This window comes from Lotus japonicus, chromosome 6, assembly GCF_012489685.1.
Source record: "Lotus japonicus ecotype B-129 chromosome 6, LjGifu_v1.2".
Taxonomy (NCBI): Eukaryota; Viridiplantae; Streptophyta; class Magnoliopsida; order Fabales; family Fabaceae; genus Lotus; species Lotus japonicus.
The window spans coordinates 31,332,382-31,476,560 of NC_080046.1; the positions used below are offsets into that span (position 1 = coordinate 31,332,382).

Below are 144,179 nucleotides of genomic sequence, written 5' to 3' on the forward strand. Positions count from 1 at the left end.
AAAAACCTAATACTTGATGGTTACAGATCCTATACTCACCTAATAGTTGCCACACTAATCATTTCATCATTTCTCTCAAGAAGTACAATATAGAAACCCTGGAAATTTAATCGGTGGAGTTCTGACCTGCAAAGGTTCCAATGTACAGGAATCAAATATTGGTCAAGAGATAACAATAATGTCACACAATTTAGTGGCAGATATCATGACCATGGACAAAGTAAAGATGGCATGTGTAAACAAATCTATCAGTAGATGGTATAAGTCCATATGGGCCCAAAAAATCCACATGGGTCAGTTTAATGAAATTTCCCTATCAAAACTATGATAAATGAAATTTCCCAATCAGAGCTATGAATCAGTTATCGAGACTATCCAGTAATAGTTACCCCAATAAAAAATGTTCTTTGCTTTGACTTTAAAAACCTAGGTAACAAATCAAATGGAATACATTTTTGAGTAGTACAAATCAACCAAGGAAGGCAAGAACCATCTTCTTGTTAAAGTCGACTTTGTAAACACTGATATCATTTCTAACATTGAAATATTGTCATGTGCTGTGAACAACTTGATAAACAAAAATGTAACTATTCTGATTAAACCTCTCAACAAAGGAGGGGTTAGAATACGTAAAATCATCAGATTACAATTTCTAGATCTATTAATATGATCAGTAGGTCCCTGCCAGTGATTTACTGACAGTGGATATGATGAGTGTAACACAAACACACTACGTATTCTAATAAAACATTATGACCATATATATAAGAAGTTCTAACCTTCTGCTGAATATAACATTTTCCATGATATCTCTACTAGAGAAAGGTTCCTTCATAGGTTCGAAACACTCATGCATCAATGAAAGAGCAACATTTAGTTTGCTGAAGCTTTCTGCCAGAAACTCTCCTTTAGTGCTACCAAGATCAAAACTCTCGGAGTCAGTGAACTTCATTAGTGTCCAAGTTAGATTGTCTGCACCCACGGAAACTGGCACTCCCAATAGTTCATTAAGGCCAGCATATATCTGCAAAAAATCAACACTGGAATGTAAAGAAGAACCAGTTTCCTAAAAGACCTCAAATGAAGATGCCCAGCTTAAATGTTTCTCTAGTGTTATATCAGTTATCTGTTTTGCTTCTAAAGCCATAACATGTTAGTATAGCCAAAACCAAGCATCATTAATTCCTTAAAATCTCATGTATCACCGTGGGCCAGAATCCCATATGCAGAAGTATTACCAATAAATATACTTCTGCTTAAATTAAATAGCAGTAAAATAATGCTTCCAGTGGATTATGGAAGTATTTTATTTTTTAAAAATGTCCAATGGAAGTAAAAGCAGAATAAATTTTTTTTAAAAAAAAGAGAAAGCCTAAAGGTAATAAAGAGGAACTGCCATTTTTTTTCATGCAAGATATGGCTAATTTTTTCTTAAAACTATAATAAATAAGGGGGATGGATTTTATGTACCTTCTCACAGTCTTCTCCGCAGAACCAGTTTTCCCTATACCTTCTTGATTTATCCACATCTCTATTTTTCAGGCACCTAATGTGATCTGCATAAGGTTGACAAAGATGACAACATAAGCATTACAATGTTGGTTCACTTATGCACACAAATACACACTCGAAAGATATCCAGGCATGGATGAAATATAAAGTAAGATTACATATTAGCTACTAACAGTCATGTTATCACTGAATGCATGAAAGGAACTTCCCATCCTCATATCTATTGAGCATGGATGAAATATTAAAGGAAAATTAAATATTAGCTTACTTACATTTATGTTCACACTGAATGCAAGTAAGGAAAGTTTCATCCTCATCTCCGTCAATTTTTCTGTTACCACAAATTCCACAGCGACATGATGGACAAAACCAGTCACCGTCCGGGATAACCTACTCAGGAAAAATGAAAACAATTCAGATCCAAGACCAATATTGGTTTGAAACTACTGAATTGAAGTAATATCTAAAAAAAAAACTGAATTGAATCAAAGTAATATAATAAACAAAAACAAGATAGCTCTAAATATAGTGACTGAGAAGGGAAATGGTCAATGTACCTTCAAACCAAGACACGTCTTATGAAAAGCAGACGGGCATTGATCACATAAAATAAGTTCACCACCATAGTGGCATACAGAACAAATGTAGTCATTCTTGCCTTGACACAAATCACTGAATGGTTTTTCCTTAGTTTCCCTTTCCTTGTGATCTTGCAATAACTGTATCTGACAATCTAAGAGAGACCTCCCATCTTCGAAAAAGATAGTAGCAGCAGGTCTGCAGGAACTCCAGCCACTAGCATGGTTTTCAAAGCCAGCAGGACTATATATTTTCTGACAACAACTACACTTGATTCCATCACGAGTTATTCGCCCCTCAGCCATAAAATGGCACCTTTCTTTCCCCTGATAATAAACCTTAGACCTCGGTAACACAATGTTACTGTCTATCAACCAAGACAGAACATTTCGAGGCTTCTGGTGTGACAGACAAGCGGAAGTCACCTTTTGCACCCTTTTATTTGATCGCATCCGTAGAGGTAATTCATTGCCTTGGCTCTTAAGCAGGCTGGTCTTTGAGTTTCTTATGCATCTCTGTTTCTGATTTGCAGTTGATCTTTTCACAGCAACATCATCTATAGTATGTAACTCAGGTTCCTCTGGAACATCTAAAGGCTGCATACCAGAAATATTCCATTTAAGATTACTTACTTCAATACAAAATTTGCATGCTTCATGGAGTGTTCTGAATTTCCGATTTTGAGGAGATGTGTATATAATCCCCCTTTTTCTATTGTCTGGAGGTGGATCGTCAAGAATCCATCCTTCAGCTAACAAATGGTTCTTTGCTTTGTTTATCCATTTCTTCTTATCAGCCCTGCGACTCTTCATGAATACATGTTCATAATATACCACCACAGCTTCAGGACAATACTCTGGCTTATCAACAACTGCAACTGAAGGTGGCTCAGCTGGAGGAGGACAACTACCAAGGTCATGACTCTTTTCTGAAGGATTAGGAAGTGCATTTACACGATAACAGTGAACTGAAGGATGCACTATAATATGATCATTTTGGGGCTGCAAAGCTTGTAGACAATACCCTGGATCATCAACAACTGCAACAGAAGGAGGCGGCTCAATTTGAAGACAACTATCTGGGTCCTCAACCTTTTCTGAAGGATTAAGAAGAGCATTTGAAAGATGACAGTCAGCTGTAGGATGCATTATACTCAGATCATTTTGGGGCAACAAAGAGTTCATGCTGGAGTCATTTAGCATACCTTTACAAAGTTCAAGAAGTGATAAGTAAAAATAATTTCCCAGTTTATCAGGCAAATTGTACTTATAACATTTAGAACCATCTTTTTTTTCTGCCCATTCAATTTCCCATCCAAGATATGCCAGATGTTTTCTTACTTTTTCCTTCCAAATTCCTCTTTCCTTCTTGCTCTTAGCAAGTGCATAATGCTTAACAGCATCAGGACAGAATTTAATTTCAGACAATTTCAGAGGTTTCCAAGATAATCTAGTGTTTCTTCTTTTTGTAGAATGGATAGCACCTGAAACAACTTTACCAGCACCACAGCAGGAAACTTCTTTCTGAAAAAGTGCTAAGTCCTTTTCGACAGGAAGAACAGATTCTTTCAACTCAGAATAGACTTCATTTAATGGATACTCTGGCTTATCAATATCTGCAACTGAAGGTGGCTCAGCAGGAGGAGGACAACAATCTAGGTCATGACTCTTTTCTGAAGGATTATGAAGCACATTTATAAGATGGCAGTCATCTGTAGGATGCACTATACTCTGATCATTTTGGGGTTGCAAACCTTGAGGTTCATCAACAACTACAACAGAAGGAGGCGGCTCGATTTGAGGACAACTATCTGGGTCCTCAATCGTTTCTGAAGGATTAGGAAGCACATTTGAAAGATGACAGTCATCTGTAGGATGCATTATACTTGGATCATTTTGGTGAAGCATAGAGTTCATGCTGGAGTCATTTAGCATAACTTCACAAAGTTCAATAAGTGAATAGTAAACCTTTTGTCCCTGTTTATCAGGCAACTTGTACTTATACATTTTAGCACCTGAATTTTTTTCTGCCCATTCAATTTCACATCCAAGATATGCCAGATGTTTTCTTACCTTTTCCTTCCACATTTCCTTATCCTCCTTACTCGTAGCAAGTACATATTGCTGAACAGCATCAGGACACAATTCAATTTCAGACAATTTCAGAGGTTTCCAAGATGATCCGTCTTTTCTTCTTTTAGCAGAACGGATAGGGTTCATGCTGGAGTCATTTAGCATAACTTCACAAAGTTGAATAAGTGAATAGTAAGCCTTTTGTCCCAGTTTATCAGGCAACTTGTACTTATACCTTTTAACACCTGAATTTTTTTCTGCCCATTCAATTTCACATCCAAGATATGCCAGATGTTTTCTTACCTTTTCCTTCCACATTTCCTTATCCTCCTTGCTCGTAGCAAGTATGTATTGCTGAACAGCATCAGGACACAATTCAATTTCAGACAATTTCAGAGGTTTCCAAGATGATCCGTCTTTTCTTCTTTTAGCAGAACGGATAGCACCTGAAACTACTTCACCAGCACCACAGCAGGAAACTTCTTTCTGAAACAGTGGTAAGTCCTTTTCAACAGGAAGAACAAATTCTTGCAGCTCAGAATTTTCTTTTTCAACTGACTCCATCTGTTGTGTTTTATTTAATAAACACCCTGGAAGATCTAAGACTGAATAGATTTCATTAACTGTAAGAGTCCAGTAGTCACTCACTACCTCCATCACCATGTCCCTCAACAAATCTTTCACATTAAAGGTCCACTCCCCGACCACGCCAAAATCCTTTCTTTCCTGCACATCATACCAAATTTGCCTAGCTGAAACTGCAACATATGATTCCCTCTCACATTCCTCAATCAATTCAAGAAACACCCATTTCCCTCGCTTCTCCCATTTCTCTGTAACTTCATCCCAGTCCTGAGTAATCCTCATTTCATCAACTGCAATCCTCATTTCATCACCCATATCAGGGAAAAATACACTCCTCTCCTCCATACTATCACAGTGATCAAATATCACACCTTCCCACCAAGCTTCCTCATGGTACACATCAACACATAGACCAAATTTAAGGTCTTGTATCTCAAAGTCAATCCAAGGAGGCAGGGGCCTAATCACTCCACGTCTACAGAAATCTGAGGAACTCGTATAACCATCTAAAACTTTCGAAACACTCACTTCCTCCACAAGATGTTCCAACCCACTATCATCTAAAACATTTTGATACCTGACATGGCGCTTCCCCTTCTCTGCATGGATTACTGTACACGGATGCCATGAGCCCAGAAATCCCTCTTCCACACTCCTCACCTGAAAATAAATTTCAATTTTTTTTAATTCAGATACCAATAAACCCATGCATGCAACCAAATTACCTTAAAAGACAAGTGACCATGAAGGAAATTAAAGTAACTTTACAAACAAAAAGAGAAAAAAGAGACTCCCTTTCAGTTCCCATCAACAGTATCAGAAATCAAAATGCTTTGCATGAACAACAAAAAGAACAATGCAGGACACCGCAAGCAGTCAAAAGGGGAATTCAATCAAGAAAACAAAACTACAATTGGTGACACCCCTTAAAACATTCAAACACAGTGACTACCAATTATGCAAAAAATAGAATGCATGATCATCACAATGACAAAAAATTCAAAATCTTTCCACCTTTTCCAAAAACCCCAGAAACCCCATTATGAAAAAATCACATCTTTAGTAAAAAAAAAAAATCAATCTTTTCATACCTCCACCGTTTCATTGACTTGAAACTTGGCAGAAACCCTCAACCGCTTCCTCCTCCTAAAATCCTCAGAACCCTCTTCCAACATCGGGGACGCCGACCGAAGACGGCGGCGGCTGCAACAAACAAGCGTTTTTTCAGTCTGCATTGTCGATCATGCAGTTTTTTACTCTCTGGATTGGCTATAAACACATTAAAAAGGTGAAAGAAAATATGAAACAGCGAGAAAATCAAGCGATTAAACAACCTTTGACGAAACGCAACAAATCTTATGGCGACTCTCTCTCTCTTTTTCTCTCTCTCTCTCTGAAACTTTGGTCCCAAGGAAGTAAACACTATACACTCTCACTCTTCACACTCACACTCTTCAGAAATTTTTTCTTGTTTTTTATTTATTTATTAAGAGGTGGAATGCTATTGGTCCACGTAAGGGGACGGTGCATGTTGGGATTATGTGGCGAGTTGCATGGGGGGTTTTGCTTTTTTCCACACGCAATGTTTATTATGTTTCAGTTTCAATCTTCTTCTTTTTTTGTGTTTGACTGTTTATATGTACGATCATAGGGTTTGAGTGTTTGACTGGTTTGGATTACATGATGGGCTGAGAGAGAGTGGTTGCTGTTGGATCAGGTGATGGGCTTCGATGTTAACCGTTGGATTTGATTCGATTATATATTTTTAATCTCACATTTTTTAGACTTGATTATTTCAATTTTTTAATTTGAAATTCTATCTAATTAGGGAAATATCTTTATTTTTCTTTATATAGTCAGTTTTACAAAGGAAGTAGTGAAAATATTATATTATTTTACTATTTTTAGTATAAATTTATATATATATATATAGGAGTATAAATTAGAGTACACAAAAATAGAAAAGGGTAAAAGTACTAAAAAATGACAAAAATATAATTAGACTATTCTATCTATCTTGAATCTAATAGTTATATTATCAAATTTTTTTCTCATGAAGTATTTTTTCTGCATCGGAATAATACAAGAAAACAAGAACTAACTAAAGCCAAGAACATCCCTTAACAAGAAATGTTGGACTTCTGGGAGAGGATCATCAAAGACCTTCACTACTTCATGATGGGCTTCGTGAAGGTGGTTGTCGTTGGATCAGATAATGGGCTTCGATTTTAACCGTTGGATTTGATTTGAGATTATATATTTTTAATCTCACATTTTTAAGACTTGATTATTTCAATTTTTTAATTTGAAATTCTATCTAATTGGGGAAATATCTTTATTTTTCTTTATATAGTCAGTTTTACAAAGGAAGTAGTGAAAATATTATATTATTTTACTATTTTTAGTATAAATTTATATATATATATATAGGAGTATAAATTAGAGTACACAAAAATAGAAAAGGGTAAAAGTACTAAAAAATGACAAAAATATAATTAGACTACTCTATCTATCTTGAATCTAATAGTTATATTATTAATTTTTTTTCTCATGAAGTATTTTTTCTGCATCGGAATAATACAAGAAAACAAGAACTAACTAAAGCCAAGAACATCCCTTAACAAGAAATGTTGGACTTCTGGGAGAGGATCATCAAAGACCTTCACTACTTCATGATGGGCTTCGTGATGGTGGTTGTCGTTGGATCAGGTAATGGGCTTCGATTTTAACCGTTGGATTTGATTTGAGATTATATATTTTTAATCTCACATTTTTAAGACTTGATTATTTCAATTTTTTAATTTGAAATTCTATCTGATGGGGGAAATATCTTTTTTTTCTTCTTTATATAGTCAGTATTATGAAGGAAGTAGTGAAAATATTATATCAATTTACTATTTTTAGTATAAATTTTTATCTATATAGGAGTATAAATTAGAGTACACAAAAATAGAAAAGGGTAAGAATACTAAAAAAATGCCAAAAATAGAATTAGACATCTAAACTACTCTATATATATTGAATCTAATAAAGTTATATCATAGTTCAAAGAAAAAAAATAAAGTTATATCATTAAATTTTTTTTTCTCATGAAGTATTTTTTTTCTGCATCAAAATAATACAAGAAAATAAGAACTAACTAAAGCCTAGAACGTCCCTTAACAAGAAATGTTGGACTTCTGGGAGAGGATCATCAAAGACCTTCACTACTTCTGGCGGACAACAGGAGCCCAGGAAAGCTAAGCGATCAGCCACCGTGTTAACTTCTCTATTAACCCCATGTTGCTCTATATGCCAGCTTCACTACAACAAGACTTTTATTTCAGCCAAAATCAGAATAAACCCAATGTTGCCACTCTCGTTCAAGAGCCTCATAATCTTCCTACTGTAACACCCCGATTTCCAGGTGTCACTTTAGTAACCAAAAGTAAACTTTACGCGGAAAACAGGACCACAATGTAACACCCCGATTTCCAGGTGTCACTTTAGTAACCAAAAGTAAACTTTACGCGGAAAACAGGTAATTTTTTTTTTCGTTTGATTCCTTTTAAATCAAGCAATAGAGAAATAAAGACATAACCCCAACACTAACTAACCAATATACAAATATATACACATGTACAACCTCAGCTGCACTCTCCCGTCACGCGCACTCGCAGTGACTCCAAAGTAGTGTGCCCGTAGGCAAATAGTTACAGATCCAGATGTGTGAGTGAGAAAATTATAATTACAAACCACTAGGAGGAAGTCGGCCTCAAAATGGCCTAAGGAAAGACCCCTATGGTCCGACTGTCTCACTGTGATCCCTCAGTAAGAGAACCACACAAAAGCCATGCGTCGGGAACCTACCCTGTCCCAAAATATGAATGACGAATCAGAGCTATTACAGTAACAACCAACTCAAAAGACTCTAACCACCCATAACCCACACTACTATCATCGACCCTCCCTCGATCAGTCATGAAGTCCGGGTCCTCGTCGAAAGCTTCAGTAATAGTCGTTCCGCTCCGGCTCTTTCCCGCACAACGAATCATCACGAACCGGCTGACGGACGCCTGGCGGCAGGCCGACCGCCCAAGCACAAACATACAAACAAAGCCAAGGCGCTAGGGTCAACTTACAGAATACAATAGATATACAATCCACATGCGATAAAAGGGGTATATATATATGTTGTATATATACATATAAGTTATGCACTGCTTACCCTAAGGTTTATACATAGCATGTTATCAAATCTCTTACACAATTCAATCATAATAAGATGCATTGTGTGCCAGTGCAGAATATGCTGACACAAATCCGAATAACGTCACTCTGCTTGGCGACGGGACAAAACAACAACGTCACTCTGCTTGGCGACGGAACAAATCAACAACGTCACTCTGCTTGGCGACGGAACAAATCAACAACGTCACTCTGCTTGGCGACGGAACAAATCAACAACGTCACTCTGCTTGGCGACGGAACAAATCAACGACGTCACTCTGCTTGGCGACGGGACAAACCAACGGTATTGCCACTTATAGGCTGGGCACCTCGAGACGGTCGTAACACTGGCCTCGTGTTTAACCATTTCTGCTCGGGCGTCGCTTATCACCTTTGGCTATAGTCAAGACGGTACAAACTCTACATGGTTTGACCATTTCTGCTTGCTATGCCGAACATCAACAGGCACGATGCAACTCTACATGGATGATCGTTACCTCCTGTTGTGCCAGATATAGTCAGGACCGATTCAACTCTGCATGGCTGATCGTTACTTCCTGTTATACCGAAGTACTCTGCTTGGCACTTCATCGCGTATATGCACGTGTGCAATATGATTATCAAAACCAGAGTCAGTGTCGGTCAATACAACACGACTCGGAGTTAGTGTCGGTCAATACAACACAACTCCCACCACAAACCCCACAAACAAAACCCAGAGTCTGTGCCGGTTAATACAACACGACTCGAACAACACTACCAGGAGTACTAGAGTACTCGGTGACTTTCAATCATCACCATAGCTCACCTCAGTGGCTTTCCCCAATTCCAAACTCTCCAAACCCACAACATAAGTCGACTTTTCCCCGCCTTTCGTAAATATTTTTCCCCTTCAGTTCTCCTATGCTTAAACGTTAATAAAAATTGTTTCAATTCGAATTAGCCAAGTTATGAGTTTATTTCTCAAAGTCTAAGTTTCCCAAGTCTTTATTTTCCGAAAGCTCTATCATTCTAAGTTTCCAAAAGTCAACCACCCAAAATACATTTCCCGGGGAAAGTCTAGGAATTCCAACGAATCCCAACAAATGGCTAAGTCTCAAACCCCACATTTGAACTTGCCTAGGGTTGTTCATCCAACCCGAAATGTCAAAGATCCCCAGATCAATGAACCCCCACTCCGAAGTTGCGTCAAAACGCTCAATTCAACACATCATCAATATCATAAGTTATGAAACAATCATAACAAGAAATCATCATCATATACAACATCAGATAAAGCATAGGTCTAGTTTATCGACGCCTATCATGCAATCATAGCTAAATATAGCAAGTTGCCCTAACCTCGAGCTGTTCCAGCTTCGCAAACAAAGTTCTCCTCAAACAATTGCTCTGAGTCTTCCAAAGTTCCCTCAACTGAACCTCGGAGAAAAACAAAGCAGAATCCAAACAAAATCGATTAGTTCGATCGCAATACAATACATAAACGATAGACAAAGCATTAAAGCTTCAGAATAGGACAATCAGGTACGAAAAGACAAGTTTTCGAAACCGAAAAACTCCCCCCTAAAGGAAATAGTCCACGGCCTCAAAGGAAAAAGGGCTTCGACTCTTTTTCTTTGATCAAATCAATTCACAAGGTAGTTTTAGGGTAAAACTAAGGCAAAGAAACTGTCAGAACAATTTTCGGACAATCGGGCCGGAATACGACTACGCAGGGGCATTTTGGTCCAAAATAAAGGCTCAAAACTTCAAAGTTATCAGTTCTGAAAACAAATTTGACAGCAACGATCCTCATGACATCCGTGACAACAAATCCTAAAGGCACGAAGTCAGATTAAGTCTTTTCGACAATAAAGTTTCGAAATGTGAGACAAAAAGAGTTTTGAGTCAATTTTTCAGATCCTGGACAACTGAATCGCAATCAGAGTTTACTGACAGAGGTTTTAGACTCAGGGGAACATAAGGAACATAACCCAAGCAAGAAATCAGAGAAATCGGACAATTTTAGAAAAAGCTCAAAACTTAGAGCACAGAAACGACTTCAGAAACGCAACAGAAACAACAATCAGAGGTAGGAATCGTGTTAGTTACCTTGATACCTAGAAGTAGGGACGAACTGCACGAAGATTGGTCAAGTTTTCGCGGAAATCCCCTCCCCCCTTGCTCCCCACGAAATCAGCCACAAATGGAAAGAAAATGAGAGGATTTTGCTTTTTCGCGCTATTTATAGGCGGGTGAAATCGCGGGAAAATGAAAATTTCGCGATTCCGATTTTTGCAGCACGATCACCGAGAAATTCTAAGAGAGATTCTGGCGTCAGAAATCCAGAACTCAAAACAAATATCTATGATATGGGAAAAACGATATCGAAAATCTCAAAAGCGGTGTCGGTTAATCTGCCCCGAAAAACTACTTTTTGCTGTGATGCTCAAACGACAAAACTTCCAACTGAAGAAAGATTGGAAACGTCGAAACAAGTCTGGCAACGCGGACGGAATCTTCGTTAGAAGTCCCGAATAGAAAAAGTCTTCATCCATTGCTCGAAAATAGGGTTTCGAAGCAAAGAAATTAGCGTCGGCGGACATCCGAAAAGTGAAACCTATCGTGCGTACAGTCCAGAGTTCCGAAATGAAACGCTGGTCGATGGAAAAATAAAGAGAATCTTTAAATTTTCCGAGAGTTCGAAATCTCACTCAAAACGTTGCTTTAAGAGCGAAATAGCCTATTCTGGACACGCTCGCCATAAGGCAGGTGTGCAGACAACTCGCACTAATTCCTACAGCGACGACGCAACATACCTCAAGCAATTCCTGAACTTTCTTCTTCATTGATCTTTCTCAAACAACAAACTCCTGTCACGTTTACACTGATTCTACGCGTGAGTCGGAAATTAACTTGTTCCGAAAATCCGGGTCTTACAATACTCCCCTCCAAAAAGAAAGTTTCGTCCTCGAAACTCAGAGTTCTGAGAAAAGTTCGGAATACAGTTCCTTGATCTTATCTTCCAATTCCCATGTAGTAGTGCTTGTGTCATTGTTCCTCAAAATCTTTACTTAAGAAATCTGCCTTCCCCTTAACTGTTTCACTCTTCTATCCCCACTGTTAACTATCGGCGTCTCAAAAGACAAAACATCATTCAACCTCATGTCGTCTGACTCGATTACTTGCGTCGGACCTCTGCTTGAAATGATACCGGTTGGCATTCCGTGCAGTCGCACAACCTTAGCCACTTACTTCTTTACTTTCGGTCGTCCGAAATTCTTCTTAAACTCGGTGCCTCTCTGTCATCTTAAGGTAAATACTATAAACTCGTCCTCGTGATCTTCATCTACAGTCCAAAACTCCACTTGTCCGTTCGATAACTCCTAGACGAAATATTGCGTTGGAATCTAATAGTCCATTAACGTCACATCCAACTTCGTAACTATCATCACTCGCACAATGAAATCAATCTCCTACTTAGTCACCATTCGAATTAAAAATCGACTTATGTCCTTATTTCTTGTCCTTCACTAATCTTATCCCCTTCAACATCAAGTTATCAACAACTTATAAGATAATCCTCTTCTTAATATCTAACAATCCATTATTATCGTCTTCTTCCTTAGAACTTCCCTCACTCAAACCTATTTACACTTACTGAAATCCCTAACACTTCGCACAAATCGAGACTTATCCTCTAGAAGATTAAATCATAACTATACATCGAGGGACTTAACTAGCCATTTTATCATCCGATCCTTCAACATTCTGAGATTTAACTGTTATCGTAGCCGCTAACACCACTAAATCTCTTATGTGTACATGAATCTCAGCTCACTAGGTCAACCTTAGCCCTAGGATTCTCATTCAACTTTAGTAAAATTCACTTGTTACCCGTAATATGCATCATCAAAATCCATAACAAAGTCCCATTGACTCTTATACTCTACGAAACTCGTCAAAATATAACAACCTCAGGTATTCATCTTAATACTAACACCTTCCTTTTTGTGACTCAATCACCATCTCGTCAATCAACTTCTTAATCTCTCAATCAAATTCTGACAACCTTCGAGTCTTACACACCTTAGACAGACATTCATAGATTTAAAACCTAAACCTTCACCAAGTTTGGTCCTCTAGTGACCTTTAATCCTTCAATACTTCTTAAATGAATATCCGTTTCTTAAAAACTATAACTCCTTCACTTACCCAAACGACCTGACCAGTGGCGTCATGCTTTCACATTCACAACTTATTATGCTAACATCATTCAAATCTTGTCACATGGTCATTATGTCCGTAACCTCATAATCAACATCAATCGATCACCAACCTTAACACTCCACACAACCCAGAATTCCTTTACTTCAAGATCTCTCTTATAATATACCTCAATGGTCTTAACCCGAAACTCACCTTCAGGTCTTCAATCTTCTAAGATTCAACTCCTATTGTCACACCTACAACCATAAGATCTCCTACTCGTACGCGATTCTCGACTCTCAAGATTCAATCTTAACCCTAAGATTTCAATCCAACTTAGTATATCTCACTTAGTAATCTCAGCATATTTCTTTGGAATCCATATCAACAACCTCAAGTATTCAACTTATGCTAAAACTTTCTTTCTCCAACTTAATCATTAATTCAACACTTTTCAAGCGAAAATTCATCTCTTAAGACTATAATGTCTCCACATATTAATCCAACGCTTAGCAAAACTTATTCCTCGAACTCGACTATAACAATCTAGTTCAGAGTTAATTCTTCTCACTCTCGCTACCATCAAGCTATCATCTAAAACCTGATTACATTCAACTTATTTAGTCTCTAACAATTCCACTCAGTAATCACATAACCTATGACTTCATAACTTCCGAGAAACTACTTAATACTTTTCCGGCATTAAACCTCTTGACTTAGTCTACCTCTACTTGGAGTAATCACACGAACTAACCAATCAATGTCTATACGACACTCATCGACTTCCAAAGATTTAAATCTTAATCTTTTACAATCAAATGCTTAACACGAACTTTCCTCCCAAATCCGACTAATCCTCAATCAATTCAAATTCATCTTACACATCCTTCTATCAAAGTCCATAACCAGCTGTGATTCCGAATATCACCCCCTCAATATTAGGTTGATCAGGCCTAATACATCGAAGGTGGAAATTTAGAAAAACCCACTGGAACAGTCAATGAGTTCCTATCCTCCAGTAGTCACAAATATCCTGATACTAAATCCTTTAATGATCCCGCTACGGAACTACACACCCTCAACATAACACGTATACTACCTATAAGGAATCTCCCTAAGATTCGTTCTTCAACTACTAGCTTCCTCATAAACGCAACGGTGGAAGACTACTTTCTAGACTTAGTGTGCTATTCCCAACCTCGTGTAACTTCTATAGTTAAATCACGAGCAACCTCGAATAAGGTCCTACATCGTTCCCACGTTCTTCCTCGTTCAACTCCTCAGCTCTTGCCCTCCTTGGCATGAATCCTTTCCTCTGTAGCAAATTGTTTTCCTTTCCCAACATTCCCTGATGATTCGCCCTTGAGTGCCTTGCAATCTTGGGAGAAATGTCCCGGTTGGTTGCAATTAAAGCATAGTTTTCCCTTGATCTTGCACTTACTAGCATAGTGCCCTACTTCCCTGCACCTGTAACACGTCACTGCTCTTCCCGAAGTCTTGTTTCCTGTCCCTTCGGTAGCATCATTCCCTTTCATCTTACTATCAGACGTTTCCTCCTGGGGTGTCTTGCAGTTCACAGCTAGATGCCCCTCTCGGTTACACTTGAAGCATCTCCATCCAGTCACTGAGCACTTGTTAGCAAAATGCCCAAACTTTCCACAATGAGTACATGTCACACCTTTGTCACCAACTGGCTCCCCTCCAGTATCAGCAGTCGTTGGTTTGTAGACTCTTGAGATAAGATCTCTTCCCTTGAAACGCTGATACGGTCCCCACTGATGGTAGCTCTCCCTTCTGTTGTAGCCTTGAGATCCTGACCTTATTGGTCCCCCAGCTCCAGTTCGGTTCATTCCTCTTTGTTGATACATTGCTGTCGCCATCAGTCGTTGATGATGCTCACGTGTAGCCTCCGCCATCCGGTTAAGATCCACCATCCTATATCCCATCGAACGTCCGATTAGTACTAACCATACGGTAGCACTAGACAAACCACTCAATCCGATTGAGTAGTAACGCAAGCAATTAGAGCGAAAATCGCTCTGCAGACAATCAATTTTCACTCTTTGCAGAGTCACACAACCTAGCACAGAAGACCTATTCCCCAAAGACTCCCAAAAGACTCGACTAAGCTCTGATACCACAATGTAACACCCCGATTTCCAGGTGTCACTTTAGTAACCAAAAGTAAACTTTACGCGGAAAACAGGACCACAATGTAACACCCCGATTTCCAGGTGTCACTTTAGTAACCAAAAGTAAACTTTACGCGGAAAACAGGTAATTTTTTTTTTCGTTTGATTCCTTTTAAATCAAGCAATAGAGAAATAAAGACATAACCCCAACACTAACTAACCAATATACAAATATATACACATGTACAACCTCAGCTGCACTCTCCCGTCACGCGCACTCGCAGTGACTCCAAAGTAGTGTGCCCGTAGGCAAATAGTTACAGATCCAGATGTGTGAGTGAGAAAATTATAATTACAAACCACTAGGAGGAAGTCGGCCTCAAAATGGCCTAAGGAAAGACCCCTATGGTCCGACTGTCTCACTGTGATCCCTCAGTAAGAGAACCACACAAAAGCCATGCGTCGGGAACCTACCCTGTCCCAAAATATGAATGACGAATCAGAGCTATTACAGTAACAACCAACTCAAAAGACTCTAACCACCCATAACCCACACTACTATCATCGACCCTCCCTCGATCAGTCATGAAGTCCGGGTCCTCGTCGAAAGCTTCAGTAATAGTCGTTCCGCTCCGGCTCTTTCCCGCACAACGAATCATCACGAACCGGCTGACGGACGCCTGGCGGCAGGCCGACCGCCCAAGCACAAACATACAAACAAAGCCAAGGCGCTAGGGTCAACTTACAGAATACAATAGATATACAATCCACATGCGATAAAAGGGGTATATATATATGTTGTATATATACATATAAGTTATGCACTGCTTACCCTAAGGTTTATACATAGCATGTTATCAAATCTCTTACACAATTCAATCATAATAAGATGCATTGTGTGCCAGTGCAGAATATGCTGACACAAATCCGAATAACGTCACTCTGCTTGGCGACGGGACAAAACAACAACGTCACTCTGCTTGGCGACGGAACAAATCAACAACGTCACTCTGCTTGGCGACGGAACAAATCAACAACGTCACTCTGCTTGGCGACGGAACAAATCAACAACGTCACTCTGCTTGGCGACGGAACAAATCAACGACGTCACTCTGCTTGGCGACGGGACAAACCAACGGTATTGCCACTTATAGGCTGGGCACCTCGAGACGGTCGTAACACTGGCCTCGTGTTTAACCATTTCTGCTCGGGCGTCGCTTATCACCTTTGGCTATAGTCAAGACGGTACAAACTCTACATGGTTTGACCATTTCTGCTTGCTATGCCGAACATCAACAGGCACGATGCAACTCTACATGGATGATCGTTACCTCCTGTTGTGCCAGATATAGTCAGGACCGATTCAACTCTGCATGGCTGATCGTTACTTCCTGTTATACCGAAGTACTCTGCTTGGCACTTCATCGCGTATATGCACGTGTGCAATATGATTATCAAAACCAGAGTCAGTGTCGGTCAATACAACACGACTCGGAGTTAGTGTCGGTCAATACAACACAACTCCCACCACAAACCCCACAAACAAAACCCAGAGTCTGTGCCGGTTAATACAACACGACTCGAACAACACTACCAGGAGTACTAGAGTACTCGGTGACTTTCAATCATCACCATAGCTCACCTCAGTGGCTTTCCCCAATTCCAAACTCTCCAAACCCACAACATAAGTCGACTTTTCCCCGCCTTTCGTAAATATTTTTCCCCTTCAGTTCTCCTATGCTTAAACGTTAATAAAAATTGTTTCAATTCGAATTAGCCAAGTTATGAGTTTATTTCTCAAAGTCTAAGTTTCCCAAGTCTTTATTTTCCGAAAGCTCTATCATTCTAAGTTTCCAAAAGTCAACCACCCAAAATACATTTCCCGGGGAAAGTCTAGGAATTCCAACGAATCCCAACAAATGGCTAAGTCTCAAACCCCACATTTGAACTTGCCTAGGGTTGTTCATCCAACCCGAAATGTCAAAGATCCCCAGATCAATGAACCCCCACTCCGAAGTTGCGTCAAAACGCTCAATTCAACACATCATCAATATCATAAGTTATGAAACAATCATAACAAGAAATCATCATCATATACAACATCAGATAAAGCATAGGTCTAGTTTATCGACGCCTATCATGCAATCATAGCTAAATATAGCAAGTTGCCCTAACCTCGAGCTGTTCCAGCTTCGCAAACAAAGTTCTCCTCAAACAATTGCTCTGAGTCTTCCAAAGTTCCCTCAACTGAACCTCGGAGAAAAACAAAGCAGAATCCAAACAAAATCGATTAGTTCGATCGCAATACAATACATAAACGATAGACAAAGCATTAAAGCTTCAGAATAGGACAATCAGGTACGAAAAGACAAGTTTTCGAAACCGAAAAACTCCCCCCTAAAGGAAATAGTCCACGGCCTCAAAGGAAAAAGGGCTTCGACTCTTTTTCTTTGATCAAATCAATTCACAAGGTAGTTTTAGGGTAAAACTAAGGCAAAGAAACTGTCAGAACAATTTTCGGACAATCGGGCCGGAATACGACTACGCAGGGGCATTTTGGTCCAAAATAAAGGCTCAAAACTTCAAAGTTATCAGTTCTGAAAACAAATTTGACAGCAACGATCCTCATGACATCCGTGACAACAAATCCTAAAGGCACGAAGTCAGATTAAGTCTTTTCGACAATAAAGTTTCGAAATGTGAGACAAAAAGAGTTTTGAGTCAATTTTTCAGATCCTGGACAACTGAATCGCAATCAGAGTTTACTGACAGAGGTTTTAGACTCAGGGGAACATAAGGAACATAACCCAAGCAAGAAATCAGAGAAATCGGACAATTTTAGAAAAAGCTCAAAACTTAGAGCACAGAAACGACTTCAGAAACGCAACAGAAACAACAATCAGAGGTAGGAATCGTGTTAGTTACCTTGATACCTAGAAGTAGGGACGAACTGCACGAAGATTGGTCAAGTTTTCGCGGAAATCCCCTCCCCCCTTGCTCCCCACGAAATCAGCCACAAATGGAAAGAAAATGAGAGGATTTTGCTTTTTCGCGCTATTTATAGGCGGGTGAAATCGCGGGAAAATGAAAATTTCGCGATTCCGATTTTTGCAGCACGATCACCGAGAAATTCTAAGAGAGATTCTGGCGTCAGAAATCCAGAACTCAAAACAAATATCTATGATATGGGAAAAACGATATCGAAAATCTCAAAAGCGGTGTCGGTTAATCTGCCCCGAAAAACTACTTTTTGCTGTGATGCTCAAACGACAAAACTTCCAACTGAAGAAAGATTGGAAACGTCGAAACAAGTCTGGCAACGCGGACGGAATCTTCGTTAGAAGTCCCGAATAGAAAAAGTCTTCATCCATTGCTCGAAAATAGGGTTTCGAAGCAAAGAAATTAGCGTCGGCGGACATCCGAAAAGTGAAACCTATCGTGCGTACAGTCCAGAGTTCCGAAATGAAACGCTGGTCGATGGAAAAATAAAGAGAATCTTTAAATTTTCCGAGAGTTCGAAATCTCACTCAAAACGTTGCTTTAAGAGCGAAATAGCCTATTCTGGACACGCTCGCCATAAGGCAGGTGTGCAGACAACTCGCACTAATTCCTACAGCGACGACGCAACATACCTCAAGCAATTCCTGAACTTTCTTCTTCATTGATCTTTCTCAAACAACAAACTCCTGTCACGTTTACACTGATTCTACGCGTGAGTCGGAAATTAACTTGTTCCGAAAATCCGGGTCTTACACCTACAGTCAACTTCGAGCATGACATTCCTCAGCCCCTTGTTCCACGCAGTCACCAAGCCATCCCGAACAGCCATTGCTTCGGATAGTAAAGCATTTCCCCCATCTTCATATGAGTAAAAACCAAAAAGCCAAACCCCTTCTCCATCGCGGGCCACTCCTCCGCCACCCATACAATTCGCAACAACCTGAAAAGTCTCGTCGACATTTAACTTCACTCCCCCCTCTATGGACATTTTCAATGACTCAAAAACGTATTACATTTTTCTCATGAAGTTATGCGGTCATGCAAATTTAAATATAAAATAATTCAATTTGAATTAGTTTTTTCTTTGAACAACTGAAATAAGAAAAATTACTACACTAAGTTATGAAGCCATAAGTAAAGATAACTAAACAGTAGGTAGAGACCAGCTATAAAGATAAAATTGACAATGCAAAACCAATAAAGCCAACTTGTCAGCACACACATTGGCTTCACGTCGAACATGACGGAAAGAAACGTGCCATGGGAATATAGCGATAGCAACAGTGTCCAACAACATGGCACTTAAATGTGATGACAAAGGAGGAGACTTCAACATCCTAATTATAGCATTCAGAGAGTCACTCTCGCATACAACATACCTATACACCAAATCCCAAGCAAGGAGAAGGTCGTGCTTGATGGTTATGAGCTCAGCAGAAAGGGCGCATGAACAATCGGCGAACCAGAAAAGCCACCCAACCAACTAGCGGAGGCATTGCGCAGGAGGCCACCATAACTAATATGATGGTGGTTCCCTTTTAAGCACCCATTTGTATTTAGCTTTACGTGGTATGACCTTGGGCAAGGCCAATGAAGTTATAGACTAATCTCAATCTGATATAGTTGTAGACGTAAGGAACTCATCGCAATCCGCAACAGAAGATGCAACATGATGCAAGACCATCTCGACAAATCATAGAGAATCTTAAAATATAGCATTGTTCCTCCAACGCCATAGCACCAAAAAAATAATACCAAAGTAGCCCTAAACTTTGTTATGAACTTCCCAAGTAATATATATATAATCAGTAAATCAATCCATGTAACACACACACACATATATATGTATCTTGTGGTATATATCTCATAACCCAGAATCTAATTATTTCTTAATTGTGAGATAAATATTTTACAAGTAAAATCGAATTAATTATATTTTTTTAACTAAGATTAACAACAATTCACTAACTCTTCGGTCTTGCGGGGATATTTTAATTTTTAATAAAGATGTAGACTATTAGAAAGAGATAAAAAACAAAAGGAAAAAATGATAAATATGATGTGTGATGTGACTGAATAAGAAATAGAGAAAAAAAAAATCTCAATTTATATGTACTGTTTCATAGTACACATAACATAATAAAATTAGAAAAAAGACTGGGATCAATTTTTTTAATCGGAGCCATTAAAGCTTAACAATCCTGTTTCTGACTAAACCTTGCAAGTCCAACTTTATTGTCGAGGGCCTTCTTGTCTTGCTGGACTTGTGCTCTGAACTCATTGTAAGTGAAGCCTTGTACTTTGAACTCTGAATCACAACGTCTTCACCAGGGAACACAAAGTAGCATAGTGAGATTCGATCATTATTTTTGCTTACCTTCACTCTGTGTGACACACTCTTGTATCTGTCATTACTATTTGTGTAAGACCCAAGTTTTTAAGCTTAGAATAAGTGGAAGAGATTTCCATTTACGATTAGGCTTGACGTATCGTGAAGGAAAACCTGAACGAGAGTTTATCGGAAGTGATGAGGACAAGGACAAGGACAAGGGTCATGGAGCCCTAAAAGGACTTGGAGGACCAATGACAAGGGCTAGAGCTAAAAAGGCCAAAGAGACTCTTCAGCAAGTAGTGGCAACCATTCTTGAAGACAAAGTGGTAGAAGAGATGGAACCAAAAATCATGATGATCATTCAGGCCCAAGAAGAAGAGCCAGCCCACGCATAGGGGCTGCCATGTGATGTTCTGTTTTATTTTATTTCAATAAAAATGCAAAGGACCAATTGAATAAGTTGGATCCAAATGCATTATGTTGCTGAATTTTATTTTAGTGTGTTTAATCCACTTCAAGTGGTGTGTGTTTGCATGTGGCGCATGAAGGGCTTAAAGGGAGGGATCCATTCCTTTCTTAAAACTCTTTGAATGTGTTTGAATTTCAATAAGTTCTGAATGGAGGAGTTACATCAGCAAAGTCAAAGGATTGAAGAGCTTTCAAAGCCAAGAATGGAGTTACAAAGAAAGGGAAATTAAGTTCATAAAGAGCATTGAATGCTATATTCCCTGGTCAGAATAACAATCAAGAAAGGGAGTTACATGAAGCAATCAGCCACTAAAAACACGTTCAGGGCTGAAGCATATCACTATCTTCCTCTTTTAATTTGTAACTCCTAGCCTAGGATTCTTCTAGAGAAATTACACCTCATCATTTTTTTGTAACTAGGCTGAATTTCCTTCTTCTTTATAAGGACCACTCCTTCAATGTAATAGACAGATTATGAATGAATTAGTATTTTTTTTTCTGAGTGATTCAGATTTGTGAGAGTGATTCGCATAGTTCTTGAGTGATTCAAGAATTAGGCTTATCAAGGGTTTGCCACCACCTTTGTGTGAAGTCTTCATCTTCCATTTCACTAAAACTTCCCCTATTTTCTGTCCATTTCCCTTCTATCACGAAATTCTTCTTCTTCTTTCTCACATTTCAGAGTTCTCATCATCCAAGATCAATCCTAGACGATCCATTTCAGCCCTTGCATCAACTTGGGGCGTATCATTTGGTAATCAGAGCTCCGGTTCTAGGATTTTGGTTTCTTTTCTTATCTGGAATTCTGGTTAGCAACTCTTTGTCATTTCTTGTTACCTTGATTTTAGTTTTTGTTTCTTTTGGCTGAACCATTGCAAAAGTTAAGCCTTGTTAATTGTTCAGAATCAAAAACAAATTACAAAACGAAAATTCAAAAAAAAAAAAAACGAAAATTCAAAAAAAAAAATGGCTGAATGGTTCTTGTTTAATTAGCCAAATTCAATTGTTCAAGGTAATTTTGTTGCTAGCATTCCAATTTATTTTCTTCTTTCTGTTTGTTCTTGAATTCTTCTTTAGTCTCTAAATATTTGGAGTCCTTTCCATTTCTGTGGTGATTTTGTCTTGTCTTCTTTTGTTTCATATTCTAAAGTCTATTCTAATCTGTGTGACTCTACACAAATTTGGTGGCATAATTCTTTGTGTGTCTTAACTTTGATTTACTCAAGAGATTGTGAGAATTTTTGAGTGGAAAAAGGCAAGAGTGCACATCATAGAAAAGCCAATTTGAGGGAAACACGAGAGAAGTGAGGTAAACACTAACATTTGTTTGTTCTACTTGAATCTTTTCATTTGTCAAAGATGTCAGGAGAAGAGGAGGAGCAACCAGCAGTGCGACTCTCGACCATCGAAATGCGGGCTCTTACACAACATCTGGAAAACTTAATGAGGAGGCAAACTGAAGAGATCCACGAAAGGCTGGATCAAATGGAGAACCGGAACAATAGTGACAGTGAAGGCGGGAGGCCACGACGAATTCATGAAAATCCTAGACCTGCTCGGATTGAAGGAGTCAAATTCCAAATTCCTCCTTTTAAGGGAAAGAGTGATCCAGAGGCATACTTGGAGTGGGAACTCAAAATAGAGCATGTCTTTGCTTGCAACAACTATGAGGAGGACCAAAAGGTGAAACTTGCAGCTGCTCACTTTTCAGACTATGCTCTTGTTTGGTGGAATAAGTTTGCAAAAGAGAGATTGAGAAATGAGGAGCCAGCGGTGGAAACATGGGCTGAAATGAAACGAATCATGAGGAAAAGATATGTCCCTTCAAGCCATGCTAGGGATGTAAAATTTAAACTTCAAAAACTTACCCAAGGCAGCAAGAGTGTTGAGGAGTATTACAAAGAACTTGAGGTGCTTATGTTGCAAGCCAATCTTGAGGAGGATGAAGAGGTAACCATGATTCGATTTATTAATGGTCTATCTAATGATGTTAGAGATATTGTAGAACTTCAGGAATATGTAGACATGGAAGAATTGCTGCACAAGGCCACTAAAGTTGAGCAACAACTCAAAAGGAAAGGGCTTGCAAGGAAGAGTTCTACCAATTCCAATTCATCTTGGAGAGACAGAATGAAGAATGAAGGGCCGAGCACCCTTAGCAAACCAGCCACCAAACCACAAGCTTCAGCTTCTTCAAAACCTCTTGAACAACCATCCAAAAAGAGCAAAGAGGTCAAGTGCTTCAAATGCCAAGGTATGGGACATTATGCTTATGAATGTGCCTCCAAAAAGACCATGATTCTTAAGGATGATGGAGACTACACCAGTGAGTCCGAAGGAGAACAAAGTGAAGAAGAAGAGGAGGCAGCCATGAATGGTGAACTGTTGATGATCCGGAGAATGCTTGGTAGCCAACAAAAGCCAAAGAAAGAAAGCCAAAGAGAGAATATCTTTCACACAAGATGTTCTGTCAATGGGCAGATTTGCTTGATGATTGTTGATGGCGGGAGCTGTACTAATGTGGCTAGTGAAAGAATGGTGGAGAAGCTGAACCTGGTCACAAAACCACATCCTTGGCCATACAAACTTCAATGGCTCAGCCACTATGGAGAAATACAAGTAAGTAAGCAAGTTGAAGTTGACTTTTCCATTGGCAAATACAGGGATAAGGTTCTTTGTGATGTTGTTCCCATGGAGGCTAGTCACATACTGCTGGGAAGACCATGGCAATATGACACCAACTCTGATCATAATGGAAGCACCAACAAGATCTCATTCCAACATCATGGCCAGAAAATTACGCTCAAACCTTTGAGCCCTAGGGAGGTGCGTGAGGATCAAAAGAAAATGAGAGAAAAGATTGAACAAGAGAGAAAAGAAAAGAGTGAGACACTTGAGAGAAAGCAAAAAGAAAAGAGTGAAACACTTGAGAGAGAGCAAAAAGAAAAGAGTGAAATACTTGAGAGAAAAGAAATTTGTTTGATCAAAAAGAGAGAGGTGAAAAGGATGATAGCTTCAAAACAGATCCTATACTTGATGTTTTGCAAAAATCAGATTTTGAACACTAACACTTTTGAAAATTTTGAGCTGCCTTCTAGTGTTAAATCTCTTTTGCAGGATTATGAGGATGTGTTTCCAACAAGTGTTCCAAGTGGTCTACCACCACTGAGAGGAATTGAGCATCAAATTGATCTCATTCCGGGAGCTTCTTTGCCTAATAGGCCAGCATATAGAAGCAACCCACAAGAAACCACTGAAATTCAAAGACAAGTGGAAGAACTCTTGAACAAAGGGTGGGTAAGAAATAGCATGAGTCCTTGTGCTGTACCGGTGATTTTGGTACCAAAGAAAGATGGGACTTGGAGAATGTGCTCTGATTGTAGAGCCTTGAATAACATCACCATTAAGTATAGGCACCCTATTCCTAGACTTGATGATTTGCTTGATGAATTGCATGGAGCATGTTATTTTTCTAAAATTGATTTGAAAAGTGGTTACAATCAGATAAGGATTAAAGAAGGGGATGAATGGAAAACTGCTTTCAAAACTAAATATGGTTTGTATGAATGGTTGGTTATGCCTTTTGGTTTAACTAATGCACCTAGTACTTTTATGAGACTAATGAACCATGTTTTGAGGGAATTCATTGGGAAATTTGTGGTTGTGTACTTTGATGATATTTTGGTCTATAGCACTACTCTTGAGCTGCATGTTGAGCACTTAAGATCCGTCTTGAGTATGCTTAGAAAGGAACAATTGTTTGCCAATCTTGAGAAATGCACTTTTTGCACTGACCATGTTGTGTTTCTTGGTTTTGTTGTGAGTTCGAAAGGAGTGCAGGTTGATGAGGAAAAGATCAAAGCCATTCAAGAGTGGCCCTCTCCTAAATCCGTGGGTGATGTAAGAAGTTTTCATGGCTTGGCCAGTTTCTACAGGAGGTTTGTAAAGGACTTTAGTACCTTGGCAGCACCCCTAAATGAAGTGGTGAAAAAGAATGTGGGTTTTCATTGGGAAAAGAATCAAGAAGAGGCCTTTGCTGCCCTAAAGCATAAGCTTACCCATGCACCTATACTTGCTTTACCTAACTTTGCTAAATCTTTTGAACTTGAATGTGATGCTTCAAATGTAGGTATTGGAGCTGTGTTGCTTCAAGAAGGCCACCCAATTGCTTATTTTAGTGAAAAGTTAAGCGGAGCTGCCCTTAACTATTCTACTTATGATAAGGAATTGTATGCTTTGGTGAGAGCTTTGAAGACCTGGCAGCATTATCTTTTGCCCAAGGAATTCGTGATTCATAGTGATCATGAGTCGCTGAAATACTTGAAGGGGCAAGGTAAGTTGAACAAAAGGCATGCCAAATGGGTTGAATTTTTGGAACAATTTCCCTATGTCATAAAACACAAAAAGGGGAAAAGTAACATTGTGGCTGATGCTTTATCCAGGAGACACGTGTTGCTTTCCATGTTAGAGACTAAATTGCTAGGACTTGAACATGTGAAAGAAATGTATGAAAAAGATGATAACTTTGCTGAAATTTTTGTGGCTTGTGAGAAAGTTTCTCAAAATGGATTTTATAGGCACAATGGATTTTTATTTAAGGAAAACAGGTTGTGTGTGCCTAAAAGTTCCATTAGAGAACTGCTTGTTAAAGAATCCCATGCTGGGGGACTAATGGGTCATTTTGGAGTCCAAAAGACTCTAGAAACTTTACAGGAACATTTCTATTGGCCCAAAATGAAACATGATGTGATCAAGTTTTGTGAACATTGCATTGTTTGCAAGAAGGCTAAGTCTAAGGTGATGCCACATGGTTTGTATACTTCTTTGCCAATCCCTGAATACCCTTGGGTTGACTTGTCTATGGACTTTGTTTTAGGCCTCCCTAGAACAAAGAATGGTAAGGATTCCATTTTTGTGGTTGTTGATAGGTTTTCAAAAATGGCTCACTTTATTCCTTGCAGGAAAGCTGATGATGCTTGTCACGTTGCTGATTTGTTCTTTAAAGAAGTTGTAAGACTTCATGGGATGCCTAGAAGCATAGTTAGTGATAGGGACACCAAGTTCCTAAGTCACTTCTGGAGGACTTTATGGGGGAAGTTAGGCACCAAACTTTTGTTCTCTACCACTTGCCACCCACAAACTGATGGGCAAACTGAGGTGGTTAATAGGACCCTAGGCACCTTGCTTAGGACTGTCCTTAAGGCCAATTTAAAGGCTTGGGAGGCGTGTTTGCCTCATGTTGAATTTGCTTACAATAGGGCTGTCCATAGCACTACCAATTGCTCTCCATTTGAAGTAGTGTATGGATTTAACCCTTTGACTCCTCTTGATTTGTTGCCTATGCCTAACATTTCTGTTTTCAAGCACAAGGAAGGACAGGGCAAAGCTGAATATGTCAAGAAGATGCATGAGCGTGTGAAGGCTCAAATTGAGAGAAAGAATGAGAGTTATGCTAGGCAAGCTAACAAGGGAAGAAAGGAGGTGGTGTTCCAACCCGGAGATTGGGTTTGGGTGCACATGAGGAAGGAAAGGTTTCCAGAACAAAGGAAATCCAAACTCCAACCTAGAGGGGATGGACCTTTTCAAGTGCTTGAGAGAATCAATAACAATGCCTACAAAATAGCGCTTCCAGGTGAGTATAACATCAGCTCAACCTTTAATGTCTCTGATTTATCTCTCTTTGATGCAGATGGCGGAGAATTTGATTTGAGGTCAAATCCTTTTCAAGAGGGAGGGAATGATGAGGACAAGGACAAGGACAAGGGTCATGGAGCCCTAAAAGGACTTGGAGGACCAATGACAAGGGCTAGAGCTAAAAAGGCCAAAGAGACTCTTCAGCAAGTAGTGGCAACCATTCTTGAAGACAAAGTGGTAGAAGAGATGGAACCAAAAATCATGATGATCATTCAGGCCCAAGAAGAAGAGCCAGCCCACGCATAGGGGCTGCCATGTGATGTTCTATTTTATTTTATTTCAATAAAAATGCAAAGGACCAATTGAATAAGTTGGATCCAAATGCATTATGTTGCTGAATTTTATTTTAGTGTGTTTAATCCACTTCAAGTGGTGTGTGTTTGCATGTGGCGCATGAAGGGCTTAAAGGGAGGGATCCATTCCTTTCTTAAAACTCTTTGAATGTGTTTGAATTTCAATAAGTTCTGAATGGAGGAGTTACATCAGCAAAGTCAAAGGATTGAAGAGCTTTCAAAGCCAAGAATGGAGTTACAAAGAAAGGGAAATTAAGTTCATAAAGAGCATTGAATGCTATATTCCCTGGTCAGAATAACAATCAAGAAAGGGAGTTACATGAAGCAATCAGCCACTAAAAACACGTTCAGGGCTGAAGCATATCACTATCTTCCTCTTTTAATTTGTAACTCCTAGCCTAGGATTCTTCTAGAGAAATTACACCTCATCATTTTTTTGTAACTAGGCTGAATTTCCTTCTTCTTTATAAGGACCACTCCTTCAATGTAATAGACAGATTATGAATGAATTAGTATTTTTTTTTCTGAGTGATTCAGATTTGTGAGAGTGATTCGCATAGTTCTTGAGTGATTCAAGAATTAGGCTTATCAAGGGTTTGCCACCACCTTTGTGTGAAGTCTTCATCTTCCATTTCACTAAAACTTCCCCTATTTTCTGTCCATTTCCCTTCTATCACGAAATTCTTCTTCTTCTTTCTCACATTTCAGAGTTCTCATCATCCAAGATCAATCCTAGACGATCCATTTCAGCCCTTGCATCAACTTGGGGCGTATCAGGAAGGAATATATTTATGAAGGAGAAAGTTCAGGAAAAGTTCAAGGATTGCATTATGATCGATAAAAGATATAGCACGATCGTTTTACGCTTAAACCTAGGTCAGAAACCCTAGTATATAGCTAGTTTTCACTTTTAGGCACGACGGAAGTTAATTCCAAAAATCTTCAGAGAAATGTTAGAACTTCTCTTTTTCCATATATCACAATCGTTTCGAGGCGAAACTCTAGGATCTACGAACGTCCGATTCCAATCATCGGAAGTTTGCCGAAACCGAAACCCTGGCATTTCAAAACCCTAGAATTTCTCGACAATGAAGACTTTTTCTATTCAGAGCTTCAAATGAATATTCTACACGCGTACACCCATTTCTCTTGATGATTTCAATCTTTCTTCAGAAGGAAGTTTTCTATTCCGACATCCGATGCAAAAAGCAACTTATCGGGTAAAATAGTTTTATACCGATTATGCATTAGTCGCTAAAAATACAAGGAGACCTCATTTTAGTTTTGGAATTCTTTTGCCAAAACATATCTTAGAATTCACGGAGAATGACGTCGGAAAAATCATATTCGCGAAACTTTCATTTTCCCGCGTTTTGCCAACCTCTATATATAGCCAAGAAAGGAAGAAAAACACAAATTTTCCACCATTTTCCCCACCCAAACCCGCGGCCTGTAAGGCCCAAGTTTTTAAGTTTATGCTAAGTGAATAAATTTCTTATTCACGATTAGGGTTGATGTAATGTGAAGGGAAACCTGAACAAGAGTTTACCAAATGAAATAAATTTATGAAGGAGAAAGTTCAGGAAAAGTCAAAGGATTGTATCGAAGTCTATAAAAGTTATAGCACGATTGTTATACGCTTAAACCTAGGTCAGAAACCCTAGTATATAGCTAGTTTTCACTTTTAGGCACGATGGAAGTTAATTCCAAAAATTTTCAGAGAAATGTTAGAACTTCTCTTTTTCCATATATCACAATCGTTTCGAGGCGAAACTCTAGGATCTACGAACGTCCGATTCCAATCATCGGAAGTTTGCCGAAACCGAATCCCTGGTATTTCAAAACCCTAGAATTTCTCGACAATGAAGACTTTATCTATTCAGAGCTTCAAATGAATATTCTACACGCGTACACCCATTTCTCTTGATGATTTCAATCTTTCTTCAGAAGGAAGTTTTCCATTCCGACATCCGAAGCAAAAAGCAACTTATCGGGTAAAATAGTTTTATACCGACTATGCATTAGTTGCCAAAAATACAAGGAGACATCTTTTTAGTTTTGGAATTCTTTCGCCAAAACATATCTTAGAATTCACGGAGAATGACGCCGGAAAAATCAGATTCGCGAAACTTTCATTTTACTGTGTTTTGCCAACTTCTATATATAGCCAAGAAAGGAAGAAAAAATCAAAAAAACTACCCATTTCCCCACCCAAACCCGCGGCCACAAAGAAGAAGAAGGAGGAGAATATTTTCTTCATCGCTTGCTTGATCGTCGATCAATCAGTTGCTGCTTCAAGGCTTCGAGGTATAGTCGCTAATCCTTACCTCCGATCGCTTTTTCCATAGCTTTTCTGTAGCCTTTTCTGAGCTGATAGTTTACGGGTTTTTGCAAAACTATCACGAATCTTTCATTTCTGATTCTAAACCTCTTCTTTATGTGCCCAAGATCACTTCTGCCGGATTAGATTTTCCGTTATGTCGCCGGAATTCCGCCGGAATCAATTTTAGCCTAAAATACCCATTTTTGGAGTTTTTGGAGTAAAGCTTCAACCTTTAGGCTGAAAACTATCGCCTTAGCTTAGTGCTAGTAGGATTAGTTGTCATAAACGTCGTTGGTGACGTCCCTGCAAAATTTGGTTTTTGGGATTTCAGTTTTGAAATTTCTAAGTTAAAAATCATGACCAAAATACCCCTGCGACAGTTTTTGATCCGATAATTTTTCCGAGTTCAGAATACCCTTAGTTACGGCTAATGATAGCATAGGAACCAAGTTTGATCGAAGAAAAATCGAGCCCCACAATTGTGAAAAGTGGCCGAACCTATTAGGGGGGGAGGAGGAAAATTTCCTTTTCCGAAAACTTGTCCTTTCGCGCTAGATTATCGTACCTTAGAGTATAGATTACTTCGTGTAACCTTAGTAAGTATTGATAGCTTAGTTTTCGATAGATTCTGATAGTATTTCTGTGGTTTTGCTTTAAAGGAACTTTTGAGGAATTTCCTGAGGAGCAACACTTTGCTTGTGAGGAAGAGTTTGAAGTTCACCCTGGAGAATCTACAGGTGAGGACTTCTCACTGAATCTCTAGTTAATACTTAGGGTCGATGCTTTCGACATTGTTTACTGTTTATGCACTGGATTGTGTGTGATTGGAAAATGTTTTTTGAGGCTTCGGCTGACAATGTAGATGATGAATCTACTGAATGCTTTTGAGATTGAATCTTCATGCTAAGTGCTAATTGGGTAATTTAGGATGTGTGGTGCATGCCTTATATGCTAAGTGCTATGTGGTTATTGCTTAATATATTGATATATGACATGTTGATTGGTTGTGCTGAGTTATTTATACTTATGCAATGAAATCTGAGTTTCTGAACGGTGAGAATAGCGGGCAGGTCATGCCGATTTTATTTTGAGAGTTTTGAGAAAGCTTGATAGGACGAATGAGATTCGGGCCTTGTTAGGATGTTTATGGATCGAGACATTCTCTGGAGTCATTTGGGGATTAGGAGATCCCGAGAACTTATAGGATTTGCGATAAGACTAAAAAGGTTATTATTTTGAAAAGAAAACTCATAAGACATTAAACAACCTCTAAATCTTTAAATAAAGATAATAAACTCGAAAGGAAGCTTTGGATGCAAATCTTAGTTTTTGGAAAACGAGAAGTGTCGTCGGATCCAATCGTTGAGGAGGTTGAGAAGTGTTGAGTAGGTCGATGTTCTTGTGCTGTTGGAGCAGCTGTGTTGAGTATGTTGATGCTCTTGTGCTGTTGGAGCAGCTATATGTTGTTGGGCTATCCTGGGGATAAGTCCGGGAAACCGTTAGTTTCCGAGAGTGTGATACTCTGTGCTCGTTGAGCAGTTGTGACCATCGGATTGAGATGAGTCGGATGATTTGGAGATCATCGTGGATTATGTGTTGTTGTGAAGAAGTGTCTTTTGTCGCAGAATCGACTTTACCTTAGGGTAAGCTTTTAGAGACTTTAATTTACCTAGAACACGTGGCGACGTGTCGAGTAAGATTCGGAGACGTTGTTTGTCTAATCATCCTGCATTCATGCAACATTAATGAGGTATTAACACAGGACGTACTCTAGACCTCGTCGGATTCCAAAATGGTCATAAGACCCGGATTTCCGTGTAAGAGCGTCTGTAGACGTCTCTTGTAGCAGACCGAAATGGCAGACCTACGGGTTACGGCTGATCTGACTACCGCTGTCGTTGGAATAAGAGGCACGCGGGCCGAAATGGTCCCACCGTGGCTGGTGCTAGGGCTGATCCGTTGATGTCCATCCGTTCCGGATTGCATATTGGTTGACTGGGTTAACCTGCATACATATCATGCAACATGCATACTAATTTAGTTGTTGAGTGTGATTGGTAATTGTTAAACCTATTTGGAACATGCTATCTGCTATTATTGCGTTTATGTTATTATGGAACATGCAACCCTAGGAATAACATCTCTAGCTATAAGCCTAAGTGGCTATCTATTACTTGTACCTATTGGGTTTATTATCTACATAGTTCTTTAGAGTTGACCCTCGCGTCTTCTGTGTGTGTTTTGGCGGACAACGCCTTTTGTCAGATGTCCATTGCGGACTGGTTCGCAATGGTCCACCCTTCGGGGGGGATTAGGTACGAGATGATCGATCAGGACGACCCCGGGTCGTGGGTGGTTGACCCCGCGAGCCATCGAGCGACGTATTCGGGGCGTATCATGGAGGACCACGTGGATAGTGGAGGACTCTTGAGGTCAGGAGTGTTGAGGAGATGCTCTATCAGCTTCAACTTGCCACCGGGCGTTCACTGTGGACCAGGACTCGGAGGAGCACCGCCGCCACCGTCATCTTCAGAGGACGAGGATCCCTCAGAGGAGATTCCAGTGGGAGTGCCTTCGGCAGGGTCTAGTGCACCCACCGTTGCGATCATCGATGATCAGGGTTCGGGCCCTAAGCCCGTGAGTCCAGCATCGGAGCGCACTGCGGTTGCGAGGGGAGGACGGATAGGGTTGGTAGACTTGGTCGTTCTGGATTCTGATTCAGACGACGATCATGCTAGCACATAGTTTTGAGTGTTGGTATGAGCTCCTCGAGTTAGGATTAGTGTAGGAGTAGAGTTTAGCTCTGACAGTCTTTGCTTCATTTGTTTCTTTGGGGGACAGGGTAGTTCCGCCTATAGCTTTTTGTGTGGTTGCCTTACGGGAATCACAGAGAGTTGGTTGGACTTAGGAGGTCTTATTTTCAGGCCATTGGGTCAGCTTATTCTCAGTTTTGAGGGATAGTGTTGCGGACACTTACCTTTCATTCGGTTTGTACCTATTGCCTACGGGCGCTACTTTTCTATTACCCGTCGCTGGAGGTTTACTCGTGACGAGGTTGCTACTTACAGCGGGGGCTGTATATATATATTGTATATTAGCTTTATTACTTTTCGCATTTGGGTTTTATTTAATTCAGTCTTGTCTTAGTTATTATCGAAAAAAAAATATTCACGTTTTTCCGCATTAAGTTTATTTTTGGTTACTAAAGTGACGCCACCGAAATCGGGGTGTTACATTGTGGTATCAGAGCACGGTCGAGTCTTTCGGGAGTTGTTGGGGAATAGGTCTTCTGTGCTAGGTTGTGTGACTCTGCAAAGAGTGAAAATTGATTGTCTGCAAGCGATTTTTCGCTTAAAAATTGATTGAAGTTATTGCTTACTCATATTTTATAGTGATGCTAGATGCTATCTTATGATGAGTACTGACTGTTTGCTTCCTTTAACAGAACATGGTGAACACTAACCAGTTAGCGGAGATGATGGCCACTATGGCCCAAGCGGTAACAGCGCAGGCCCAAGCGGTAACAGCGCAGGCAAACGATAATGCCATGAGGCGTGCTGCTGAAGAAGCACGTGAACAACATCAGCGCCAGAGGGAAGTAACTCTGGACCAGAACAAAGGTCTCAATGACTTCAGGAGGCAAAACCCACCTAAGTTCTCTGGTGGTACTGATCCAGACAAAGCAGATCTCTGGATTCAGGAAATAGAGAAGATATTCGGCGTACTGCAAACTGTTGAGGGTGCCAAGGTGGGCATGGCGACTTATCTTCTGCTCGGTGATGCTGAGTACTGGTGGAAGGGCACCAGGGGAATCATGGAAGCTAACCATGAAGAGATCAACTGGAACTCTTTCCGGACCGCACTCTTGGAAAAGTATTTTCCAACAAGTGCACGGGATGAGAGGGAGGCGCAGTTTCTGACACTCCGTCAGGGGAGTATGTCTGTACCGGAATTTGCTTCGAAGCTGGAATCTTTGGCGAAGCATTTCCAATTCTTTAATGATCACGTGGATGAGCGCTATATGTGCAAGCGCTTTGTCAATGGACTGAGGCCGGATATTGAGGACTCAGTGAGGCCGCTGGGAATCATGCGATTCCAATCATTGGTGGAGAAAGCCACGGAAGTAGAGCTGATGAAGAACCGGAGGTTAAACCGGGCTGGAACTGGAGGGCCGATGAGGTCGAGCTCTCAGAATTTTCAGAACAGAGGAAGGTTTCAAAATAGGAGGCCGTATCAGCGTCCTGTTGGTAGAGGAGCGGCTTCGGGATCTTACAGGCCCATGGTGGGTGCTGCTGGTGGTTCAGGAGGTCAGACTCAGAACCGGGAACTGACTTGCTTCAAGTCTGGGAAGCCAGGGCATTATGCTCGTGATTATCCCGACACGAGACCTCAATGCTACAACTGTAACAAACTGGGGCATACTGCGGCACAGTGCAAGGTACCAAAGGCGGAACCAACCGTCAACACTGCGCGAGGGAAGCGTCCTGCTGCAAAGGCGAGAGTCTACACCATGGATGGTGAAGATGCTGAGGGGGTCGTTGGACTGATTAGAGGCGACTGCGAGATTGACGGTAACCTCCTATCCGTACTTTTTGATTCCGGTGCAACGCATTCATTTATCTCTAGGGAATGCGCGATCAGATTAAAACTTCCTATTACTGCTTTGAGCTTCGATCTGATAGTTACTACTCCTGCCAAGACTTTACTTGCTAATTCAGCATGCATGTATTGTTCGATAACATATAACAATAGGATCTACCAAGCTAACCTAGTATGCCTAACTCTTAAGAACCTAGATATTATCCTAGGAATGGATTGGTTGTCCCGCTATCATTGTCTTTTGGACTGCAACCGAAAGAGAGTGGTATTTCCTGATTCGGATCTTTCCGAGTATCTATCTGCTAATCACATTAGCGTCTCTTTGAACGAGGGATCTCAAGAGTATTCCGTTCTGCTGAGCTTGGAGAGTAAAGGGAATCCGGGAGTTGATAGTATTCCAGTGGTGAAGGAATTCACGGATGTTTTTCCTGGCGATGTACCTGGATTGCCGCCTGTACGCGACATTGAGTTTGCTATAGACATCATACCGGGAACAGGGCCGATTTCGATTGCACCATATCGTATGGCACCTGCGGAGCTAGTGGAATTGAAGTCCCAACTGGAAGATCTTTTGTCGAAGGGATTTATTCGACCAAGTGTTTCACCTTGGGGAGCGCCAGTCTTACTAGTGAAGAAGAAGGACGGAAAATCAAGATTATGTGTCGACTACCGACAACTGAACAAAGTAACCGTCAAGAATAGGTATCCGTTACCTAGAATTGATGATTTGATGGATCAACTGCGAGGAGCGACAATATTCTCGAAGATCGATCTGAAGTCGGGTTATCATCAAATCAGGGTCAAGACCGAGGATATCCAGAAGACGGCATTCAGAACCCGTTATGGACACTATGAGTACTTAGTGATACAATTTGGGGTGACAAATGCACCGGCAATATTCATGGCTTACATGAATATGACTTTCCATACATTCTTGGATCGATTCGTCGTGGTGTTTATCGACGATATTCTGATCTACTCAAAGAATGCTGAGGACCATGAGGAGCACTTGCGACAAGTTTTACAAGTGCTGAGGGACAAGGAGTTGTATGCCAATCCTTCTAAGTGCGAATTTTGGCTCGAAGAGGTAAAATTCTTAGGCCATGTGATCTCTAAGGAGGGGATAGCTGTGGACCCTGTAACACCCCGATTTCCAGGTGTCACTTTAGTAACCAAAAATAAACTTTACGCGGAAAACAGGTAATTTTTTTTTTCCGTTTTCTTTCCTTTAAATCAAAACGATAAGGAAGTAAAGACAAAACCCAACAACTAAACTAACTGATATACAATATATACACATGTACAGCCTCAGCTGCACTCCACGTCACGCGAACCCGCAGTGACTCCCAAGTAGTGTGCCCTTAGGCAAATATATACAGACCCAGAAGTGTAAGTGAGAAAATTATAATTACAAACCACTAGGAGAAAGTCGGCCTCAATATGGCCTAAGCAAAGACCCCTATGGTCCAACTGACTCACTGTGATCCCTCAGTAAGAGAACCACATGAAAAGTCATGCGTCGGAAACCTACCCGATCCCAAAAGCAAAACGAATCAGAGCTCTACACAAAACATGACGCCTGCCCGAACCTAACCTCCCAGTGCCAAACCCACAACGATCTGAAGTCGGCAAGTTGAAGCTCAACTCTATGCGCCATAGAACTCCTTTCGTCAGACGTCCACGCTCGTCAGTCCGGTCCTCCATGACCCTTCCCCGATACGTCGCCCGGTGACCAGCTACATCGATCACCCAAGTGGTGGGGGCATCCCGATCCAGCAGCTCATATCTGATCCCCCCCGAGGGAGAGACCGTCGAGAACCAGTCGACCATCGACATCTGGCAGCAGGCCGACCGCCCAAACACAAACATACAAACAAAGCCAAGGCGCTAGGGTCAACTCACAGCAATAAGTAGATATACACTCAACATGTGATATGGGGTATAGATATATGTTGATATATATATACATATAAACAATCCTAGCATGTTATGGCTCTAACATTGCTTCAATAAACAAACAGCACACAATCTCAGTCAGCATGAATGTATGCGTGAAATGCACAATATGTATCCGGATTTGTGACGCGTTCCCGTTCGCCACAAGTGAAGCATTTTCACTATGGATGGACCATTCCCGTTATCCATCCTGGATGAAATCCATCCTGGATGAACCATTCCCGTTATTCATCCTTGGTGAACCATTCCCGTTATTCACCGAATGATGAACCATTCCCGTTATTCATCATTAATGCAAGGTGAACCATTCCCGTTATTCACCATGATATGCACAGGTGAACCATTCCCGTTATTCACCCGATTGAATGCAACGTGGTTAGCCAAACAACGAATCGTCCTTACCACGAAAGTGTTTAGCTCACAACCCAATCTCAACAAACCCGTGAGTTAGTGTCGGTCAATACAACACAACTCGGAGTAAGTGTCGGTCAATACAACACAACTCCAACAAGAATACACAAGGGTCTAGTGTCGGTCAATACAACACAGCCCAAACAACAAGAGCGCTAAGTGTCGGTCAATACAACACCGCTCCAACAACAAGAGAACCCAAGGGATTAATGTCGGTCAATACAACACAACCCCATCAACAAGAGTACGTAAAGTACTCGGTGACTTTCAGTCATCACCATAGCTCACCTTGGTGGCTTTCCCCAATTCCAATAACTCACAACAAAGGTCGACTTTTCCCCGTCTTTCGTAAATATTTTCCCCTTCAGTTTTCCTATACTTAAACATTAATAAAAATGATTTCAATTCAGATTAGTCAGGTTATGAGTTTATTTCTCAAAATCTAGGTTTCCCAAGTCTTTAGTTTACAAAATTCTATTCATTCTAGGTTTTCCGAAACCAACCACCCAAAATAAGTTTCCCGGGGAAAGTCTAAGTAAACCAACGAATCCCAACAAATGGCTAAGTCCCAAACCCCTCGTTTGAACTTGCCTAGGGTTGCTCATCCACCCCGAAACATCAAAGATCACCAGATCAATGAATCTCCACTCCGAAGTCGCGTCAAAACGCACAATCCAACAAAGCACAACATCACAACATCAGTTCATCAACATAATCAACATCAAAGTAAAGCATAAGTCGAATTGATCGACGCCTATCATGCATTCATAGCTAATATATATGTAAGTTGCCCTAACCTCGAGCTGTTCCAGCTTCGAAATCAAGGTTGTCCTCAAACAGTTGCTCTGAATATTCCAAAGTTCCTTCAACTGAACCTCGGAGAAAAACAAAGCAGAATTCAAACAAAATCGATTAGTTCGATCGCAAAAAAATACATAAACGATAGACAAAGCGTTAAAGCTTCAGAATAGGACAATCAGGTACGAAAAGACAAGTTTTCGAAAACGAAAAACTCCCCCCCCTTAGGAAATAGCCCACGGCCATAAGGAGAAAAGAGCTTCGGCTCTTTTTCTTCGATCAAATCAGTTTACAAGGTAGTTTTAGGGTAAAACTAAGGCAAAGAAACTGTCAGAACAATTTTCGGACAATCGGGCCGAAATACGACTATCCAGGGGCATTTTGGTCCAAAATAAAGGCTCAAAACTTCAAAGTTATCAGTTCTGAAAACAGATTTGACAGCAACGATCCTCATGACATCCGTGACAACAAATCCTAAAGGCACGAAGTCAGATTATAGCTTTACGACAATAAAGTTTCGAAATGTGAGACAAAAAGAGTTTTGAGTCAAATTTTCAGATCCTGGACAACTGAATCGCAATCAGAGTTTACTGACAGAGGTTTTAGACTCAGGGGAACATAAGGAACATAACCCAAGCGAGAAATCAGAGAAATCGGACAATTTTAGAAAAAGCTCAAAACTTAGAGCACAGAAACGACTTCAGAAACGCAACAGAAACAACAATCAGAGGCAGGATTCATGATAGTTACCTCGATACCTAGAAGTAGGGACGAACTGCACGAAGATTGGTCAAGTTTTCGCGGAAATCCCCTCCCCCCTTGCTCCCCACGAAATCAGCCACAAATGGAAAGAAAATGAGAGGATTTTGCTTTTTCGCGCTATTTATAGGCGGGTGAAATCGCGGGAAAATGAAAATTTCGCGATTCCGATTTTTGCAGCACGATCACCGTGGAATTCTAAGAGAGATTCTGGCGTCAGAATTCCAGAACTCAAAACAAACATCTAAGATTTGGGAAAAACGATATCGAAAAACTCAAAAGCGGTGTCGGTTAATCTGCCCCGAAAAACTACTTTTTGCTGTGATGCTCAAACGACAAAACTTCCTACTGAAGAAAGATTGGAAACGTCGAAACAAATCTGGCAACGCGGACGGAATCTTCGTTAGAAGTCCCGAATAGAAAAAGTCTTCATCCATTGCTCGAAAATAGGGTTTCGAAGCAAAGAAATTAGCGTCGGCGGACATCCGAAAAGTGAAACCTATCGTGCGTACAGTCCAGAGTTCCGAAATGAAACGCTGGTCGATGGAAAAATAAAGAGAAACTTTAAATTTTCCGAGAGTTCGAAATCTCACTCAAAACGTTGCTTTAAGAACGAAATAGCCTATTCTGGACACGCTCGCCCTAAGGCAAGTGTGCAGACGACTCGCACTAACTCCGAAAACGACTACGCAACATTCCTCAAACAATTCCTGAACTTTCTTCTTCATTAATCTTCCTCAAATATCAAACTCCTGTCACGCTTACACTGATTCTACGCGTGAGTCGAAAATTAACTTGTTCGGCAAATCCAGGTCTTACAGACCCAGCAAAGGTAGAGACCGTATTGTCATGGGAACGGCCGAAGACAGTGACCGAGATCAGAAGTTTTGTCGGTTTGGCGGGATACTATCGTCGCTTTATCGAGAATTTCGCGAAGATTGTTGGACCTTTGACTCAACTGACGAGGAAGGATCAACCTTTCGCATGGACTGAAGCGTGCGAAACTAGTTTTCAGACGATGAAGGAACGGTTGACGACGTCACCTGTACTCGTCTTACCGCAACCGGAGGAACCTTATGAAGTATACTGTGATGCTTCGCATCAAGGTTTGGGATGTGTGCTGATGCAACATCGGAAGGTGGTTGCTTATGCTTCAAGACAACTGAAGGTGCATGAGAAGAATTATCCAACTCATGACTTGGAACTAGCTGCAATCGTATTTGCACTGAAGATTTGGAGACATCACTTATATGGATGCAATTTCACCATATTTAGTGATCATAAGAGCTTGAAGTATTTGTTTGAGCAGAAGGAGCTGAACATGAGATAGCGTCGGTGGATGGAATTTCTCAAAGATTACGAGTTCACTCTGCAATATCATCCTGGAAAGGCGAACGTAGTTGCTGATGCCTTGAGCAGGAAGATGCACATCTCGTCGATGATGGTGAAGGAGCTGCAACTGCTGGAACAATTCCGAGATTTGAGCTTGGATGTGAAATTATCCGAGGGAGAACTGAAGTTTGGGATGATCAGAATTACCAATGGATTGATGGGAGAAATCCGAGACCAACAGTTACAAGATGAGTTTCTGCTCGGAAAAAGGAATTTGGTAAGTCAAGGTAAAGACCCAGAATTCAAGGTAGGAAGTGACAATATCCTACGGTGCAAGGATAGGGTTTGTGTACCTAACAACCCTGACTTGAGAAGATTGATTATGGATGAGGGTCACAAGAGCAAATTAAGCATTCATCCTGGAATGAAAAAGATGTACCAAGACTTGAAGATGAATTTTTGGTGGCCAGGAATGAAAAGACAAGTGGCTGAATATGTAGCTGCATGTCTGACATGTCAGAAGGCAAAGGTGGAGCATCAGAAGTCTTCAGGTATGCTACAAAGCTTGGATGTGCCAGAATGGAAATGGGATAGCATATCGATGGATTTCGTTGTAGCTTTGCCAAGAACTCACGGATTTCGTTGTAGCTTTGCCAAGAACCGGGATTGTACGACTTCACGGAGTACCGACAAGTATTGTATCCGATCGAGACCCGAAGTTTACATCACATTTCTGGGGAGCTCTTCAAGAGGCTTTGGGAACGAGACTGAGACTAAGTTCTACTTATCATCCGCAGACTGATGGACAGACTGAGAGGACAATCCATTCATTGGAAGATTTGCTACGCGCTTGCGTGTTAGACAACCAGGGCAGTTGGGATACCTTATTGCCATTGATTGAGTTCACATACAACAACAGTTTTCATACGAGCATAGGTATGGCACCGTATGAGGCTTTGTATGGCCGCAAGTGTAGAACACCTTTGTGTTGGTACCAAAACGGAGAAAATCTGTTGGTAGGACCGGAACTTCTGCAACAGACAACTGAGAAGATCAAGCAGATCAGAGAGAAGATGAAGACTTCTCAGAGTAGACAGAAGAGTTATGCCGATCAAAGGCGCAGAACTCTGGAATTCGAAGAAGGAGATCATGTATTTCTGAGAGTTACTCAGACGACGGGAGTTGGTCGAGCAATCAAGTCAAAGAAGCTTACGCCCAAGTTTATTGGACTGTATCAGATCACTCGTCGAATTGGACCAGTCGCATATCAGATTGCACTACCTCCATTTCTATCAAACATTCATGACGTATTCCACGTGTCACAACTGAGGAAATATATTGCGGATCCGACACATGTTATCGAGCTGGATGACATTGAGTTGAAGGATGATCTGTCTTTCGAGACACCGCCAATTAGCATCGGTGACACCAGGATAAAACAGTTGAGAGGAAAAGAGATCGAGTTAGTGAAAGTCATTTGGAATAAAGACACCGGTGATGCGACATGGGAGCTGAAGGAGAAGATTCAAGCACAGTATCCAGAACTTTTTACTAACCCTTAAGTTTCGAGGTCGAAACTTTCTTTTTGGAGGGTAGTAATGTAAGGCCCAAGTTTTTAAGTTTATGCTAAGTGAATAAATTTCTTATTCACGATTAGGGTTGATGTAATGTGAAGGGAAACCTGAACAAGAGTTTACCAAATGAAATAAATTTATGAAGGAGAAAGTTCAGGAAAAGTCAAAGGATTGTATCGAAGTCGATAAAAGTTATAGCACGATTGTTATACGCTTAAACCTAGGTCAGAAACCCTAGTATATAGCTAGTTTTCACTTTTAGGCACGATGGAAGTTAATTCCAAAAATTTTCAGAGAAATGTTAGAACTTCTCTTTTTCCATATATCACAATCGTTACGAGGCGAAACTCTAGGATCTACGAACGTCCGATTCCAATCATCGGAAGTTTGCCGAAACCGAATCCCTGGTATTTCAAAACCCTAGAATTTCTCGACAATGAAGACTTTATCTATTCAGAGCTTCAAATGAATATTCTACACGCGTACACCCATTTCTCTTGATGATTTCAATCTTTCTTCAGAAGGTAGTTTTCCATTCCGACATCCGAAGCAAAAGCAACTTATCGGGTAAAATAGTTTTATACCGACTATTCATTAGTTGCCAAAAATACAAGGAGACATCCTTTTAGTTTTGGAATTCTTTCGCCAAAACATATCTTAGAATTCACGGAGAATGACGCCGGAAAAATCAGATTCGCGAAACTTTCATTTTACCGCGTTTTGCCAACTTCTATATATAGCCAAGAAAGGAAGAAAAAATCAAAAAAACTACCCATTTCCCCACCCAAACCCGCGGCCACAAAGAAGAAGAAGGAGGAGAAGATTTTCTTCATCGCTTGCTTGATCGTCGATCCATCAGTTGCTGCTTCAAGGCTTCGAGGTATAGTCGCTAATCCTTACCTCCGATCGCTTTTTCCATAGCTTTTCTGTAGCCTTTTCTGAGCTGATAGTTTACGGGTTTTTGCAAAACTATCACGAATCTTTCATTTCTGATTCTAAACCTCTTCTTTATGTGCCCAAGATCACTTCTGCCGGATTAGATTTTCCGTTATGTCGCCGGAATTCCGCCGGAATCAATTTTAGCCTAAAATACCCATTTTTGGAGTTTTTGGAGTAAAGCTTCAACCTTTAGGCTGAAAACTATCGCCTTAGCTTAGTGCTAGTAGGATTAGTTGTCATAAACGTCGTTGGTGACGTCCCTGCAAAATTTGGTTTTTGGGATTTCAGTTTTGAAATTTCTAAGTTAAAAATCATGACCAAAATACCCCTGCGACAGTTTTTGATCCGATAATTTTTCCGAGTTCAGAATACCCTTAGTTACGGCTAATGATAGCATAGGAACCAAGTTAGATCGAAGAAAAATCGAGCCCCACAATTGTGAAAAGTGGCCGAACCTATTAGGGGGGGAGGAGGAAAATTTCCTTTTCCGAAAACTTGTCCTTTCGCGCTAGATTATCGTACCTTAGAGTATAGATTACTTCGTGTAACCTTAGTAAGTATTGATAGCTTAGTTTTCGATAGATTCTGATAGTATTTCTGTGGTTTTGCTTTAAAGGAACTTTTGAGGAATTTCCTGAGGAGCAACGCTTTGCTTGTGAGGAAGAGTTTGAAGTTCACCCTGGAGAATCTACAGGTGAGGACTTCTCACTGAATCTCTAGTTAATACTTAGGGTCGATGCTTTCGACATTGTTTACTGTTTATGCACTGGATTGTGTGTGATTGGAAAATGTTTTCTGAGGCTTCGGCTGACAATGTAGATGATGAATCTACTGAATGCTTTTGAGATTGAATCTTCATGCTAAGTGCTAATTGGGTAATTTAGGATGTGTGGTGCATGCCTTATATGCTAAGTGCTATGTGGTTATTGCTTAATATATTGATATATGACATGTTGATTGGTTGTGCTGAGTTATTTATACTTATGCAATGAAATCTGAGTTTCTGAACGGTGAGAATAGCGGGCAGGTCATGCCGATTTTATTTTGAGAGTTTTGAGAAAGCTTGATAGGACGAATGAGATTCGGGCCTTGTTAGGATGTTTATGGATCGAGACATTCTCTGGAGTCATTTGGGGATTAGGAGATCCCGAGAACTTATAGGATTTGCGATAAGACTAAAAAGGTTATTATTTTGAAAAGAAAACTCATAAGACATTAAACAACCTCTAAATCTTTAAATAAAGATAATAAACTCGAAAGGAAGCTTTGGATGCAAATCTTAGTTTTTGGAAAACGTGAAGTGTCGTCGGATCCAATCGTTGAGGAGGTTGAGAAGTGTTGAGTAGGTCGATGTTCTTGTGCTGTTGGAGCAGCTGTGTTGAGTATGTTGATGCTCTTGTGCTGTTGGAGCAGCTATATGTTGTTGGGCTATCCTGGGGATAAGTCCGGGAAACCGTTAGTTTCCGAGAGTGTGATACTCTGTGCTCGTTGAGCAGTTGTGACCATCGGATTGAGATGAGTCGGATGATTTGGAGATCATCGTGGATTATGTGTTGTTGTGAAGAAGTGTCTTTTGTCGCAGAATCGACTTTACCTTAGGGTAAGCTTTTAGAGACTTTAATTTACCTAGAACACGTGGCGACGTGTCGAGTGAGATTCGGAGACGTTGTTTGTCTAATCATCCTGCATTCATGCAACATTAATGAGGTATTAACACAGGACGTACTCTAGACCTCGTCGGATTCCAAAATGGTCATAAGACCCGGATTTCCGTGTAAGAGCGTCAGTAGACGTCTCTTGTAGCAGACCGAAATGGCAGACCTACGGGTTACGGCTGATCTGACTACCGCTGTCGTTGGAATAAGAGGCACGCGGGCCGAAATGGTCCCACCGTGGCTGGTGCTAGGGCTGATCCGTTGATGTCCATCCGTTCCGGATTGCATATTGGTTGACTGGGTTAACCTGCATACATATCATGCAACATGCATACTAATTTAGTTGTTGAATGTGATTGGTAATTGTTAAACCTATTTGGAACATGCTATCTGCTATTATTGCGTTTATGTTATTATGGAACATGCAACCCTAGGAATAACTGAAGGTATGAAAAACGGTAGAAAGGGGGGGTTTGAATAACGTTTTCAGTATAAAACTTCCACCTTAAAGATTTTGACAAATCTTTCGAGAACTTAAGTGCTAAAGATAAGAGATAGAAAAGCACACAAGGATTTTATCCTGGTTCACTTGATAAATCACTCAAGCTACTCCAGTCCACCCGTTAAGGTGATTTCTTCCTTCTTAGAATGAAGGCAATCCACTAATCAGGTAAGAGTTACAACTGCACTTGAAACCTACAAGTGACTAACAATTACACTGACTTAGCTCACACTAAGATTCACTCTCTTAGTCTTCTCTAGGATCTGATCAACCTTGATCTCCTAAAGGAACTAAACAAACTGTTTATCAAAGAATTGTTTACAAGAGATTTGCTTCTAAAAAGCTAATAGTAAACTCAATGAATTTCAGATGAAAGAAAGCTTAGAAGAATTTAAGTTTGTCTTGCGCGTATGTGAATGCTTCTAGCCGTTTCTTTCAGTCTTCAGCCTCTTTATATACTCCAAGGATTAGGGTTGAGCGTTGCATGGGAAATGCTACCGTTGGATGGCAGTTCTGGAAAATCCAGCTTCTGCTGTGTCTGAGACTGTTAGGTAGGTCGTCAGGAAGGTACAGTTGCTTTTGTACTTGGATAGCGACTTGACCTTTAAACCTAGGAGACTTCTGATCAGGGGAATGCTTCATATTGGAACTTGTGAAGCCGGTTGATCAGAGTCAGAGGGAAAGCCCAGATCCTCTGACCATTGTTTCTTCTGATTCTGAACTCAGAGGGAAGAACATGGTCTTCAGAGTATCTTGCTTCTGGACAACAGAATTTCACTAATCAGCTTCTGGATCTTCAGAGTCTTCTACACCATCAGAATATCTGAGCCTTCAGTGTTTCTTGGTTATCAGACTTTCTGGATCTTCAGAGCTTCTAGTGACTGAGTCCACATCAGAGTTTGTATAACTTCAGAACTTCTGAAGCTTTTCCACTGTTCATACTGAACATGGTGAATGCGAAAGCGTTGCTTGGGTTGCTCTTTATACACAGTGCTTCTGATTTGTGTGAGATTGAGTTGAGGTCAGAGCCTGTAAATAGCACACTCAGAAAAACACGTTAGAGTACCACAATTGTTCATATCAAAAGGTTAACTTGTAATCATCAAAACATAGAGTTGTACTACTAGATCAAAACTTGATCTTACAATCTCCCCCTTTTTGATGATGACAAAACTAAGATTTTTGATGAACAATTCTTAAACATTAAACTGAATTCACTCAGAGTTTAGAGATATAGAATAAGACTTATCCTGATGTGAATAGTTTATCTTGCTCATTCTGAATTCAAGTCACTGCTTGATTCTGAGCTTAGCTCCCCCTGAATCTAATACTTGATGAAAACGTTAGTAAAGTCTAGATTCTGAGCTAAATGATATAAGAGTTCAGAGTGAAAAACTTATGACATAGATGAAAATCGAGTAATCAGAGCGCATAAGTAATCAGAGTCACGGACAAGGTATCAGAGTCTTGGGTATCAGAGTCAACTAGAATCACTTCAGAAGAAGTGAAATGTATTCCTTGTATTTGCCCAGTGACACATCTATGGTCATGAAGGTGGAACTCTTAAATTCTCCAAAAGAAAAAATAAATCACACTAACACATCTTACACATCAAAAACTGGGTTTACTCCCCCTTTTTGTCATAAGCAAAAAGCTGGGGGTGTGAAAAACTTAGCTTGAAGTACAAGGTACTCCCCCTTAGAGAAGGTCTAAGTTTAAAGAAAATGAAAACGATGCAAGAATCAGAGTTAGGCGAAATAAATAGAAGAGTTAATGCAGGAGAAGAACGTTTACCACCGGTCAAGGGAGTAAAGAGAAGGGTCAGTTACCAAGAACTTAACCTCGAGAAACTGTAGGAGCATTAACTTTCAGAGAGAAAGTGAAGCCTATATAAAGCGTTGGAGAGAGAGGTAAGCTTCACACCTCGAACAATTTTCAGTAAGGAAAAAAAAATGGCATCATACATCGTAGCACTAGAAGAGCTGAGGACGAAGGCCTTCGAGGAGGACTTGTTCCTTAACATCAGGCATCCAGAGGGTACAACGACCATCTCGGAGCTAACACGGACACTGCTGGAGGAGGACCTGCGTCCAGAGTTGAAGAGAGACCTGAGGGAATTTCTTGCCTTCGTGGAGGAGGTGCAAGAACTCAGCCGGCTTGAACTCAAGCTGCTGGAAGAAAAAGAGAGTTTGGAAGAGAAGCTCAAGACTTCAGAAGAGATTCTGGAGAGGGATGAGCTAAAGAACAGGCTCAACAACATCCAGCATGCACTGGAGCGTCTGGAGAAGGATAGGTCAGAGCAGCGCCAGGAGTGCAGAAGAATGAGGAGGGATTCTCCATTCTAGACTTTATGGAAAGAATGTATGATGTAAACATAAAGAGATTATGAATAAAAAGATTTTTGCAAACACATGTGACAAAAATATATATAGATATGCATAGATAATCACAAACGAACAAAGTAGAATAATTAAATGAAAAGAAACAGAAGTTAACAAAAATAAAACAACGTTAAAGAAAAAGAAAAGCGAAGAGATCCTAAAACTAGGGTTTATCAGTTCGACGCAGAAGTTCCATCATCATGTGCTTCATTTCAATTAGCATGGATTCATGAGTGTCAAGACGTTGTTTCATGATGTCGAGTCTGGACGAGCTTGACTGAGTAGAACCGGAAGGAACATTCTGAGCAGCTTGAGGATCTGGAATGGAAGCAGAAGCAGCAGGAGTAAACACTACTGGTGCAAGTGCTTGGCATCTAAGGGCTTCAGCCTCAGCCTCAAGTCGTTCTGCCTCTAATCTGGCTTGTTCAGCTTGAGCCGCTGCTTGACGTGCAGCTTCTTCTGCTTGAGCTTTCTTTCTCTTGGCTTCTTCAATAGCTTCAAGAAGCTTATGTCTCTGTTCTTGTTCATGAAGAGCCACCCTTCTAGCAAACCTTTGCTTTGCAGCCTCAATCCTCTGACTTCCCTCTGCATGCAGGAGCTGCATCATAATTGGAACTTGAGCCACTAGCCAAGTGCCCAGATTGTTCCACTCATCAGCCACACGTTCAGCATTCTCACTGAGGTCAGTCTGACCGTGCACATTGCGTAGCATCAAAGAGGCTTCATGATAGAAAATATTGATGCACTCAGAGAGAGATGTGGGTCGGAGGTGAGTATAAGGAATTATGGAGAGGTTGGTTTCAGGAGAGGCTGGGTGATTGCTGCTGTGAGCTTCAGAGGCACCTTGTGGAGAGCCAATGTTAAACATTTGAGCATTGGGTTCAGAGGTTCCAAGGTGAGGTTCTGAAGTTTCAACCAGAGGATGGGGTGATCTAACCGAGGATTGGTTAGACACAGATTGTTCTGGTTCAGGTTCTGGTTGAATAGGCTCTTGTTGGTCAGGGGCAGGGTGAGCTTGTTGAGCCAAAGGGTCTGCCTCTTGTAAAGGATTGGCCAAGATAGGTTCATCTGGGTCAACTAGACGTTCAGGTCTAGGGCCAGGATATCTCCTAGGGCTTGGACAAGTGAGATAATACTCTTCTAAGGTAGACACCTTTTCTTTTCTGACCTCCATGAATTTTCTAATGGATTCAGAGTTATTGGAGGGAGAAGAGTCAGCAACATTGGTTGGGAAGGATACAGGTGTATAGGCTGTGGAAGAGTCTGTATCAGTAGTTCTGGGAGCCAGACGTTCTGATGCTCTTGGGACAGAGTGATCAGAGGTTCTGGGTCCAGGTTCTGTTTGGGTAGGCTCTGGTTGTTCATGAATGATGGGTTCAGAAGTTAATGGGTTGTACGGGATGGTAATGGGAGAGGTTGGTTCTTCTGACCTAGAGGGTTGGTTCTGGAGCAAATTCCAGAGAGGTGCTTCAGTAGGGGAAGGTTGAAAGAACGAAGACCTTGGGGAATGTGGTGGAGAGGTGGTTTGTGCAGCTGGTTGGGATTCAGGAATAGGAGTGAGGGGATTTGAAGAGTGTTTGAGCATGGCAGATATGGGGAGTGCATCAAATAAATTCAAATCATCATCAGAAGCAATTGCAGACTTACTTGAAAGTGCTGATGATCTTGTCACTCTGGCAGGAGGTTCAGTCCTTCTGATCACTTCAGCAGCTGGTTCCACCCGAGTAGGCTTCACCACAATTCTGACCTGCTTCTTCTTCTTCTTAGGAGGACCATCCTCATTATCACCATCATCACCATCATCAGGCTTGCTGGTTTCATCTGGCTTTCTCTTGAGTTGACCAGCCTTCTTCTTTTTGATCAGCGGGACATCTGATTCCTCAGAAGATTCTTCTAGGATCATCTTCCTCTGAACTTTCTTCTTGGGAGGAGAAGGAAACTCTGGAGCTGGTGGCAGTCTGCTTAAGAAGTCATCGAGATCAATTTCGAATCCTTGAGCCCTTAGGTCTTCAACATAGCACCTAATGGCGTCAGGATTGTCTGCCTGTGTCCACAGAGGGTAGTCATTCAGAGGCATCCTTCTACTTCTGATCTCAGAAGATGTGTCTTCATGGGCAGGAGCAATCTTCTTCTTGATTAGGCCCATCTTCTTTAGAGAGTTTGCCGTGAAGACATCACTGACAATGGTGGTCAGATCCTCTGTGCATCCAGCATTTATCAGATCTTGAATGAGGCCACTCTCAATGAAGAGATCAGACAAAAGTCTCCCGAAGGGAATATACTTGATCGCTGACTTGATGGAGGCAGTGGTACGAGACTTCCGGATACATTCCTTCAAATAGGAGAACAGGAAGTAGGGAAGACAGATCTTCTTCTGGTCTTGGATGAAGAACAACATCACCTTCTGGTTGAAGTTGATGTAGTCTGGGGAACTGCCCTTTGGTCTCTGGTTTATGCAGTGGAGCAAAATTTTGTGCCAGATCCTGAGCTTGGGATGAAGGTCCATCACCTTGTAATTCGTCTTGCCCGGTTTGTAAGTGGTGTACAGGGCCTTGTTGATTGTATCCTTGGTGCTGGGTTTCAGCTTCGATTCCGTGAATTGGAAACGATACCCAAAAGCAGTGTCTGCACCCAGCAAGTTCACGAAGGACTTCTCTGTGATGATGATCTTTCTTCCAAGAATGTGAGATACCACCTGAGTATCATCGCAGTCGGCGTGCTTCCAGAATTCCTTGATCAGTTTATCATACACCGGTCCTCGAAGTCTGTTGAAGTAATTTCCCCAACCTTGAACTTGGACTTCAGGACGAAGATCATACCCATTTGCAGCCAGGTTGTCGAGGTCGAATCTCCATTCTGCCAGGACTTGAAGTTCCTCAGGAACATGTACGCAGTGAACGGCATAGCCCCGTTCTGCAATTGGAATAATCTGCTCTTGAGCTTGACCTTGATCTTGTGTCGGATTCTCAGGGCCCCTTTGACCCGTTGCTAGACCAACTACCATGTGAGGGAACTGGGTTGCATCTGCAGTAGTTCTTCTGGTTTGACTCACCATTTTTGAAGCGGTTGAAGGTTTGAGGTAGAAGATGAAGGTTGAAAGATGAAGAGAGATCGAGAGAGAAATCGAGGATAAGCGGTTTTGAAAAGCAGAGAGAGAGAGAGAGAGTAAAAACCGGAAGTGAAAGAGATCGTGTGTGTATAGTGGGTTTTGACAAATAACCGTTGTTGATTCAAAAAGCACTTTAAGATCAACGGTTGAAAATTAAAGATAGATAGTAACAGTAAATACACAAATCACACACAGGAGAGAAGCACATCTACACGCAATCATAACAGACTGTCACACGGGCACAAGGAACTATGCATCAGAAATGCTGACACACGTGTTGCTGTCTCAGCTTCAGAGTCAGTACCAGTGGGTACACACACTCTGATTGAGTTACCTTCTGGACTAGACATCTTCTGATCAAGAAGTATCATAGTCAGAGGTTCTGATCCATCTTCACTCTGGACAAAAGTCCATGTTCAGATTTTTCAGAATAAAATTAAATCTATCCTCTGCTAAGGGCTTTGTAAAGATATCTGCCCATTGATGGTCAGTATCAACAAACTTCAGAAGAAGTACGCCCTTCTGTACATAATCTCTAATAAAGTGATACTTTACCTCAATGTGCTTTGCCCTTGAATGCAAGATAGGGTTCTTACTCAATGAGATTGCAGCAGTGTTATCACAATAGATTGGGATATTGCTCTCAAGGATCTGATAATCCTCCAGCTGATGTTTCATCCAGAGCATCTGAGTGCTGCATATTGCTGCTGAGATATATTCTGCCTCTGCAGTTGATAGTGCAATGGTTGATTGCCTCTTGCTTGCCCATGAGACTAGATTGCTTCCCAGAAATTGACAATTTCCAGAAGTACTTTTTCTCTCTGTTCTATCTCCAGCATAATCAGCATCACAGTAACCTGAAAGCTTATACTCTGATGTTTTCTTATACATCAAGCCAAGGTTAGTGGTGCCTTTCAGATACCTTAGGATCCTCTTAACAGCAGTTAAGTGGGTTTCCCTTGGATCTGATTGGAAACGAGCACATAAATGAACACTAAATAGTATGTCTGGCCTAGATGCAGTTAAGTATAGAAGTGAACCTATCATGCCACGATAGAGCTTCTGACATACTTTACCACTTTTATCTTCTTTCTCCAGAATGCATGTAGGATGCATTGGAGTCTTGGCCACTGTAGATTCCAGCATATTGAACTTCTTCAGAAGTTCTTTAGTGTACTTGCTCTGATGGATATATGTTCCTTCTGGTGTTTGATCAACTTGTATTCCCAGAAAGTACTTTAATTCTCCCATCATACTCATCTCAAATTCAGCCTGCATCATCTCAGAAAATTCTTTGCATAGAGATTGATTAGCAGAACCAAATATAATATCATCAACATAAATTTGCACAATTAAGATATCATCTTTATAAGTCTTGCAAAAAAGAGTTGTATCTACTTTACCCCTTACAAACTCATTCTCCAGAAGGAATGAGCTGAGTCTCTCATACCATGCTCTGGGAGCTTGCTTCAGACCGTAGAGTGATTTCTTCAATTTGAACACATGGTCTGGTTTCTTCTCATCTTCAAAACCTGGGGGTTGATGAACATAGACTTCCTCTGAAATATAACCATTTAGGAAGGCACTCTTCACGTCCATCTGATGTAGAACTATGTTGTGATTTACTGAGAAAGAGATCAACAGTCTGATTGCCTCCAGTCTTGCTACTGGAGCAAATGTTTCAGTGTAGTCTATTCCTTCCTGCTGGCTGTAGCCTTGAGCAACTAGCCTTGCCTTGTTTCTGACTACATCTCCTTTCTCATTCAGCTTGTTTCTGAATACCCATTTCGTTCCAATAACATGGACACTCTCAGGCTTCTTCACTAAGCTCCAAACATCGTTCTTGGAGAATTGATTCAATTCTTCTTCCATGGCCAGAATCCAATCCTTGTCCTGAAGAGCTTCATCTATGGACTTGGGTTCAATTAAGGACACCAATCCTTTCAGACTGAGCAAGGTCTCTTCAGAGGGTCTGAAGGCAGATCTGGTTCTGACTGGTTCGTCTTTGTTGCCCAAAATCAATTCCTTAGGGTGAGCTGCAGTGATTCTGCTCTTCTTCAGAGTTTGTGAGTTAGAGGGACCAGCTTCTTCCTCTGGTTCATCTTCCTCTGGCTCAACTTCCTCTGGAGCTTTGCCTTTGTCAGAAACATTAATGCTTAAATCTGCAAACTTTTCAACTAGCTTTGACTGATCAGAGTCAAGCTTATCGTCAAATCTAACATGAATAGATTCTTCAATAGTCTTAGCATCAGTATTATAAAATCTAAAACCTTTAGATCTCTCAGAGTAACCGAGTAATAGACACTTAGAAGACTTAGCATCAAATTTATGCAATCTATCCTTAGTATTGAGAACATAACAAACACAGCCAAAAGGATGAAAATAAGAAATGTTGGGCTTTATGTTCTTCCACAATTCATAAGGAGTCTTATTCAGAATTGGTCTCACAGAGATTCTGTTCTGAATGTAACATGTTGTATTTACTGCCTCTGCCCAAAAGTGCTTAGCCATGCCAGTTTCTTGGAGCATGGTTCTAGCCATCTCCTGAAGAGTTCTGTTCTTCCTCTCAACAACACCATTTTGTTGAGGAGTTCTGGGACAAGAGAAATCATGTGCAATTCCATAGGAATCAAACAGATTCTCAAATTTTTCATTCTCAAACTCTCCACCATGGTCACTTCTGACACGCACAATCCTACAAGCCTTCTCGTTTTGCACTTGAGCAATGAAGGTAGAGAACACAGCATGAGACTCATCCTTGCGGGTTAGAAACTTTACCCATGTCCAGCGGCTATAGTCATCAACGATAACCATCCCATATCTCTTGCCACCTATAGACTCAGTTTTCACTGGTCCAAAAAGGTCGATATGCAGAAGTTCCAACGGCCTTGAGGTTGAGACAACATTCTTTGCCTTGAAAGGGACTTTTGTGAATTTGCCTTTCTGACATGCTTCACAAAGAGCGTCTGAAGCGAACTTCAGATTGGGTAAGCCCCTGATAAGGTTTAGCTTGCTCAGCTGAGAAATCTTTCTCATACTGGCATGCCCTAACCGTCTATGCCATACCCACTGCTCTTCATTAACAGACAGAAGGCACTTCACATTCTGAGCCTCCAAATCAGATAATCTGATCTTATAAATGTTGTTCTTCCTCTTGCTGTTAAACAGAACAGAGCCATCGATTTGACTTACAGCCCGGCAGGACTTTTGATTGAATATAACATCATAACCCTTGTCAGCTAATTGACTTATAGACAATAAGTTATGTGTTAAGTCGTCTACCAATAACACATTATCAATGCATGGACTACTATCTACACAAATAGTACCAGTACCAACAATTTTACCCTTTTCATTTCCTCCAAAGCCAACTTCGCCTCCAGGCTTAAGTTTCAGCTCTCGGAACATACGCCTTTCTCCCGTCATGTGACGCGAGCATCCACTGTCCAGATACCATGATTGGTGTTTTAGTGGAGCTATCAAGGATATCTGCAACATAGATAATCTTGTCCTTAGGTACCCACTTTCTGGGTCCTCTCTTGTTAGTTACCCCAGAGGTTCTGATCACCTTGGGTGTCTCAACATGATATTTTAAAGGAATATTTGCATGATATTTAGTCATAGAGAAGGATCCCTTTTTAAGAGGGTTTTTAGCAACTTTAGCAGGTACAGGATCAGGCAATATGGTACCAGAGGGAACAAAGCATTCATACAAGGATTTAGCTTTAGACACAGAGGGCTCATTTCTAATTGGTTTAGAATAGCCAATGCCATGCATTCCATTTCTGCTTACGCCATAGATCATTGAAGCCATTAAGCTTCTATCCACGCTTTTAGCTAGGAATCTTTGAAAAGACTTTTCATACTTAGATTCATTTCTACAATCAGAGGCATAACAGGCAACAATTTCTTCTAACTTAGCAATCTGGTTCTTAAGCACAGAGTTAGAATTGATCAAGGCATGATTATCATTTTTCAAATCAGAAATAATTTTCTCATGTTCAGAAGGAGTCTTGGAAACAGCAGATAAGTTCTTTTTCAGCTTCTTATGCTTAGACAATAAGGAGTTATACTTATCCATAATATCAGACAATGCATGTTTCAGTTCAGAGGTAGAGAAAGAAGCGAATACCTCATTTTCATCGTCTGAGTTAGGATTTCCTTCTGATTCTGAGTCAGAGTCAACAGCTCCCCTTGACTCTGCTTCCTTGTCTTTGACAATAGCCATGAGTCCTTGGACTTCACCATCAGAGTCAACATCCTCTGACTCTGATTCATCAAATGTCACCATCAGACTCTTCTTTGTCTTGAAGTGCTTCTTTGGCTTCTTGTCCTTCTTCAATTTTGGACAGTCACTTTTGTAGTGCCCTGATTCTTTGCACTCAAAGCATGTGACTTCCTTAAGTGAGGACTTCTTCTGACCTGAGGATTCAGACTTTCCTCTTGCCTTTCCAGAGCCTTTGTATTTGCTCTGCCTGTGCTTCCAGATGCGATTGAGTCTCTTGGAGATCAGAGTCAGCTCATCTTCATCAGAATCTTCTGACGCTTCTTCAGATTCCTCTTCTTCAGCTTGAAGAGCTTTTGACTTCTCAACCTTAGCCTTTTCAGATTTAGATTTCAAGGCTATGGACTTTTTCCTCAGATCTTGCATCTCTGAGCGCTTCAGCTCATGGCATTTCAAAATGCTGATGAGTTCTTCTAAACTCATATTCTCAACGTCTCTCGTGAGCTCTATTGAAGTCACTAAAGGCATCCAACTTTCAGGAAGACACCTGATGACCCTTATGACATGATCTTTTGTTGTGTAGCTCTTGTTGAGAGGTCGTATGCCAGCTACAAGCAACTGAAATCTGGAGAACATTTCTTCAATGGACTCATTTGGCTCCATGATGAAGGATTCATACTTTTGGATCAAAGACAATGCCTTTGACTCTTTGACTTTCTTGTTTCCTTCATGAGACATCTTCAGAGATTCGAAAATGCCTTTCGCAAACTCACGATCTGTAATCTTCTGGTACTCTTCATAGGAAATAGCACTTAGAAGAATTGCTCTTGCTTTGTGATGTTGTGAGTACAGCTTCTTTTGATCTGCAGTCATCTCTGACCTTGGGATCTTCTTGCCATCTGCATCAACTGGACGCTCGTAGCCATCCACAATAATATCCCAGAGATCTGCATCGAAACCCAGAAATAAACTTTCCAGTCTATCTTTCCAATATTCGAACCTTTGACCGTCGAACATAGGAGGCTTTGCATTGTAACCATCTCTTTGAGTTTCACTGGTGGTGGCAGCCATTGTTTTTCACACCGGCCCGGATCACTGAACACTGTTAGGTGTGGTAATCAGAACTTGCGCTCTGATACCAATTGAAGGTATGAAAAACGGTAGAAAGGGGGGGTTTGAATAACGTTTTCAGTATAAAACTTCCACCTTAAAGATTTTGACAAATCTTTCGAGAACTTAAGTGCTAAAGATAAGAGATAGAAAAGCACACAAGGATTTTATCCTGGTTCACTTGATAAATCACTCAAGCTACTCCAGTCCACCCGTTAAGGTGATTTCTTCCTTCTTAGAATGAAGGCAATCCACTAATCAGGTAAGAGTTACAACTGCACTTGAAACCTACAAGTGACTAACAATTACACTGACTTAGCTCACACTAAGATTCACTCTCTTAGTCTTCTCTAGGATCCGATCAACCTTGATCTCCTAAAGGAACTAAACAAACTGTTTATCAAAGAATTGTTTACAAGAGATTTGCTTCTAAAAAGCTAATAGTAAACTCAATGAATTTCAGATGAAAGAAAGCTTAGAAGAATTTAAGTTTATCTTGCGCGTATGTGAATGCTTCTAGCCGTTTCTTTCAGTCTTCAGCCTCTTTATATACTCCAAGGATTAGGGTTGAGCGTTGCATGGGAAATGCTACCGTTGGAGGGCAGTTCTGGAAAATCCAGCTTCTGCTGTGTCTGAGACTGTTAGGTAGGTCGTCAGGAAGGTACAGTTGCTTTTGTACTTGGATAGCGACTTGACCTTTAAACCTAGGAGACTTCTGATCAGGGGAATGCTTCATATTGGAACTTGTGAAGCCGGTTGATCAGAGTCAGAGGGAAAGCCTAGATCCTCTGACCATTGTTTCTTCTGATTCTGAACTCAGAGGGAAGAACATGGTCTTCAGAGTATCTTGCTTCTGGACAACAGAATTTCACTAATCAGCTTCTGGATCTTCAGAGTCTTCTACACCATCAGAATATCTGAGCCTTCAGTGTTTCTTGGTTATCAGACTTTCTGGATCTTCAGAGCTTCTAGTGACTGAGTCCACATCAGAGTTTGTATAACTTCAGAACTTCTGAAGCTTTTCCACTGTTCATACTGAACATGGTGAATGCGAAAGCGTTGCTTGGGTTGCTCTTTATACACAGTGCTTCTGATTTGTGTGAGATTGAGTTGAGGTCAGAGCCTGTAAATAGCACACTCAGAAAAACACGTTAGAGTACCACAATTGTTCATATCAAAAGGTTAACTTGTAATCATCAAAACATAGAGTTGTACTACTAGATCAAAACTTGATCTTACAATAACATCTCTAGCTATAAGCCTAAGTGGCTATCTATTACTTGTACCTATTGGGTTTATTATCTACATAGTTCTTTAGAGTTGACCCTCGCGTCTTCTGTGTGTGTTTTGGCGGACAAAGCCTTTTGTCAGATGTCCATTGCGGACTGGTTCACAATGGTCCACCCTTCGGGGCGTGGGTGGTTGACCCCGCGAGCCATCGAGCGACGTATTCGGGGCGTATCATGGAGGACCACGTGGATAGTGGAGGACTCTTGAGGTCAGGAGTGTTGAGGAGATGCTCTATCAGCTTCAACTTGCCACCGGGCGTTCACTGTGGACCAGGACTCGGAGGAGCACCGCCGCCACCGTCATCTTCAGAGGACGAGGATCCCTTAGAGGAGATTCCAGTGGGAGTGCCTTCGGCAGGGTCTAGTGCACCCACCGTTGCGATCATCGATGATCAGGGTTCGGGCCCTAAGCCCGTGAGTCCAGCATCGGAGCGCACTGCGGTTGCGAGGGGAGGACGGATAGGGTTGGTAGACTTGGTCGTTCTGGATTCTGATTCAGACGACGTTCATGCTAGCACATAGTTTTGAGTGTTGGTATGAGCTCCTCGAGTTAGGATTAGTGTAGGAGTAGAGTTTAGCTCTGACAGTCTTTGCTTCATTTGTTTCTTTGGGGGACAGGGTAGTTCCGCCTATAGCTTTTTGTGTGGTTGCCTTACGGGAATCACAGAGAGTTGGTTGGACTTAGGAGGTCTTATTTTCAGGCCATTGGGTCAGCTTATTCTCAGTTTTGAGGGATAGTGTTGCGGACACTTACCTTTCATTCGGTTTGTACCTATTGCCTACGGGCGCTACTCTTCTATTACCCGTCGCTGGAGGTTTACTCGTGACGAGGTTGCTACTTACAGCGGGGGCTGTATATATATATATTGTCTATTAGCTTTATTACTTTTCACATTTGGGTTTTATTTAATTCAGTCTTGTCTTAGTTATTATCGAAAAAAAAATATTCACGTTTTTCCGCATTAAGTTTATTTTTGGTTACTAAAGTGACGCCACCGAAATCGGGGTGTTACACGGCCAAGAAGAAGAAGAAGGAGGAAGAGATTTTGTTCAATCCTTGCTTGATCGTCGATCAATCAGTTGCTGCTTCAAGGTTTCGAGGTATAGTCGCTAATCCTTACCTCTGATCGTTTTTTTCCATAGCTTTTCTGTAGACTTTTCTGAGCTGATAGTTTTGAGGTTTTTGCAAAACTATCCTGAATATTTCATTCCTTATGTGCCCAAGATCACTTCTGCCGGGTTAGATTTTCCGTTATGTCGCCGGATTTCCGCCGGAATCAATTTTAGCCTTAAATACCCATTTTTGGAGTTTTTGGAGTAAAGCTTAGTGCTAGTAGGATTAGTTGTCATAAACGTCGTTGGTGCTGTCCCTGTCAAATTTGGTTTTTCGGATTTCAGTTTGAAAATCCTAAGTTAAAAATCATGACCAAAATACCCCTGCGACAGTTTTTGATCCGATAATTTTTCCGAGTTTAGAATACCCTTAGTTACGGCTAATGATTGCATAGGAACCAAGTTTGATCGAAGAAAAATCGAGTCCCCTAATTACCTAAAGTGGCCGAACCTATTAAGGGGGGAGGAGGAAATTTCCTTTTCCGAAAACTTGTCCTTTCGCGCTAGTTTATCATACCTCGGAGTATGTACTACTTCGGGTAACCTTAGTGTGCATCGATAGCTTAGTTTCCGATAGATTCTGATAGTATTCTGTGGTTTTATTGTAAAGGTGCTTTTGAGGATTTCCCTAAGGAACAACACTTTGAGTGTGAGGAAGTGTTTGACGATCATTTTGGGGAACCTACAGGTGAGGGCTTCTCACTGAATCTCTAGTTAATACTTAGGGTCGATGCTTTCGACATTGTTTACTGTTTATGCACTGGATTGTGTGTGATTGGAAAATGTTTTCTGAGGCTTCGGCTGACAATGTAGATGATGCATCTACTTAATGTTTTTGATGAGTGGATTACATGCTAAGTGCTAATTGGGTAATTTAGGATGTGTGGTGCATGCCTTATATGCTAAGTGCTATGTGGTTATTGCTTAATATATTGATATATGACATGTTGATTGGTTGTGCTGAGTTATTTATACTTATGCAATGAGATCTGAGATTCTGAATGGTGAGAATAGCGGGCAGGTCATGCCGATTTTATTTTGAGAGTTTTAAGAAAGTTTGATAGGACGAATGAGATTCGGAGCTTGTTATGATGTGTATGGATCGAGACATTCTCTGGAGTCATTTGGGGATTTGGAGATCCCGAGAACTTATAGGATTTGCGATAAGTCTAAAAGGATAGTATTTTGTAAAGAAAACTCATAAGACATTAAACAACCTCTAAATCTTTAATTAATGATAATAAACTCGAAAGGAAGGCGTGGAAGTAAAATCTTAGTTTTGGAAAACGAGAAGTGTCGTCGGATCCCAGTATTGAGAAAGTTGAGAGGCTTCGAGTATGTAGATGTTGTAACACCCCGATTTCGGTGGCGTCACTTTAGTAACCAAAAGTAAACTTAATGCGGAAAAACGTGAAATATTTTTTTTTTCGATAATAACTAAGACAAGACTGAATTAAATAAAACCCAAAAGCGAAAAGTAATAGAGCTAATATACAATATATAAACAGCCCCCGCTGTAAGTAACAACCTCGTCACGAGTAACCTCCAGTGACGGAAAGAAAAGTGTAGCGCCCGAAGGCAAAATGTACAAACCAAATCTAAAGGTAAGTGTCCGCAACACTATCCCTCAAAACTGAGAATAAGCTGGCCCATCGGCCTGAAACAAGACCTCCTAAGTCCAACCAACTCTCTGTGATTCCCGTAAAGAAACCACACAAAAAGCTATAGGTGGGAAACTACCCTGTCCCGAATGAAACAAATAATGTTCAGAGCTAAGACTCTACTCCTACACTAATCCCATCTCGAGGAGCTCACACTAACACTCAATCCTACATGCTGGCATGATCGTCGTCCGAATTCGAAATCCAGAACGACCTAGTCCATGTACACCATCCGTCCTCCGCTCGCTATCGCGATGCGCTCCTGTTCCAGCATCCCAACTCTAGTTTCCCCCGAAGGGTGAACCGTCGTGAACCAGTCCGCCAAAGACATCTGACAAAGGGCGTTTGTCCGCCAAAGCACACACAGAAGACGCGAGGGTCAACTCCAAAGAATTACATAAATAATAGCACCAATAGATATAGATAAGAGAATAGCCACTTAGGCTTATAGCTAGGGATAACATCCTAGGGTTGCATATTCCATAATGAACTTAACAGCAATAATAACAATTAACATGTTCCAAATAGGATTAACAAATAACAATCACACTCGACAACTAAATCAGTATGCATGAATGCAGGATGATTAGTCAAACAACGTCTCCGACTCTCACTCGACACGTCGCCACATATTCTAGGTAAATTAAAGTCTCTAAAAGCTTACCCTAAGGTAAAGTCGATTCTGCGACAAAAGACACTTCTTCACATCAACATAGTAACTCATGATGATCTCCGGATCATCCGACTCATCTCAATCCGATGGTCACAACTGCTCAACAAGCAAAGAGTATCACATACTCGGAAACTACCGGTTTCCCGGACTTATCCCCAGGATAGCCCAACAATTAGGCATGTCAAGTCGATCCAACCCCTTGGGATGAACATACGGACTCGCACACGCAACAAATGACAACGCCAAGTCGGTTCACTCAAAAGAGTCGAACATACGGACATTGCGCGTGTCCAATGACTATCGCCGAATCGATCCAATCCATCGGATTGAACATACGGATCCGCACGAGTCAAAAGGTTATCGCTGAATCGATCCAATCCCTCGGATTGAACATACGGATTCACGCGAGGTAAAATGGCAATCGCTGAATCGATCCAATCCCTCTGATTGAACATACGGACTCACGCGTGCCTGAGTGACTACCGCCGAATCGATCCAATCCATCGGATTGAATATACGGATTCGCGCGTGTCGATAAGTTGTCGCTGAATCGATCCAATCCCTCGGATTGAACATACGGATTCACGCGAGGTAAAATGGCAATCGCTGAATCGATCCAATCCCTCTGATTGAACATACGGACTCACGCGTGCCTGAGTGACTACCGCCGAATCGATCCAATCCATCGGATTGAATATACGGATTCGCGCGTGTCGAAAAGTTGTCGCTGAATCGATCCAATCCCTCGGATTGAACATACGGATTCACGCGAGGTAAAATGGCAATCGCTGAATCGATCCAATCCCTCTGATTGAACATACGGACTCACGCGTGCCTGAGTGACTACCGCCGAATCGATCCAATCCATCGGATTGAATATACGGATTCGCGCGTGTCAACAATTATTGCCGAATCGGCCCAACCCGTCGGGTTTGGACATACGGATTCGCGCCGCAAAGTCGAAGATACACCCAACAACATAGCTGCTCCAACAGCACAACCACAATAGCTGCTCCAACAGCACAACAACAAACGCTGCTCCAACAGCACCACAACATCTACATACTCGAAGCCCCTCAACTTTCTCAATGCTGGGATCCGACGACACTTCTCGTTTTCCCAAACTATGATTTGCATCCAAAGCTTCCTTCCGAGATTATTACCATTACTTAAAGATTTAGAGGTTGTTTAATGTCTTATGAGTTTTCTTTACAAAATAATTATCCTTTTAGTCTTATCGCGAATCCTATAAGTTCTCGGGATCTCCTAATCCCCAAATGACTCCAGAGAATGTCTCGATCCATACAACACCACAACAAGGCCCGAATCTCATTCGTCCTTTCAAGCTTTCTCAAAACTCTCAAAATAAAATCGGCATGACCTGCCCGCTTTTCTCACCGTTCAGAAACTCAGATTATAGTGTAAAAGCAGAATTAACTCATCATAATCAATCAACATGTCATATGTCAATATCTTAAGCAATAACCACATAGCACCTAGCATATAAGGCATGCACCACACATCCTAAATTACCCAATTAGCACTTAGCATGTCATTCACTCATAAAAAACATTCAGTAGATGCATCATCTACATTGTCAGCCGAAGCCTCAGAAAACATTTTCCAATCACACACAATTCCAGTGCATAAACAGTAAACAATGTCGAAACATCGACCCTAAGCATTAACTAGAGATTCAGTGAGAAGCCCTCACCTGTAGATTCTCCAGGACGATCTCCTAACACTCGTTCACAATCAAAGGCTTGCTCCTCTGGGAATTCCTCAAAATCACCTTTAGAGCAAAACCACAGAAATACTATCAGAATCTATCGAAAACTAAGTTATCGATACTTACTAAGGTTACTCGAAGTAATCTATACTCTAAGGTACGATAATCTAGCGCGAAAGACAAGTTTTCGGAAAAGGAAATTTTCCTCCTCCTCCCCTATAGGGCTCGGCCACTTTTGGTAATTGTGGGGCTCGATTTTTCTTCGATCAAACTTGGTTCCTATGCTTTCCTAAGCCGTAACTAAGGGTATTCTGAACTCGGAAAAATTATCGGATCAAAAACTGTCGCAGGGGTATTTTGGTCATGATTTTTAACTTAGGATTTTCAAAACTGAAATCCCAAAAATAAAATTTTGCAGGGACGTCACCAACGACGTTTATGACAACTAATCCTACTAGCACTAAGCTAAGGCGATAGTTTTCAGCCTAAAGGTTGAAGCTTTACACCAAAAACTCCAAAAATGGGTATTTTAGGCTCAAATTGATTCCGGCGGAATTCCGGCGACATAACGGAAAATCTAATCCGGCAGAAGTGATCTTGGGCGCATAAGGAAGAGGTTTAGAATCAGAAATGAAAGATTCAGGATAGTTTTGCAAAAACCCATAAACTATCCACTCAGAAAACTCTACAGAAAAGCTATGGAAAAAGCGATCGGAGGTAAGGATTAGCGACTATACCTCGAAGCCTTGAAGTAGCAACTGATTGATCGACGATCAAGCAAGAAATGAAGAAAATCTTCTCCTCCTCCTCTCCTCTCAAACTCGCGGCCTTGGTGGGTAGAAAATGGTGGAGTTTTGTGATTTCTTCTCACTTGCTTGCTATATATAGAAGATGGCAAATCGCGGGAAAATGAAAGTTTCGCGATTCTGATTTTTCCGGCGTCATTCTCCATGAATTCTAAGATAGGTTTTGGCGAAAGAATTCCAAAACTAAAATGAAGCCTCCTTGTATTTTTAGCGACTAATGCATAATCGGTATAAAACTATTTTACCCGATAAGTTGCTTTTTGCATCGAATGTCGGAATGGAAAACTTCCTTCTGAAGAAAGATTGAAATCATCAAGAGAAATGGGTGTGCGCGTGTAGAATATTCATTTGAAGCTCTGAATAGATAAAGTCTTCATTGTCGAGAAATTCTAGGGTTTTGAAAAACCAGGGTTTCGGTTTCGGCAAACTTCCGATGATTGGAATCGGACGTTCGTAGATCCTAGAGTTTCGCCTCGAAACGATTGTTATATATGGAATAAGAGAAGTTCTAACATTTCTCTGAAGATTTTTGGAATTAACTTCCGTCGTGCCTAAAAGTGAAAATTAGCTATATACTAGGGTTTCTGACCTAGGTTTAAGCGTAAAACGATCGTGCTATAACTTTTATCGACTTCAATACGAACCTCAGACTTTTCCTGAACTTTCTCCTTCATACATTTATTTCATTTACTAAACTCTTGTTCAGGTTTCCCTTCACAATACATCAACCCTAATCGTAAATGGAAATCTCTTCCACTGATCCTAAGCTTAAAATCTCGGGTCTTACAGATGTTGTGGTGCTGTTGGAGCAGCGTTTGCTGTTGTGCTGTTGGAGCAGCTATGTTGTTGGGCTATCTTGAGGATAAGTCCGGGAAACCGTTAGTTTCCGAGAGTGTGATACTCTGTGCTCGTTGAGCAGTTGTGACCATCGGATTGAGATGAGTCCGATGATTTGGAGATCATCGTGGATTATGTGTTGTTGTGAAGAAGTGTCTTTTGTCGCAGAATCGACTTTACCTTAGGGTAAGCTTTTAAAGACTTTAATTTACCTAGAACACGTGGCGACGTGTCGAGTGAGATTCGGAGACGTTGTTTGTCTAATCATCTTGCATTCATGCAACATTAATGAGGTATTAACACAGGACGTACTCTGGACCTCGTCGGATTCCAAAATGGTCATAAGACCCGGATTTCCGTGTAAGAGCGTCTTTAGACGTCTCTTGTAGCAGACCGAAATGGCAGACCTACGGGTTACGGCTGATCTGACTACCGCTGTTGTTGGAGTAAGAGGCACGCGGGCCGAAATGGTCCCACCGTGGCTGGTGCTAGGGCTGATCCGTTGCTGTCCATCCGTTCCGGATTGCATATTGGTTGACTGGGTTAACCAGCATACATATCATGCAACATGCATACTAATTTAGTTGTTGAGTGTGATTTCTACTTGTTAATCCTATTTGGAACATGCTATCTGTTATTATTGCGTTTATGTTATTGAGGAACATGCAACCCTAGGATGTTATCCCTAGCTATAAGCCTAAGCGGCTATTTATTATCTGTACCTATTGGGTTTATTATTTACATAGTTCTTTGGAGTTGACCCTCGCGTCTTCTGTGTGTGTTTTGGCGGACAACGCCTTTTGTCAGATGTCCATTGCGGACTGGTTCACAATGGTCCACCCTTCGGGGGAGATTAGGTACGAGATGATCGATCAGGACGACCCCGGGTCGTGGGTGGTTGACCCCGCGAGCCATCGAGCGACGTATTTGGGGCGTATCATGGAGGACCACGTAGACAGTGGAGGACTCTTGAGGTCAGGAGTGTTGAGGAGATGCTCTATCAGCTTCAACTTGCCACCGGGCGTTCACTGTGGACCAGGACTTGGAAGACCACCACCACCACAGTTGTCTTCAGACGAGGAGGATCCCTCAGAGGAGGAGCCAGTGGGAGTGCCTTCGGCAGGGTCTAGTGCTCCCAGCGTTGCGGTCATTGATGATCAGGGTTCGGGCCCTAAGCCCGTGAGTCCAGCATCGGAGCGCACTGCGGTTGCGAGGGGAGGACGGATAGGGTTGGTAGACTTAATTGTTCTGGATTCTGATTCAGACGACGATCATGCTGACACATAGTTTTGAGTGTTAGTGTGAGCTCCTCGAGTTAGGATTAGTGTAGGAGTAGAGTTTAGCTCTGACAGTCTTTGCTTCATTTGTTTCTTTGGGGGACAGGGTAGTTCCGCCGATAGCTTTTTGTGTGGTTTCCTTACGGGAATCACAGAGAGTTGGATGGACTTAGGAGGCCTTATTTTCAGGCCATTGGGTCAGCTTATTCTCAGTTTTGAGGGATAGTGTTGCGGACACTTACCTTTATATTCGGTTTGTATATATTTCCTACGGGCGCTACTCTTCTATTACCGTCACTGGAGGTTTACTCGTGACGAGGTTGTTACTTACAGCGGGGGCTGTTATATATATTGTACATTAGTTCTGATTATTGTTATTGTTGGGTTTATTTATTTCAGTCTCGTCTTAGTCATTATCAAAAAAAATATATATTCACGTTTATCCGCATTAAGTTTACTTTCGGTTACTAAAGTGACGCCACCGAAATCGGGGTGTTACATTGTGGTATCAGAGCACGGTCGAGTCTTTCGGGAGTTGTTGGGGAATAGGTCTTCTGTGCTAGGTTGTGTGACTCTGCAAAGAGTAAAAAAAAAAATTGATTGTCTGCAAGCGATTTTTCGCTTAAAAATTGATTGAAGTTATTGCTTACTCATATTGTATAGTTATACTAGATGCTATCTTATGATGAGTACTAACTGTTTGTTTAACTTAACAGAACATGGTGAACACTAACCAATTAGCTGCGATGATGGCCACTATGGCCCAAGCCGTGACAGCGCAAGCAAACGATAACGCCATGAGGCGTGCTGCTGAAGAAGCACGTGAACAACATCAATGTCAGAGAGAGATAACTCTCGACCAGAACAAGGGCCTCAATGATTTCAGGAGGCAAAACCCACCTAAGTTCTCTGGTGGTACTGACCCGGATAAAGCAGATCTCTGGATTCAGGAGATCGAGAAGATATTTGGCGTGCTGCAGACTGTTGAGGGTGCCAAAGTGGGCATGGCGACTTATCTACTGCTTGGTGATGCTGAGTACTGGTGGAAGGGCACCAGGGGGATCATGGAAGCTAACCATGAAGAGATCAACTGGAACTCTTTCCGGACCGCGTTCTTGGAAAAGTATTTTCCAACAAGTGCTCGGGATGAGCGGGAGTCACAATTTCTGACACTCCGTCAAGGAGGTATGTCGGTACCAGAATTTGCTTCCAAGCTGGAATCTTTGGCGAAGCATTTTCAATTCTTTCATGACCATGTGAATGAGCGCTACATGTGCAAGCGCTTTGTGAATGGACTGAGGCCTGATATTGAGGACTCAGTGAGGCCATTAGGAATCATGCGTTTTCAGTCGTTGGTGGAGAAAGCCACGGAAGTGGAGCTGATGAAAAATACGAGGTTGAACCGTGTTGGAACTGGAGGGCCGATGAGGTCGGGCTCTCAAAATTTTCAAAGCAAAGGAAAATTTCAGAGCGGGAGGCCCTATCAGCGCCCTGCAGAAAAAGGGTTTACTTCAGGATCTTACAGACCCATGACGGGTACTGCTGGTGGTTCTGGAGATCGGACTTTGAACAGGGAGATGACCTGTTTCAGATGTGGAAAGCCGGGGCACTATGTTAATGCTTGTCCCGACACGAGGCCCAAATGCTTTAATTGTAACAGAATGGGGCATAATGCCGGTCAGTGCAGAGCACCCAAGACGGAGCCAACCCTGAACACTGCTCGTGGAAAGCGTCCTGCTACTAAGGCAATAGTCTACACCATGGACGGTGAGAGAGCTGAGGGGTTTGTCAGAGGAGAGCGCAAGAACGATGGTAACTTTCTAACCATTCTTTCTCATTCTATTATAATATGTTCCACTACTCTCGTAGCGTGTGCAAACACACCTAACTTACATATACTGTCTGAGCTTTAACCTTATAGTTAGTACATCTATTAAGACTTTACTCAGTTATTGCTCGTATTTTAACTATAGAAGCACACGAGGTTTAGGATAACATGCTAAGCTTAGGAAGTAGTCTTCCACCGATACTTTTAAACGGAAGTATATTGTGGAGCCGACACATGCTATTGAGCTGTATGACAGTAAGTTGAAGGATGAGATGACGAAATGACTGAGTTTTTTTTAAAACCCTATTCAAACTCCCCCCCCCCCTTTCTAGTGTTTTTCATACCTTCATATGATTTTGAGGTTTCAAGATTCAGGTCAAGGTTCTTTGCCATAGCCTCGAATAAAGTTGTAGCAATTCTTGAGAGGTGGGTTTCATAATCCATCAGCAATAGTCTTCCAAGGCATGGAAACATACACTAAATCAACTCAAATTAAAAGATTGGCTTCAAATTGACAAACGCAGAAACATGAATTTACTATGGCTTTAGTTTTATTTTATTTTTTTACATTCCTAGGAAAAAAACAAACTATGCACCAGGCTCAAAAGGCCAAGAAGACTAATCCTCGACTTTATTGAGACTACGACCCAAAGGGGAAGAAAAGACATGAAGCATTTTTTTATGCATCGGAATAATACAAGAAAACAAGAACTAACTAAAGCCTAGAACATATCCCTTAACAAGAAATGTTGGACTACTGGGAGAGGATCATTGAAGACCTTCACTGCCTCTGGCGCACAACAGGAGCCCAGGAAAGCTAAGCGATCATCCACCGTGTTAACCTCTCCATTAACCCCTCAGAGCTCTATATGCCAGCTCCACTGCAACAAGACATTTATTTCAGCTAAAATCGGCATAAACCCAATGTTGCCACTCTCTTCCAAGAGCCTCAGAATCTGCCTACAGTAAACGTTCACCTTGACATTCATCAGCCCCTTGTTCCACACAGTCACCAAGCCATCCCGAAGAGCCATTGCTTCGGCTAGTAAAGCATTTCACCCATCTTCATATGAGTAAAAACCAAAAAGCCAAACCCCTTCTCCATCGCAGGCCACTCCTCCGCCACCCATACAATTCGCAACAACCTGAAAAGTCTCGTCGACATTTAACTTCACTCCCCCCTCTATGGACATTTTCAATGACTCAAAAGCGTATTACATTTTTCTCATGAAGTTATGCGGTCATGCAAATTTAAATATAAAATAATTCAATTTGAATTAGTTTTTTCTTTGAACAACTAAAATAAGAAAAATTACTACACTAAGTTATGAAGCCATAAGTAAAGATAACTAAACAGTAGGTAGAGACCAGCTATAAAGATAAAATTGACAATGCAAAACCAATAAAGGCAACTTGTCAGCACACACATTGGCTTCACGTCGAACATGACGGAAAGAAACGTGCCATGGGAATATAGCGATAGCATTAGTGTCCAACAACATGGCACTTAAATGTGATGACAAAGGAGGAGGCTTCAACATCCTAATTATAGCATTCAGAGAGTCACTCTCACATACATCATACATATACACCAAATCCCACGCAAGGTGAAGGTCATGCTTGATGACTATGAGCTCAGCAGAAAGGGCGCATGAACAATCAGCGAACCAGAAAAGTCACCCAACCAACTTAGGCATTGCATAGGAGGCCGCCATAACCAATATGATGGTTGTTCACTTTTAAGCACCCATTTGTATTTAGCTTTACTTGGTATGACCTTGGGCAAGACCACGGAAGATTCTAGACTAATCTCAATGTAATATAGTTGTAGACGTAAGGAACTCATCGCAATCCGCAACAGAAGATGCAACATGATGCAAGACCATCTAGATAAATCACGGAGAATCATAAAATATAGCATAGTTCCTCCAACGCCATAGCCACCAAAAAATAATACCAAAGTGGCCCTGAACTTTGTTATGAACTTCCCAATATATATATATATATATATATATATATATATATATATATATATTATAATAATAATAATAATAATAATAATAATAATAATAATAATAATAATAATAATAATAATAATAAGAAGAAGAAAATCAATCCATGTAAGACACACACATATATTGTAAGACCCTAACCTTACTTATGTATTGCTTAAGTGATTTATTGAATAAAATTGAAGTTTCTAGTGAAGTTTGATTTGATTGCAATTCTGTCCGTGAACTTAACGACCTAATCTTGAGAAGCTTCCTTCATGAGAGTTGTAGCTCTCTGAGTTAGCTAAATTCTCGCGTTGGCTTCAGGTCATTCCGACCTCTGTAGCCCGAGATATTCATGTTTTAGTGACGGAAGGTCAGGCTGTACTGTACTAGCGATTTTGCTAGAAGAATTTTTCTTAATTCCGAATTTATTTCTTTAAATTCAGGGGAAGGGGTTTTGCCTTGATTTATTTTATTCTCTTAATTAGTAATTAGGAGGGTAATTAATTGGGTTGATAGGAAATATTTATTTTTGAGAGGTTATGACCTCAAGTTGATGGTATGCAAGTTTCTTGGAGGCCAAGCACGCTACCATGGCCGAGTTTCATGAGGAGGGAAGGAGAGGAGTGTTGTTGACTTGGTTTGCTTGAATTAAGGGGATTATTGGGGGTTATGTTTCCTAGTTAAATGCAAATCACAATTGTGGAAGGAATAAAGGAGAAAATGATGAGCAATTAATGCCTTGTCCCTTTTCAAATTGAAAATTTTTGTGAAGGCTTGGGAAGAGGTGTGTGAGGCCGCAGGTTTGGGGACAAAAAGGGGAAAGGGTTTTCATTTTTTGAGAGACCAAAAGGGCTGAGTTAGAAACACATTCTGTAACACCCCGATTTCGGTGGCGTCACTTTAGTAACCAAAAGAAATACTTAAGCGGAAAAAACGTGAATTATTTTTTTTTTTGACAATATAACTAAAGACAGAAAGCAATAAACTTCCCAACAAAAGATAAAAGAAACTACTATACAACTATATATACATGCCTCGCTAAATACAACCACGTCACGAGTAACCTCCAGTGACGGGTGACAGAAAGAGAGTAACGCCCGAAGGCAATATGTACAGTCCAAGGTAAAAATACTGTGTCCGCAACACTAAACCTCAAAATCTGAGAACAAGTTGGCCCAGCGGCCTAAGCAAAGACCCCCTAAATCCAACCAGCTCTCTGTGATTTCCATAGGAAACCACACAAAAAGCTACCGGTAGGAAACTACCCTGTCCCCAAAACTGAAGCATGACGGTCAGAGCATCGACACTACTCCTACACTAATCCCTACCCGAGGAGCCCACACTAGCACTCGATCCTACATGCTAGCGCGGTCGTCATCCGAATCTGCATCCAGGACGACTAAGTCGACATACTCAACACTGCCCTCTCTGTCCACCCTAATGCGCTCCTGCACTGGCCTCTCGGGCTCGGGGCCCGGAACGAGATCCGCGACGACAGCAGCAGCAGTAGACGGACTAGACTCCGTCGAAGCCCCACCTACTGGCACCTCCTCAGAGGGGTCCTCATCATCCGAAGGGGATGGTGGCGGTGGAGGTCCTCCCAAGCCGGGTCCACAGTGTACTCCTGGAGGCAGGTTGAAGCTCACTATGTGTCTCCTCATCACCCCCTCCGTCAAGCGTCCGAATCGGTCGACACGGTCCTCCATGACCCGACCGGTGTAGGTCGCACGGTGGCCCTCAGGATCGACCACCCATGCACCTGGGTCGTCTTGATCAAGCATCTCGTACCTGGTCCCCCCCGAGGGGCTGACCATGGTAAACCAATCCCCCATACTCATATGAAAAATGGCGTAGTCCGCCCAAACACACACAGCAGACGCGAGGGTCAACTCCAAAGAATTATATAATTAATAAAACCAGATATAATTATAGGATAATAAATACTTGCCTCTCAGGCTTATAAGTTTTGGGATAGCTTCCTAGGGTTGCATGTATCACAATGAATATAAGAAATCATAATAACAATTAGCATGCCTCAAATATGATAAACAGGTACCAATCACACTCAGCAACTAAGTCAGCATGTATGTTGCATGAAATGCAATGCTGGGTAACAAAATGAATTCCGGAAGAAGGATGGACATCAACGAGGCGGCCCTAACACCAGCCACGGTGGGTACCTTCCTGCTCGCGTGTCTCTTACACCACACAAAAGTAGTCAGATCAGCAGTGAACCCGTAGGTCTGCCATTCCGTCTGCTACTGAGGACCACCGTAGTGTCCTAAATATGGAAATTCGGGTCTTATGACCATTTTGGAATCCACCGAGGTCCGGTATCACGCCGTGTATTAACCTCAAAATGAGTGCATGAATGCAAGTGATTAGCCAAACAACGTCTCCGACCTCACCCGACACGTCGCCACGTGTTCTAGATAACTTAAAGTCTCTAAAAGAATACCCTAAGGTAAATGTCGATTCTGCGACAAAATACAATTAATCATAAACAAAAGAGTGCAACCACTCACGACAACTCTTCGAGTCATCAATGCTCTCACGAAGTCTCACGCTTCTGTGGAGTCTCACACATTCACAAAGTCTCACGCTTCAGTGAAGTTTTATGCTTTCACAAGGTCTCACGCCTCAGTGAATTTACACACTTGCACGAAGTCTCACGCTTCAATGAAGTTTCATGCTGTTCACGAGGTCTCACGCCTCAGTGAAGATCCATGCTTTCCACAAGGTCTCACGCCTCAATGGAGTATCACGCATTCACAAGGTCTCACACCTCCGTGAAGCTTCTCGGCTCATCCCTTGGATGGCTAAACAAACTGCTCCCAGAGCGAATGAGTATCAACATACCCAGAACTCGCAATCTTCTCAACACTTGGATCCGACGACACTTCTCGTTCTCCAAAACTAAACTTCAATCCAAAGCTTGCATCCGAGATTGTTATCTTTATTTAAAGGTTTAGAGGTTGTTGAATATCTTATGAATTTTCTTTGTAAAAATAGCTCCTTTTTAGTCTTATCGTATTCCCTATGAGTTTCAAAGTTCCCATAATCCCAAGTAATTCCCTGAGAAGGTCTCGATCCATTGGAGCATGACAAGGTCCGAACTCCGTTCGTCCTTTTAAAACTCTCTCAAAATCTCATAAAAATTTGGCATGACCTGCCCGTAAACCTCACTCTTCAGAATCTCAGGTACAAGTGGAATAGCATAAATAAAACAGCTCAGTCAAAAGCATAAACAGCATATTCCAACACATCCTAAGTTAACCATGTAGCACATAGCATGTGAATCATTTAGCACACAATATCATGGCATCAATTACTCAACAAGGTCGGCCGAAGCCTCAGAGAACAATTCAGACATTTAGCAATTAAGTGCATAACACATAAATCAAGTCGAACTTGTCGACACCTAAAGCATTATCTAGTAATTCAGAGAGTAGCCCTCACCGGTGGGTCTTCCAGCTTCTTCCTCAAAATGTTCTTCAAGCTCTTCTCCTTGATCCCTGGGAATCTCCTCAAACGAACCTTAAGCAAAAATCACAGAATTCAACACCAAGAGTCAGAAACTCAGCAATCAAAGAGTCCTAGGGTTACACGGTACACTACTACCTCCGTGGTATGACAATCTAACGCGTTAGGACAAGTTTTCGAAAAATCGGATTCTCCCCCCCCCCCCTTGATATAGCTCTCGGCCACTTCCTTTAATTGGGAGGGTCGATTTTTCTTCGATCAAACTTGGTTCCTAGGTTAACATAAGCCGTAACTAAGACGGTTCTAGGCTCGGAAAAATTTTCGGATCGAAAACTGATATAGGGGTAGTTTGGTCATTATTTTTAGCTCAAAATTTCAAAATTGGATTTTTGAAAAACAAATTGGATGGGGACGTCCACAACGACGTTTATGACGACAAATCCTACTAGCACTAAGCCAAGTCGATAGATTAGAGCGTAAAGGTTGCGACTTTGCCGAAAAATGGGTATTTAAGGTAGAAATTGATCCCGGCGGCATTTCGTCGACATTCGACAAAATCTAATCCGCAGAACACGCTCAGGAGCATGCAGGGAAGAAGTTTAGACACTGAAATCAGCGTATTTGAACAGTTTTTCAAAAACCTCAAAATTTTGAACTCAGAAAGTCGTAGGAGAAATGGACAGAAACGACGATTCGAAGGAGAGTATAGTTTACCTACCTCGAGGTCTTCGATTAGTGACGATCGGTGAAGCAAACGGGCAAGAAACGACGAAGATCCGGATCTCTCTCTCTCTCTAGGAGCTCGCGGGTTTGGGGAGGGGAAATGGGTATTTTTTTTGCAAAAAATCTAATTTTCAAGCTATTTATAGGTTTTGGAAAAAGCGGAAAAAAGATTTTTTTGCGATTCCGATTTTTCCTGCGCGTTCCTCTGCGCATTCTAAGATAGGTTCTGGCGACAGAATTCCAGAACTCAAAACAGGATTCTTGAAATTAAACCAAAAGATCCAAAATCGGCATAAGTCGGTGTAAGTCGGATTATCCCGAAAAACTACTTTTTGCAGTGATCGTCGGATGAGAAAACTTCCTTCTGAAGAAAGATTAGGAATGATGAGAGAAATAGGAGAACGCGGGTGGAATCTTCTTTTGCAGCTCCGAATAGAAAAAGTCTTCATCGTCTGTCGATCTTAGGTTTTCTCGAACTATCAGGGATTCCGTTTCGGCAAACTTCCGAGAATTGGAATTTGACGTTCGTACTTTCCAGGATTTCGCATCGAAATGATTGTTTAAGGACGGAAAAGAGAATTTCTAACATTTCTCTGAGGATTTTTGGAATTAGTTTCCATCGTGTCCTAAAGCGTAATTTAACTATTCACTAATACCTTTGACCTAGGATTAAGCGTATGTTAGTCGTGCTATAACTCTTATCGGTTTTTCGATAAATTCTTGGACTTTTCCTGAACCTTTTTCCTTCCCAAATTTATCTTAATCAAATAACTCTTTTATTTTATTCACTTATCCAAAGCGTTAAAACTTGGGCCTTACACATTCCCACACTTTCATTCTCATCACACATTCAGAAAAAAGAAAGAAAGAAAGAAAGAGTGAGAGAGAGAGAGAGGAGCGGCGGCAAGAAGAAGAAGAAGAAGAAGAAGAAGAAGAAGAAGAAGAAGAAGAAGAAGAAGAAACCAAGAGAGATCAAGGGAAAGAAAGAGGATTCGAGTCCAGAGCAAGGGAGAAGGGATCATCCTCTCTAAACCATTCAAACTCATTTTTCTTCATTCTTCACAAAGGTTAAGGTAAGGGCTGGTCTAGGTTGGGTAGTTTGCCTAGGATAATTGCTATGTTTTGCCATGAGAAGAGCCATGACTTTGATTGTTTTTGGCATGAACTTGTGAAGATGATGCTTGCTGGATTTTCTACCTTGAAAAACCATGTATTCAAACCTCTATTCGTTGCTCATGCCATGATCTATGATTTTATGTGAATTTACTATGACATCTTGCTAATTTTGGTTGGCTTTTTCACTTGTCATAACATGATGTTTGATACTTGATCAAATCTGGAAATTTGGGTGATGAGATGGATGATATGGGGCTGTTCTAATGCTTGTGAGATTGAAAAGAAAGAAGAAAAAAAATTGCAAAATCCTAGAACCATTGTTATGGTTCGACCGAACCCTTTTCTTAGGGTTTGGGCCATGTTTTTCTTTCGTTTCCAATGCGCAAGTCGTTAGGCAACTCCTTTAATTAATTTGCAATGATTATGTGGTTGAAAGGCATGCAAATTATGTATATATGGTTATGCATTTGCGATTTATTATGCTTATTCAAGTAATTGCCACAAAGGGTCGCTCATCTAGCTGTGATTCCCAATGTGACTGTGATTGTTGTGTCGTTATTTTATTCGACGTTAAAAATTGTAAGACTCTAGGTTGATTTTAGAGCCATAAACAAAGAGAAACGTGATTAATCGCTTGCAAGTAAATTAGAATTAATGGAACATAGGTCTAGGTGAGACTATGTACCATGAGAACGATGGTGCTGTTAGAGATAAACGGTAACTTGCACGCGAGGGAGATTTTTGTGGATCATTGCGGCTCCACGGATAAGGTTGACTGCGGTCTCCTTGAGATTTTGTGGATCATTGCGGCTCCACGTGATTGAGGGTTGTACTGTGGGTCTTCTCCGAGAACTGTACATCTGCGGATGTATGAGATTTGCCAAGGAGTTTTGGTGGGTTGTGTGATGTGAGGATCCGTTAGCCTAACTGACTAACTGCTATATAAAATATTTCCATAAGGGAATGTTTAATGTATATTGTGAAATGGTTTATAATTATGTTGATTTTGCGACCTGACCCTTGCACTACTTGTCTTTGTGTTATTCGTGGGGTTGGGGGGGTAGATGGTCTTGAAGATAACGGCGACGACCCATTCCTGGGAGATGAAGCTATATGATAAGAAGAGGGACCAGGCCTGGACGTCCGACACGTCCGGGGTTAGCCGTGTTTATGTCGGCGATATCAAACTCACCGGAAAGGATAAACAGGGCAACATAGTGAAAATTCAAAGGATGACGGGAAAGATCACCATGCCATATCCACCGCCGAGGTTTTACTTCCCAGAGGACGTAGGTTCTCAGGTCGCTTCGGTCGAGACAGATCCTTCCGAAGAGGTAGCTGCTGAAGTTCAAGCGCCAGCGGAGCCGGTTACGCTTCCAGCTCAGGTGCCAGTGGAGGAGCCAAGATTTGATGGCAATAAGGTAGTGAACAGCCAATTCCCTGAGGTGCCGAATATGTGGGACGACGGGGATGCCTGTTGTGTTTCGGGTCTCTATGACTTTCCACTAGAGCCTCTACCAGAAGCTGAACCGCCTCTAAAGAAGCGTCGCAGGAACGAAGATCTCTTGGAAACCGAGCTTGTGGAGATCTCAAGCGATGATGAAGACTGAGTCGGGGAGTGGTACACTTGGGGTTTCTCGGGATGATATATCGAGTTTTGTTTATTTCTATTTTCGTTGAACCTTTCTAAGTTGGTTAATTTCTCTTTCAGTTGTAATACGGTGACAATTTTCAAATGTGGTTTTTCACACATGGGTGTCGCCACCGTACTTATACTTTGTTTTAATTACAAGTTCCATTTTGGCTTATATCGGTTATTTGTAATTATCCGCACGTTTCATTTTAATTGAGTCACAATTAATGTTGAGGGTTTTCGATAAAATGTATCTTTGTCACTAATGATGGTTAATTAATTAAACGACGAAAATTTCTTTACGAAAATCCACGTGTTTTAGTTACTGTGTGACACTCGAGAAACCGGGGCGTTACATATTTATATCATAATAATAATAATAATAATAATAATAATAATAAGAAAATCAATCCATGTAAGACACACATATATATATATATATATATCTTGTGGTATATATCTCATAACCCAGAATCTAAGTATTTCTTAATTGTGAGATAAATATTTTACAAGAAAAATCGAATTAATTATATTTTCAACTAAGATTAACAGCAATTCACTAACTTTTCGGTCTTGCGCGAATATTTTAATTTTTAATAAAGATGTAGACTATTAGAAAGAGATAAAAAAATGATAAATATGATGTGTGAATAAGAAATAGAGCAAAAAAATCCCAATTTATATGTATTGTTTCATAGTACACGTAATATAATAAAATTAGAAATAAGACTGAGATCAATTTTTTGAATCGGAGCTAATAAAGCTTAACAATCCTGTTTCTGACTAAACCTTGCAAGCCCAACTTTATAGCCAAGGGCCTTCTTGTCTTGCTGCACTTGTGCACTGAACTCATTGTAAGTGAAGGGCTTGTACTTTGAACTCTCAATCACAACATCTTCACCAGGGAACACAAAGTAGCATATTGAGATTCGATCATTATTTTTGCTTACCTTCACTCTGTGTGACACACTCTTGTATCTGTCATTACTAATTGCCTAAAACCAAAACAGACCAACTGTGAATTAGAATATATAACTTCAAAACACAATTTATATTGAAGAAATTGGATATGAGAAACTGAGAAACTACTTATTTAATTAGATTAAAAAATTAATGAGAAGTGGTAGCAACACTCATTTTAATATTTTTTTTATGGTTTGTCATTTATCAGTTGAAATTTATGTGAACTCCACTAAATTTGAAATATGACACATATTTTTAGCAGACTCACATGAATTTCAACTAATAAATAATAAAATGTAGAAAAAAAAAAGCTAAAGTGAGTATTACTAGCATTTTCCTAGGAGTGCCTTAGTTTTTTGTTTCTGTTTTGTTTTCTTTTCGAAGCATAAAAAAGAAAAGAAACTCTCCTCCGTAATTCAAATTATTATTTAATTTGTATGCAATACCGCAGACATTCAATGTAGTTGGTTGATATATAAGAAATACACTCTTAATTGAAGTAAAATAAAAATGAATATTGAATATGTGACATTAGATGATTGAATGTCAATGTTGACAGTGCATTCAAATTAAACTCGTAAAATTACATTATCAAATTAATTTGATCCGTCCTTTTGTAGCACAAAAAACAATCAAGTTTATTTAAATACATACTAAAGAAAACTTATTGAAGCTTATCTACTTGAAAAAACAGTAAATAAGCTTCGGTAAATACTTTTTGATCCATATCGATCCAAATATAAGATGGAGATCTCCGGTCTCTATTGGGTGTTTTCTTCTCTACCCGACTAATTAAATCATGTTATTACTTAATAGTATGACAATTATAACCTTATAGTTATTTTTTAAATTACATGTCATAATTTCATTAACGGAGATAGAAAAGGAAACAGAAATTTGAGTCCTCAAACATAATCTAAAGCGTATACAGAAACATAAAAAAGAGAAGAATATGTATGGTCCTACCTGCATCATGTCTCCAAGGTTGACAATCAATGTGTTGGAAATGGGTTTGACAATTAGCCAGCGATCATCTTTGAGCACCTCAAGTCCACTGACTTGGTCGTCTTGGTTGAGAATCGACAAGATTGAGCTATCCGTATGCACTTCCATTCCCCAACCAACAGAGCCATGTGGGTACCGATACACACGAACCATTCCGGTGTCTACTGATAAATATGACTTTGAGGTTTCAAGATTCAGGTCAAGGTTCTTTGCCATAGCCTCGAATAAAGTTGTAGCAATTCTTGAGAGGTGGGTTTCATAATCCATCAGCAATAGTCTTCCAAGGCATGGAAAAATACACTAAATCAGCTCAAATTAAAAGATTGGCTTCAAATTGACAAACGCAAAAACATGAATATACTATGACTTTAGTTTTATTTTATTTTTTTACATTCCTAGAAGAAAAAACAAACTATGCACCATGCTCAAAAGGCCAAGAAGACTAATCATCTGAGACTAAGAAAACAGTGGAAACCGCCCAAAGGGGAAGAAAAAACATGATTCCCAAAAAAAAGCAACGCAACACTAACAAGTCAATCAACCACCAAATTAAAATTCGTAAAAATAAAAGAAAACTAGATTCCTCTATGAAAAGCGACTCTCTAGCCAATTATGAGACTAATAGTATCTAAATTGATTACGATCACAAGCAGTAGAGAACTCGTATATAGTTTCATTTTGCATTACAAAGTGCTTAACTAGTGTTTGACCATGTAATGCATCCGATTCTTTTTTAAAATAATTAAAATATAGTTTTATGATAATTATTTAAATATAAGTTATATCATAATGAAAGATAAGAAGAATCGCTTTCTCGCCCCTAGCAACCCCACATTGTCACTAGCTTTCTCCTCCATGACATCAAGAGTTATTGATGTTGTGCACAAACCAAGATTCGAACGGTTGGGAAGGAATTGGGGAAAAGGGTGAGTGAGGGGAAGGGGTGGAGGGGGAGTGTAGGAGATGGTTTAGGGGAATGGGAGGGGGTTTTGAGTGAAATTCGAAGAACATGATTTGCTAGGGGTGAGAAAGCGATGCTTCTTATCTTTCATTATGATATAACTTATATTTAAATAATTATCATAAAACTATATGACGTCGAGTGTTGTTGATGTCGTGCAGAAACCAAGATTGGAACAGTTGGGTAGGAGTTGGGGATAAGGGCTTTTGAGTAGCATTCTGAGAACATGAGGGTCTTTTGGGTATGTTTGAGGTTAGAGGAGGAATGACGATTTTTTATCCCTACATAATGTCTCATTTTCTATCTCAACCAATGAAACTATGTCATGTCAATTAAAAAATAGTCCTCTTGGTCTTTAATATAAGAGCCAAATTGGAGATATATATAGCTTTTTACAAAAACCAATTTGAAGTTTGTGGTGCATTAATTATTTTTTAACGAGAATACCCTTATTTTGGAATTGAAATTGAATTTTATTTTACTAATTTAAAAATTAAAATTAGTTTCGTTAGTTAAGGATTATATGATTTTTCACAATTTTTTAATTAGTTAATTAATTTTGATTTAAAGTAGATGTGGGATTTAAATTTAAATTTATAAAATGAAACACATCGATGTCCCCGTAAGATAACTCGAGTGGTAGGAGCTGAGAACATATGTGTTGGGTAGGGGAAGGTCCAATAATCGATTCTTGACAGTTACAATTTATCTTTTCAATGTACCAAATAAAAATGAAACACATTGATGTAGGATAAATGCAGTTGGTTTTTTTAAGATTATTTGCGAGTTGGTTTTTTTTTTAGGAAAAAACTCCGAAGAGCATATTTTTCAATTTTCAAATAAATAGTATCTAATTTAACGATTCTTAAAATAATCTATTAAATAAATTTTTTTTGACGGATCTATTAAATAATTAATTAGCATAAACAGAAATAAAAATATGCCCTGAAATCCCTTCCCTCTAAAAACCTCCAAAAATCCATTTAGTGTTAATATTTCTCCCCACAATAGAAAGTTCCATCAATCTGTCATATCTTTCCATACAAATTAGTATAGAACAAATATGACGTATGTATGTTTAAATTGTTAATATACGTCAAAAAAAATGTTTAAATTGTTAATAATAATATATTATATTTTCGTGTTATCAATTCATATGTGTTCGTTACATATCTGCAACTTAAATTTTCTAAATCTTTAACTAGGTGTCACATAAGACCGGCAAAGACACGTGACAATGTGATCGAAGCTCACACTTTGACCAGGCCGTTTCATAAAATAGAAGGACTAAATTACAACTTTACAGTGACTGGCCCGGTCCAACACTAAATAAAGACTAAAGCAAATTTTAAAGTGAGACATATTTGATTTAGTATTAATGTTTGCTTTTTTCAATTGAGGTCTCTATGACTTAGTAAAAACAAATTGAGGCATTTTTTACTTGGTAAAAAAGAATTAGAGGTCTAAGGCGCTTATTTAGATGAATTTACCTTTAGGCAGCCCCGGTAATTGGGGACTAAAATCAAAACTAGTCTTTTTTTTCAGAAGCAAATCAAAACTATTCTATTTTACAATTATCTAAAACATTGTCACGTTCTCATAAAGGAGACGACTCCACCAACGACAAAATAATTCACCCCACAAACCAAGGACCATTTTCCACACAAAATCCGAAAGAACAGACACAGAGGATGGCCAATAAACAAAAACAGAAAAAAACAAGGGAAACAATTGCATATACTTTAAAAATAAAGTGATGAAGACAAATAAAACTAATATTAGTAGTACTCAAGTTGGCTGTGTACTAATATTAATTTTGACTTTAAATGTTTATCATTTTTAAGACGCTCTAGTGATATGCGCGCAGTTGCAGATTTTCTTTTGAGGAACACTGCCACTTTTCAGGTGGAAGAGAGGTTCCTTTAGCTGCAGTTTATTTTGTGAATGATGATCTCTACTGGCTTTGTTGTTTTCTGATTTTTAATCAATTTAGTTTTTTAAAAAAAGTTGGTTGTGTACTTACTTGATGGACTCAAGCGTTGGAAGCTGAGGATGGAAACTAGAGAGGTGATTCAACGGCACACTGAAACCTTCAACCCAATTGATATTTTGAGGGTCTCTTGTTACAGCTGTCCCAGATTGTGTTACTAGAGCAGTGCCCCAAAAGTATGTGACAGGGGCGGCGCCGCTGTACGCCGCCTTTTTGGACTCAAAAGGCAATGTGAACAGCTCTCTAGCCAGCTCCTGAAGCTGCTTCAAAAGTGTTGGTGGAACCCCATGGTTGACCAAACGGAAAAGACCCCAATCTTCACAAGCCTCCTCTAGAATCTTCTTATTGATGATGTTATTGGCATCATCTTCATGGTTTAAGCTTTGAAGATCTATGACTGGTACTAGATCCGGATAATGAATTGGGTCATGGGAAGTGTCATCTGGGTGTAAGGTTGTGGTCTGTTGGCAGCGGAAAACGGGAGGGTAGGACTCCATGTTGTTGTGAAATGAGAATGGATTATGAAATGGAAGTTGCTGGGCTGTGGCTATCAAATCAATATAATATAATAGAAATGATAATATTATCTATATCTATATACATATGTAAAGGAGACTTGAAAAAATAGCATTAATCATATTAGCAATAAGAGCATTAAACACATTAAGAAAGACTACAAAGTCATAGATTAAAAGTAATTTGTTACCAACTTTTGAGTTTCTTATAAAAAAATATTTTTAAGTATTAATTAAAAATAGTTAGAATTTTAATTATTAATAATAAATTGAGAAAAATTTAAAAATTAAGAAAAAAACAAAGAAATATATTTATATGTAAACAGTATTAAAAATTAGATTAATTAAGTAAAAATTATATTTACTAATAAAACTCATTAAGAAAAGAATATTTGAAATCTGTCTATCTCTCTATATCTATGAGCCCGTTTGGTGGTCAGGATATGATATAATAGGATATGATATGTGAACATGATAGCAACATGATAAGATAAGAGCAAGATAGACTCTTATCTTATCTTGTGTCTGAGGTGCACATGATAAGGACAGAATATGATAAGGAAAAATGTATCAAATTTATATTTGAATAAAAAATACATTTGAAAATTGATCATTCTATTAAATTTAATTTTTTGTACATATTCATGAATGAGTCTTTATTTTAAAATAAATAAAATATAAATTTTATTAATTAGCCTATTTTATTGTTTTGAAGATAGGCTATATTTTAAATAAAATTATGCAATTAACCAATTGGTTTTCACTTAGTTGTGACACGTGATAGTTAACTAAATTAAGAATATTATTGTTCCAGCCAAGAACATAGAAAGAAAGTATAGTACCTAGAGAGTGAGAATTGCAATGAGAGAAACTAGAGAGAGAGCGTGTAACCGCTTAGAGAGAGAGTGTAACTGAATCTCAAGTTTGTTATTCATAAAATGAGTCAAGAGTCCTTTACAATTGGTAACTGCCACCTATTTATAGGCTGGGGGTTGGGCATGTCTAACTGTCCTTAGTGGACCGGTTGGGCCTCTCAGAGGAGGCCCAAACCCCGGCTCTGTGTATCGCCTTGGAGCAAGCATCCCTGGGCGAGGGCCTCCGGGGTCTCGCCCAGTCCACAAGACACCGAGCTCGAAGCATGAGAGCTAAGAGTGTCTTTAGAACGAAGGCGACAAGTATAAGAAAAATCAACTAATGTCAAGGCTAGTGATAAAGATAAGTCGCTGACATGGCCTGGTAAATAAAGATAAAGCTAAATTTTAACTCAGTCCCCAAGTCCACAAGTGGGCCTGAGGCGGCAACATTTGATTCGCTCGCCCAGATGCAGCCATGACCGCCGTGAGTCACGGTGACTTGATGCGTATGGGCCGCGTGTAATGCGTTGAAGAAATGCAAAGGTCAGCAAATCTTCAGAATCCCAACCGCTGCAGAATCTCAACCGATGTCCCAAAAACGTCCCCTCAAATCACAATAAAGCCAACCAATTTGAATTCGAGCCAATCAGTCGTTGTGACTTCTGATCGAGGCCGTACCCGATACAAATAATTAATTTAGAAAACTGTAGTAACTAGAAAGTGACTCCTAGGTCGTTTCCCAAGGATTATCGTTTCAACGAAGACTCAATATTAAGAACGCACAACGCACACACACTGGGGGGGTTTTGTGATTCAGTTTCAAAATACTAGCAGAAAGTAAAAACAGATTAATATAATCAATTAAAGACGGACGAATCCCTTTGTTCAGTATATCGCTGCTCAATCACGGGTATCTAAAGATCAATTCTTGTTATTAGTTACCTAGTTCGTGAGAATTAATTAACTAAGCGATAACTAATTCACAGATTCCTAAACTAAGCGATTAAGAATCGTTTACGCCCTAATATGAACTAAGCGAACATACGTCATCTTCTATTTCTAATCATAAGGAATTAAGCAAACCTAAGCCAGAAGTAGAGATGAAGAAAACTAATCATGCGAATTCTATTAAGCACTATACCTCAAGAGCGCGATATACTTTGCAAAGGAATTCGTTCGAAAGGAATTAGCCTTCCATGGATGGGGCGAATTCAGCAATTAAATTGGAGGAAGTAGGGAATAAAAGCATAAACCCCCTAGCAGAACTCTAATAATTACTGAAAACGAAATTATACTGAATAATAAGCAGAAGGCAAAAGGTAATTGTTTCTCTCAGCACAAATCCTTAAATAGGAGCTGAGATCACAAATCCTAATCAAAATCAAATCCTAAAAGATAACAGTAAATCCTAATAAATCCTAAAGATAGAGTTTTAAAATAACAACCTAAATAAGTTTGAATCTGAAAGATATCAAACTTAATTTATTCCGAAATTAAATCCTAATATTTCCTAAAATACAATCTTCACTCCAGCACAATCAAATCTTCATTCCGCAATTCTCCAAAATGCCCTTGATGTCAAATAAAACCTGAAAATAAGAATAAACGTAATTAGACCAAATAATAGAAATCTCTGTCAAGCAAGGTCAATTAATTACGAATAATCATTAATAATGAAAAATTAAGGCTATATAAAATGGGTAAAATATTGCTCATCAAATACCCTCACACTTAGCCTTTTGCACTCCTGGGCAAAATAAAGAATTAAGAACATGAAAACCAATTTGTAACTGGAAGTGAATCATGCAATAACCTAAAAGATCACATACTTAACAATGAATCCTAGGAAATGTAGAGAAATGGGCAAAATCAAGTGAAGAATCAAAGAGACAAGAAATCCATGAATATCATCCAAACATTCAAGCATGTAAAGTAACCCATCAAACCAAAAGGTGAGAACAAAGATGATAGAACCTCACAAGTTATGCTCTCAAAGTGTTTACACTCAAGTGTTTAAGGTTTGTGTTTACGCTCAAGGCACTTCATGAGAACAAACACTACCATAGGCTTGACAAGACGCTAACATCAACAATCAAAAACACATGCACATAAAGATCAAAAAGGACTTTTAAAGGTTGTAATGGGGCCAAGGACAAGGTAGGATAAAATATGGGATAAGTAGCTAAAACCTTAGGAAATAGAGGAGCAATGGGGAATAAGTAAGAAGTAAGTCAAGATCAACCCAATTTCATAGCATAAGATTTGCAATTCTTCCTCCAATTCCACACTTCAACTTTTCATTCTTCCTTCATTTTTTTCCTTGGCCTTCTTTTTTTTTCTTTTCTTTCATTTTCGTTTTTTTTTCCTTTTTTTTTTTTTACTTTTTTTTACTGAATAACAAAACTGGTAAGAGAAACAGCACCACCATACTTATTTACAACACCACTAAGCATAACCGAGAATTGGAAGAATTAAAGAACAATGCACCCTTACCCACTTAGTACTTACTCCCAAAACAATTCCAAAGCTCCAAAATTCCCTAAGATTTGGTCAATCATGGTTTTTCACTTATAAGCTTGTAATGAGCTAAAGAAAAGGAGGGTAAAAAGGCTCAAAGTGGCTATCAAAGGATAAATTCATTCAAGGTAGGCTTATTTGGCTAGTGGCTTATTAAATAAAAGAAAAAAAAAAGCCTAAAATTACTTCAATATGTGCATGTAAATATCAAGTAGAAACAAGCATCAAGTCAAGTTCTAGAGTGCAAGTAATCAAGAGTGCAATCACACAAGAAAAAGATTAGAGATGGCATACAGTTGACCACCTACAGTTAAGGCTCAAAAACTCTCACAGGGGAATTAAGTCTATCATAATTGTTTCAACCCCTCAATTTTTAAAAGTAACTTGACAACAAGAACGCATGGATTCACATCACAAGATATCATGACTCAGTTCAAAGAAAGAAAATGCCCATAATCTAAACAAGACCTAAGAATTCAAAGAGAAGCATGCATCAATTTATTCATCTAATTTATTCTACCTAAGCTAATCTCCCCCCACACTTAAACTACACATTGTCCCAATGAAGCATAACAAATATGGAATTGAACAAGTGCAATAAAAGTAAAGAAGGAGAAAGAAAACTCCCTGATTCATGGCGGGAGGAGGGCGGAAATAACCAAGGAAACATTTTCCATGGTAACATCCACAAGAGAAGGATTGGTGAGGAAATGCTTGAGGCGATGACCATTAACTTTGAAGCTCTTATCTGTGGATTCACTTTTGATCTCTACAGTACCATAAGGAAACACATTAGTAACAACAAAAGGACCAATCCACTTAGAACGAAGCTTACCGCTCATTAGGCCAAGCCTAGAGTTGTACAACAACACTTGTTGTCCAACCAAAAAGTCTTTTCTGGAAATCAAGCTATCATGGAATATTTTGGTCTTCTCTTTGTAGAACTTAGAGTTCTCATAGGCTTCCAAGCGGATCTCATCTAACTCACTCAATTGAAGCTTCCTTTCGCCACTAGCTTGATCAAGAGCCAAGTTGCAAGTCTTCACAGCCCAATAAGCCCGATGCTCGATCTCAACTGAAAGATGACATACCTTACCAAAAACAACGCGATAAGGAGACATTCCGATGGGTGATTTGTAAGCAGTACGGTGGGCCCAAAGAGCATCCTCAAGTCTATTGCTCCAATCCTTCCTGTTAGGCTGGACCGTCTTCTCCAAGATCCTCTTTATGCTTAGTGAATAAAATCTTATTCACGATTAGGGTTGATGTATTGTGAAAGGAAACCTGAACAAGAGTTTGTCAAATGAAATAGATTTATGAAGGAGAAATTTCAGGAAAAGTCAAAGGATTACATCATGATCGATAAAAGTTATAGTACGATCGTTATACGCTTAACCTAGGTCAGAAACCCTAGTATATAACTAATTTTCACTTTTAGGCACGATGGCAGTTAATTCCAAAAATCTTCAGAGAAATGTTAGAACTTCTCTTTTTCCATATATCACAATCGTTTCAAGGAGAAACTCTAGGATCTACGAACGTTCGATTCCAATCATCGGAAGTTTGCCGAAACCGAATCCCTGGTATTTCAAAACCCTAGAATTTCTCGACAATGAAGACTTTTTCTATTCAGAGCTTCAAATGAATATTCCACACGCGTACACCCATTTCTCTTGATGATTTCAATCTTTCTTCCGAAGGAAGTTTTCCATTCCGACATTCGATGCAAAAAGCAACTTATCGGGTAAAATAGTTTTATACCGACTATGCATTAGTTGCCAAAAATACAAGGAGACCTCTTTATAGTTTTGGAATTCTTTTGCCAAAACATATCTATTAATTCACGGAGAATGACGCCGGAAAAATCAGATTCGCGAAACTTTCATTTTCCCGCGAATTTCCAACCTTTATATATAGCAGAGAAAGGAAGAAAAACTCAAATTTTCCTCCATTTTCTTCATCAAGGCCGCGAGTTCTACAAGGGAGGGAGAAGAGAAGATTTTCTTCATCGTTTGCTTGATCGTCGATCAATCAGTTGCTACTTCAAGGCTTCGAGGTATAGTCGCTAATCCTTACCTCCGATCGCTTTTTCCATAGCTTTTCTGTAGAGTTTTCTGAGTGGATAGTTTATGGGTTTTTGCAAAACTATCCTGATTTCTGCCAGGTTAGATTTTCCGTTATGTCGCCGGAGATCACTTCTGCCGGGTTAGATTTTCCGTTATGTCGCCGGAATTCCGCCGGAATCAATTTTAGCCTAAAATACCCATTTTTGGAGTTTTTGGTGTAAAGCTTCAACCTTTAGGCTGAAAACTATCGCCTTAGCTTAGTGCTAGTAGGATTAGTTGTCATAAACGTCGTTGGTGACGTCCCTGCAAAATTTTATTTTTGGGATTTCAGTTTTGAAAATCCTAAGTTAAAAATCATGACCAAAATACCCCTGCGACAGTTTTTGATCCGATAATTTTTCCGAGTTCAGAATACCCTTAGTTACGGCTTTTGAAAGCATAGGAACCAAGTTTGATCGAAGAAAAATCGAGTCTCCTAATTACCTAAAGTGGCCGAACCTATTAAAGGGGGAGGAGGAAATTTCCTTTTCCGAAAACTTGTCTTTTCGCGCTAGATTATCGTACCTTAGAGTATAGATTACTTCGAGTAACCTTAGTAAGTATCGATAGCTTAGTTTTCGATAGATTTTCTGATAGTATTTCTGTGGTTTTGCTCTAAAGGTGATTTTGAGGAATTCCCAGAGGAGCAAGCCTTTGATTGTGAACAAGTGTTAGGAGATCGTCCTGGAGAATCTACAGGTGAGGGCTTCTCACTGAATCTCTAGTTAATGCTTAGGGTCGATGTTTTCGACATTGTTTACTGTTTATGCACGGGATTGTGTGTGATTGGAAAATGTTTTCTGAGGCTTCGGCTGACAATGTAGATGATTCATCTACTGAATGTTTTTGAGATTGTCTTACATGCTATGTGCTATGTGGATAATCTAGGATGTGTGGTGCATGCTTTATATGCTAAGTGCTAAGTGTTTATGATGCGATTTATTGATATATGACATGTTGTTGATTGTGATGATTTAAATATGCTCTGTACTGGAATCTGAGATTCTGAATGGTGAGGATAGCGGGTAGGTCATGCCGATTTTATTTTGAGAGTTTTGGAGGAAGCTTGATAGGACGAATGAGATTCGGGCCTTGTTATGATGTTTATGGATCGAGACATTCTCTGGAGTCATTTGGGGATTTGGAGATCCCGAGAACTTATAGGATTTGCGATAAGTCTAAAAGGATATTATTTTGAAAAGAAAACTCATAAGACATTAAACAACCTCTAAATCTTTAAGTAATGGCGTTAACCTCGAAAGGAAGCTTTGGATGCAAACCTTAGTTGTGGAAAGCGAGAAGTGTCGTCGGATCCCAAGTAATGAGAATGTTAAGAAGTTGTGAGTATGTTGATACTCCTGTGCTCTGGGAGCAGTTGGTTTAGCCATCCACGGGATGAGCCGAGAAGCTTCACTGAGGCGTGAGACCTTGTGAATGCGTGATACTCCACTGAGGCGTGAGACCTTGTGGAAAGCATGGATCTTCACTGAGGCGTGAGACCTCGTGAACAGCATGAAGCTTCACTGAGGCGTGAGACCTTGTGAATGCGGGATACTCCACTGAGGCGTGAGACCTTGTGGAAAGCATGGAACTCCACTGAGGCGTGAGACCTTGTGAGAGCATGAAACTTCACTGAAGCGTGAGACTTCGTGAGAGCATTGATGACCCGAAGAGTCATCGTGAGTGGTTGCACTCATTTTATGATTATTGTATTTTGTCGCAGAATCGACTTTACCTTAGGGTAAGCTTTTAGAGACATTAATTTAGCTAGAACACGTGGCGACGTGTCGAGTGAGGTCGGAGACGTTGTTTGGCTAATCACTGCATTGCATGCACTCATTAAGTGGTTTAAACACGGCGAGATACCGGACCACGGCGGATTCCAAAATTGGTTATAAGACCAGGATTTCCGCGTAAGAGCGCTGCTAGGTGACTCTTAGTAGCAGACCGAAATGGCAGGCCTTCGGGTTTTATGCTGATCTGACTACCTTTGTGTGGTGTAAGAGGCACGCGGGCCGAAATGGTCCCACCGTGGTTGGTGTTAGGGCTGATCCGTTTGATGTCCATCCGTTCCGGATTGCATATTGGTTGACTGGGTTAACCTGCATATCATTTCATGCAACATGCATACTGACATAGTTGATGAGTGTGTTTGGTACTTGTTAATTCTATTTGAGGCATGTTAACTGTGATTTACTGTCGTTTATGTTCATTGAGAAATATGCAACCCTAGGATGTTATCCCTAGCTATAAGCCTAAGTGGCTATTTCCTTATCTGTATCTATTGGTGGTATTATTTACATAATTCTTTGGAGTTGACCCTCGCGTCTTCTGTGTGTGCTTTGGCGGACAAACGCCCTTTGTCAGATGTCTTTGGCGGGCTGGTTTATGACGGTTCACCCTTCGGGGGGAACTAGAGTGGAGATGCTGGAACAGGATCGCATCGCGGTAGCGAGAGGAGGACGGATGGTGTACATAGACTAGGTCGTTCTGGATTCTGGTTCAGACGACGATCATGTTAGCACGTAGGATTGAGTGTTAGTGTGAGCTCCTCGAGATGGGATTAGTGTAGGAGTAGAGTCCTAGCTCTGAACATCATTTGTTCCTTTGGGAACAGGGTAGTTTCCCACCTATAGCTTTTTGTGTGGTTTCCTTACGGGAATCACAGGGAGTTGGTTGGACTTAGGAGGTCTTGTTTTAGGCCATCTGGGCTGACTTATTCTCAGTTTTGAGGGGTGGTGTTGCAGACACTTCACCTTTTTATTTGGTTTGTACATATTGCCTACGGGCGTTACATCTTTCTCCTTCCGTCACTGGAGGTTTACTCGTGACGAGGTTGCTTCTTACAGCGGGGGCTGTTTATATATTGTATATTAGTTCTATTTCTTTTCGCATTCGGGTTTTATTCAATTCAGTCTTGTCTTAGTTATTATCAAAAAAAAAATATTCACGTTTTTCCGCATTAAGTTTATTTTTGGTTACTAAAGTGACGCCACCGAAATTGGGGTGTTAAAATGGTGGTGGTGGTCCTCCCAAGCCGGGTCCACAATGCATGTCGGGCGGCAAGTTGAAGCTCAATATATGTCTCCTCAATACCCCCTCTGTCAAGCGTCCGAATCGGTCAACACGGTCCTCCATGACCCGACCGGTGTAGGTCGCACGGTGGCCCACGAGGTCGACCACCCATGCACCTAGGACGTCCTGGTCAAGCATCTCGAACCTGGTCCCCCCCGAGGGGCTGACCATCGTAAACAAATCCGCCATACTCATCTGACAATGGCGTAGTCCGCCCAAACACACACAGAAGACGCGAGGGTCAACTCCAAAGATTTATATAAATAATAAAACCAGATATATAGGATAATAATTATTAGCCTCTCAGGCTTAGAGTTTAGGGATAACATCCTAGGGTTGCATGTATCACAAGGAATATAAAAGATCATAATAACAATTTGCATGCCTCAGATAGGATAAACAAGTACCAATCACACTCAGCAACTAAGTCAGAATGTATGTTGCATGCAATGCAATGCTGGTTAACAAGATGCATTCCGGAAGAAAAGGATGGACATCAACGAGGCGGCCCTAACACCAGCCACGGTGGGTACCTTCCTGCTCGCGTGTCTCTTACACCACACAAAAGTAGTCAGATCAGCAGTGAACCCGTAGGTCTGCCATTCCGTCTGCTACTAAGGACCACCGTAGTGTCCTAAATATGGAAATCCGGGTCTTATGACCATTTTGGAATCCACCGAGGTCCGGTATCACGCCGTGTATTAACCTCAAAATGAGTGCATGAATGCAAATGATTAGCCAAACAACGTCTCCGACCTCACTCGACACATCGCCACGTGTTCTAAATAACTTAATGTCTTTAAAAGAATACCCTAAGGTAAATGTCGATTCTGCAACAAAATGAATTAATCAAGAGAAGAAAGAATGTACTTTGGAACTCATGGTTTCCGGCTAAACTTTAGATAGCCAATCAATAAACTGCTCATCGAGCGAAAGAGTACGAATGTACTTAGAAACTTATAGTCTCCGGCTAAACTTTAGATAGCCAAACAATAACCTGCTCATCGAGCAAAAGAGTATCAACATACTCGAAAACTTGTAAGCTCCTCAAAACTTGGACTCGACGACACTTCTCATATTTTCAAAACTAATATTCAGGCTCTACGCTCTTATCTAAGGTTGTTATCATTGTTCAAGGGTTTTTGAGATTGATTAATGTCTTATGAATTTTCCTTGAGAAAATAGGTTTCTTTTAGTCTTATAACGTTTCCTACGAGTTTCAGGGATCCCATAATCCCAAATATTTCCTGAGAAGGTCTCGATGCATTTAAACATAACAAGGTCCGAACTCCGTTCGTCCTTTCAAACTCTCTCAAAATCTCATAAAAATTCGGCATGACTTGCCCGCAATCCTCACTCCTCAGAATCACAGTTATAAGTGGAATAACATAAATCAGCTCAACCAATAAACATAAACAGCATATTCCAACACATCCAAGATTAACCATTTAGCACATAACATGTGAATCATTTAGCACGCAATATCATGGCATCAGGTACTCAACAAGATCGGCCGAAGCCTCAGGAACATTTCAGGCATTTAGCAATTAAGTGCATAACACATAAATCAAGTCGAATTCGTCGACACCTAAGGCATTATCTAGTAATTCAGAGAGTAGCCCTCACCGGTGGGTCCTCCAGCTTCCTCCTCACGAGTTCCTTCACGCTCCTCTCCTTGATTTCCAGGAAACTCCTCAAAAGAACCTTAAGCAAAAATCACAGAAATCAACACATTGAGTCAAAAACTCAGCAAGCAATAAGTCCTAGGGTTACATGGTACATTACAAACTCCGTGGTACGACAATCTAACGCGTTAAGACAAGTTTTCGAAAAAGTCGGATTTCCTCCCCCCTTGGTATAGCTCTCGGCCACTTTCCTTAATTGGGAGGGTCGATTTTTCTTCGATCAAACTTGGTTCCTAGGTTATCATACGCCGTAATTAAGACGGTTCTAAGCTCGGAAAAATTTTCGGATCGAAAACTGATATAGGGGTAGTTTGGTCATTATTTTCAGCTCAGAAATTCAAAACTGGATTTTTGAAAAACAAATTGGATGGGGACGTCAACAACGACGTTTATGACGATTAATCCTACTAGCACTAAGCCAAGTGTAAGACCTGGATTTTCAGAACAAGTTAATTTCCGACTCACGCGTAGAATCAGTGTAAGCGTGACAGGAGTATGATGTTTGAGAAAGATTAATGAAGAAGAACGATCAGGAATTGCTTGAGGAATGTTGCGTAGTTGCTTTCAGAGTTAGTGCGAGTCGTCTGCGCACTTGCCTTGTGGCGAGCGTGTCCAGAATGGGCTAATTTCGCTTTTAAAGCAATGTTTAGGCGATATTTCGAATTCTTGGAAAATTTAAAGATTCTCTTTATTTTTCCTTCGACCAGCGTTTCATTTCGGAACTCTGGACTATACGCACGATAGGTTTCACTTGTCGGAAGTTCGCCGACGCAAATTTCTTTGCTTCGAAACCCTATTTTCGAGCAATGGATGAAGACTTTTTCTATTCAGGACTTCTAACGAAGTTTCCACCCGCGATGCCAGATTTGTTTCGACATTTCCAATCTTTTTCCAGTACAAAGTTTTGTCGTCTGAGCATCACAGCAAAAAGTAGTTTTTCGGGACAGATTAACTTACACCGCTTTTGGGATTTTAGATATCGTTTTTCCCAAATCATAGATACTTGTTTTGAGTTCTGGAATTCTGACGCCAGAATCTCTCTTAGAATTCCTCGATGAACGTGCTGCAAAAATCGGAATCGCAAAATTTTCATTTTTCCCGCGATTTCACCTGCCTATAAATAGTCGAAAAAGCAAAAATATCTTCATTTTCTTCCATTTGGGGCCGCGGTTTGTGGAGAGAGAGGGAGAGGAGATTTTCGCGAAAACTCGACCGATCTTCGCGCAGTTCGTCCCTACTTCTAGGTATCGAGGTAACTAGCATGAATCCTACCTCTGATTACTGTTTCTGTTGCGTTTCTGAAGTCGTTTCTGTGCTCACAGTTTTGAGCTTTTTCTAAAATGGTCTGATTTCTTCGATTTCTTGGTTGGGTTATGTTCCTTACGTTCCCATGAGCCTAAAACCTCTGTCAGTAAACGCTGATTGTGATTCAGTTGTCCAGGATCTGAAAAAACTGTTTCAAAACCTTTTTGTCTCACATTTCGAAACTTTATTGTCAAAAAGCTGTAATCTGACTTCGTGCCTTTAGGATTTGTTGTCACGGATGTCATGAGGATCAATGCTGTCAAATTTGTTTTCAGAACTGATAACTTTGAAGTTTTGAGCCTTTATTTTGGACCAAAATGCCCCTGGATAGTCGTATTTCGACCCGATTGTCCGAAAATTGTTCCGACAGTTTCTTTGCCTTAGTTTTACCCCAAAACTACCTTGTGAATTGATTTGGTCGAAGAAAAAGAGCCGAAGCCCTTTTTCCTTTGTGGCCGTGACCTTGTAGTGTTGGGGAGGGAGTTTTCGTTTTCGAAAACTTGTCTTTTCGTACCCGATTGTCGTATTCTGAAGCTTTAATGCTTTGTCTATCGTTTATGTGTTGTTTTGTGATCGAACTAATCGATATTGTTTGGATTCTGCTTTGTTTTTCCTCCGAGGTTCAGTTGAAGGAACTTTGGAAGTTTCAAGGCATTCCTGTGAAGGAGATTTGATTTGCGAAGCTGGATCAGCTCGAGGTTAGGGCAACTTGCTATATTTAGCTATGATTGCATGATAGGCGTCGATAAACTCGACCTATGCTTTATCTGATGTTGTATATGATGATGATTTATTGTTATGATTGTTTCATAACTTATGATATTGATGATGTGTTGAATTGAGCGTTTTGACGCAACTTCGGAGTGGAGGTTCATTGATCTGGTGATCTTTGACATTTCGGGTTGGATGAACAACCCTAGGCAAGTCCAAATGTGGGGTTTGAGACTTAGCCATTTGTTGGGATTCGTTGGAATTCCTAGACTTTCCCCGGGAAATGTATTTTGGGTGGTTGATTTTTGGAAACTTAGAGTGATAGAGCTTTCGAAAAATAAAGACTTGGGAAACTTAGACTTTGAGAAATAAACTCATAATTTGACTAATTTGAATTGAAATCATTTTTATTAACGTTTAAGCATAGGAGAACTGAAGGGGAAAAATATTTACGAAAGGCGGGGAAAAAGTCGACTTATGTTGTGGGTTTGGAGAGTTTGGAATTGGGGAAAGCCATCAAGGTGGGCTATGGTGATGATTGAAGGTCACCGAGTACTCTAGTACTCCAGGTAGTGTTGTTCGAGTCGTGTTGTATTGACCGACACTGACTCTGGCTTTGATTTTGGGCTTTGTGGTGGGAGTTGTGTTGTATTGACCGACACTAACTCTGAGTTGTGTTGTATTGACCGACACTAACTCTTGGGTTGTTTTGAGTTTGGGTCTGAGCAGTTTTTAACCATCGAGATTTGATGACTCAAGAAGTCATCAAGGGTGATTGCACTCCTTTCATAATTAATTGTCTTTTGTCGCCGAATCGACATATACCTTCGGGTACAGTATATCTATATACCTTCGGGTACAGTATATCTATATACCTTCGGGTACAGTATATCTATATACCTTCGGGTACAGTATATACCTTCGGGTACAGCATGCCTTCGGGTAACTCGGGCTTTCGATGGGGGATATGATCGACCGTGTGGTTAGGATCGACCTGTTGATGTCAGGCATAGCGGAGGGAAAAGTCGACCCGCAGGGTTAGGACTGATCCGACTATGTCAAGGTTGTAAGTGACACCCGAGGGTTATGGTCGGCACAATGCTAGTGTTAGGACCGACTCGATCGTGCCCAACCTATTTCTTCCGGAACCTTCTTAATTGACGTTGCATTGACATATCATGCACTCTAACTATATTTGTTGAGATATTGATGATTTGATGTTGATAAACATCGTTATGTGTTTTGATGATTGAATTGTATTAGAGAGTTGATACAATCCATAACTTATATGTATATATACAACATATATATATACCCCCTTTATCGCATGTTGATTGTATATCTATTGTATTCTGTAAGTTGACCCTAGCACCTTGGCTTTGTTTGTATGTTTGTGTTTGGGCGGTCGGCCTGCTGCCAGGCGTCCGTCAGCCGGTTCGTGATGATTCGTTGTTCGGGAAAGACCCGGAGCGAAATGTCTATTACTGAAGCTTTCGACGAGGACCCGGACTTCATGGCTGATCGAGGGAGAGTCGATGATAGTAGTGTGAGATATGGGTGGTTAGAATCTTTTGAGTTGGTTGTTACTGTAATAGCTCTGATTCGTTTTGCTTTTGGGACAGGGTAGGTTCCCGACGCATGACTTTTGTGTGGTTCTCTTACTGAGGGATCACAGTGAGTCAGTCGGACCATAGGGGTCTTTGCTTAGGCCATTTTGAGGCCGACTTTCTCCTAGTGGGTTGTAATTATAAACTTTCTTACTCACACTTCTGGGTTGTATATATTTGCCTACGGGCATACTACTTTGGAGTCACTGCGAGTGCGCGTGACGTGGAAGTGCAGCTGAGGCTGTACATGTTTATATTTGATGTGTATTGATTAGTTTAGTGGTCGGGTTATGTCTTTACTTTCTATCGCTTTATTTAAAATGAATCGAAAAAAAAAATTACATGTTTTCCGCGTAAAGATTATTTTGGTTACTAAAGTGACACCTGGAAATCGGGGTGTTACACCAAGTCGATAGTTTTCAGCTTAAAGGTTGCGACTTTGCCTAAAAATGGGTATTTGATGCAAAAATTGATCCCGGCGGCATTTCGTCGACATCTGACAAAATCTAATCCGCAGAACACGCTCAGGAGCATGCAGGGAATAAGTTTAGACACTGAAATCAGCTTATTTGAACAGTTTTACAAAAAACTCAAAACTTTGAGCACAGAAAGACATAGAAGAAGTCGACAGAAACGACGATCAGAAGCGAGATATAGTTTACCTACCTCAAGGTCTTCGATTAGCAACGATCGGTGAAACAAACGGGCAAGAATCGGCGAAATCAGGATCCTCTCTTTCTCTCTTGGAGCTCGCGGGTTTGGGGAGGGAAATGGGTGACTTTTTGCAAAATATCTCATTTTCTAGCTATTTATAGGTTTTGGAAAATGCGGAAAAATGATTTTTTCGCGATTCCGATTTTTCCTGCGCGTTCCTCTGCGAATTCTAAGATAGGTTCTAGCGACAGAATTCCAGAACTCAAAACAGGATTCTTGGAATTAAACCAAACTATCCAAAGTCGGTATGAGTCGGTGTAAGTCAGTTTATCCCGAAAAACTACTTTTTGCAGTGATCGTCGGAAGAGAAAACTTCCTTCTGAAGAAAGATCAGTAATAACGAGAGAAATAGACGAAAGCGGGCGGAATCTTCATTTGAAGCTTCGAATGGAAAAAGTCTTCATCGTCCGTTAATTTCAGGTTTCTTGAACTATCAGGGATTCCGTTTCGGCAAACTTCCGAGAATTGGAATTTGGCGTTCGTACATTCCAGGCTTTCGCATCGAAACACTTGTTTATAGACGAAAAAGAGAAATTCTAACATTTCTCTGAAGATTTTTGGAATTAGTTTCCATCGTGTCCTAATGTGTAAAATAACTATTCGCTAAAGCCTTTGACCTAGGATTTGGCGAATGTTAGTCGTGCTATAACTCTTATAGGTTTTTGATACAATCCTTGGACTTTTCCTGAACCTTCTCCTTCATAAATTTATTTTAATCAAATAAACTCTTATAGTTTATTCCCTTATCCAAAGCTTAAAAACTTGGGCCTTACATTACTACCCTCCAAAAAGAAAGTTTCGACCTCGAAACTTAAAGTTCAGTAAAAAGTTCTGGATATTGTTCCTTGATCTTTTCCTTCAGCTCCCACGTCGCATCACCGGTGTCTTTGTTCCAAATAACCTTCACTAACTCGATCTCTTTTCCTCTCAACTGCTTCATCCTTGTGTCACCAATGCTGATTGGCGGTGTCTCAAAAGACAAGTTATCCTTCAACTCAATGTCATCCAGCTCGATAACATGTGTCGGATCAGCAATATACTTCCTCAATTGTGACACATGGAACACATCGTTAATGTTTGATAGAAAAGGCGGTAGCGCGATCTGATAAGCTACCGGTCCTACACGACGAGTAATCTGATAAGGTCCAATGAACTTTGGCGTAAGCTTTCTTGACTTGATTGCCCGACTAACTCCTGTAGTCTGGGTAACTCGCAGAAACACATGATCTCCTTCTTCGAATTCCAGGGTTCTACGCCTTTGATCTGCATAGCTCTTCTGTCTACTCTGAGAAGCCTTCATCTTCTCTCTGATCTGTTTGATCTTCTCAGTCGTATGTTGGAGAAGTTCCGGTCCTACTAACAAATTCTCTCCATCTTAATACCAACATAAAGGTGTTCTACACTTGCGGCCATACCAAGCCTCATACGGTGCCATACCTATGGTCGTATGAAAACTGTTGTTGTATGTGAACTCAATCAGTGGCAATAGGGTATCCCAACTGCCCTTGTTGTCTAACACGCAAGCTTGTAGCAAATCCTCCAATGATTGGATAGTTCTCTCAGTCTGTCCATCAGTCTGTGGATGATAAGCAGAACTTAATTTCTGCCTCGTTCCCAAAGCCTCATGAAGAGCTCTCCACAAATGTGAAGTAAACTTCGGGTCTCGATCGGAAACAATACTCGTTGGCACTCCATGGAGTCGTACAATCTCAGCTATATATATCTCTGATAGCTTCTCCACGTTGTACGTAGTTCTCACAGGTATGAAATGAGCCGACTTAGTCAATCGATCCACGATTACCCAAATCGAATCATATCCTTTCTGAGTCCTTGGTAACGCCACGACAAAATCCATCGATATGCTATCCCATTTCCATTGAGGTACATCCAAGCTCTGTAGGCATACCTGAAGATTTCTGATGTTCCACCTTCGCCTTCTGACAGGTTAAACATGCAACTACATACTCTGCTACTTGTCTCTTCATTCCTGGCCACCAAAAATTCACCTTCAAGTCCTGATACATCTTTTTCATTCCAGGGTGAAGGCTCAACTTGCTTTTGTGACCTTCGTCCATAATCAACCTCCTTAAGTCTGGGTTGTTAGGTACACAAACTATATCCTTACACCGTAGGATATTGTCACTTCCTACCTTGAATTCCGGGTCCTTACCCTGAATTACCAAATCCCTTTTCCCGAGTAGGAATTCATCCTGTAACTGTTGGTCTCGAATTTCTTCCATCAATCCATTTGTGATCCTGATCATTCCGAACTTCAGTTCTCCCTCGGATACTCTCACATCTAAGCTCAAATCTCGAAATTGTTCCAGCAGTTGCAGCTCCTTAACCATCATTGATGAGATATGCATCTTCCTGCTCAATGCATCAGCAACGACATTAGCCTTTCCAGGATGGTATTGTAGGGTAAAATCGTAATCCTTGAGAAATTCCATCCAGCGTCGTTGTCTCATGTTCAACTCCTTCTGGTCGAACAAGTACTTTAAGCTCTTGTGATCACTGAATATGGTGAAATTGCATCCATATAAGTGATGTCTCCAGATTTTCAACGAAAATACAATGGCAGCGAGTTCTAAGTCATGAGTCGGATAGTTCTTCTCATGAGTCTTCAGTTGCCGTGAAGCATAAGCCACCACCTTCCGATGTTGCATCAGCACACATCCCAGCCCTTGATGCGAAGCATCACAGTACACTTCATACGGTTCCTCTGGTTGCGGTAAGACGAGTACATGGGACGTCGTCAAACGTTCCTTCATCGTCTGAAAACTAGTTTCGCACGCTTCGGTCCATGCAAAAGGTTGATCCTTCCTCGTAAGTTGAGTCAAAGGTGCAACAATCTTGGCGAAATTCTCGATGAAGCGACGATAATATCCCGCCAAACCGACAAAACTCCTAATCTCAGTCACAGTTCTTGGCCGTTCCCATGACAATACAGTCTCCACCTTTGCTGGGTCCACCGCTATACCCTCTTTAGAGATCACATGGCCCAAGAATTTTACCTCTTCGAGCCAAAATTCACACTTAGAAGGGTTGGCGTACAACTTTGTCTCTCTCAACACTTGTAAAACTTGACGCAAGTGCCCTTCATGATCCTCAGCATTCTTTGAGTAGATCAGAATGTCGTCGATAAACACCACGACGAATCGATCCAAGAACAGATGGAAGGTCCTGTTCATGTAATCCATGAAAATGGCAGGTGCGTTTGTCACCCCAAATGGCATCACTAGATACTTATAGTGTCCGTAACGAGTTCTGAACGCCGTCTTCTGGATGTCCTCAGCCTTTACTCTGATCTGATGGTAACCCGACTTCAGGTCTATCTTTGAGAATATCGCAGCTCCTCGTAGTTGATCCATCAAACCATCAATTCTAGGCAACGGATACCTATTCTTGACGGTTACTTTGTTCAGTTGTCGGTAGTCGACACAAAGTCTAGATTTCCCATCCTTCTTCTTCACCAATAAGACAGGTGCTCCCCAAGGTGAAACGCTTGGTCGAATAAATCCCTTCGACAGAAGACCTTCAAGTTGAGACTTCAACTCCACCAATTCCGCAGGTGCCATCCGATATGGTGCAATCGAAATCGGTCCTGTTCCCGGTACGATGTCAATAGCAAACTCAATGTCGCGTACAGGCGGCAAACCAGGTACATCGCCAGGAAAAACATCCGCGAAGTCTCTCACAACTGGAATATTACTCACTTCCGGATTCCCTTTACTCTCCAAGCTTAGCAAAACGGAATACTCTTGAGATCCTTCATTCAGAGAAACGCTAATGTGATTGGCGGATAGATACTCGGAAAGATCCGAGTCAGGAAATACCACCCTCTTTCGGTTGCAGTCCAAAAGACAATGATAGTGGGACAACCAGTCCATCCCTAGGATAACATCTAGGTTCTTGAGGGTTAGGCACACTAGGTTAGCATGGTAAACTCGATCTCTATAGGTTACTGGACAATACATGCATGCAGTATTAGCAAGCAGAGTTTTGGCAGGTGTGGTAACTATAAGATCGAAGCTCAAAGCAGTAATAGGAAGTTTTAATCTAGTAGCACATTCCCTAGAGATAAAAGAGTGCGTTGCTCCGGAATCGAAAAGTACAGTTAGGAGATTACCGTCAATCTCGCAGTCTCCCCTGATCAAACCATCAACTCCTTCAGCTTCTTCACCATCCATGGTGTAGACTCTTGCCTTGGCAGCAGGACGCTTCCCACGAGCAGTGTTGACAGCTGGTTCTGTCTTGGGTGCTCTGCATTGGCCGGCAGTATGCCCCAACTTGTTACAGTTAAAGCATTTGGGCCTCATGTCAGTACAAGCATTGGTGTAGTGCCCAGGCTGTCCACATCTGTAACAGGTCATCTCCCTGTTAACAGTCTGACCTCCGGAACCACCAGCAGTACCCACCAAGGGTCTATAAGATCCTGAAACAACTCCCCGACCTGCAGGACGTTGATACGGCCTCCTGCTCTGAAATTTTCCCCTGCCTTGAAAATTTTGAGAGCCCGACCTCATCGGCCCTCCTGTTCCAACACGGTTCAGTCTCTTGTTCTTCATTATCTCCACCTCCGTGGCTTTCTCAACCAAAGTCTGGAAACAAGTGATCCCCAACGGCTTCACCGAGTCTTCAATATCGGGCCTCAGCCCATTCACAAAGCGTTTGCACATGTAGGGTTCATCGACCCCATTGCGGAAGAATCGAAAGTACTTGGCCAATGATTCCAGCTTGGCAGCATATTCCGGGATGGACATGCTACCCTGACGAAGAGTCAGAAATTGTGCCTCACGCTCGTCACGAGCACTATCTGGAAAATACTTCTCCAGAAAAGCAGCACGAAACGAAACCCAGTTCACCTATAAGTTGTTTGCTTCCATCATTCCTCTGGTGCCCCTCCACCAGTACTCAGCATCACCCAACAGTAGAAAGGTTGCCATCCCCACCTTGGCTCCCTCAGCAGTCTGTAATACACCAAAGATCTTCTCAATCTCCTGGATCCAGAGATCCGCTTTGTCCGGGTCAGTACCCCCCGAGAACTTAGGTGGATCCTGTCTCCTGAAGTCATTCAGGCCTCTGTTCTGGTCCAGTGTCACTTCCCTCTGGCGTAGATGCTGATCACGTGCCTCCTCAGCAGCACGCCTCATAGCATTGTCGTTTGCCTGTGCAGTCACAGCTTGGGCCATGGTGGCCATCATCTCAGCTAATTGGTTAGCGTTCACCATATTCTGCTAAGTCAAACAAACAGTTAGTACTCATCATAAGATAGCATCTAATATAACTATACAATATGATTAAGCAATAACTTCAATCAATCCTAAGCGAAAAACCGCTTGGCAGACAATCAATTTTCACTCTTTGCAGAGTCACACAACCTAGCACAGAAGACCTATTCCCCAAAGACTCCCGAAAGACTCGACTAAGCTCTGATACTACAATTGTAACACCCCGATTTCGGTGGCGTCACTTTAGTAACCCAAAAGAAAAACTTAAGCGGAAAAACGTGAAATATTTTTTTTTCGATAATATAATTAAAGACAGAACCATTAAACTTCTTAACACAAGATAAAAGAAACTAATATACATCTATATATATATATATATACATGCCCCGCTAATACTAACCACATCGCGAGTAACCTCCAGCGACGGGTGACAGGAAGAAAGTAACGCCCGAAGGCAATATTTACAATCCAAGGTAAAACCTGTGTCCGCAACACCATACCTCAAAACTGAGAACAAATTGGCCCAGCGGCCTAAAAAAAGACCTCCTAAGTCCAACCAGCTCTCTGTGATCTCCATAAGAAAACCACACAAAAAGCTACCGGCAGGAAACTACCCTGTCCCAACAAGAAAGCATGACGGTCAGAGCAACGACACTACTCCTACACTAATCCCAACTCGAGGAGCCCACACTAGCACTCGATCCTACACGCTAGCGCGGTCGTCGTCCAAATCTACATCCAGGACGACTAAGTCGACATACACAATCCTACCCTCTCTATCCACCCTGACGCGCTCCTGCACTGGTCTCTCGGGCTCGGGGCCCGGACCATGATCCTCGATGACAGCAGCAGTAAACGAACTGGACTCCGTCGAAGTCCCACCCACTGGCACCTCCTCAGAGGGGTCCTCATCATCCGAAGATAATGGTGGTGGTGGTCCTGTAACACCCCGATTTCGGTGGCGTCACTTTAGTAACCAAAAGTAAACTTAATGCGGAAAAACGTGAATATTTTTTTTCGATAATAACTAAGACAAGACTGAATTAAATAAAACCCAAATGCGAAAAGTAATAAAACTAATATACAATATATAAACAGCCCCCGCTGTAAGTAGCGACCTCGTCACGAGTAAACCTCCAGTGACGGGTAATAGAAGAGTAGCGCCCGTAGGCAATATGTACAAACCAAATGAAAAGGTGAAGTGTCCGCAACACCATCCCTCAAAACTGAGAATAAGCTGACCCAATGGTCTGAAAATAAGACCTCCTAAGTCCAACCAACTCTCTGTGATTCCTGTAAAGAAACCACACAAAAAGCTATCGGTGGGAAACTACCCTGTCCCCAATGTAACAAATGACGCTCAGAGCTACGACTCTACTCCTACACTAATCCTAACTCGAGGAGCTCACGCTAACACTCAATCCTACATGCTAGCATGATCATCGTCTGAATCAGAATCCAGAACGACTAAGTCTACGAACACTACCCTGCCTCCTCTCGCAACAGCGATGCGCTCCGGTGCTGGACTAACGGGCTTGGGGCCCGAACCCTGATCATCAATGATCGCAACGCTGGGTGTGCTGGACTCCCACAGGCTCCTCCTCGGAGGGGTCCTCCTCATCCGAAGACGAAGGTGGCGGCGGTGCTCCTCCAAATCCTGGTCCACAGTGAACGCCCGGTGGCAAGTTGAAGCTGACAGAGCATCTCCTCAGCACTCCTGACCTCAAGAGTCCTCCACTATCTACATGGTCCTCCATGATCCTCCCGGAGTACGTTGCGCGATGGCTAGCGGGGTCTACCACCCACGAACCGGGGTCATCCTGGTCAATCATCTCATATCTGATCCCCCCCGAAGGGTGGACCATTGTGAACCAGTCCGCAATGGACATCTGACAAAAGGCGTTGTCCGCCAAAACACACACAGAAGACGCGAGGGTCAACTCCAAAGAACTATGTAGATAATAAACCCAATAGGTACAGATAATAAGTCGCCACTTAGGCTTATAACTAGAGATAACATCCTAGGGTTGCATGTTCCACAAAATCATAACGACAATAATAACACTTAACATATTCCAAGTAAGATTATCAAATAGCAATCACACTCAGCAACTAAGTCAGTATGCATGTTGCATGAAATGATATGCAGGTTAACCCAGTCAACCAATATGCAATCCGGAACGGGTGGACATCAACGGATCAGCCCTAGCACCAGCCACGGTGGGACCATTTCGGCCCGCGTGCCTCTTACTCCAACAACAACGGTAGTCAGATCAGCCGTAACCCGTAGGTCTGCCATTTCGGTCTGCTTCAAGAGACGTCTACAAACGCTCTTACACGGCATTCCGGGTCTTATGACCATTTTGGAAACCGACGAGGTCCAGAGTACGTCCTGTGTTAATACCTCATTAATGTTGCATGAATGCAGGATGATTAGTCAAACAACGTCTCCGATCTCACTCGACACGTCGCCACGTGTTCTAGCTAAATTAAAGTCTCTAAAAGCTTACCCTAAGGTAACAATCGATTCTGCGACAAAAGACACACTTCACAACAACACATAACTCATGATGATCTCCAAATCATCCGACTCATCTCAATCCGATGGTCACATCTGCTCAACGAGCACAGAGTATCACACTCTCGGAAACTAATGGTTTCCCGGACTTATCCCCAGGATAGCCCAACAACACATAGCTGCTCCAACAGCACAAGAGCATCGACATACTCAACACAGCTGCTCCAACAGCACAAGAACATCAACATACTCAACACTTCTCAACTTCCTCAACGATCGGATCCGACGACACTTCTCGTTTTCCAAAAACTAAGATTTTCATCCGAAGTTTCCTTTCGAGTTTATTATCCTTATTTGAAGATTTATAGGTTGTTTAATGTCTTATGAGTTTTCTTTTCAAAATAATATCCTTTTTAGTCTTATCGCAAATCCTATAAGTTCTCGGGATCTCCAAATCCCCAAATGACCCCAGAGAATGTCTCGGTCCATAAACATCATAACAAGGTCCGAATCTCATTCGTCCTATCAAACTTTCTCAAAACTCTCAAATAAAAATCGGCATGACCTGCCCGCTATTCTCACTATTCAGAAACTCAGATTTCATTGCAAAAGCATAATTAACTCAGCACAATCAATCAACATGTCATATATCAACATATTAAGCAATAACCACATAGCACTTAGCATATAAGGCATGCATCACACATCCTAAATTACCCAATTAGCACTTAGCATGAAGATTCAATCTCAAAAGCATTCAGTAGATGAATCATCTACATTGTCAGCTGAAGCCTCAGAAAACGTTTTTCCAATCAAACACAAACAATTGCATAAACAGTAAACAATGTCGAAAACATCGACCCTAAGCATTATCTAGAGATGCAGTGAGAAGCCCTCACCTGTAGGTTCTCCAGAATGATCTTCTAACGCTTCCTCACAAGCAAAGCCTTGTTCCTCGGGAAACTCTTCAAAAGCACCTTTAGAACAAAACCACAGAAATCAATCAAAATCTATCGGAAACTAAGCTATCGATACTCACTAAGGTTACACGAAGTAGTATATACTCCGAGGTACGATAATCTAGCGTGAAAGGACAAGTTTTCGAAAAAGGAATTTTCCTCCTCCCCCCCTATAGGTTCGGCCACTTTTGGTAATTGTGGGACTCGATTTTTCTTCGATCAAACTTGGTTCCTATGCTTTCATTAGCCGTAACTAAGGGTATTCTAAACTCGGAAAAATTATCGGATCAAAAACTGTCGCAGGGGTATTTTGGTCATGATTTTTAACTTAAAATTTCAAAACTGAAATCCCAAAAAACAAATTTGACAGGGACGTCACCAACGATGTTTATGACAACTAATCCTACTAGCACTAAGCTAAGGCGATAGTTTTCAGCCTAAAGGTTGAAGCTTTACTCCAAAAATGGGTATTTAAGGCTAAAATTGATTCCGGCGGAATTTCGGCGACATAACGGAAAAACTAATCCGGCAGAAGTGATCTTGGGCATGTAAGGAAGATGTTTAGAATCAAAAATGAAATATTCAGGATAGTTTTGCAAAAACCTCAAAACTATCAGCTCAGAAAAGTCTACAGAAAAGCTATGGAAAAAGCGATCAGAGGTAAGGATTAGCGACTATACCTCGAAACCTTGAAGTAGCAACTGATTGATCGACGATCAAGCAAGAAATGAATAAAATCTCTTCTCCTCCTCCTCTTCTCAAACTCGCGGCCTCCTTGGTGAAAATGGGTGAGTTTTTGTGTTTTTTCTTCCTTTCTTGGCTATATATAGAGGTTGGCAAAACGCGGTAAAATGAAAGTTTCGCGAATCTAATTTTTCCGGCTTCATTCTCCATGAATTCTAAGATATGTTTTGGCGAAAGAATTCCAAAACTAAAATGAGGTATCCTTGTATTTTTGGCAACTAATGCATAGTCGGTGTAAAACTATTTTACCCGATAAGTTGCTTTTTGCATCGGATGTCGGAATAGAAAACTTCCTTCTGAAGAAAGATTGAAATCATCAAGAGAAATGGGTGTACGCGTGTGGAATCTTCATTTGAAGCTCTGAATAGAAAAAGTCTTCATTGTCGGGTGATTCTAGGGTTTTGAAATACCAGGGTTTCGGTTTCGGCAAACTTCCGATGATTGGAATCGGACGTTCGTAGATCCTAGAGTTTCGCCTCGAAACGATTGTGATATATGGAAAAAGAGAAGTTCTAACATTTCTCTGAAGATTTTTGGAATTAACTTCCATCGTGCCTAAAAGTGAAAACTAGCTATATACTAGGGTTTCTGACCTAGGTTTAAGCGTATAACGATCGTGCTATGACTTTTATCGACTTCGGTACGATCCTCAGATTTTTCCTGAACTTTCTCCTTCATATATTTATTTCATTTGGTAAACTCTAGTTCAGGTTTCCCTTCTCAATACGTCAAACCTAATCGTAAATGGAAATCTCTTCCACTTATTCTAAGCTTAAAATCTTGGGTCTTACAGGTCCTCCCAAGCCGGGTCCACAATGCACGCCGGGCGGTAAGTTGAAGCTCAATATATGTCTCCTCAATACCCCTCCGTCAAGCGTCCGAATCGGTCAACACGGTCCTCCATGACCCGACCGGTGTAGGTCGCACGGTGGCCCACGGGGTCGACCACCCATGCACCTGGGTCGTCCTGGTCAAGCATCTCGAACCTGGTCCCCCCCGAGGGGCTGACCATCGTAAACCAATCCGCCATACTCATCTGATAATGGCGTAGTCCGCCCAAACACACACAGAAGACGCGATGGTCAACTCCAAAGAATTATATAAATAATAAAACCAGATATATAGGATAATAATTATTAGCCTCTCAGGCTTAGAGTTTAGGGATAACATCCTAGGGTTGCATGTATCACAAGGAATATAAAAGATCATAATAACAATTAGCATGCCTCAGATAGGATAAACAAGTACCAATCACACTCAGCAACTAAGTCAAAATGTATGTTGCATGCAATGCAATGCTGGTTAACAAGATGCATTCCGGAAGAAAAGGATGGACATCAACGAGGCGGCCCTAACACCAGCCACGGTGGGTACCTTCCTGCTCGCGTGTCTCTTACACCACACAAAAGTAGTCAGATCAGCAGTGAACCCGTAGGTCTGCCATTCTGTCTGCTACTAAGGACCACCGTAGTGTCCTAAATATGGAAATCCGGGTCTTATGACCATTTTGGAATCCACCGAGGTCCGGTATCACGCCGTGTATTAACCTCAAAATGAGTGCATGAATGAAAATGATTAGCCAAACAACGTCTCCGACCTCACTCGACACGTCGCCACGTGTTCTAAATAACTTAATGTCTCTAAAAGAATACCCTAAGGTAAATGTCGATTCTACGACAAAATGAATTAATCAAGAGAAGAAAGAATGTACTTTGGAACTCATGGTTCTCGGCTAAACTTTAGATAGCCAATCAATAAACTGCTCATCGAACGAAAGAGTACGAATGTACTTGGAAACTTATAGTCTCCGGCTAAACTTTAGATAGCCAAACAATAACCTGCTCATCGAGCAAAAGAGTATCAACATACTCGAAAACTTGTAAGCTCCTCAAAACTTGGACTCGACGACACTTCTCATATTTTCAAAACTAATATTCTGGCTCTACGCTCTTATCTAAGGTTGTTATCATTGTTCAAGGGTTTTTGAGATTGATTATTGTCTTATGAATTTTCCTTGAGAAAATAGGTTTCTTTTAGTCTTATAACGTTTCCTACGAGTTTCAGGGATCCCATAATCCCAAATATTTCCTGAGAAGGTCTCGATGCATTTAAACCTAACAAGGTCCGAACTCCGTTCGTCCTTTCAAACTCTCTCAAAATCTCATAAAAATTCGGCATGACTTGCCCGCAATCCTCACTCCTCAAAATCACAGTTATAAGTGGAATAACATAAATCAGCTCAACCAATAAACATAAACAGCATATTCCAACACATCCTAGATTAACCATTTAGCACATAACATGTGAATCATTTAGCACGCAATATCATGGCATCAGGTACTCAACAAGATCGGCCGAAGCCTCAGGAACATTTCAAGCATTTAGCAATTAAGTGCATAACACATAAATCAAGTCGAATTCGTCGACACCTAAGGCATTATCTAGTAATTCAGAGAGTAGCCCTCACCGGTGGGTCCTCCAGCTTCCTCCTCACGAGTTCCTTCACGCTCCTCTCCTTGATTTCCAAGAAACTCCTCAAAAGAACCTTAAGCAAAAATCACAGAAATCAACACATTGAGTCAAAAACTCAGCAAGCAATAAGTCCTAGGGTTACATGGTACATTACAAACTCCGTGGTACGACAATCTAACGCGTTAAGACAAGTTTTCGAAAAAGTCGGATTTCCTCCCCCCCTTGGTATAGCTCTCGGCCACTTTCCTTAATTGGGAGGGTCAATTTTTCTTCGATCAAACTTGGTTCCTAGGCTATTATACGCCGTAACTAAGACGATTCTAAGCTCGGAAAAATTTTCGGATCGAAAACTGATATAAGGGTAGTTTGGTCATTATTTTCAGCTCAGAAATTCAAAACTGGATTTTTGAAAAACAAATTGGATGGGGACGTCAACAACGACGTTTATGACGATTAATCCTACTAGCACTAAGCCAAGTCGATAGTTTTCAGCTTAAAGGTTGCGACTTTGCCTAAAAATGGGTATTTGATGCAAAAATTGATCCCGGCGGCATTTCGTCGACATCTGACAAAATCTAATCCGCAGAACATGCTCAGGAGCATGCAAGTTTAGACACTGAAATCAGCTTATTTGAACAGTTTTACAAAAAGCTCAAAACTTTGAGCACAGAAAGACATAGAAGAAGTCGACAGAAACGACGATCAGAAGAGAGATATAGTTTACCTACCTCAAGGTCTTCGATTAGCAACGATCGGTGAAGCAAACGGGCAAGAATCGGCGAAATCAGGATCCTCTCTTTCTCTCTTGGAGCTCGCGGGTTTGGGGAGGGAAATGGGTGAGTTTTTGCAAAATATCTCATTTTTCTAGCTATTTATAGGTTTTGGAAAATGCGGAAAAATGATTTTTTCGCGATTCCGATTTTTCCTGCGCGTTCCTCTGCGAATTCTAAGATAGGTTCTGGCGACAGAATTCCAGAACTCAAAACAGGATTCTTGGAATTAAACCAAACTATCCAAAGTCGGTATGAGTCAGTGTAAGTCAGTTTATCCCGAAAAACTACTTTTTGCAGTGATCGTCGGAAGAGAAAACTTCCTTCTGAAGAAAGATCAGTAATAACGAGAGAAATAGACGAACGCGGGCGGAATCTTCATTTGAAGCTTCGAATGGAAAAAGTATTCATCGTCCGTTAATTTCAGGTTTCTTGAACTATCAGGGATTCCGTTTCGGCAAACTTCCGAGAATTGGAATTTGGCGTTCGTACATTCCAGGCTTTCGCATCGAAACACTTGTTTATAGACGAAAAAGAGAAATTCTAACATTTCTCTGAAGATTTTTGGAATTAGTTTCCATCGTGTCCTAATGTGTAAAATAACTATTCACTAAAGCCTTTGACCTAGGATTTGGCGAATGTTAGTCGTGCTATAACTCTTATCGGTTTTTGATACAATCCTTGGACTTTTCCTGAACCTTCTCCTTCATAAATTTATTTTAATCAAATAAACTCTTATAGTTTATTCCCTTATCCAAAGCTTAAAAACTTGGGCCTTACATAAACATTAATGATCTTCAACCCCACCATCTTCTCCCCTCTCATAACAATTCCTCACCACCACCGCAACAACGCTACTACAACACTCCGAACCGGAACCAGCAGGCCGGGCTGAATTCACGATCAAGTTCAGCGATGAGAAGAACGATATGAAGAACAAATCCGCCTCGTCAGGATCCATAACTTTAATCAACGGCGAACCTGCACACTTGGATTCAGATCAAGAGCGAGAAGAGGTACTACTCCGCCATGTGCTGGTGGTCGGGGTACTTGAGCGACGCCATATCGTTCTCATCAGCGCATAAGCCACGCGCGAGGGAGTAGTGGTAGATAACACTATGGGTGAACTTGCGTGGAAGATCGTAGAGGTAAACTTTGACAGCAGGGGGTTTGGGAGTGCTGGTGGCGAGGAGGACGGAGGAGGAGCAGTCGGCGGAGGAATCAGCGGGGTGGAAGAAGGCGTATTTGAGGTGTTCATGAAAACTAGGTTTGGATTTTCTACTTTTGACTTTGGTTGTTGTACCTTCTTCGTTGTTCATGCTGCTCTTTGGGTATGGCATCGCCAAATTCTTGTTTGGAATTCAAAACTTAGGCACAAAAATATGGAGAGCTTCAATTTTTGGGGTTTCTTTGGATTGCAGGGATTTGAAGTGGCTGGACAGAGGTTGGGGATGGTGGTGGGGTGGAAAATTTAGGTGACACACTATCAAGTTATTGACATAAGCATGGCTGAGGAGCTTACTTTGGAGACTGCCAAAACACTTCAAAATTAAACAATTGTCCATGCACACTTCTCTTGTAAGCAGGTAGCCCCGGTTTGGTTCATGTCACACTTGTCGGTGGACTTTCGTGCAATTCCGCCTGGTTTCTCTGTGTTCCAATGGTTGTCTCAAGTGCTTAAGGTTGGTGTGTTATGTTCAAACGCTACATATATCGTTTATCATATTTTGAATGATAACAATTTTCAAGAGCGAAATGGTTTAAATGCTTCATGTGAATTATATTTCAAGAAATAACCTTTATGTCCATCATGCCTTATCGTTTAATGATGAAGTGCAAGACAATGCAAGAATACAGTGCAAGACAAGAAAAGTCAAAGCATCAAAGATTGTCTACACAAGAACAGTTAAAGCTTTAGGACAAACTATGCAAGAACAGTCCAAGATATTAGATTGTCTGCCAGAAGAGAAGACCACACTCATGAAGATTTTCATCGTCTATCTCAAAGCTGACAAATGGAAGAAATGTCTAGAGAACGAGCATCATATTCGAATTGAAAGCTTTCTGACATTCTTGAGGAGATAGTCAAGTGCAAAGGAATCACGTGATAATCTACAAAGCACGTTTATCAAGGAAACAAGTACAATGTTGCCAAAATCAAGTTTCCTCTTTCTCTCACAAAAGGACTGGAACAAAGATCAAAGTGTTACTAACCGACTAACAAGATACACTTTGTAGCTACAAGTCACAGTCAAAGAGCACAAGGCATTTAATGCACCTGAAGAAACAACCATTTGATCTAACGGCTAGAATTCAAGATGCTCTATACGCTCCAACGACTCTCAACAAACCCTAGAAGCACTTGAAATATAAAAGGAGGACTTGAAGATTTTCAGAAGTGAGAAATTGAACAAGAACTTTTATCTGAGTTAAAAATCTTCTTCAAACAAGCTAGAAAGAAAAGTCCCCACATCGTTTGAGAGAAATACCTTTTATCCAACTCTCTTTAGATCAAGAACACAATGTACTTCACAACGTCAAACCTTATTCAAAACTTTGTAGTTCCCCTGCTAAGAAATTTCCACTATCCCTCTTGTGAGAAGATAATTTTGTAGAGCCAAAAGATCTTAGGAGAAGTCCTGAACAACACTTGTGTAACACCCCGATTTCTCGAGTGTCACATAGTAACTAAACACGTGGATTTTCGTAAAGAATTTTCGTCGTTTAATTTATTAACCATCATTAGTGACAAAGATTCATTTTAAACGAAAACCCTTAACTACGGATGTAAAACATTAATAATCGAAACGGCGGAATAAATCGAATAACCGAAATAACCAAAATAAACGTCGTGATTAAAACGTAAGCACGGTGGCCACACCCATGTGTGAAAAACCACATTTGGAAATCCGCAACTGTTTTACAACCGAAAGAAAAGTATTAAACTCATAATAAAAAAGTTCAACAAAATGAAAGTAAATAAATAAGTTCAATATCTCGTTCCCGGAAAAACCTAAGTGCATCACTCCCCGACTCAGTCATCCTCTTCGGATGGATCAGACTCGGCCGAAGCAACTTGAGAACCAACGTCCTCGGGGTAGGGAAACCTTGGCGGAGGATACGACATCCTGATCTTCCCCGTTATCCTTTGAACTTCCACTGTCTTGCCTTGTTGGTCTTTTCCGGTTAGTTTGATTTCGTCGACATACACACGGCGAATCCCGGACGTCTCGGACGTCCAGGCCCGGTCCTGCTCCTCATCATAGAGCTTCATCTCCCAGTTGAGGGTCGTCGCTGATACCCTCGTGGTCATCTACCCCCCCACAAATAACAAATAAACAAGTAGCGCAAGGGCCAGATCGCAAATTACATAATCATAATCCATATCATAAAGCACAGTAATCATTCGTTTATGTAATTTAAGTTTGATGACAGTTAGTAAGTTAGACTAGCGCATCCTCACATCACACAACCCACCAAAACTCCGGGGCCAATCACAAACATCCGCAAATGTACAATCACGTGGATTCGCAATGATCCACAAACACAAGTCTCACGGTGACCGCAGTCAACCAAATCACGTGGAGCCGCAATGATCCACAAAATCTCCCTCGCGTGCAAGCTACCGTTTGTCTCTAACGGCACCATCGTTCTCATGGTACATAGTCTCACCTAGACCTATGTTCCATTATTTCTCGTTAACTTGCAAGCGATTAATCTCATTCTCTTTGTTAAGGCTCTAATATTATCCTAGAGTCTTACACATGCATCGTATAAATATAACGATAGAACAATCACAGTCACATCGGGAATTACAGCTACGTGAGCGACCCTTTGAACAAATATTCGAATGAACATCATAAAACACATCCTCATGCATGTCAAATCGTGGCAAAATCATCAGATAAAACATCGTAAGACTCATGCATCCAAGCGAAAGAAAAGAATTCACCGAACCCCCAAAAATAGGGTTCGGCCGAACCATAAATAGGCCCTTAGGGTTTTCAAAAACAAAATTTCTTTTCTTTCTCTTTGATCACGTGGTCCTAATACAGCCCCAAACAGTACTTTAATCATACAAGCAATTCAGAATTCATCACAACACAACATAATGTTATAACGTACAATTTTTGCATGGCAATTTAGCAAGCATGCAAGTAATTTTCACATGTTATCAAGATCCCAATGAAGTAAATAGTTTAGAGTATAGTGGAACATGACATCATGTTGCAAAAATACAGCAAGCATCACAAATTCAAAACCTCATGCAAAACCACCATAATCATAGATTCATGCATGGCAATTCATGTCAAGACTCCCTAACAACCTACCCTTCCTAGACCAGCCCTTACCTTAGTCTTTAGGCTTGAAATAAGGATGAAGATGAAGAGTAGAATTCTGGTTTTTCCCTTCCTCTCCCACGCGTCTCCCTTCTTCACTCTCTCGCTCGCGTTCCCTTCTCTATCTCGCACGTACACGGTCGGCAGTGGCTAGGGTGCAACCGGCGCCGGCAAGGGTGCAACCGGCGCCGGCAAGGGTGCAAGAAGGAGACTTATCTCCCTTACTCTCTTCTGTTTTACGTGTTGCAGAGCTGCACAAGGGTTTCTATCTTCAGACTTGTGTGAAAAGAAAACACTTCCCCCCCCCCCCCCAAAACCCTCTTAAGCCCGCGGCCTCCCCCTCTTCAAGGGCTAGGGCTACTTTTTTTTTTTCTTTCAAACCCGATCCAAGTCAACTCTCTTGACCCACTAATTTCCAAGTAATCATAATTGAACCCAAATAAAACCCTCCCCCTTTCTCTAAAATCAAAGGTAAATTCGAAATTAAAAAGTTATTATTTTCAACAAAAATCGCTGGCATTGTATAGCCAGACCTTCTCTCACAAAAATTCCATTATCTTGGGCTCCAGATATTGGATTGACACGAAACCAACTGGAGAATTTAGCTAACTCAGAGAGCTACATTTCTCATGAAGGAAGCTACTCCAGGAAAGGTCGTTAAGACCTTTCAAAAATTCATACAAGGTCACAGGAAGATTAGCAATAAAGTCAAACTTCACTACAAACTTCATTTTTATTGAATAAATCACTTAAGCATTACATAGTAAAGGTTAGGGTCTTACAATACCACCCTCCTTAAAATAGTTTCGTCCACGAAACTAGGGATCTACAAACAACTCGGGATGTGACTCCCGCATCTTACTCTCAAGCTCCTAGGTTGCATCACCCGTCGCTTGATTCCAAATTTCTTTCACCAAGGACACTTCCTTGTTTCTTAAGCGTTTGGTACTCTTGTCGATGATCTTGATGGGCAGCATCACCATAGTTAGATCATCCTTTAGCTGAATGTCATCAGGTTCAAGAACATGAGAATCATCAGCCATGCACTTTCGCAACTGCGACACATGAAGTACATCATGAATATTGGATAGGAAAGGCGGCAACGCAATCCTATATGCCACTGGCCCAACACGTTCTGTAATCTGATACGGTCCAATGAACTTTGGGGTAAGCTTCTTGGACTTGATCGCCCATCTGACACCTGCCATCGGGGTAACCCGCAAGAAGACATGATCTCCAACTTGAAATTCCAGCTCCTTTCTCCTGTTGTCAGCATAGCTCTTCTGACGACTCTGCGAGATCCTCATCTTTTCCTGGATTCGATTCACTTCTTCGGTAGTCTGTTGAACCAACTCAGGTCCAATGACTAGATTCTCACCGTCTTGATGCCAACACAAGGGCGTACGACACCTCCGACCATACAAAGCTTCGTAAGGTGCCATCCCTATGCTTGCATGAAAACTGTTGTTGTAAGTGAACTCAATCAGCGGCAACAACTCATCCCAGCTTCCTTGATGATCTAGCATACAAGCCCGTAGAAAATCCTCCAAGGATTGAATAGTCCTCTCGATTTTCCCATCCGTCTGTGGATGATACGCGGAACTCAACCTCAACTTGGTTCCCAACGCTTGCTGTAGAGCTTCCCATAGACGTGAAGTAAACCTCGGGTCTCTGTCCGACACGATGCTAGACGGCACACCATGCAGACGAACAATCTCAGCGAAGTAAATCTCTGCTAGCTTCTCCACTTTGTAATTCAGGTTGACTGGCACGAAGTGAGCAGTCTTCGTCAATCGATCGACTACAACCCAAATTGCATCAAATCTTTTTTGTGTTAGTGGTAAAGCCGTCACAAAATCCATCGAGACGCTGTCCCACTTCCACTCCGGAACATCCAACGACTGTAGTTTCCCTGCTGGCTTCTGATGTTCCACCTTCGCCTTCTGACAAGTCAAACATGTCGACACGTACTAAGCTACTAGCTTCTTCATTCCAGGCCACCAGAAATGAAGCTTCAAGTCCTGATACATCTTGTTCATTCCCGGGTGAATGTTCAACCTGCTCTTGTGCCCTTCATCCAAGATCAGCTTCCTCATTGTTGCATCGTCGGGTACACAAACTCGCCCTTTACAACGCAAAATGTTATCGTTGCCGATAGTAAACTCCAGCGCTTTTCCTTGAGCAACAAGCTTACGCCACTCAACTAATCCTTCGTCGGTCTCTTGCTTCGACTTTATCTCGTCCAAGAGTCCACTCGACACCGTTACCATTCCGAAACTCAGCTTTCCTGGCGCGATTGTAACATTCAAGCTCAGATCTCGGAATGCTTCTAAAAATTCCAGCTCCTTAACCATCAACGAGGATACATGTATAGCTTTTCGACTAAGAGCGTCAGCTACAACATTGGTTTTCCCCGGATGATACTGTAGAGCGAACTCGTAGTCCTGCAAGAACTCCATCCATCTTCGTTGCCTCATATTCAGATCCTTCTGATCGAACAGGTACTTCAGACTCTTGTGGTCACTGTAAATCGTGAACGTACTGTCATACAGATAATGCCTCCAAATCTTGAGAGCATACACTATAGCAGCCAACTCCAAATCGTGCGTCGGATAATTCTTCTCGTGAATCTTCAGCTGTCGCGAAGCATAAGCAATCACTTTCTTCTCTTGCATCATTACACAGCCCAACCCATTATGTGAAGCATCACACTAGACGTCGTACGGTTCACCTTCCTTGGGTAAAGCTAGTATTGGTGCAGTCGTCAGTCGCCTTTTCATCTCTTGAAAGCTCTCCTCGCACTTCTCCGTCCAAGCAAAGGGTTGATTCCTTTTCGTAAGTTGAGTCAACGGTGAAGTCAACTTTGCATAGTCCTTCACAAAGCGTCTGTAGTAACCAGCAAGCCCAACAAAACTTCTGATGTGGCTTGCAGTCTTAGGTTGTTCCCAAGACAAGATCGATTCAATCTTCCTGGGGTCAACAGCCACACCCTGACTTGATATGACGTGACCCAGGAACTTCACATCTTCCATCCAGAATTCGCACTTGGAACCATTAGCATACAACTCTTTCTCTTGCAATACTCCCAGCACTTGTCGTAGACGCTCTTCGTGTTCCTCGTTACTCTTCGAGTAGATCAAGATATCGTCGATGAACACCACCACGAACTTGTCCACGAATGGCCTGGACACTCTGTTCATATAGTCCATAAATACTGCGGGTGCATTGGTAACTCCAAACGACATCACAAGGTACTCATAATGCCCGTATCGAGTTCTGAATGCAGTCTTCTGAATGTCAGCTTCTTTGACTCGGATTTGGTGATAACCCGACTTCAGATCTATCTTTGAGAAAACGACAGCTCCCCGAAGTTGATCCATCCAATCATCTATCCGAGGCATCGGATAACGATTCTTCACCGTCACTTTGTTGAGTTGTCGGTAATCCACGCATAGTCTGGACTTCCCATCCTTCTTCCTCACCAACAGCACTGGTGCACCCCACAGCGACACACTTGGTCGGATAAATCTCTTTGAAGAGAGATCATCCAACTTCTTTGCTAATTCCGCCAACTCTGCTGGTGCCATCCGATAAGGCGCCATTGATATTGGTCCCGTGCCGGGCATGATATCAATTGAGAACTCTGTCTCTCGTACTGGCGGTAATCCAGGCACATCTTCTGGAAACACGTCCACAACGTCTTGCACCACCAAAATGTTGTGCACGTCGTCGTCGTTCTTCCCCTCCGCTACAATAGAATTCACGAACGCTGGTAAACCCTTCCTCAAGGTGTACGAATTCAAGTAATCCGTTACGCCAGAATCCGGAAAAACTACGACCTTGTTAGCACACTCCAAGAGAACGTGATAGTGCGCCAACCAATCCATTCCCAGAATCACATCGAGCTCCTTGAGCCCTAAGCATACGAGGTTCGCAAGGAACTTCCGATCCTCGTAGATTAACGGACACTGCAAGCATGCCGTGTGCGAAATAGTAATTAACTTAAGATATAAACAAACAATATAAGTCAAGTATCACGGCAATGATACTAACTCAGACAATCCCACAGTCAAACAAACATCTTAGCAAACAAATCTACCCAAATCTCACCGCGAAAACTTTGAAATCCCTTTTCAACAAAACAAAACATCAACGAGTTCAGAGACTCGTGTGCCCAAAACCCTTAGTGCTCTGGTTTCTCAACCGGAGCTCTGATACCACAATCTAACGCCCCGATTTCTCGAGTGTCACACAATAACTAAACACGTGGATTTTCGTAAAGAATTTTCGCCGTTTAATTTATTAACCATCATTAGTGACAAAGATTCATTTTAAACGAAAACCCTTAACTTCGGATGTAAAACATTAATAATCGAAACGGCGAAATAAATCGAATAACCGAAATAACCAAAATAAACGTCGTGATTAAAGCGTAAGCACGGTGGCCACACCCATGTGTGAAAAACCACATTTGGAAATTCTCAACTGTATTACAACCAAAAGAAAAGTATTAAACTCATAATAAAAAGGTTCAACAAAATGAAAGTAAATAAATAAGTTCGATATCTCGTTCCCGGAAAAACCTAACTTCATCACTCCCCGACTAAGTCATCCTCATCGCTAGAGATCTCCAGAATCTCAGCCTTCAAGAGATCCTCGTTCATACGCCGCTTCTTCAAAGGTGACACAGGTACGAGCAGTGGCTCCAACGGAAAGTCATAGAGACCCATCATGCAACAGGCATCATGGTCTTCCCACATGTTAGGCACTACATGAACCTGGTCGTCCTCTGCTTTATTGTCTTCTAGCCTTGGTTCCTCCACTGGCGTCTGCACTGGTACCGCAACTGGCTCCAATGGCTTCTGAACCTCAGTATGTACCTCTTCGGATGGATCAGACTCAACCGAAGCGACTTGAGAACCAAAGTCCTCGAGGTAGGGAAACCTCGGCGGAGGATACGACATCCGGATCTTCCCCGTTATCCTTTGAACTTCCACTGTCTTGCCCTGTTGGTCTTTTCCGGTTAGTTTGATATCGCCGACATACACACGGCGAATCCCAAACGTGTCAAACGTCCAAGCCCGGTCCCGCTCCTCATCATAGAGCTTCATCTCCCAGTTGATGGTCGTCGCTGATACCCTCTTGGTCATCTACCCCCCCCCCCTCCCCCCACAAATAACAAATAAACAAGTAGCGCAAGGGTCAGATCGCAAATTACATAATCATAATCCATATCATAAAGCACAATAATCATTCGTTTATGTAATTTAAGTTTTATGACAGTTATTCAGTTAGACTAGTGCATCCTCACATCACACAACCCACCAAAACTCCTTGGCCAATCACATACATCCGCAGATGTACAATCACGTGGATTCACAATGATCCACAAACACAAGTCTCACGGTGACCGCAGTCAACCAAATCGCGTGGAGCCGCAATGATCCACAAAATCTCCCTCGCGTGCAAGCTACTGTGTGTCTCTAACGGCACCATCGTTCTCATGGTACATAGTCTCACCTAAACTTATGTTCCATTATTTCTCGTTTACTTGCAAGCGATTAATCTCATTCTCTTTGTTAAGGCTCTAATATTATCCTAGAGTTTTACACATGCATCGAGTAAATATAACAATAGAACAATCACAGTCACATCGGGAATTACAGCTACGTGAGCGACCCTTTGAACAGTTATTCGAATGAACATTATAAAACACATCCTCATGCATGAAAAATCGTGGCAAAATCATCAGATAAAACATCGTAAGACTCATGCATCCAAGCGAAAGAAAAGAATTCACCGAACCCCCAAAAATAGGGTTCAGCCGAACCATAAATAGGCCCTTAGGGTTTTCAAAAAAAAATTTCATTCTCTTTGATCACGTGGTCCTAATACAGCCCCAAACAATACTTTAATCATACAAGCAATTCAGAATTCATCACAACACAACATCATGTTATAACGTACAATTTTTGCATGGCAATTTAGCAAGCATGCAAGTAATTTTCACATGTCATCAAGATCCCAATCAAGTAAATAGTTTAGAGTATAGTGGAGCATGGCATCATGTTGCAAAAATGCAACAAGCATCACAAATTCAAACCCTCATGCAAAACCACCTTAACATAGATGCATGCATGGCAATTCATGTCAAGACTCCCTAACAACCTACCCCTCCTAGACCAGCCCTTACCTTGGACTTTAGGCTTGAAATAAGGATGAAGATGAAGAGTAGAATTATGGTTTTTCCCTTCCTCTCCCACGCGTCTCCCTTCTTCTCTCTCTCTCGCTCGCGTTCCCTTCTCTCTCTCGCACGTACACGGCCGGCGGTGGCTAGGGTGCAACCTGCGGCGGCAAGGATGCAAGAAGGAGACTTCTCTCACTTACTCTCTTCTGTTTTACGTGTTGCAGAGGTGCACAAGGGTTTCTATCTTCAGACTTGTGTGAAAAGAAAACCCTTTCCCCCCCCCCAAAACCCTCTTAAGCTCGCGGCCTCCCCCCCCCCCCCCCTCTTAAAGGGCTAGGGCTTTTTTTTTTCTTTCTAGCCCGATCCAAGTCAACTCTCTTGACCCACTATTTTCGAAGTAATCAGACCTGGAACTCAAATAAAACCCTCCCCCTTTCTCTAAAATCAAAGGTAAATTCGAAATAAAAAAGTTATTATTTTCAACAAAAATCGCTGGCACTGTACAGCCAGACCTTTGATCACAAAAATATATTTATCTTAGGCTACAGATATTGGATTGATACGAAACAAATTGGAGAATTTAGCTAACTCAGAGAGCTACAACTCTCATGAAGGAAGCTTCTCCAGAAAAGGTTGTTAAGACTTATCAAAAATTCATACAAGGTCACAGACAGATAAGCAATAAAGTCAAACTTCACTACAAACTTCATTTTTATTGAATAAATCACTTAAGCATTACATAGTAAAGGTTAGGGTCTTACAACTTGTTAGGAGAAGTTCTAGATAATACTTGTTAGGTGAAGTCTTGTAGAAACTTGGTTGGGAGGAGTCCTGTCTAATACTTGTTATTGGGAGAAGTCTTGTTGAATACTTCTTGTAGGAGAAGTCCTTGAAACTTGATAGTGAAAATCTTGGTTAAGCCAAATATTGGACGTAGACCCATCGTTCAGGTGAACAGTAAGTTGAGTCGTAAGCCCGCTCGGTCGATGCCAAAAATACATGCTCTAGCGAACACCTACATCTTGGATGAGGAGGATGACGCTTTCAAAAGGAAGCGCGCAAAGATGGAGAAGGACGACGATCAGAGGGATGTCTCACCGGCGGGCAAACAAAGTCGGGAAAAAGGGGAAAGCAGTAAGCGGAAGGACAAGAGGGGCAGTTCAGTTGAAAAGTTTGCAAAGGAGCAACTCTACCCAAAGAAGGAAAGTTTCGAGCATCGACGCCCTGTTAAGTTCAAACGCATCATAACGTTTTTAAAATCTTATTTTGATCATAACAATTTTATAAGTAGAAGGTTATTTAAAATTTATTCACTAACAATATCTTTTATTTTAGGAGAACATTGCCATATGAAATAGGCTACAACGTTCTATCATTTATCAAGAAGGATTTTGTGACTATCGTACCATCTGACCGTTTAATGACACATCACTAGTCAGATTTGCCAAGCAATATTTTGAGCGCCAAAGAATCAATTTGATTTCAAGCAATTGTCCCACATTCATATCTAATGACAATAGTTCGAATCTCGTTCAAGTTGAATCAGATGAAGACAAGCTTTCTTTAGCAAAAGGCACACTGACCAACGAGAAAAAAGGACAAGCCGTCAACATCAAATTGTCAAATTGTCTATTATCTGAAAAGTAGCCTAAGGTCTATCACCACCTACTAGCTGACAAACATCACCTTTTGAGCTAAAGGATAGACTTGCTTCAGAAGTAACATTTAATGAAGCCACCAACCAGACTTTTGAATCAACGGTCCGATCTCACCTTACAATGACTATCACAACGGTTGGAAATAATCTCACAACGGCTACAACACTAGCAAGCGAGTATTTAAGCCACTCTTGAAGATCTGAAAACAAGAGGAATTAACTCTGAGAATCCAAGCATTCAAGCATTCATTTCAAACTTCTCAACAGCATTCAAAGCTAAAGCAAAAATTTCCAAGTGTCAAACACAAGCCATAAATTCTGCCAAGTGAAAGAGAGGAACCTCGTACCTTAAAAGAGTCATATCTTTTATTCTCTTCTCACTTTTGTAGTAACTCTGAAGTGATCTCAATAGTCAAATCTGAATCCAAACACTTAGAGTTCCAGTGCCATAAAGTCTCTACCTTCACTCTTGAAAGAAGAGAAACCTTGTAGAGTGTAATAAATCTTTGTCAGATTTAGGAGAAGTCCTGTACAATACTTATAGGAGGAGTCCTGCAGAATACTTGGAGAAGTCCGTGATAATACTTGGAGAAGTCCTGGCTAATACTTGTATTGGAGAAGTCCTTGATACTTGCTAGTGAAAATCTTGGTGGTGGCCAAGTACTGGACGTTAAATCCCGGGTCATCATACCCCTATACTCAACGGCAGCTTGTCCTCAAGCGAAAACTTAAGGTTGCTTGTCCTCAAGCTCAAGAAAATAGTTCAAAGTAAGATGCTAGTATACATATTTTCACAAAAGATACATGAGATGAGTTCCTCAAAATAGTTCATGCAGAGAATCAAGCTTTAAAAACTAAGTAACCTTTAGTAAGTGCAAACAAGAATTATAGAAAATACCAAGAAGTGGGGTTTCACATTTTATTCCTAATTCCCCAACCCCATATTGAGAATCCACTAATGATGGCCAACAGTCTTATTTTATTATGAGCACACACATGTTCTTTCCTTTTCAATTTAGCTTTTTCCCAACCCTTCACAGTTATTACCAACTCAGGGCGAAATTATTTTCTTTTATTTAACAAGGTCAGAATATGATTGGGGGTATGCTCAGTGGTGCAAATACTTCCCATTCCCTTACTCACATTCTTTCCCTATTTTATTATTTTTTTCATTTTTAGCACTTTAGCTTTACTCTCACATGTGTGCCTCTTTTTTAACCTCACGGCCAAAAAGAGTGTAGACTCAATATAAAGATTAAAAGGAAAACTACATATTTTATGCATTATCCCCACTAACCTGGAATCTTAATAACCTTACTGCACTTTCCCAAAACTCACTCAAGTCTCTATCACCTAACTCTCTATATGTTTCACAAGATTCACTCACACCCATGCATCAAGCACTCTTTATTGTAAGAACTAGCATCAAACCCAGAACAGATATTAAAAACAACAACAAGCATTATTCAAGCACAAAAGTGTGAATACCAAGAATCCAAGGCATGTGCATACTAGTGTGTGCAATCTAAATAACTAAATGCTAAATGCATGATCATGAATTTAAATGAGAGATGAGTGGTTCAGTAAAACTCCCTGTACTCAGATTGGGTGAAAACTTGAAAGCACCAGGACATGGTCAGTTGGGCCCTCTAACTCAGATTAATTCCTGTAAAATCACTTAGTCCTTGCAAAAACGAGCACACAGATTAAAACACCACAACATAACTCAAATAATTTAATGAGAGACTATGACTCAAAATCATATGCATCAAATCATCAATTCATGACTAATGAACTTAATTCTCATTAAATCCACTAGCTAATTCATTCTAAGTCAGGTTCACAGAATTCCAAACCTCATATCATGTTATAGTTGATCAGGCCACAACAAGCATTCAGCACAAGAACAAATCAATTGAATTGACATATAAGAGCATAACAAAAAAATGCATACTATAATAATGCTCTAAACAACACCCGGCTAGCTTAACTAATACAAGCGGAAGCACAATCCCCGGCAACGGCGCCATTTTTGATGAAAGGATATTTAATGAAGAGGTTTTCCTCCACTAGCTACTATCAAATCCCTTTCAAGACTCAATCGTAGTATAGTATCGGGTTTTGTCGTCTCCACAGGGATTGTGTTGCTACGTATTAATCTCACTAGCTAGATATTGGATGATCGATTTAACAAGTAAAATGTGATTTAATGTAAATAAAAGAGAAAATATATTTAAAGCGATAAAAGAAGTTTTACGGAGGCAAACAAAGAAGAAAGTGTATTTGGAAAATGAGTTCACTTGATTTACTACTTATTATCAACCAATATACTTTTATAAGATGAAATTAACCTTTAAGATGCCGATAAGAGCTATTCACCCACTAATTTCTTAGCTAAGTGAATCTACCAATTAAGAACCTAGCCTTAATTCCTTAAGCCCTAGTGATCATAAAAGGAGCATTATAGCACATACCTACTCGATAAGACATTCCCAAGCTCTGTTCCTAACCTAAGAAGTTCAAGTCCTAGTGGATAGAATCTCTGACTGTCACTCAAGAAATCCTAATAGTTCCTACTAGATAATCATATCCTAGAGAGGTGAGTATCCCGACTAGTCACTCGGTTTAGACCTCTTTTCCAACTCATGATATTCATACCTAAGAGTTAATGTCTCCTATTGTCACCAAGAAAACCTCAACCCTACCTAAGACATTTCTTTCTTAAGATGACTGATGCAAGAGTGGTTTCTCTCATTAACTAAACTCACACCAACTTTTCAATTGTCATGCAAATCCTAAAAATCATCATATTGGTAAAAGATACATGAACGCGCAAAGAGAATCAATAACCTAAGACATAGGAATTTTTCCCCTTTCTATGAACTAAGCCTACATCAATTCATATCAATTTTCCAATCTATTTATGAATTAATATAAACTCTTTAGAACACCAATTAACCAATTGAAGCATTAATCATAGAGAGAAACACCAAATAATGAAAATTCATACTTATAATTGCATAAAAGTATATTGAACAAGAAAGAAAATCAAATAAAGTCATCCCAAATACTAAAAGAGAGTCAAAACAATAAAATAGGTAAAAAGAAAAGCAAAACCCAAAATAGAACGGAGCCATGGACATCCGGAGAAGCTGTCACCTCCTCCATGGCCCTGACACCGGCCCTCAAGGGCCTAGCCTTCCTCTCCACCAAGAAATTGCTTCCAAGTCTCCCAAAGGTTTTTTATTTGGTTTAGGAGAAAAGAAAGATGAAAAAGATCCCACAAAAAATAGGTCAAAACGGAATTTATAGTGTTTTTATTGTTCTGTTCCGTGCAGGACCTATCGCGGCGGTTTAATTTTCGCTACATTAAACAGCATGTGAAATCTGGTGCTATTGCAGCGGTTTCGTCCGTTGGGAAAGATGCCAGGTACGAATTTCTCCTTATTTCTTGGATTTTTTCTATTTTTCTCCAAATCATCTCCTAAAATAAAGCAAATAAAAATAGATAAGAGATAAAAATAAGATAACATCTTAAAATTAACTTATCTAATCCTAAATTAAAGTAAATAAATTCTAATAATATCTAGAAAATAATATAAAATGTAGAAAAATACTAAAATCAAATAAAAATATTAAAATGCATGAAATAAGCCTAAAGTGTCCTAAAATAACTAAAATATATTAAATAATATATTAAAATGCATGCAAATAAACTAGGAAAATAGCCTTAAATCCCGGGTCATCACTTAGCAACGGCCAAAGAAGTCTGGGAAGCTCTAGGGTTGGCATATGAAGGTACGGCAAATGTCAGACAAGCCAAAGTAAGCCTACTTGTGGCTGAATATGAAACCTTCAAGATGAAGGAAAGTGAAAGCATTGATGACATGTTTGGAAGATTCCAAACCATTTTCAATGGGCTTAGGAATCTTGATCGCAAGTATGAAAATGTTGATCAAATCACAAAGATTCTAAGATGCCTTCTCAGAAGATGGAGACCTAAAGTCACAACCATTCAAGAAGCTAAAGATCTCAGCACCTTGAGATTGGAAGATCTTTTGGGATCCCTAAAGGTCCATGAGATAGAGTTGGCTCACGACGAAGGAACCGTTCACTCACAAAAGTGAAGGTGGCTCAACCTTGGACAAAAGCAACATCACCTGCTTCGAGTGCAAGAAGCCAGGACACATCGAGCTTGACTGTCCAAAACTTGCAAAGAAATCAGGCAAGAAGCCCTTCTACAAGAAAAAGAAAGCACTAGCTGCTGGATGGGATGAATCTGAGGACGGTTCAGAAGATGAAGATGAAGGCGAAGATGATGATGCACTCTTTGCTCTTATGGCTTCTGCAGAAAGCTCGGAGGATGAAGATAATGATGAGGTAAAACCTGAAAACCTTAAAGAAGAATTCAACGAATTACTTGAACATTCATATACTCTATCTGAAAAATACAAAGCTTTGAAGAAACAGTTTGCTAAACTACAACTTGAGCATGAAAAGGTTTTAATAGAAAAGAATCATGTGCTTAAGGAGAATATTGCTTTGAAAGAACAAGACTCTGTTAAGGAAGTGACTTCTCTTAAGAAAAGAATTAAAGTACTAATAGATGATCTATCCATATTTACTATAGGACATGATAATCTAGTTAAACTTTGTGGAAATAATCGTGAACTGTATGATAGAAGTGGACTAGGATTTGATAGTGAATCAACTTCATCTAGTGAATGCATGTCTGATATATCTTTTGTATCATCTGAGATTGATCAAAACAAATTTGTTGTGAACTGTAAGATTGAGCGAGCTGAACGAAAATCTTCCTATGAGAAGAACGTTCCTGCGAAAGTGACCACTAACCCCTCGGGACCCAAGAAAATCTGGGTACCTAAAGATTCAATTATATCTGTTGCAGACCTACTTAACAGAACGAAGGAAACGCCAACAATGGTACCTGGACAGTGGATGCTCGCGTCACATGACGGGAGAAAAGTCTATGTTCCCAAAGATCCAAACTAAAAGAAATGGTGGAACAGTTACCTTCGGAGGAAACCAAAAGGGACTCATCATTGGTGAAGGTAATGTTGGTAAGGAACCTCTTCCTGTGATTCGTATCGTTCTGTTGGTTGAAGGATTAAAACATAATCTACTTAGCATAAGCCAATTATGTGATAGTGGGTTCACTGTTTCCTTTAATAAAGTGAAGTGTAGTGTCACTGATACCGATGACAAGATCATCTTTGAAGCTCAGAGACAAGGGAATCTATATAAGACGAACTTGGAAAACCTAGCAAGTCAAAATGTAACATGTCTAGTATCATCAGAGGACAATACTTGGCTTTGGCATAGGAAGCTGGGGCATGCTTCCTTAAGGACCATTACTAAAATCATAAGTAATGACTTAGTACGTGGTTTGCCAAAACTCAATATCAAATTTGATGTTACATGTTCTGCTTGTGTTCAAAGCAAACAGCATCGTACCTCCTGTCGTGCTAAAAACTTTGTTAGCACTAGCAAACCTCTGGATCTGTTACATATGGATTTGTTTGGTCCTACTAGAGTAGCTAGTATTTCTGGAAGAAGATATTGTCTTGCCATAATCGATGACTACACGAGATTCTGTTGGGTGTTCTTCCTAACAAACAAGGATGAAACCTTCCGAGCATTCAAGATCTTCAGCAAGAGAGTACAGAACGAAAAAGGGTACTGCATCTCAACAATCCGTAGTGATCGAGGAGGAGAATTTGTAAATGAAGAATTTGAACAGTTCTGTGAACAAGAAGGCATCACTCATCAATTATCTGCTCCTAGAACTCCTCAACAGAACGATGTTGCTGAACGGAAGAACATATCACTTCAAGAAATGGCGAGAACAATGCTAAGTGAGACCTCTCTACCTAAGTACTTTTGGGCTGAAGCTATTGAAACTGCATGCTACATTCAGAATAGAATATCCATGCGGCCTATGATGAAGAAGACTCCGTATGAACTGTGGCGTGGAAGACGTCCAACTGTTTCGTACTTTCACCCCTTTGGATGCAAATGTTTCATTCTCAACACTAAAGACAACGTTGGAAAGTTCGACAACAAATCTGATCAAGGAATCCTCTTGGGATATTCTACTCACTCCAAAGCGTACTGAGTGTTCAACTCAAGGACAAAAGCAGTAGAAGAATCCATCAATGTCAAGTTTGATGATCATTCAATCGATTCAACTGATTGTTTAGAAAGAGATTTTCTAAATCTTGCCTCTCCGATCCTGAGGATGATGGAATCTCTAAAGAAGCTCAACCCTTAGACAACTCACCCACAGTACAATCTATTGTTTCACCTTTGGAAACTCAAGAACAATCTGATCAAGTCATGACTTCCAGTGGCATTTCATTGCCAAGGGATTGGAAATATAAATCAGACCATCCACCAGAACAAATTATTGGAAGTGTCTCAGAAAAAGTCTGAACAAGGTCAGCTTTCAGAGAAGACTCCAACAGTGCATTCGTTTCAGAAATTGAGCCAAAGACCGTAGAAGAAGCCCTACAAGATGAAAGATGGATTCTAGCTATGCAAGAAGAACTGAATCAATTTGAAAGAAGTGAAGTCTGGACACTTGTACACAAGCCAAAAGGAAAATCAATCATTGGTACCAAGTGGGTGTTTAGAAACAAGATGGATGAAAATGGAAAAGTGACTAGAAATAAAGCAAGACTTGTAGCTCAAGGATACAATCAACAAGAAGGAATTGACTACACAGAAACTTTTGCTCCAGTAGCCAGAATTGAAGCAATCTGCATTCTCCTAGCCTTTGCATGTCAACACTCCATCAAACTGTACCAAATGGATGTCAAAAGTGCATTTCTAAATGGAGTAATAGAAGAAGAAGTATATGTGAAAGAACCTCCAGGCTTTGAGGAACCATCCTTTTCTGAGCATGTTTTCAAACTCAAGAAAGCTCTTTATGGTCTAAAACAAGCTCCAAGGGCTTGGTACGATCGCCTGAGTAGCTTCCTCATGAAGAACGGTTTCATAAGAGGACAGATTGACAACACTCTATTCAAAAAGCAATTAAATGATGACTACATCCTTGTACAACTGTATGTTGATGACATCATCTTTGGAGCTACTAGTGAAAATCTATGCAAGGAATTTTCAACCCTCATGCAAAGCGAATTCGAGATGAGTATGATGGGAGAACTAAAATTCTTCCTTGGTCTTCAAATCAAGCAAGAAAAAGACAAGATCTACATACATCAGACGAAGTACATCAAAGATATGCTCAAGAAGTACAACATGCACAATTCAAGCAAGATGAGCACTCATATGTATCCAAATACAGTCCTAGACAAGAATGATGAAAGTTCACCCGTTGATCCAACATCGTACCGAGGAATGATAGGATCTCTATTGTACCTTACCTCAAGCAGACCTGACATTATGTTCAGTGTTTGTCTATGTGCTAGATTCCAGGTAAACCCTCAACAATCTCATCTTAGTGCTGTTAAACACATATTTAGATACTTGATAGGTACTGCTAATCTTGGTCTGTTATATGAGAAAGGTAGTGATTTCAGGTTAAGTGGATATTGTGATGCTGACTATGCTGGAGACAGGGTAGAACGGAAAAGCACCAGTGGAGGATGTCATTTTCTAGGAAACTGTTTAGTCTCTTGGTCTAGCAAAAGACAAAGTACCATATCCCTATCCACTGCTGAAGCTGAGTATGTCGCAGCAAGCTCATGTTGCACTCAACTTCTATGGATCAAGCATCAACTTGAAGATTACAACATTCATGAAAATCACATACCTCTACTTTGTGACAACACAAGTGCTATAAACATTGCAAAGAATCCAGTTCAACACTCAAGGACAAAGCACATTGAAATTAAACATCATTTCATAAGAGATCTAGTTGGGAAAGGACATATTGATATGTCATATGTTCATACTGAAGATCAACTTGCTGAAATCCTGACCAAACCTCTACTGGAAGGAAGAGTCTCTGAGCTAAGGAAAAGAATCAATATGCATTAGGCAAATTGAATATATATATATATATATATATATATATATATATATATATATATATATGCAAATTTATTTTTTTGCAGGTATCGTTCGATGAATGAACTAGTACAGTTCACTAGTTTCAACTATACTGTTCACTTGCTGCATCGTACCATGATTCTCTTGACTACCACTATTCAGTGACTCATGAAAATTTGATTGTGAAAAGTTCAACGTCATCATATCAGGGACACGTGCTTCAACTTTTCATTTCTGAAAAGTCACATCACATTCAATGCTCAACTGTTACCGTGTCAGCCTTTATCGCGCGTGTAACCACAACACATTTGTTTAATATTTTCCTCTTCAAAAGAAACCGTCTTTTTGCACTTGTTTCCAAAACCGTCATTCCATATTCCAAATCAACATATCCACCCAAGATTTTTGCAATCTACCTCACGCTATCTCATTTGCAAAATAGACTCTCTCTCCTCCAAGCAAGGCAATCCATTTTCTCTCTGCAAACCTCTCCTATTCCTAACCTAATGGCCGGAGTTCTAGCAACCACCGCTAAGGCCTCTGAAGGTATAAAAAACGGTAGAAACGGGGGGTTTGAATAGCGTTTTCAGAATAAAACTTCCACCTTAAGATTTTGACAAATCTTTCGAGACACAAGTAAAGTGCTTAAGATAAGAGATAGAAAAGCACACAAGGATTTTATCCTGGTTCACTTGATAAATCACTCAAGCTAATCCAGTCCACCCGTGAAGGTGATTTCTTCCTTCTTAGAATGAAGGCAATCCACTAATCAGAGAATTGTTACAACTGCACTTGAAACCTACAAGTGACTAACAATACACTGGCTTAGCTCACACTAAGATTCACTCTCTTAGTCTTCTCTAGGATCCGATCAACCTTGATCTCCTAAAGGTAAACTAAACAACTGTTTAAGAAATATTGTTTACAAAGAAATTGCTTCTTAAAAACTTGTAGTAAACACAATGAATTCAATGAAGAAAGAATGCTTAGAAGATTTGAATATAGCTTGCGCGTGTAAGGTTCTTCCAACCGCATCTTTCAATCTTCAGCCTCTATATATACTCCAAGGATTAGGGTTTGAACATTGCATGGGAATGCTACCGTTGGAGGGCAGAACTGAGATTTCCAGCTTCTGCTGTGGCTGAGAATGTTAGGTTAGGTCGTCAGGATAGTACATTTGCTTTTGTACTTTGGATAGTGACTTGACCTTTAACCTTGTAGACTTCTGATCAGAGGAATGCTTCGTGTTGGAACTTGTGAAGCTTGTTGATCAGAGTCAGAGGGAAGCATGGATCCTCTGACCGTTGTATCTTCTGATTCTGAACTCAGAGGTGAAGTACTTGGTCTTCAGAGCCATTATGCTTCTGGACATCAGAGTCTCCACTTTTCAGCTTCTGGATCTTCAGAGTCTCCACTTTTCAGCTTCTGGATCTTCAGAACTTCAAGTGAGTTGAGTCCACGTCAGAGCTTGATTAACTTCAGATCTTCTGAAGCTTTTCTACTGTTCAGATTGAACATAGAGATTGCAAAAGCGTTGCTAGGGTCACTCTTTAAGCAAAGTGCTTCTGATTTGTGTGAGATTGAGATAAGGTCAGAGCCTGTTACGAGCACACTCAGAAAACACGTTAGAGTACCATAATTGTTCATACTACTTTGTTAACAAAGTAAAAAACCCAAGTACATTTGGGGATTTTACTTGGGTTTTTTGCTTTGGGTTTTTATTTATTTTTTATTTTTTTAACCTTAATTTACTTACGTGACACCCTCTTTAATTGAGTAATTTTCACAAAATATAATCCACATCAACGCCGTTTTCAGAATCATCAAAAATTAAATAGAATCTCACGGCAAGGGCTTATTACTATATATTATTTTCAAATTAGGGGCTTATTCCACCCAAAAAATTTTGTAGGGGTCTTAACCAAAGGACCCCTATTTTAGGGGGACCTCCAACATATTTAAGCCAAAAAATTATTAGAAAGTAGAATCCCCATTAAATATTTATGGATTGGGCTTGGCTCACTTGGGCCTGTGTGTGTCTGGATTATTCTGATAAGTTCCATTTCATGTCACACTTTCGCAGCTCCCAACGGCACCACTCTGCAACGCTCTTTGTTCACAAGTGTGTGGACACCATCGAGCTCTTCTCCATCTCTGGCTAGTTTCGAAGCATCGTTTTCTGGTTAGTTCACAGATCCTCTCATCAGTTCATTGCCGTTTAATTTCTCACTTGTTTCTTGCACTTTTAATAAACCACGGCTAACAATATGACCCATGTTTTCTTTGGGTGTAAGGGTTTGATTTTGAGTGTTGCAGCTGTTGATTTTCTTTAATGGTTCAAAGGGTTTTCTATTTTTTTAATTATTTTGTGTTTGGTGATTGAGCTATTTTTTTCCAAATTAATATTGTGACGTGGGTATGACATAGCTTAAGCTTGTTTGTTATTGACCCTAGTAAGAGGCTTTTTGTTTGCATGAATTAAATTGATTATAAACTCTGGGATGAACAAGATGTTAGTGAGGGAGAGAGAGTGTATGAAAAATATGGTCCCTTAGGTGTGTGTTATAGCATGATTTCCATTAGGCAAATTAATCCTTATTGGCTTTAAAAATATGGTCTCTGAGATTGAAAACAATGCATCGAGTGGCAAATGTGGTCTGTTGCCACTGTGTTTTTTATCCAAGATAGAGATTTTAAAGATGTAGAAACTATGCAGACAGTACCTGTTTCCACATTAGGTGTGCCAGTAATTTGATTGGTTGTGCCTTGTCCTTGATTCAGCAAAGCCATTATGCTGGTACACTATCATCAGGGTCTTCAATTTCAGCATTGTAACAATTAGGCTTAGCAGCTGTGTATGACTTCTTAAATTGAGGGGGAAAGGAAAACCATGTTTTCTGTACCAATTGTCAACAGTATGACCCATCCTTTGACAATATGGACAAACCCTTGTATTCCTTCCTCCGACAAATGTTCTTTCTCTTTCAACAAATTTCCCTCTTCTTCCTAATCTTATAGTCCTCAGTTTTGTCTACACGGTTCTTTAAATCAAAATTCCCTTTAGCTAACAAAGCCTTATGTTCATCAATACAAGATTGCATTTGCATCTATTGCTGAATTAGCAAAGAAAAAACTTTGTTAATACTGGGAAGAGGCTCAATTAGCATTATATGAGACCTAATCGAAGCATATTGGTCATTCATTCCCTTAAGAATTATAATCACATAGTCTTGTTTTCTATACTGCTTAATCGTAGGTATGACATCACAAGCACACCTAATTTTACAAGCACAAGTAGGTAGAGTAGAGGTCTAAAATTCTGGATTTCTTGCCAAAAACCCTTCATTTGAGTTAAATAGTTTTTGATATAGATTGTTCACCTTGCTTTAGATAAATCTCTTCTTCTAACTCTGAAATTTGAAAAATGTCTCCCGGATAATTGCGATCCTTTAGGTCCTTCCACACTTCTTCCGCAGTTTTGATCCGTAGGACACTTTGTGCAATTGATGGATGCAAAGTGTGGTTGATCCAAGAGAGAACCAATGTATTACATCGATCCCATAGAGCATACTGTGGATCACCATTTTCTGGCATAGGGAGAGTTCCATCGACAAACTGGATCTTGTTCTTTGATTACCAAGCCGTCGTCATGGCCCTTGACCACAATGATAATTCTCTCTAGTGAGAGGAGCAGAGAGAAGAAAGGGAGCTCTGATACCATATCAGAATCATACCAGAAAGTATAGAAATGTATTACTAGATCTTCATTAATTAGTAAAGAGATACAATAACTGCTTATATAGAAGCAGTATATTCAAATTTCAATAACAGAACACTGGAAATGGAGGGAAATATTACTACCACTAACTAACAGACTTAAAGGTAGTTTTAAATAACTTGCTAAGTTATGCTAACTAGCACTATCTCTTACACCTAGTAAGAAGCTTATCGTTTGCATCTTCTTATGTCTATGGTACTTGCCTTGTTTTTTGCAGTTAACTTTCTACTATGCCAAAATGTTTTAGAATTTGGGAAAATTCACTAAGTTAAGTGAGATGAGTTAGGTTAGGTCTTGGTTCATTTTATCCATATGCCAGACTTTAGTTCTATAGGGTTATGTTTTTACTTCAAATTGATGCTTGCTGCCTAGATATCATCTTGCCAATACCTCTTGCATTTGTTTTGGGCTCATGCTTTTTAAAAGCACTACTGCATGACTGGTATAGAAAATAGAAATTGGTTCTTGAAGCTAGAACATGTTAGAGGTGTCTAAGTTTTTGTAGAGTCAGTAGTATCAGACTATCATGAGGTTCCTGTGGCATTGTGATGTGTCAAACAATAGAAACAGTGGGAAATTAAGGTCATTGATAAAATTAGTGAGCCTTCTTCCCTATGACCTATCCTACACATATTTGACATTTCAAATTAATGCTATAGAAAGAACCAGTAAATACTACCTCTTGCTACTTGCTTCTGGGTGAGATATATAGTGTAAGCTATAATAGCTTTAACTTTTTTTCCATATACTGATAAGCTCCTAGGCCTTGGAGTTTGAGGATTCTCACTTCTCAGCTTGGTAGGAATAAGACATTAGTCCTTGTACTTCCCACTTCTTCACAATAGTTGTCCTAGTCAAATGACAGAACAAGATTTTGGTGCCTGTCGTGGAGGTGGTATAGTTGTGACTTTGTTTGGCCCTATATGAGCAACTTTGTCAGAAACAGTACTGTTGAATATTTTCATTTTGCGGTGCCACTTTAGCTTGACATCAACTGGAAAATTGAAAGCGCTGTGATTCTTTATGTTTTGGAGATACTCAGTTGTCTGTTCTGGTTATTGGGCTATTGGCTTCTTCCAAAATCCATTTTTTTATTAAAAGATAAAGATCGCATTGTAGGATTATGGATAATGTGAGGAAGAGACTATTTGATCCTATGATCTAAATACATTTTGTAATTTGCCAATTGCCAGTGAATTTTAGTTATGAAGCTCACAACGAAACTAACCCAAAATTTTGCAATTTGTTGCAAAATTTTGTGTTGTACCTCATTATACTAGAATTATATTAATTCACTGATTTAAATTATATTTTGCCCAACCTTCAATTGTAGACAGTACCTAAGGTTGTATTAACATAAATTTTTTCTGCATTGAGCAGGTTGTTTAAAATATGGCCAAGCATCATCCTGATTTGATTATGTGCCGGAAGCAACCTGGAATCGCCATTGGACGATTGTGTGAAAAATGTGATGGCAAGTGTGTGATCTGTGATTCATATGTGCGTCCTTGTACACTTGTCCGAGTTTGCGATGAATGCAACTACGGATCATTTCAGGGTCGATGCGTCATTTGTGGAGGAGTAGGAATATCTGATGCCTACTACTGCAAGGAATGCACACAACAGGAGAAAGACAGGGATGGTTGCCCCAAAATTGTTAATTTAGGGAGTGCCAAAACTGATTTATTCTACGAACGCAAAAAGTATGGTTTTAAGAAAAGATGATGAGGTCAGATTACGGAGACATTTGTACCTCTGAAACTTTTTTCCCTTTTGGTGTTTTGCTCCGTATCGAAAGCTCAGCATATGAGACATAGTGCATGAAAACTTTTATCTTGTACAATGTTTAAGTGATTGGCGAGTTAACTAATGATCATAAGAGTTAGTCTTGTGCTATCAACATGAACAGTGACAAGACTATGATATGTTCAGTTAGCAGCTGTCTTCAGCTTGAGGTTTAACGTAATTTGTGCTTGTATTTATATCACCTTTATATTGCTGATTTTGAAATTCCTGATATCCTGATAAACTGTTACGTATCTTGAAATTCTGCTGGCATTTGTGCTTGTTGAAGGGCAGTACCCTTAGCTTTCACTTCCCATGAGTCCAAGGTAACTCATCTTTAGTATGTGTGTGGGAAGTTTAACTCATAGCAAGGTGTATATGTTCTAAAAGCAAAGATTCAAATGCAGAGGTAAGTTATGCTATTGAGCATTGACCATACTATTTTTTTACTCTAAGATGATGCTATGTGCGTTCATTGCTTTGCTTGAATGCCTCAAAGATATTTTTTTAGTGTGTTCTCTGTTTAAATTCGTTCATTGCTAATGGGCATTGACCATACTATTTAGTTAATGGATCTGTGGTTTCTAGCTATTTAAGAGTATGGTATATAATTTCGTAGAATTAGTGTGTTCTCTGTTGGAATGAAAAGCTATGCAGGTTCTCTGTAGTATGTTGTCACTATTTTTGTTACCAATACAAAATTGTGAAAATGGTAAAATAATACATTCTGAGACATTTTTTCTTCACAAAATACTAACCTTTCAGAAGTCTTCATACCAATAATTGTATATTTAGGAATTAATACAAAAGGTTCTTTATTAAATATCATATCTTAATAGAGTTAACTAAGCTTTTGGTCCCTACGTAACAAGCAAAATTTAAATATGATCTCACGCCGGAGTAAAGTTTGATTGTGGTGGTCCGGTGACCTTGCCAAGTGGCCTCATTAAAGTGATGTGGCACAGTAACACCAGTTAAATATACCAATGATTGTGGAGGCGCTGGCAGCGGTGGTAGGCTGATGAGCAAGGCAATCCGTGGGGAAAGGTTGTTGTTCCAGTGCTTGAGTAGTCCGCGGTTGTGTTAGCGGTGGTCTGAGCCTGATCGTCGTTGGAGGAAACCATTTGGGTGAAGGGAGTTTGAACAGAGGTTCAAAGAAGAAAAGAGAGGCAAAGTGCAAATGAGGAAGGATGCAAAGTTGTCTTTTGCTTTTCTTTCTCCTATTTATAGGGTCACCACTCAATGAAGTGGAAAGACTCGCCCGTTGATTGGGGGATTGGAATCGAGGGCATTTAACAACTTAATTAATGCTAATAGTGGCGTTTTGTGTTCACTAGAGGCGTAACAGTTGGAAGGAGAATAACAAATGCTGCCATGTGTTTGAGGCTCACCAAATGATACATTTACTGTCAAGTGAGGGTGGTTGCGTCGTTTGTGGATGACATGAAGCGTTGTAATTATGACTTTATGGGAAATGATATCTTTTCATTGGAGCAGGTGAGAAGGCGTGTTTAGGACGTCACATGATGTGATTAATGGTTAATGGAAAGGACAAATTTGTCAAGGAAGCATGTGAAAGTTCGGTGAGCACTTATAAAGACGCACTTCATCCTCATCACTTGAATTTGACGTCTTGTTGACATGTAGATTGCATAGGGCGTCACACCCTATACTGAAGGAAAAGAGGTTGGGTGCACTTCATCCTCATGCTTCAGATTCGACGCCTTCTTGGCATATGGACTAAATAGAGTGTCACGCCCTAAGCTGGCGCCCTAGTCAAGGGAATTCGTAGGAAACAGGGTGAGACCCTTTAGGCATTGAGGCGAGTTGTCTGGGCAGACCAGATATAAGGCTTATTTTTTTAATGACTAATATAATGATTATATAAATGGTTATTAATAAATAATAATCTTGTTAATAATATAAATGTCAGGTCAAATTTTACTGTTATTATTATTAATAATGTATAAGTCAAGTCAATTTTGCTTATATAATTAAATTAAATTATACATATTATATGCATAGTGATATTTTTTGATTGTATATACATAATGATATTGATTTAACATAACAAATATGTTATGTTGAAGTAATTAGTAGTCTCATTAATAGCGTTGACTGAAGATTTGGAAATCTACCGCATAAGTAAAGAGAGTATTTAATTTTGACGTAACCGATAACGATATAATTTTTCATCAATAAATGTACATGGAAAAGAAATCGCTGACGTCACACACATTGGTAACATAATAAAAATAAATGAAAGCGTACATATACATCTATTTTTACCCCCACAATTTTTCTATAAAAAAAATTGGGGTCATTTTATCTTATCTTATTCTAGAACAAAATTGAGATCGAGAGAGATGGCTTCGCTAGTTCCACAATGCTTGCTATTCCTTTTGCTTTCCTCTGCTGTCATGTCTTTTGCTACCAACTTGCACCAAGGTAAATGCCTAATTGCTTTACTCAGATAGAGAAATAGGTAAAATAATCATTGAAAAAGGATTAATTTATTCAAAATTATGATCAAATGCCTAATTACTTTACTCATGTGTTTTATAACGGCATGCTTTAATTCCCTACAAGATAAAAAGAAGGGATCCAATTCAGTCCCTGATTTTATTTTATTTTCATTTTATATGGATATTTTACTTATTTTCTTACTAGAAAGATAAGTGTCTAATCACCTTTTCGAGATAAATTTAGATTTTGAAGTTTACTCTTAAATTTTTCTAATGCATCTAATTGTTCTTTTAATTGATATAACACGCACTCTTGAAAACTCATACAAATTATATTTTTAGAAAATTGGAATGCATACAGATTAATGAATATCATTCGGAATGATCGAAGAAAAATAGGGGGAATAAGAAACAGGTTATGTCGATTATACATTTTTTTTTATTCATAAGAAGATGACGATTATACATTTTATTTATCCTGTTCTATTTTACCTCCTGCATATGTTTTTTATTTTGAAACTCTGCATGCGTTATAGGTATAGTACTTGTTCTAATGTTATAAATTTAAACAAAATAATTAGATATATAGTATCATTTAATAATATATTATTTTAATCGAATAAACAGGGAACAGAAAGAGCCTATATGAAATAGAGGATTACCCACCTACAGGGCCAGATCCAAAACATGATCCCACCATTCCACCTCCTGGTCCTCCTCCATCAGGTGAGTGTTTATGATTAATAAATAATTTTTTTTTTGGTGATTCATTAATAAATAAAATTAAAACAACGTTATAATAATAAAATTGTATTTATTACAAAAAATATATATTATACTCCGCGTCCCCATTTATAAGTCACATTTTGAGAGATTTTTTTCCCCAAATATAAGTCCCTTTATAACATTAATGACAATTTATTATTTTTTTTTTCCAAACAGACCCTCGTTATTTAATATGAAAGAGATAGTGTCATTTTGAAAAACTTTTAAATTGAAGAGAGAAATTCATGGATAATTTAGGAAAGTTAATAAATTTTTTTACAAATTTATTATACATAACTACCTTTCTTAATCCTAGAGAATTAGGTAAAAGTGACTTATAATAAGGGACGGAGGGAGTATCATACGATACCTACATTTGTAAACATATTTTTGTTATACTATATTAAATAAATTTGACCTTTAGCTTATTAATTAAGAAATTTTAAGTTTTCTTAAAAAAAATAAAGAACAATTTAAACAAGGTTATGAAAGTTAATCAGGGTGTTACCTTCCTTTTACAGGTCACAAGAAGCAGATCAGTGAGGAAGACCCTAAACTGAATGAAGACCCTTCCAAATTTCATTGAATATAATGCTAATTCAATGATAGTCAAACTAAATGTTAAAATATTATCAGCAAAATAAAAAAAGAATAAATATTATTTAGAGCAATCTATAAATGAATTGATGATTTACTTTTTACATTATTATAATGTATACTTTACTAGAATTTTCTGCCCGTGCGTTGCACGGCAAAGTTTATTACTGTTGTTGATTATATATAAGCAAAAAAATTACTTATAATCAAAACAAAAAATTAGAAAAAATCTTAGTCATAATGAAGACTTTAAAAAAACTTCGATTTACACCATTAAAGCAAATATTGAAGGTTTAAGATAGATAACTCAATCTTAAAGAGACTAAAAATAAATCAACATTAACATGCCTAAAAACAACTGATTTTTTCTAGACAATCGAGCAATGCAAATATTGAGAACTAATTCGATAGTACCTACAAATTAAAATACAATGTATTCATTAAAGTAAAAAAAATTAATAACAAAGAATATTTGAAATAAATTACATAAAATGCAAAACAAAACCTATTAAAAAAATGGGAGAACCTAATATGCACCATTTTTAGGTGGTGTAATTTTACACCACCTACTTTGACTGGATATAGCAGGTCAACACATTATATTTTTTAAGAAAAAATATCATTAAAAATTTGTCATATATTAAATATCTTTAAAAAAAGATGTGTTGACCTGTTATAGTAGGTTAAAAAAAATGGTCTAAAATTAGACCACTTTAAAAGTGGTCCACATTAGGGGTCACCTAAAAAAATTAGATAATAGGTTTTATCCAATATTCCCCGTAAAAGCTTTTTAGTTTTATCCAGTAATTTATGATTATTTTTATTTAGTTTTATCATAATTTGATTTTAAAAATATAATTATATTTCCATTTAAATGTGGTGATTTTCTGAAGAATAAATAATGTAGTCAATTTTAATTATATATTTTTTCAACCAAAACCCACTTTTGTGAGAATTAAGAGGGAATTTAGAGCAAACGTAATGTGGGGATTTAGTGCTAACGTGCACATGGCAACTGTATTGTTAAAATTTATTTTTTTCTAACTCTTATATATTACTTCCTTCGTTTCTTATTATAAGTCACTTTTAACTACTTATCTTAGATTAAGAAAAATAATTAAAAGCAATTTGTAAGACAAAAACCTAGCCTTTCCAATGTCACCCTTAGAATTTCTCTCTCCAAATTAAAACTTTTCAAATATAACTACCTCTTTCATCTTAAATATGAGGTTAGTAGTGGAAACAAATATTAAATGTTGCATTGGTATCACAAAGTGACTTATAATTAGGGAAAAAAACTCAAAAAATGTGACTTATAAATGGAACGGAGGAAGTAGTATTTGTTACTTTCAAAAAAAAAGTATTTGTTAGATATGACTTAGTCCACATAATTTATCTAGATAGTATTTATGTAACTACTCATTCATAGAAGAAAAAGAACACAACAAATTTTTCTTTTTTTTTAAGAAATTCACCTACACCATATATTACAATTATGAATAATTCTACTTTATTTTATGTATCTTTATTATTAAAACATATATTAAAGATTAGGGAAAATAAAAAAGTTAATATATTAACTGATACGACTAAAAAAGAATTTAAGGACTTCAATAAAAAGCAGTTCAGATTAATATTTGATAAAATTACATTAAAATGTATCATTGATGTCTTTTACATCGAATAACCGCAAGCTAGAAGTTCTATCAAGGCCAAGTAATCACCTAATATTCCCAGATGGATTGTGCAGAGACGTTTGACCATGGATCTTCTTATCCATAGCCAATGAAACAAACTTGAGAGCGTGTCTACTTAGCCACTAAAATTGAACTAAACTTGCCATAATTCATATCACATGGCGATTCCATATACCCATGCTTCTTCTTCACCTTCCCCATGTTATGAGTTGAATTGTCTTCCTAGTAAACTCCCTTAAGCATTAACTCTTAACCTTCCATTGAAAGTTTTCAATTCCCACTTAAGGGAATCACTGTAAAAGATCCAGTATTCTAGAGACCATTGTCATAGCCATAGATACAGTAGAAAGAAATATACTTTATTATATTGTGGTACAAAAATTCTAATAATCAATAATTTAAGCAAACGGCATCAAAAAACTTTAACAAAGATTCATCCTACCCCTGCATGGCTTATTATGCTACATGTATAAAAGATTTTGAAGAAGCTCAAGTTGAGAAAAAACATTTTTCCATAACTTATGTACCAAGAAACTTAGTCAATACAACTTGTTGAAAATGCTTAAACAAAAACCTAGCCCATACTTGCAACAATACATATTAAGCCCATATACATACACACAAAGGAATCCATAACATAATAACTGATAAAAAATGACCAAAAAATCCATGAATATCTCCAATCAATTTCATAGAGCTTCAATTTCATTGCAACTAAAAAAACAAAAATCCCAAAGGAAACACAATATTGAAATCAAAGAATCCAGCTTAAATAAACTGAGCAATGTTCCATCGTTACCATCAGAAAACACTTCCATTAATTTTAGTTAATTGCTTCTCCTTCTTAGCACCAAACAAAACTATCAATGTAAAATATAAGTGTTGTAACAACTGAAATTACAAAAAGAAAAAGCAAAACAAACAGGAATCAGCCTGAAGCTCAACTGAAGTCATCATTCTATTTTAATATTAATCATACACAATCTCATAGAACTCATAGAAGGGGAAAAACAATTAAGATGAGTATAAATGAAATACTAATCGTTTCACTCTCTACTTAACCATATATACACCAGGAAATAGAGGCCATCAAGAAAATTTCAGCAGAAGATCCATCTTGTACCCATAGTAAAATCCAGATAGCAGATGATCCAGCTTGTACTTGCCAATTGAGAGCCTCTATCTGTAATCTTTTCCTGAATCAAACAAACAGAGAGTCAAAATTATGACTGCTAATCATAAATAAATAAGAGAAAAAAGAGTAACAGCTTGAAATAGATAACCTCTTTCACAAAAAGAGTTAGATATTCCAATTACTAACTTAGAAATGTAGGAATGTATTCCTGTGAATGTGTAGAATAGGGAACCTGTAACAAAAATCTGGGGGATTAACAAAACCTCTTTCTTATTAAACTTAAGAGACACAATTTATGAAATGCGTTTATCTATCTGCAAGGAAATCCATAATTCAAGAGTTTAAGTTGTTACAGGAAACTACCTTAATCAAACATTATTTCACTCGCCATGTCAACAGGAAACCGATACGGTAGCAACAACACCACACCGACACTTAGAAGGAAAACACCATCCACAACGACATTAAGGAATGGAATCTGTAACAGCAGAATTCTTGTCAAACTGTACAAATAACCTAAACAGATCAGAAGAGAAAGGAGAAATTAAAATAGAAATCTCTAAATCGTTGGAGTTTTAAAATGAAAAAGCGATTATTCATGGATCAACATAGTACAGAATCATATATAATTGCAGCCAGGAAAGTATACATCCATCTTCATACCTGATGGACCTTAAATAGGAGAAGAGAGGTGGGGTGGGGGATGGCGCCATCTGTAATTCGAATAAAGGAGCTATCCACATTAATGGTGGTTTATGTTTCCGAAACCTCATCTCTGGTAGAGAGATAGAGGCATGGCTGCAAGGAGTTAAAACGGCAAAATTATAGGGTTTGATTGGGCTGCTGCAGAGGGAAAGAATGGGGAAAATCTACATATATTCGGCGGAATTAAATGTGAATGGAATCACACACTTATCAAACAGGGTAGATGGAGAATTAAGGGGAAATAGTTAAGGAGATTTTTTTTGTAAGGAGTAAAAGAAGGAGATGAAACAGCATAGTGTGGGTAGAGATAAAGGAAAACTCTGGAACATAATAATTATGTTGTGTGGAAAGTTGGTGTATTAAATTAATTAATTAAAATCTTGAAAATTCAAAATGAGTAATTAAAGGGATTATCGGTTGGAGTAAAAATAGTGGAGTTCAAGGATTGAATTTCAGAAAGGAGATAAGGAAATTTAATGAAACGCATTAGTGGGAGAGAGAGAATGGAAGGGGAAGAGTAATTAAAAAATGGGAAAAAAGGCTGGTAAAGACACGTGTACAAAAATAAGAATAGAGAATTGTGGAATAGACATGTGAAATTCCACTAATTCTAAGAATGCATGAGAGCGTAGTATGCATGAGGAGATGACATCTCAGCATTTGGTCCTTTGAACCTTTGCTCTTTTAATAGTATTATTGATTATTGTTAAAGTCACTGTGTCAAACAGTGTTGATCGACATGGATAAATTAGGGGAGCAACTTGGTTAATACAAAACTATATAGTCTAGCTAGATAAAACAATCACGATTTTTCATATTGTTGTTAAATCTATGAAGCTTGTTAATTTAATTGCACGTAATTTCCATCATAAGTTAATGTAACATGACACGTGATGTGAATTGAGGCAATTTCGCACGAAGCTGCTTCTGATACCAAACATGAGAGCTGGTGTGCGTGGCTGTGAGTGGTTCATTGCATTCCAACAGTGTAGAAGCGGAAGGTCCAAATTCATATCCTATCCAGCCCATTTTATTTAAAAAAAACTTTAATATCATTAAACACGCATAAATGCTTTTCTAATCTTGTGAATGATTCTTATTTTTTCTCATTTCTGTCGTATTCATAATATTATTTTCATTCGTGGTTGGTTCATGCATGTGATACATGTTGATTCTCGTTAAGTAAGCTTTTATGTTTGAGTTTTGTTGCTAGAAAAAATCTATGTTGAAAGAGTTAACCACACCATAATGTGGATGTTTTTATTCTTAAGTCGAACGAGATTCTTATAAGTGCAAAAATAATAATATTATTTTAATGGAGAATTTATATATTTTGTATTCTTTAGGTGTTTTTATGAATAAAGTTTGAGTGAGTTAACTTTGAAGAGTGATCCATCCTTAACTAGCAACTGAACCAATGCGTACATCTCTAGGTTAATATAAGTAAAAAAATATTGTCTAAATGATTTTATGAAAAGTTCGAGTTAAATCCTTTTAGTTCTAGCCTTTTAGGACAAATAATATTTCAAATAAATGATATATAAATTTTATATTTTACCACTTAATTTTTTTTTATCAATAGTTAATGTCATATTATTTTACCACTTATCTTAAATATCAATAATCCAAGACTCCAAGAGTGATTTTAATCTTACGTATAATTATCTAACAAAAATCTGAACGCACCAAGAAAATCTAAAAAAAATGCAGGTAAGGTGCACCCCACCTTATGTGGGTTGGTGACTCCGTTGACCCACATGAACATCCTGGAAGAGAGTGTCATGTCAAAACCCAACTTAAATATAATCCGATCCCCTTTAAGAAATTAAACTTCAATCCCTCCTCCAATAGTCATTTAGCACGTGTCACTATGAGACTTTGAGAATGGTCCTCTTTCCTCTATAAATGTGGCCTTGGATTACCTTAACCTAGCTAGCTAATTAAGCGCTTCTTCTTCCCAAGTTGAGAAAATGGCATTTGGATCTCGAAGTGTTTTGTGGTTCTTCTTTCTGATAACTTTCTCTCTACTATGCTCAGCTTCTTCTGCTCGCTACTCTATTTTCCTGTCAAGTGAGTTCCTAATCGTCTTTTATTTCACCTTACTTCATGTTTTAATTTGTAAATTTTCCCTTTTTTATTAAATAAAAGATAGATAAAAGTGCTTAAAATCTACATTAATTATAAAAAACTTCATTTATCTTTTTGTCTCAATAACTTCAAGGATGCATGATTTTAGTCCCTATCATTTCATCAATTGCTAAAATTAAGTCTCTAATTTAAAATTGAACAAACTAATTTAGGTCAAATGATAACTTGTCATCAAATAACTAATGATAAAGTTGACATATATACTAATTTTTAATTATGTCAAAACTCGAAAGACATAAATCATCTTAAATGTCAATCACATAACAAAATTGTGATTCACATCAACTTTTATCGCTAAGTACAAGATGATAAATAACTTAACATTAGTATCAAATTTGTTAAATTTTGAAAGTAGGATAACTTAATTTGAGAAATTGAAATTATAGGGATTAAAATCATGCATTCATGAAACTGTAAAGTACGCAATTAAACCTATATAAAAATAAATTAAACTTTGATATATACATATATATATATATATATCTATGTGGTTCAATGTCCACTTTTATTTTACCTGATTGTATAAATATTCACAGACCAGCAGGAAGAAGGGAGCATGGTAGGGAGGTCATTGAAGGCAGCAATAAACCTTGAAGACTATGATGGACCAACTGCAAATCGTGGGCATGATCCTTCATGGAAGGCAGGTGGGGCCCCGGGAGGTCATGTAGGGAGAAATGGCTGAAATGAAATACATACACATCATATGTACTGTTTCAGTTAATGCATTGATTCAGTGCACTATTTAATAAACCTTTATATTATATACACGTACACTTGTATTTTTTTAGAGTGAAATTATGGTAGAAATAAAGAAGAAAAAGAACAACTTTCATTTTTTTCTCACACCTTAAATCTAAGCATCCCAGTCCTTACACATTTTTTAGGGTGTGAAAAAACTTATTTTTCCCTTGTTGAGTGCTTTGTATACCTTGGTCATCATTCATAGACGAGTAATGTCACGTGGGTCTCCTTTAGTTGAAAGAAACTATACACTCTCATGAGAATAAAAAAATTATGTAAGAATAATAATTTCAATTACTACTATCGATAACACATCTCTTTGTCTGCATGTGATCTACAGTTCTACACAATTAGACCACTAGGACTATTTCCGTTTGTGGATAATTTTTAAACATTTCATTTCCACTTATTTTTGTTTCAATCTCTCTCTTTTTATCATTTATCACATCTCATACTTTCTCTCTTACTTTTTCTTTTCTTCCTATCTCTCTCTCCTCATTCCACCTCTTTCCACCTCTCAGAGACATGAAAGAAACATT

General features: G+C 39.9%; 5 protein-coding genes and 1 long non-coding RNA gene across 11 annotated transcripts in view; 2 read left to right on the plus strand and 4 right to left on the minus strand.

Annotated features, from left to right (window-relative positions):
* LOC130723321 (uncharacterized) overlaps positions 1–6,193 on the minus strand; it is a 9,051-nt gene extending 2,858 nt beyond the window's left edge. Inside the window, exons 1-7 of one of the 3 annotated variants that reach the window (XM_057574319.1) lie at positions 6,083–6,193; positions 5,840–5,951; positions 2,070–5,408; positions 1,785–1,902; positions 1,471–1,556; positions 780–1,024; positions 40–126 (exon numbers count right to left, since the gene is read on the minus strand). In XM_057574319.1, the coding sequence (XP_057430302.1) occupies positions 40–126; positions 780–1,024; positions 1,471–1,556; positions 1,785–1,902; positions 2,070–5,408; positions 5,840–5,923 (3,959 nt within the window). In that variant the 5' untranslated portion in view covers positions 5,924–5,951; positions 6,083–6,193. Of the gene's footprint in view, positions 1–39; positions 127–779; positions 1,025–1,470; positions 1,557–1,784; positions 1,903–2,069; positions 5,409–5,839 lie in introns of all 3 variants that reach the window. The other 2 variants (XM_057574320.1, XM_057574318.1) reach the window with 2 other exon arrangements.
* A 16,570-nt stretch (positions 6,194–22,763) lies between these two features.
* Positions 22,764–68,410, plus strand: LOC130725198 (uncharacterized; the record flags this gene model as incomplete). Its single annotated transcript, XM_057576447.1, has 7 exons — positions 22,764–23,817; positions 24,193–24,443; positions 24,891–25,528; positions 25,655–26,431; positions 26,588–26,709; positions 26,767–27,006; positions 68,391–68,410. Coding segments are annotated over 7 exons (3,102 nt in total), but the record flags the coding sequence as incomplete, so codon positions are not given.
* A 7,137-nt stretch (positions 68,411–75,547) lies between these two features.
* On the minus strand, positions 75,548–80,371 carry LOC130726184 (gibberellin 2-beta-dioxygenase 6-like). The gene is made up of 3 exons (XM_057577412.1): positions 79,855–80,371; positions 76,832–77,147; positions 75,548–75,897 (listed from the first exon to the last, which is right to left on the minus strand). The coding sequence occupies exons 1-3, from the start codon at positions 80,316–80,318 to the stop codon at positions 75,667–75,669; spliced, it is 1,011 nt and encodes a 336-aa protein (XP_057433395.1). The 5' UTR covers positions 80,319–80,371; the 3' UTR covers positions 75,548–75,666.
* A 3,968-nt stretch (positions 80,372–84,339) lies between these two features.
* On the minus strand, positions 84,340–84,828 carry LOC130725199 (uncharacterized). Its single transcript, XM_057576448.1, has one exon. The coding sequence runs from the start codon at positions 84,826–84,828 to the stop codon at positions 84,340–84,342; it is 489 nt and encodes a 162-aa protein (XP_057432431.1).
* Positions 84,829–129,847: 45,019 nt separating this feature from the next.
* On the plus strand, positions 129,848–133,618 carry LOC130726394 (PHD finger-like domain-containing protein 5A). Its single transcript, XM_057577654.1, has 2 exons — positions 129,848–130,003; positions 132,980–133,618. The coding sequence occupies exon 2, from the start codon at positions 132,992–132,994 to the stop codon at positions 133,322–133,324; it is 333 nt and encodes a 110-aa protein (XP_057433637.1). The 5' UTR covers positions 129,848–130,003; positions 132,980–132,991; the 3' UTR covers positions 133,325–133,618.
* A 6,224-nt stretch (positions 133,619–139,842) lies between these two features.
* LOC130726439 (uncharacterized) lies at positions 139,843–141,101 on the minus strand. 4 transcript variants are annotated; one of them, XR_009014863.1, is made up of 4 exons: positions 140,707–141,101; positions 140,407–140,559; positions 140,192–140,275; positions 139,843–140,104 (listed from the first exon to the last, which is right to left on the minus strand). It is a non-coding gene; the product is annotated as an uncharacterized LOC130726439 (long non-coding RNA). The 4 variants fall into 4 exon arrangements; XR_009014862.1 differs by having other exon boundaries at positions 140,407–140,521; positions 140,707–141,085; XR_009014861.1 differs by lacking the exon at positions 140,192–140,275 and having other exon boundaries at positions 140,707–141,082.
* Between the last annotated feature and the right edge of the window lie 3,078 nt (positions 141,102–144,179).

Excerpts from the sequence above, each read along its gene's own strand:
- LOC130726184 (XM_057577412.1), bottom strand. The coding sequence starts at position 80,318 with ATGGAGTCCTACCCTCCCGTTTTCCGCTGCCAACAGACCACAACCTTA. Across the intron at positions 77,148-79,854 it reads CCAACGCTTGAGTCCATCAA|ACTATTGCTGATGGATTATG; the intron begins GTAAGTACACAA and ends ATGCCTTGGAAG. Across the intron at positions 75,898-76,831 it reads ACCTTGGAGACATGATGCAG|GCAATTAGTAATGACAGATA; the intron begins GTAGGACCATAC and ends TTTTGGTTTTAG.
- LOC130725199 (XM_057576448.1), bottom strand. The coding sequence starts at position 84,828 with ATGTCTCCTTATCGCGTTGTTTTTGGTAAGGTATGTCATCTTTCAGTT.
- LOC130726394 (XM_057577654.1), top strand. The coding sequence starts at position 132,992 with ATGGCCAAGCATCATCCTGATTTGATTATGTGCCGGAAGCAACCTGGA.